The sequence below is a fragment of the Oryzias latipes genome, chromosome 17 (assembly GCF_002234675.1).
Source record: "Oryzias latipes chromosome 17, ASM223467v1".
In the NCBI taxonomy this organism is placed as follows: domain Eukaryota; kingdom Metazoa; phylum Chordata; class Actinopteri; order Beloniformes; family Adrianichthyidae; genus Oryzias; species Oryzias latipes.
The window spans coordinates 22,685,830-22,825,157 of record NC_019875.2 but is presented as its reverse complement, the minus strand read 5'-3'; the positions used below and the strand labels follow the sequence as shown (position 1 = coordinate 22,825,157).

Below are 139,328 nucleotides of genomic sequence, written 5' to 3'. Positions count from 1 at the left end.
GGGCAGCTAAATACCTCTGTGCAAATCCAAGGGAGCATTGCTCAGTAAAGCATTTCAACTCCTCTGCCATTTCAGGTAAAGAAACAGATTCTCTACCCTTTCGAAGGGAATCTAAAGCCTGCAAGTAAAAAAGGTAAATGAAAGGGTGAGCACAATTTTTGTAAGCAGCTTCTATTGCAGTGAAGCTTATTCTACCCTGACACGTAAATATTTACCTTTAAAATAGTATGTGTTGGCTCTCCTTGACCGTCAGAAAATTCAGATGGTCCAGCTTTTACAATACAACTTAGGTCCACACCTGCATCCAAAATGATCTAGATTAATCTTCTCAGACACAACACAGATTATTCATATTTTTGAGATTAAAAATAAACAATTCAATGCATCAAAAATACATAAAAAAAATCATCAAAACCAAGTGAGTAAACTTAATTTGTGCTTGAATTTAAAAATAAATTTTGCATTATTTTTTAAACCAATTTTTATTTTATATTTTTTTGTAATGATCTTTTTAACTTGTCGTGAAACTGTTCTAATTAAATGTCTGTCTGAGTTCCGTTTTGTTTATTCTGGACCTCCTTATTTTCATTTTGGCTCGATAACTTCACATTTACCTTGAGACTCAAACTGCTCCACAGCTTCCCTCACAGCTTCGTCTGGATCCATCTCCAAATCTTCCACGTTTTCCCTGACAGCAGCGTCAAATGTTTCCTGTGTGATCCTTCGTTTCGCCATTTCTGTATTGTTATGTTATCACTCTGAAATTAAAGATAACAGTGGCGATGATGATGATATGAAAATATAAAGGTCCAGGATGTGCTCAGTCACTCACTGAACAGATAGTTAAAGCGTCCTAAACACAGATATTCAAAGGAAAAAATGTTTGAAAAATTCTGGTAGCCTATTATAAACGCACAATTCTAGCGTTTATTAAAGTAAATAGATACATTTAAAGAATCAAGATAAAGAAAAAGCAGAATCGTTGCCTCCAACCCGCTTCAATGTACGCTGTGGAGTAACGCATTTTTCGTAGCTACGATAAACACAAACAAGAGACTGTCAGCGGGCTTCTTTTTATGAATAGCAAAGTCCGTACAGTGTCCCACATATTATTGTGTCCCGTAAAAACGTGAACTAAAAAAGTAGTTCCGCTGTTTTTTTGTTTTTTTGTTTTATTTAAATTTACTTTGTGTAAATTTGTTAGTTTAGTTTAGTTTTACAGTTTTTAGCAGTTTTACAAATGACGATCTCAGAATGACACATGTTTTGGGGATTTTTTTCACACCTATATATATATATATATATATATATATATAGAATCTTTTTATTCTATATATATATATATATATATATATATATATATATATATATATATATATATATATATATATATATATATATATATATATATATATATATAGAATAAAAAGATTGTGATACTGTATCTGAAATGTAAGTTATTTGTTTTATCTGCTTATAAAATAAATGACTAAAACCACAGGTATACTTTTGCATTCTGCTAAAAAATAAGTCATGCTAGCCTTTTGCAAATATTTTTGTGCGAACAGAATGGTAGGTCTCTGCGTTTTCTGTCCACAGGCAACGTTTAAGTTTTAGTTGCTTCAGCCGATTGAAGCCCTTTGACCTTCTCTTTGACTTTAATAAAATATTTTATTACCAATCAGTGGTCCTTTGTAGACTCTATTTTCATGTTTTTCCTGCACAGACTCATCAGAGAATGAAAATGCGTCTGTCTTGGTTTTCAGATGCAAATTAACCATGTTGGAAATATGACAAAATACAGAAGCAGTGATGTGTAGAAGTTCGACCACAAAGTTTATTTTTTTCAAAACGTATTTTAGAAGTATTCATTGTGTCTGGGGTCATATGTCATATGTGTTAACAGAAGGGAGTGGGAAGGGTGAAGGGTGGGTTGGGTTTTAATTGTAATATTGTGTTTGTTTGTTTTTATAAATGTAAAAGCGCGCAAGGCATGAGAAGAGCTTTTCAAAGTTTGATTTGATATTTATTCATAGCTTCTTATGCTTCTTATTTGTACAACCTACTTTCTTTATATGTTGTTTCTTTTATTTATTAAACTACATTTTCAAAACTTATTGGTGAAATCTGTGAAATCAGTTTCCACAAAGCCATTTAAGTTTAATATGCATTTTGCCTTTTATAAAGGTTTAGCAAGAAATGTAATTGTTCTTTTTGTTTGTTTTTTTGTTTTTGTTTTTTGTTTTAAACTCCAATTCAAGACCTACATTACACCTTTAAATAGTATTTAATAACGTGAGGAGCAATTTACTGAGACATTGCACATGTGACTGCATTGTAATCAAAGTTTTTTTCTTTTATCTGCAGATTTCTTTGAATTTCCATTCTCAAGTTCTTCTTTAAAACAATATGTTTGGTGCATTGTTTATGTTTAAATATATTTAGAACGTTTTTTTAAATAAGTGAACTGACATGTTAGCCTTCTTTATAAAGAGTCTGAACATTAATTCTCTGCCTTCCCCTGATTGAAAGCCTTCCAACTAACCCAGCGGCTCTCTTTTTGCAGTCATTGCTGGGAGCCCACATACCTGGCATGATTCTTTCTCGCCTTGCTCAGGCTTTGAAAAATGTGTTGTCTACGGTACAAAAACACATCTTTTGTTAGAATGTTTTTCAAAGCATAGGTGACAAATCATGCAGACGGAATTCTTGGAAAAGGCACACAGGAACACAAATGATTTAAGAGATTCCATTTAGGATGACTCTTTATTTCCCCTGATTAAAATGTTGATAAATCCACTTGTTCAAGCTTGTGATTGTTTCTATTTTACATTAAAAGATTGAGGTTGCTTGTGACGACTCTGTTTTCTCTTGCATAAATTGTTTAGTTTACCAGGAAAAAACGTGGGGATATTGTTAGATTATTTTTCTTCAATTTTGACTTTAATTGACATATTTGATTATGCTTTTCCCACAATGTTAAACACCTGTGAGATCATTAGAGGGTTTTGTGTGAGTTTTTCTACTGTGAAAGGAGCTGGATCAAAGCAAATACGTGTAAGAATGACGTCACTCCCACCCTGGAGCAACACCTGAAGTTGGGGTCACAGGTGACTAAGTGGTGGCTAGACGTCTGTGTAGGGAACCTTGCCATGTTCAGCCCAAATGGACATTGTGGGACTGCCTTTCCACCTTCCACAGAAAGGCCCAAAAGGGGTTTACAGGTGATTTAGTCTCCATCCAAGGCCGAGTGTCTCAACAACGCAGTCCACAAAAATGGACTCTAACCGGGTATGGAAAGGCTCCTCACATAGTGGGAAAAAACCTTAGCTTGTGTGGGAGGCTGTGCAGTACCGAATAGAAACAGCTGGGTTTGTCTCTATGCACAGGTTGGGCCATGAAACCAACTTCTCAAGGGACTCTTATCCAATGTGGAGTTGCCCATAGTGAGGAAGGGTGGACTGATGTGGACTTGTTCATAGCAACTGTGCTTAGTTGTTGTGTGTTTTAAGTCCCCAAGAGGAGACTCAATTGTTCTACTGGGGAACTTCAATGCCCACATGTGCAAAAACAGTGATCCCTGCTTTGGATGCCATAAAGAAAGACTGTCGATCTGTCTCAGAGAAATTCTGCAAAATAATTCTGAGCCTTAAGAAGAGAAAGCAGTTCTCAGTCGAACATGAAGCAGCTGCAATGAGAGTTAGCACCTCCAAGTCAGAGTCTATGATTCTCTACTGGAAAAAAAGGTGGTTTGCCCTCTTCAGATTGGTGGAAAGCTCCTGCCCCAAGATTAACAGATTGAAAGATGTCTTCTCCTGTGGATATAAGCTTTGGGTCATGAGAAAGGAAAAGATCCAGAGTAGAATAGACTAAAATGACTTTCTTCTGGGGTGCTCCCTCAAAATAAGCCTGAGGCGCTTGGTCCCTCTGGAGGAGCTCAGAGTAGGGAGCAGCTGCTCCTCTACATTGAAATGACCCAGTTGAGGTGACTTGGGTATCTCTTTGGGATGCCTCCAGGACGCCTCCCTGGCTACAAACAGGAAAGGCTGTAAGTTACTGCAACCTAATGGAGGCGCTCTCTGGTGTTTTCACATGTCCATGTACATGCAAAGGGTTGGGTTGGGATGGGCATCCACTACAAAACTGAAGTCAGATCATGTGTGTGAATCGTGGGGTGGTTCACTGGGGCGATCCCTGAATAGAGTAGCCGAAAGAAAAGATGCCATAGTTGGACTTTGGTGGTTTTAAGCATTTAGGACTCAAACTAATCTATCACTTGCATAAAACACTGTGGTTGATCAACATCTATTTCAGAAAGGAAGACATAGTCACCTAGACATAGTCACCTAGAAAATGACCTGACTGCTCCTCTTTGGAATACTCGTTTGTGTTAGTGAGGTTCTTCTTTAGTGTTTTTCCTGCTATAATGTTTTGCTGCATCCCATCCTTTCACACCATTATTTTCCATAAAACCACATCATAAGCTTCTACTTTTAACAATAAGCAGAAACAAAGAGGAAACTGTGATTAATTCTTTGACCAGCAGGTGGTGCATGAGTGCAGCTTGTTGGAACCTTTGAGGTGTTACAGTAATATGTGATTGTACCATTAAATACACCAAGATAAAAATACTACACTACACTATTTGGTCTGTACTGCAGTAATGCTTCTTGTCATTTTTTACACATTTAGTTCAGGTTTTTTAAGGGTTCATGTTGATTTACAGTTTTTCTTTTCACTTAAATTTATTCTGTCCTTAATTAGAAGCTTCCAGATATTTCTATTTTCAAGTCAGTTTTTTTTTTTATTCTTGTGTTGGTTTATTCAGTATTTGTTTCTGTTTTTTTTAAGAGTTCATAATGTTGCTGTTTTTCTATCTAGCTGTCCAAAATATTATTAACTTATCTGTTTAACAGAGTCAATTTTAATCAATTTTTCATCTTTTTGGACCATACATACAGCCGAGACACAGCTTCATTAAGATCAAACATTGTTTAGAGAACTAACGAGCTTCTGCAAAAACGTGACATCTTTAAGACAAGTCTAAATCTGATGTTGGGCTTGAAAGTGATTTTCAGTAAATCTTCATCAGTATTTACCATAATCTCTTCTCAGCAGATTTAAACAAGGCTTAAAGAAACACTATGGAAGCCCAAAAGACAGCACAGAACATTCCCCAGGAGCATCATTGGACACAACTTTATTAACGCGCTCAACACATGGACAGAGCTTTAGTACACCATGCTGTGGATTTTGAAGAAATGTGGGCATGTTGGTGTTACGTTTTGTAGAAATGTGGAGGCAGTTCTCTATATTAACTACAAAATTTGGATTAAATTTACAAGTGTTTATTTTCTGTACAAATTAAAAATGTTGACATAACCTATTGTTCAATGGTGGCAACAGCTTTTTGTGCTCAACGCATAGTCATCATCCATCATCGCATTCATTTAACTTTTAACCCAATTAAAGCTGTTTGAGGATCACTTAAATGTAGAATTTTAAATACATTTTGAGCTTTTAAATTTCTCTTTCAAGATAATGATGCAACAGTACTATCTACTCAAATATTAGACATTTTAATGTTTTTTAATGAATCATTGACAAAGATGAGGCTAGTAAAGTTTCTGCCTTGAGACCTCAAACCTGTAGTCGCTTCCCTGCATCAACAAACCACCGGCTCTCCTAATATTTCAGAGCTACAAGTTGACTCTCTCTGCTTCTTTGGTAAGAAAGCATGTCACCTCCTCTTTGGGGATCGTGTTACTTCAAATTCTGCTAAAGCTTACAAGATTCTGTTGAAGTTATTTCTGCAAAATGTCTTCTCAGTCGGTTCTGTCAAAAAGGTGATACCCTCTCCTAACTCTCAGGTTTCTTATGAGTCATTGACGATGGTGCCAAACTGTTAAGGTAATTAGAAAGGTCGGCTTGTGTAAACAAATTAAGAAGTGCTTTTAATGTAAATGGTAGCTGTCTAGACATATCAGCGATTTTCCTAAAATCCACCGAAGGTTTAGTTTGATAACCTAATGACACTCATTAGTTTTAGTTTACACAAACAAACCAACTCATGTCATGGCTGTCAGAATCAAAATGTGGCATCACCTCCCAGAAGGCACTGCACAATGCAAATGAAGTACAAGTTTTCTCTCTTGTGCATTGCCAGGAGATTTTATTCCAACCAATACAATTTCCTACATATAGTAACTGTTAAAAATCCACACGTTTGACCTACTAGTAGGTGTCTTGATGCAGACTTTTCTGGTTTCAAAAAACTTCATTTCACTGTAATCAGAGCTACAAAACAAAATTTGTGTCTCTCTTTCTTTCTCTCATTTTTGTTATCAAAGACAATCAATAGTGTTGATGCGTATGACACTAAGTTTTGTCTTTATGCTTTGCGAGGGGCATTTTACCAAAGACGTGAAATCTGCGGCTGTGTTGAAGGGTTTTTATATGACAGTGAACAGCCTGCGCCCTAGAGGTGGCTATTCTTCTTGCTATTTTAGTGAAACAAAATGTGATAATTAACTCTTGACAGAGGCAAACAGCCACAGAGACAGACTGAACTTTTTAAAACCCAAGCAAGATCTGTAATGTAGTTATTTTAGCCTATCAAATACACTCATCTAAGCATGAATAGGACATCTGTTTTAGGAAATTGTCAAAGTTCTGAAATTAACAACAGAAATGTCAACTTTAATATAATAATATGTTTTAGGGTTTGTAACCTAAACTTATTTTATTTTCGTGTTCTTGATGCAATTGCGTCAAGATTTTTTTCTTCTGTTTTGTTTTATTCTTTAATGTAAATTTTGTGAGTTTATTATTAAATTATGCTGAATTAAATGGACAGTATTTGGTGGTGAACTAACATTTGATTTAAGTTCAGATTAGGTTATGATTAAACATCCACTTCCCTAAACGTTATTAAATAAAAAGACTTTTATAATGTAATTTTTGTTTTATGGTTGATTATCTTTGTCTCCAAAAAAAAAAAAAAGAAAGAAAGAAAGAAAGGGGAAAAAATCCCGCCTGTCGGTCGGCTAAACTGGAACTCCTTAGAGAAGCAATAAAATAAATTCCTGTTTGAAAATCATTGTCGGCCAACTTTATTTTTTATTTTCTTTTTTTCATGCTTTGGCGTCCGGTCCTACTGGCTAATTTTTTTTTTCTTCCTTAACAAAAAGGGAGAGAGAGCCGTTACAAAGTGAAAACTTTTGGGACGCTCTAGGTGTCTTGGACGCAGCAGCTGAAACGAGCCATTTCCTGCCAAATAGTGAGCCCGTCTAATCGTGACTGCAGCAGCTACTTCCTGCATTGTTACAGTGCTTAATGAGGATTAAGTTGAAGCTGTCATGATGAAACGGGCGGCCATTAAGCCTGCGCCATACAGAGAGGAAGGAGGAGAAAGAAGCAGCAGGCTGATGACTGACCTCCTCTCAACCTGATGTAAGATAGATAGAAAAGACAGACAGATGGATAGGTAGATAGATAGAGTTGTTTTTTTAAATTAAGTGATTTTGAACTTTGAGTCTAAATAGCCATCTATTACATCTGAAATGTGACTTCTTCAGTTCCTGGCCTCCCCATCATCCTCACTTTACCCCAGATTGACAGCTGAGGCTGCCTGGACCACTCCAGCATCATCACACCATGCTGTTAGTTTCACCATCACAAGTCCCAAGCTGTGTGAGCAGATAAGTGTGCTCAACTCGGTTCACTTCAGGCCCGGGTTGTGTAAAGCAGGACTGCGCTCAGCTGTACTTCACATCCTCTTAAACTGCTCTGTGTTTGCATTGAATGATGCTTTAGCGAGAAGAGGGAGTCCCGACTGGGCTTGAAGTAATGACTTCCTGCTGATTTAGAGTACAAACAAAATCAAACGTAAAATGTTAAAGAAGCATTCCTGCATCTGGTTTAGCATATCAATAAAGTGCAGAAATTAGCAAGAATTCAAGTTAACATTTAACCCTAAATGAGAAATGAGTTAAAAGCTAATTTAAAGGGTGAATTCTATACTTAAAGAACATTGATTTGTCTAAACTTTATTTAAACGTCTCTGCTTGCATGAAAACACTCAGAATCCAAATATCAGTTAACTTGTGCTCTACATTCTTCTAACTTAATGAGGATATTTGATACAAGGTTCCTTCCTATGTGTTTAAATCAAATATTGATAAATCACAGCTCCTGACCCATTACTGCCTAATAAAGATAGCATTTTTTTTCTTATCTTAGGGTGGAGTGTTCACCTTTGTGGACTGAAAAATTATCAGTGCAATTATGTAATGTTCTAGATACCAATCCATTTTCTTTAAGTATAAACATGAACATTTTAATATTTTTGGGGGGAAGACAAGAAGTTTTTGTTTTTTATAAATTAATTTGATATGGAAAAAAAGAATGAGACAGATGAAAAGAAAACTTTTTGGATGTTTCACTGAACACACCTGTCTGCATCTTTGTTTCTGCTTAGCTGTGTATTTTACTTCCAATTAGTGGTGAATTAGTTTTAAGCAGTTTTTGCATGCTTTACCCCCCAAGATAACATTAGAGAGTGTTATTATTTATTGTTTGTGTCAATAACCTTTATTTAACCACCGGGAAAACTTGATTGATGGAAAAATGGTCTTTGTTCTCAGTCGTTACATTAACGTTGCTAAATAATGTCTTTTCTTCTGGTTTGACTGAGTCTCTGACTTTTACTGAAAACCACAGAGGTATCAGAATGAATGTCTCTGTTCATAGTGAAAGAATTGTCCCAAAAAACTTTTTCTTGCTATAATATGAAGTAAGTTTGGAGAACAACAACCTATTTTGTGAGAGACAACACTTGGAGCCATTACTGCTGTTATCGTTTATTTACAACTCCTTACTATCACGTAACCTTTATGTACATCTGCAACAAAATCCTAAAACAAATTCATCAGGAGTTGCCTCTAAATTGTTTTATGAATCCTTGTTAGACATTTAGTTTCAGTGATAATGAGGAAATGACCCCTTTGCTGCAGATTTGATTGGCTTTGTACGACAGTCTGCCGCCTCAGGAGATGGATTATAGGATGAGGGGACAGAAACAATCAGACCTGATGACACAGCAACATCAAGAGAGAGCTTTTCCCCCCCTTCTCAATTAAAGAACAGCAGGGTGAAGCTGACAAAGCACTTCAACCCCCAACTTTGTATTTCATACCTCACTTCGATCTGAGGGAGAGCCCCTCCTCAGGAGTTTGTTTTCATGGATGAAGGAGGAGTTCCTTGTGTGAAGCGTCCCAACAGATGCAGTTCTTGTCACAATGGAGGAACAGGGGCTGCTGGGATGATTTTGGACATGTTAGGGGTCATCATAGGCCTGGATGTCTGTTCGCTGATAAAAATCGTTTAAAAGTGTCTAACATGATGCAAAAATACTATACTATAAGGTTGGAAATTTAGTATTGCGACTGGATGGCTCAGTTAGCTGTGTGCAGGACTGGCGCATGGGAAACCAGAGTTTGTTTCCCAGGGGACGCAATGAGCTTAATCCAGTGTGGGTCCTTGGTCACGACCCTTCAAGCTATACTGCCTAACTTATAGCCACAGGGGGTCAAGTCTGGGTCCTCCTGTGCCGGTCCCCAGCCCGGATAAAATACAGGGCTGAGTCAGGAAGGGCATCCGGCGTAAAAGTCTCTGCCAAACCAAATGGGCAGATCAGTGAAAGCTGCTGGGAAAAGGTGACTGAACACTGTAAATATAGTATTAGTAAAATTGTTTTACCTTAAAGGGTATATACTGTGAAATCGTATTCTTTGGAACCAGAAACAAATGTTCCACAGGTACACAGGGATGCCGCACTTCTACAGTGGTATGTGCAATAAAGCAGGACCCCCTCATTAGTGGACATTATTTTGGAGTAGTGCAAATTCCTCAACATATCAGCAGCTAATCAAGTGACCAAAACACACTGAACATTGGACTTGTGGAGACCTGCCAAGTCTGGACCCCAGTTCAGTTCACTGAATTTCCTCCTTGCATGATTTTGCAACTCCTGCTGACACTTTGTTTACTTATTGCTCAGACGTGATCTGTCTGGGCTGTCTGGAGTCGTTTCACCGTTTGATTTGTGAGTTTTCACTTCAACTTTTTTCCCCAAAGAAATTTAATGCAGTTTGATCATTTAGGGGAAACATTGTTGTCATGTTGGGACATGGGGGGGGGGGGGGGGGGGGGGGGGGTATGTGTGGTTTCTGCTTGGGAGTGATCCGTGGGACCCCTGACTTAGTCGCCCCGTTTTGGCCCTTTGGTGGTCAGTGGCACACATGATGTGATCTGGTCGCCCTGATATGCTGAGGTGCGCATGCCCACTAAGAGGACGCAGCGGCTCCATGTGTGTTGAGGCGCATTATTTGGCAACAGACGCGGCAGTGGGGAGGGCCGAAAAAAAAGAGGATATCCCCTGGATTTCAAAAAAAGCAACGATTTATCGAGGTTAACAGCAGATTAAACATTCCTTGTTCGACCATCGGCGAAGAACGGGCGATAAAGCCACAAAGTAAGTTGACTTATGTGAGGCTTAAGTTTTTAGTAAGTGTATAAAAGGGAGCCTTTTATTCGGACTCGTCGAAAGGAGCCAGGTTTTCCTCCACCTATCTGTGACGATAAAGAAGCTGATGGGCTGTTGAAAAGTAACACTTCTCCGCAGAGCCAAAGGTTGAGCTCTTTGGTGGGAGCGGGGGGAGAAAGGGGGGTAGCCCGGCCACATTTTATTTTATTTATGGTTTCCCCAGTCGGGCAGCTTTGTAAACGTAAAAAGTGGAGTTGATTCTGTGCGCTAGAAGTCGTTACATGAGGTGAGGATTACTACGTTACATCGCCGGCGGCTCGTCGGCGGCAAGCGGAGTCCGTGGGCCGGTTGGTGAAATTTATGAGTTCCGAGTCGAAGGTTTTTCCTCAGGAGGGAACACACAGGTAAACAATCCTAGTAAACCTCGTAGAAGCGTACTTTTACGCCAGTGGGTGGAAGTTTTTTATTTATTTATTTTGCCTCCTTTTAGCTGTTCCCCTCGGACAGTTGCCAGGTCGGTCAGCGATTCGGGCTCGGTTCTGGCTGAGCGGGTCATGTTGTCGAGAAGCTGCCGGCACCGGGACTTTTCCTAGTTTGTTTGAAACTAAGTGTCCAGCTGCCGTTTGGGCTCGCGCTCGGGCTGTTTTCTGGTTCGGAGTCGAAGCGGGTTCGTGTTTTTGTTTGTGCGATGTAGCTAATGTTAGCTCGCTAACTAATAACATGCACACCTCAGAGGTTTGTGTCAATAATTGGGGGGAAACGCCGGTGAGTTGCACATGTAGTGTGGGCTGGGTTTAGTTTTTAAAGGGCTGAGTTTTTGTGTGGATGCTGTACTGGCTGGTGGAACGGTAATGGTGGACATGGCTGCCCGCTTTAAGCCCCGTGGCACCACTGTTGGTTCTGCTATCTGGTAGCTAATCTTCCTACTTCGCTCTGTGACAACCGTAGTCTTCCTCCTCTTAAAGCTGAACACACACACACACACTTCGTGACACACGCCGCACAAACTCCCTCTGCCTCTCTTCCTCTCGCCCAGACGAGCACACACACGCACACACAAACAAAAGCACACTCCTTTTTCCACGCGACTTTTCTCTGCTTTAAAAGGCGCTTTTCGGAGGATTTCTGTCCTCAAACAGATGGAACTAAAAACCGAACACTTTCTGTATACGTGGGAAGCTTATTGTTCGCGTTTAATATTTGACTGCTCGTTGGACGGAAGCCGGCGGTGTCTACATTCGGTTTCGTACTGACTAGAGCACATGGAAGAATGAACGCCGTGGTGCTCCGATGGTTCCTGCTTTTATCTTCATCTCTGATCCTTCAGCTCTCTGGTTTTTAACCATTTGTGTTAGACATTTTCAGCCTATAACAGGCGCGAGGCAGCTTCATGTATTTGGCACTTTATAAACACAGAGAATAATAATAATAACAACAATATAGAAAATTATCAATAATACATATTTGTTTGGTGGAAATGAGCGCTTCCATATTTAATGTATGTAATTTCTGACCTTTTTAAATCAGGTTTATGCCATCCATAACTAGGAATGTTTTATATGACATGGGTAGCTTGCATATAGCACAACCTACTTATAGAAAATATGCTTAATAAAGTAACTCTGTTATCAACTTCTTTTGGAGAAATATTAAGTTTAATGACCTTTCTGGGTATTTAAGAACCTAAACCTTAGACTCCAAAAAAAAATCATGTTTTTAACATGTTCTTGTAGCATTATTCTGATTATAGAGAACATGTATAAAGAAAATTAGGCTTAAAATAGTTTTCCTGAGTATTTCTTTATTTAAATCATTGTGAATCAGGAGCAGTTGCAATTTTCTAAAATCTGGTAGTTGTGACATAGATCTTACAGCAAGCCACAAGCTCCCTGCTCCACTCCATTCTGATACATCCGCTTTGCAAATAGATCCATGTGCGTCTTTGTTTTCCTCATCCGAGCTGGCATCTGGCTCAGAACTGTATAGCTGGATGGCTCCAGTATTGCTGGACATTTTTGTTGAACCGGTAATGTTAGGTTGGTGTTCTAAGGGAGTGTAAACAAATAGATAATGGGAAGTGAGAGAAGGCTCACTCAGCATCAACTTTCTCGCTCACAACTCAGAGGTGAACTCCTGCAGAAACTATGACAGAAAATGACTATAATAATAATTAAAAGACCAAGGGGAACACTTACATTTAATATATCTAAATATTATCTGGATTTTAAATAAATGTTAAATAAGAAAATTCTATTTTCTCGTCTATTTGTGCTGCAATAAAATCTTTATAGATTGCTCCTATTTAATTAACTCTCCTTCTTTCCCATAGGCATCAAAAATGTTTTGAAAGTTTACCAGCTCCCCCCCCCCCCCCCCCTACTGTTAGGAAAACTAAATATCAGGTTGTGGATTTGAACCTTGTCGTCTAGCGTTAGTGCAGGTGGAGTGTAAACGGAGGGTGGTGTTGGGACACTTTACTGCTTTTTTTGTTGAGATCCAGAATGGACTCTCAATTGTTTACATGAACAAAGGCTTTGTAAAATGTCATTTCCATGTAAACAATGTGCTGGTTGCCTCTAGTAAATATTCTGTCAGAAAAGAGAAGATGTTAACTGCAGTTCTATGGAACTACCAGTCCTCCACAGCAGGACTTGTGCTCTTATCGCGATGCTGTGGTAGTACACCTACCTAAGAGCATCTAGAATTACTGTTGCAGTTATGTATCAGAAGTTTTTTTCTCTTAAGCGTATTTCCAGTAGTTTCTCACCGAAGGGGACCCAGAGTTGTTTTGTAATCAGCTTCAGTTTAGTAGAAGGTCATCTGTTGAACATATTTTAAAGTGCTGTGCAAAACAGTGGGGGGTTACAAGGCAGCTCCCGGTCAGTCACTTAAGAGTATAATCCTCTATTGAAGCCCTATTTATTTATTTGGGGAGATCTTTAACTTTTACAGACGGGAAAATTGGTTGTTTTAGTGAACCGATTGGTCGGTACAAGGTTATCTAAGAGAGGTCCTGCACTAATATTAAGTCATAATAAAGCATTTATTTTTATTTGTATGGAAGCCATCCTTGAACTTGTTATTCTGTCGGGAACTTTACATAAACACGTTAAAAGTGACTGGTTTGGTTCAAAAAATGTAGCACGATTGCATAGTTGCGCAGTTTTCTACATTTTTGTGCAATGTGAAAACAAGTTTTTCATGGGTCGGTTGAGTAAACAAAATGCAAAGCTCCAATATTAGTTTGCCAAGAGTTTCACATTGAGAAAGTAGGATCAGCTCCGAGAAGAACACGGGCAGCGGTTCTGACACAGTGGATGCACCTGATACCAGTTTGGGTTGTGTGTTTTCTGCACTGGTGAACGTCAGAGCTGTCAAGATTCCTGCTACAGTACAGTGTGGCCATGTGGTAGTCAGTGATAATGCTGCTTTTATTACATGGTAAATTTTAATAGGAGATAACCTACAGAAAGAGTTGTACTCCTACAGGAAACTCAAACAATAATATATAAGTGAAAACTGCAGAGTAGATCTCACACATACAGACTTTCCATGTCAGTTACTTGGTTGCCAAATGTCAGTAAAGTACAAAAAATGCTTTCTTTCACCTTGGTGACACTGACAAAGGATTTCAATCTTATTTTCATCTAAAGAAACCTTTCTCTGAGCTGGACTGATGGCAGGGGTTTGTCTGTGCAGCTGCCAGTGACTTCAGGAACTGCCCACAAAATTGCAACACTGACAGATTTATTGTGGACACAAAATGTCGGCCTTTTAAGTTGGAGAACTGCGTTCAAATATTTGTTGGAGTGAATCTGTAATCCGCCTCAATTTAAGAAGGAAGAATCTGTAATCAGCCAACTAAGGCAGTGACATGCTAGGCTATCAGGAACCAGAATGAGTCCAAATAGACTGGTATCCGTCCTCCTGGGGTTTCATTTATAAAACCGTTTGTCGAATGCCATTTTCCAAAAATGTGAAGGTGCAACAATAGTTTTTAGTTATTTATTCATGTGCTCGGTATCTTTTTAGTATTATCAACCTGCTGTTAGCTGAATGGAAACGTGGCATTATCCTTCAAAACCCATTCCTCATTTATCCATAGAAGTCTTGTTCACTGTAGTCTTCAAAATTGGTCTTCTAGTGAGCCTCCACTAAGTCATCTATGCTCAGGTGTGTGTGTTGGTTTGTGTGTCACCAGTTTTGGGTAAACACTTTAGTCTGGAATTCCAGAAAGCAAAAGTGATGCAGTTACCATAGAAAGAGAAACTCTATGCCTTTGACATTATTCTTCACTTTACTAATAATAGATCTTCATTCTTTAATGCGGCGTCCTTCAGTATTGTGCCGACAATAAGGGGGGCAGGAAGGGCAAAGCGCCCCATCCTCAGCCTCAGGGAGCGGAGCGATCAGGACGCTTTCAGGGCAGTGATGCAGTTTCAGGCACAGATGCTGCTAAATATTTCACTGCAGAAATATGATATTAAAACCCTTTTTTCTGTACAGTTTTGTCATGTGACATTAAAGAAACATGAAAACATGTAACGACAGATTTTCATTCATTCATAGCTGCTTTTTGCTTCGTCCTACACCGCCACTGTTTCGGTTTTACAACGCTAAAGCTCTTATATCTGCAATATAATGTCTTAGATTTTAATACAACGTATCTTCAGTGATTTCTGTTCTACCATATTAACTTATAACTTGCGAAGAGGTGACAAAAAGGAACACATCAGTGCAAAAATGTGTTTTTCATTTCTGTTGTGAGTCATGTCCAGTGCATTTGTGTTATTCTACGTTTTTTACCATTAAATGTCTCAAACGTTGCAGAGGGAGAACCTTGTGTTTCATGCAGAATTGTGTGCTGCTAAATGAGCTAATCTTTTTCTGCATTCTGTATAAAAACAGATATTAGCCTTACGCACATTTGCTCTAATCTGGGTTTCAAGGATAACCCATCTTGTAGATAGATTTAATGTGCTCATGGCATATTCCTTTGAAAAATAAATGATGGTTAGCATTAATCTTTGCAGATTTTTGTGTTGAAACCTTCTTGCATTATCTTTAATGTTAATTTTTTCCTATCAAAGTTGAAATCTTGCGTCATATGAAATGGGGGTTTATGCAGTAGTCGCTCCCATCCTCGCTGTTGATCCTCATTCCTGCTCAGACACGTTTAATTATTCTACTTGACCATGCGATCAAATGACCACCATGTTATATCTGTTTGAAGCATCATGCGCTCAGTCGGCTCTGACAGATCCTAACCCACAAACGCAGGGGTTTGCCCCCATAAATGTGCTTCACATGAGTCATGTTGTGTGTAAATCGTATGTTTGGGTTGCTATCATTCAGTCTTTGTTAAAGGCAGCATGTGAAAGCTTAAAGTCATGAAAAAAATGAGATGGACGGGAAACCAGTTACACCTGTTTCATTAACATTCAGCCCACTTAAGGACAGGGACATTCAGCATCCTTTGGGTTTGACGGTGGTTCCATCTTAATTAAATATTTATTATTCCTTCCACCACAGCACTTGCATAATCCCCTTGAAAAAAAAAAAAGGTTAATATTTAAATGGACCTTGTTTCCTGTGATCTGATAACTTTGTTTAGAAGGCAGCTCACTTTGTGTAGGATCAGTTTATATTTGCAGGGGGGGGGGGGGGGGGGGGGCATTGGTTGCATGCAATGTAATGTCAAGTTCTCGGGTGTGTTGGGGGGTCTGATCCTTTCAGTGTGTGTTTGAGAGGTTGAGGGAATTGTGTGTAAACTGCGGTGGAGATGAAATGTGAAACCTGCCACCCGTTCATTCACACACACACACACACACCCCATTACAAAGATAGGGTCACTGTTCGTGTAAGGTCGGGGGTGTTGGTGGGCATGTCTTGTGCCCAACTTTTGCCCACAGCATCCTTTGGCTGTGATGCGCTCTAATGCTAATCAGAGGAATCGCCCCCCAATCTGCATTTCTATACATACATGCACACACTGTATAATGGCTGTGAGTGTGGAGGCGCTGCGCCTGCTCCAGCACCTGAAGGGTTAAAACCAGCTTCAGCCTCTCTCTGTCAAACACACACACACACTAACAGTCTCACACACACCCTCACACACACAGTAGTCAACCGGTTTAAACCGGTTCTCAGGAAAAGTGCTTTGTGTGTCCCACTGAATCCTGGGAAGGGTCATGTCATGTGTGTCTCAGTGATGTCAGAGTATTGAGGAAAAAAAAAACCTTGCCAGCTCCTGATTATGAGATATAAGCGTCGTATGTTGCAAAGTGTGCTTGATGCCCACCATAATAACCGCTTTGAGAGCAGGGAAGGGAGGGGGGAAATGTTGGTAGGGTGTGTTTCCGTCAGCAGAAGCCCAGGTTGTAAGGGTTAATTGTAGTTTTTTTCTGTCCCTCACAAAAACAAAACATAACTTCCTGGAGCAAAGTTCTGTGCAGAGCGGGTAGACTGCACGAACATGAAGTCAAAAATATGACTTCTTTGTGGTCAATAAACAATTAAAGATGTCTTAGTTCTTCCGTTCTGAGGCTTTCATAGATGTGTTTCTTATAGACCAGCTTGTATAATGACTTGTACATTTAATGATAACCAAAATCAACCCTAAAACTCAGACGTTTTCATATCAGCTGGCCTCAGGATTCACTTTTCCTCGCTTTGACTCTTTGGTGGTGGGCAGAAACCATAGGATAAGCAGGAACCTTTTATAAGTTTCACGCCAAATTGAGTTTTCCATTTCCTCTTGAGTTTTGCATCTCAGATCAAGAGTTCAGGGTTAATACTGTACTAAAAACACAGTGTTTCTTCAGGACAGGTGTACTCTCAAACTCCTGTTTGTAGCAGCATCCAAAGGGCATCAGCCCTGTAGAGTCTCTGCTGTGTCATTTTGACTGCGTCCAAAGGGGAAAGTGTTCAGACACCTGAAACTGAACTCAAACCCTGACTGTTAAGACTTGAGATTACTTGTGGTGGTTACTTCAGCTTTGGTGGGGAGGTGAATTGTATTTATTTGTTTCAACATTAACAAATGTGTCATAGATACAGACACACCCATTTAATCTGAGGAAAGACACACCTGCAGACCATAAATATTTACACGGAAACCCCCAAAACTGACATGACTTTTGAAACCTGCAGATTAAAAAAAAAAAAACAACACTCATTTTTATTTTAGTTTGATGTTAATTTTAGCGTGCTCCTAAACATCTGGCATCTCACTCAGGCTGGCTGTGCTGGACTGACTGATTCACATTCCAAGTGAAGATAATAATAACTCACTTACCTCAGAAAATCTGTCCCACCACACCCCTAAACTGTAGTTAAATAACCTACCAGTAGGTATTGATAAGGGGGTTTCTGAACTCAGGTTTTTTCTAAACTTATGTCAATCATTCGTGTTTAATTTAGACTACTTTTCAATTTTGTTTAAAGGTGTTGGTTTGTACACAATTATGACTCATTTTAAGCCCAAGACAAATATGGACTAACAAACATTACAGTTTTTTTGGCTTTGTTTTTAAACAGTTGTGTGTATTTTATTGTTCCTTTAAGGACCCACTCTGATCCTCTTTTGATTTATTCTAAGGACATAGTTTCTGCAGAGAAGCAGTGGTTCATTAAAATTCGCCTCTTGAGTGGTGGCTGAGAGTTTTGACATGGAGCAAAGCCACCTCCTTACCATAACTGAGCTATCTGTTTACACGTTCTCCCGCTGGCTTACAGCTCCTTACACCCCCAAACTAACATTACCCTTGAGCAATAGTGGACCTATCAGGCTGTACAGTTTCAAGACAGATGCCGATCTCGGATGAGGAAAGCAAAGACGTCCATGGATCTAGTCATCTACAGTGGATGCATCAGAATGGAGCAGAGCAGGGAGCTTGTGGCCTGCCCTGTGTATTTTCTACGTTCAACGCCATTTTTTTCCTTCTGCCCCTTATTCACAATGATTTGAATTAAGCTTAATACGTCCTCTATCATCAGAAAAATGCCGTAAGAGCATTTTAATGACACCAAAAACACAATTTTCACCATAGCTTCTTCGTTGTTGTTTTTTTTTAAGAATAAAAGGCTTCCACAAAGTTTCCACATTCATCTATAGTTGTTGTTGGTTTTCATATGAGATTTATGGTCCAATAGCTTATACCCAGTCTTACTTAAAAGACAAAATGTTGATGTAGAGACTTCATCCCAAAGAAAACAATGCATCTCCACACATTTCAGCCATGACTGAGGCCTTCAGAGCGTCCACTCATCGGGGTGAAGTGTGACACTGTGTGCCATGTACTGCTGCTCTCTGTAACGCTCGTCTGTCTGATAAAAAAGGCTGCAGTATTTGTTCTGTTCACTGCTTCTGGCATGGCTGAGTCTGATGGAACTCAAATGTGTACCACATGAGAAGGTAATGAAACTGGTGCTACTTAGTGTCTGACCCTTCAGAAGAAAGGATCAATTAAAGTCATTTTCCTTTTAAACATTGATCAAATATATGGATTTTTGTGTTAAAGTCAATGCATTTGTTTTTATTTTGATTAAACAGTTCTCCGAACAACATGCTGTTCTAATGAACACCTACTGCAACATTTTTCCTGTTATTGGATTTTTTTTTTTACATTAAAGTTGTTATATGTTTATAGAAAATAGAGTCAACGTTTCGGTCATGTGATCATGCTTATCCAACATGTTTTGTTCTGGGAGCCATTTTATCCGGCTTCAGAGTTCAGCTCTGTATCCTTTAGCTGTTTCAAGGTCAGTTTAGTCTAGAGCTGTACTTAATGATGGGTGAGCTGCAATAGCAGCACCTGGTGTAGAAAAAAGATCATTTGTCACAGAACAGAGCTGCTGTGATTCGGTTTTTATGCTGAAACTATGAAAATACAATGACAGAGATTCAAGAAATGCGATAGTCTTTTTAAATTGAACAGCTGCTGAAGTGTTTCGGTACCAGATGACCAATTTACTTTAATTAAAAAAGCATTTTAACTACTCTACAGTATCAATTCCTACTGTTTTCTACTCTAATTCTTAATGTATTTGTTGTTCTTACGGGATTTAAATGTTGCTATACGTAGATATTCCGGGAAAGAATGCATCAACTTTTTTTGTTTTGTTGTTGACAGGGAATGTCGGAAGAGGCTGTACGTCAGACACGCAGCCAGAAGAGGGCGCTGGAGAGAGAGGCTGCCCCGCAGAGTACCGGGCCCACTGGTGCCGACAATGACAGCAAAAAGCCTAAATTGGACCCGACTCACCCTGAGACAGAGACTCAGAACGAACCCGCGACTGACGTTTTACTGTCACAGGACATTCAGAGCCAGACCAGACCTGGATCGGACCACGGGAAGGAACAGGAGGCCGAGCAGGGCCCGCTGTTGTCGTCGTCTTTAGCGTTGCCTTTGACCTCTCAGCCAGATACGGAGGATCGGACACAGAGACAGCAGATGGTTGAAGCCAACTCAGACAATCGGACTGACTGCAATGACAGAACCAAGAAGGTGAAGGCGGAGGCGCCTGCGGATATGAGGAGCCGGGTCCCGCAGTCGGAGCAGAAGGTGCCCGGTGGCATGTTGGCTGCAGGCGAGGTGAAGGCCACCATTAAGGTTGAGGTTCAGGCGGAGCAGCCTGTGGACATGAGCACCTCCAAAAGGTGAGAAAGTTTTTTAAGGTGTTTCCACCACATGAAAGGTAGAAAGTTTGAAGACAGTCAAAGGAACCTTACGGTTTTTTTAGTTGATTCTTTTGTAGACTTTTAATTTCAAATTGAGGGCATAGAAAGTTTGTTTTCTGTAAGTTTCGTGTTTGATGGTTTTGAAAAGCGGTTCCAACGCCGCTTTTGATATGAGCGTAACCAGCAGGGATGAATCTTTGAGCCTACCTCCATTTTCCCTCCTTTCTCTACCTGAACCCTAAAAACTCCCTGCACACAAAATGAAGCTGTGTGTCACAAACTGGTTCCAGCCGGTTGTTGCCATGGTTTCCACAGTGGAAGGAACGGTAGGGGGCGGGGGGGGGGGGGGGGTGTCACGTGATCATGACTTTTAGGTCATGTGACTTCTTTGGAAGAATAGTGATTAATCCACAGGATGTGATGATGGCGCTAAGCCCTGAGGATAGATTTATACACACACGCTCACACACCCAAACACACACACATAAAGGAGGGCGGCCTGAAACGTCGGGCCTCGTTTCGTCATGTGATGACTTCAAAAGATTCTCCTGCTTCATTTAAGTGCACGCATCTGCAAAGCCACATGGATAGTCTTTCATTTAATGGGACGTCACTCCTGCATCTCAGCTCCTGACATGACGAAGAATTTAGGTCATATCCTCCCAACACACTGCCTGCAGCTGAACTTGGCACTGTGCTGTGGATGCTAAATGTGTTGGGAGGCAGTGCCAGTTAAATATGCATAACTTTGCCAATCAATAGACCAAAGTGACGTTCTGAGCTCAAGCGGCCTCAAGAGCTGTTCTCCTCTGCTGTCGTTTTCATGGTGAAATCGCGCCGTCCCGAGTGACACTTGCGGGGCTTCGTTATTCTGTTTAAACAAGACACGGATTCTCCTAAATAGCAATTTCATTCAACCTTAAAGACCCAAACTGAAGCTTTACAGCCAAACCTGCCCCTCCTTGGCTTTTAGCCTTATTCCCAGTTCTTTGAATACTTTCAACATGATGAGTGAAGCTGCATGGAGAGCTGTCTGGACTTGTTACCTTATAGTGAAGCAGATAAACCTGCAGTCATAAATTAGAGCATAGATGAAGGGGCAGGCCTCTTTGAAAGCAGACATTAAAAATAGCATGTGTAATGCTTGCATATAACTGAGCAGCAGTTTATTTAGCATTTTTCATAAAGAATATAAATTACAAAAAAAAATCGCTAGCACAGCTTAGAATTACATTGCAATTTTGTAGATGTATATATGTGTCTAAAAGGTTTCATTTATGTAATGTTGTGTTACTTTTCATTTAGCATAAAAGGATGGCTCCAACTCCTGTCATTAGGCTGTTTAAAGTTCCACTCCAAATGTTTTTTTTCTATTGTATAATTGTTCCCAGTTGTCTTTTAATAATGATTATGCAGTTTTTTCAAATCAAAAACCCTATGTCACTTTTTAAGACATAGAAATTCACCTCTGGGTTGTGGGCGGGACCGCCAGCGCAGACGTTTGCCGTACACTCTACACTCTATTTTGCCAGCTTATAGGACCTCACAAGCCCAAGCTAACATTAGCGCAGCAAAATAAAAAACGTTGAGCAATATTGGAGCTATCCTGCCGCACAGCCTGGAGCCAGATGCCAGCTCGGACGAGGAAAATCAAGACGTACACGGATCTATTTGTCTGCAAGTGGCATACAAAGTAGAGCTTTTTTCTGGTCTTGATCCAACACGATTTGAATTAAGAAAAACTCAGGAACGCAGTTTAAATCTCCAATTGTTTTATACATGTCCTCCATTATGAGAAAAATGCTACAAGAACATTTACAACACTAACGACACAATTTAGGTCTGAAGGAGTCTGCAATCGTGGCTCTGGGGCCACATGGGGCTCTTTTACCCCTCCTTTGTGGCTCTCTGGTTAAAGAAACGAAAATGATTGTAGCTTTGCTTTAAATTGAGTTTATGTTTATGAGTTTATGGCAAAGATGCTCCTACATCAGTAAGATGGACTTTTATGTGTTTTATATTGCTGTTGAAATTATATTACACTAAAAGGCCATTTGAATGCTCTAATATAAAAAAATTAGAAAAATTAGAAATATTGGTAAGTTTAATCTTCTTTAAGCTCTTTTTAGTATTAGTATTTTGTAAAACATTGTTAAGTTTCTGTCCAGAGGGAAAAAGAGGAAAATATGTATCTGGAAGTACTTTATATACTTTTTGTATTGGATCTTAAACCAGGGAAATCATATTTATATCAGGTTAACTTGAGTAAGGTGACAGCACACCAACACAGACTTGAATATAACAAAAGAAAAGGCCTTCGTTGATTTGTGTTGATTAACATTTTTCATTGAACTTCATCGCTTTCTTATTTTTGAAGGGACCTATATGAGCCTTTTTCAAGAGTGAAAAACAATTTTATATTCAGAATAAAATGCTATTCTTTTTCCACATTTCAATTTTTTTCCATGTGAAAAAAAGCTGAAGTTCAGTTACATAAAAGAAAGTAACGTCAATAAAAAAAAAAGTGTCGACTTTTTCTTAAGGCTGGAATAAAACTTTCAGTCCCTCTTAAGTTTTGGTGAATGACAAACCGGCCTGAAGGCTGTTTTAGTGCTGGAGGTCTAGGACCCCTGTCCTCCTGTGCTATGTGAGCAATATTAGTTTACTTGTAAACTCCTGAAGAGGATTTTATGGTTCCCTTTTGTCTGTCAGTATAAAAAGGGAGAAGCGAGCGCCGTCCCCTGAAGATGACGACGTTATCATCCTGTCAGATAATGACTCTCCCAGTCCACCGGTGAACGGCCTCAGTCACTTTAAAGAGCTGGACACAGACCTGCTCATGGTAAGACAGAAGTCATGCCGTTCCCATCCTTATTCAAAAAAAATAAAGCAAAATCAATAAATTAAGTCATAGTTGGAGTGTTTAATGTTTGTTGTTAGATAGCTCTGTAAATATTTTTTGTCTTTTGGAGCAGAAGAGCAGCCCTGCAGAGAGGGAGCGCATCATTAAGCAACTGAAGGAGGAGCTGAGACTGGAAGAGGCCAAGCTGGTGCTGCTAAAGAAACTCCGACAGAGCCAAATACAGAGGGACACTCTGCAGAAGGTAAGAGTCAATTATTGGAAATGAGGTTTTCTATGTTAATTAATTGCCTCAAAGAGCACTTTGATTAAAAACCTGATGAGCTTTAATTGAGTTTTGCCTACCTGCTGATGGTCAGTTCATCAGCAGCCCCCCCCCCCCTGTAAAGGGCACAATTGACGCACATGATTTTTCCGGGATAAAATCACCCCCCCCCCCCCCCCCCCCCACCTTAATGCAGTTTTGTACTTGGTTTCTATCCTGCATGTTTTTAGCAAATTTGGTCACTTTGAGACCATTCACATGTTTTTCAGCCTCTTTAGTTACTTGTTTTTCTTGTTAAGGCCAACTAGTAAAACAAAAAGGCCTTTTCTAGTGTAACGGAGGAATAAAATAGGCGTAAAGCTGATGGTTGGCCCCTCCCTCATCCCAAAATTCTCCCAGCAGTGGGGGCTGACTGGCTAAGAGATTCCTGCACTTGTACTCCCAGCTGCTGGCAGAGCAGGCGGTGTTCACCCCTTCACTTATGGGCCCTCTTTTCCTGAAAACTTCCACTTTTATACATTACTTCAGTTCTGACATGAAACATATTTGACTTATTAAGATCATCACACTGACTCGTTTCATGAAGAGCATCAAATGAAACCTCACAACACATTACCTTAAATTTGTCTCTTTCATCCTGTAGAATTTATTTTTAATTTAACATTTATTTATCCAGGCAAGAAAGATGAAACCCAATATTTCAACTGTGTGCTGGCAAAAGCCAAGACCTTTTGAGAAAGGGAAAGAAAAAGAGTCACAGGAAACTGACAAAAAACAACAACAACAGGTCTAAAGGTCTAAAAATAGAAGCATTAAGAAGATTTTTGTTCCTTACTCTTTTTTGTTTCACTTTAAAGTATTGACTTTGCTTTTTGATGGGGTCATATCGTCTTTATCTAACAGGAAGTTCCATTAGTGCAACTAAAAAACAGAGTTTGGTTAAGTCTGGATTAACAGAGTTCAGTGTTTGATAGCTCTCTCTTGTTTTACAGCCGTCTGGATTATCCAGTTCCACTGCTCCTCCTCCCCTAATTCGAGGAACGATCACAAGCAATAAAGGCTCTCAGCAGGTTTGTACTCCATCTTAAACTACGGTCATTCCAGACGTGATTTGCACGGCGGGGGCGTCCAGTTTCAATGCGAGGTCATTGTACAGGTGCTATCGGATGTCCTGCAGTGCATTCTGAGCGTCAGGTGTGGCACAGCGGTGCGTTTAAGCGTGTTAAATTATTGGCACTTTGGTGCGGAATTTACCTTTGACCCCATGACATGTTGATGATGGGATCAGCGGGCGGAGTCCAGAAACCATCACTGTGGAAAATCCGATAATTCTCCTCCTGAACTTGATGATTTTTTATTCTTATTAGCATCAAGACAACAATAAAAAGTTCCTTGTATTTTATTTATTTTGCTCCTCTGACTGATCCGGGACAGCAAGTCGTCAAACTGGGTCACAGAGAGACGGAAGTATACCGCCGAAAGCGGCCGTCATTCGGGTGCAGCTCCAGTAGTAAATGGTGAAGTTTGCCGATCTGGGAGAGTCTCATGATCCCAAACGTGGAGACGGGATTACTGATGCTTTTGTAGAGCTCTTCAAAATAAATAAACTCGATCTTCCAACATCATCCGAGCCTTCCATGCATTATAAGTGAGATAAACAATCAATGTGCAATGTTCCATGTAGCGATGAGGTTAAAAACTTTTGACAGTAGCTCCTCCCACACGCATCAGGAACATCAGGTTTATGAACACATAATTGGACAAGCATCCATGAACAGATGCTTGAATGCGTTCATTCTGAATGTAGCATTAGATTTGAGCATATTTTTGGGGTGAAGATCCAAGTATTCTCCAAATAAATACGTGTTTCTGTTTTCTCACTCAGATCTTGACTGCAAGAAGTTCGAGCACAGTCATCCCGCCTCCTCTGGTACGAGGAGGGCAGCAGGTGTCGTCCAAACACGGCTCCCAGATCATCATGCCACCTCTGGTAAGAGGAGCACAGGTAAGTTACAGGGAACGTGGAAATATTATCAGAAGGTGCAGCTGCAGTTCATAATCCATTCCAAATGATTTAGTCAGCAAAATGAGATCTTAAGAAGTTCACTACTTCTGTTTTCCTTTAACTGGCGAGAAACTATGGGGTGGTGATTGAATGCAGAACTCACGCTCTGTCTCTGCACTTCTCTCTGTGTGTTTGTGCTCTTTGCTCTCGGGGTTTGGATGTCTGTCCCCTCGTCCACCACTTCCTCTGTCTGTGTCCTCCCTCTCATTGTCATGGTTAGCCCATCTCTGTGTCTCCACAGCAGATCCAGGCTCTCCGCCAGCAGCAGCAACAGCAGCAGTTGGCCGCAACCGGTGGGTCGGGATCAGGACCTCCTCCCTTGCTCTTGGGCCCCAGGACCTCAGCCTCTTCGTCCCAGGGTCAGAGGGGCCTGGTCCAATCCGGCCTCATGAGAGTCGGCGGCAGCACACTGGTTAGTAGCACGAGTACACTCTAGAAAGTGAAAATTGTCATTTAATCACTTCTTTCACATTATATTTACTTTTTTTATACTAAAGTGAATCAAAAATCTCTGTTTCTATTTTTTTAATGACAAAATAACAACAAGAAGTTCATTTATTAGCCAGTAAATGGAAAACCAGAAAATTGATTTCAAGTGTCTGCGGTGAAGTCTGCATGTTTACCCGGGTTTATAGATTTGTCAGATAAAACCACAAAAAAGTCGTTTTCTTCCTACTGCTTTTCAGTCTCACGCTAATCAGGGTTCCTCAACAACTGTCAAACATTCCCATGCTGTATTTGTGAGCTTTTTAAAAATTCCCCAATTTTTACAAAACGAGTGCAACATGTCCGAGCAGTTCGACCGCTTACGTCCATGACTATGTCTGCATTTACTGCATTTAGCTGCAAAGTTAAACTAGTTAGGTTGGTATTAAACCGCAGAGATGACAGCAGCTGCAAGCTCCCCAGGGTTCGGATTAGATTAAAAAACTCCCAGCATGCAGTTCAACGGCAAAGACATTAAACAACCAACGTCCTGTGACTCAAAACTCTTTCTGATGAGACTTCTCCTGTCAATAAACATTTGCCCAGTTAACATCAACAGATTTTATTAGCATTATCTAGAACTGAAGAACAGAAAGTCAGCTGTAGGGGGGAGCAGGTTAACTAGTTGAAGGTTGTTTCTGGAGTCGGCACACAAAATTATTTACGTGATGGAATTACAAGCCTCAGAGGGAATTCTTAAATGTACAAGTTTTTTAATTTTTCAATCTGTTTAAAATTGTTTATTTCTGGTCAGTTGGGTTGTGAGTCGTTACTTATTTTGATTCATGAATCAAAATCAACAACTCACAGATCAAACCACAATTCTTACTATTTAATATATTATGACCAAATGGTTGCTATATGTAGGTCTTTCAACTAGATGTATTAAAATGAAAACAATATGTATTTAATCACCATCATTTATACATTTATTTAGATCGGGAGATCAGAATTAAAAAACATAACAGATGAAACAAAGATTTTAAAAGAAAGAAATTATATTTGCCTCTTTTAATACAGTTACACTCAAAGGTTTTTCTGTCAACTTCCTGGTTAACTTCAGCAGTAAATAAAATGTAAACATCACTGCTGCTTTGTATTGTTTTGGAACAAATCGTGAAAATGTTCGCCAGTTTTTCCATCCTCAAAGTTATCCTGACTACAGTTTCAGTAAATAGAAAGAAAATAAGAATGAATGAAGACACGGCAACATCTCAATTAAAAATTAAATCAAGGACTGTAACAACTAGAAAAGACTCACAGGGCCACACAATCATTCACACTCACAGCTAGGGACATTTCAGAGTCTCCAATTAAACTTTGAAGGATGTTTTTGGACTGTGGGAGAAGGCCAGAGGACCACATGCAAACTCCACACAGAAAGCTCCCAGTCGGGATTCAAACCAGAACCTTCTTGCTGTGAGGCGAGAGCGCTGACCACTGCCCCATTGTTCAGCATAAGTATACATACTCATGTTTTTTGGGGAAGAAAATCCAGCGGTTCTCATACTCGTTACTACTGATAAATAAACTTCTTAAAAGCCACAATATTCCGTTTGTGAGTTGATTTTATTTGTGAGCCGTCATAGATTTCTAAATAGGTTTATGGTAACCACTTAATTACCTGAATGAATAAAACATTTTCTTTCTTTCTCAAAGGCGTCACCTTCCGGTATGAAGGGCTCGTCCTCAGGAGGCAGCGGCGTGTCCGTGGTTGGCGTCAATGACTCTCCTGCCAGCAGGCAAGCTGCAGCTAAACTGGCCCTGCGGAAACAACTGGAGAAGACCCTTCTGGAGATCCCCCCACCCAAGCCCCCCGCCCCCGAGTTTAACTTTCTGCCCTCGGCAGCCAATAATGAGTTCATCTATCTGGTCGGGCTGGAGGAGGTGGTGCAGAATCTGCTTGATACCATCCACAGAGGTGTGTCCTTACATTTTATTTTTTCTTGTTGTGCTTTCTGTTTTTTTTCTTGGGGGGGGGGGGTTTAACATCAGATTAAGTAAACTTTATAAAACTTTGTTTTAAAAAGAAGTTATTCTGTTCTTGTCTTTATTTTAAAGTGAGCTAGATTAGGCCTAAAAACTAATTTTCTCTCGGTCTTTTATGCCTTGATTGTTTCTAATAGTTTTTATTTATTTATTTTTTCCCCCTAATTCTGGTGCATTTTCTCGTCTTTCTTTCAATCCTAGGAAAGACTGGTTCTCTTCCGACCAAGCTAGGAAACAGAGAGCCCTTTATCTGCTCCCAGTGCAATACTGACTTCACCTGCCGCTGGAGGCAGGATAAGGCTAAAGGAGGGGTGGTGCTCTGTGAAGACTGCATGTCTTCCAACCAGAAGAAGGCTTTGAAAGCCGAGCATACGAATAGGCTGAAAGCTGCGTTTGTGAAGGCACTGCAGCAAGAGCAGGAAATAGAGCAGCGCATAATTCAGCAGGCGTCCTCACCGGTCTCCCACAGTACCTCTTCATCGTCTTCATCCGGCTCCTCGCTGAAGGCGGAGCAGCTGGTGGCTCAGCAGCTGAAGCAGGTTCAGGCTCGAGTGTCCTCCCTGCAGCACCATCACCAGGTCAGCCAGGCAGCCAGCCTGGTTCATCATCACTCCATCAAGCAGGTTAGAGGCTTTTCTCTTTGAAGGAAAACACCTGTGGGCTGGGTGCCTTGTGTTTTTCAAATGCACCTCTTCTGTGCAGAGCTCCAAGGGCCATCTGTCCCATGGTGTGGGAGTCAGAGGCATCCCCCACTCCTTCTCCTCCTCCTCCCAGCTGCAGAGTGCAGTGGCCGCCGCAGCCCTGGTCAGCCGGCCAGGTAAGCATGCCCATGTTTCCCACCGCTCTGTCCAGAGTTCAAAGGTGAGCAGCAGTGGAATCGGCGGGAGCAGGAATGTCAGCGGAGGTAGTGCCTCATCTACTGCATGGAAGAAGCAGAGCAACAGCAATACAGGTAGACTGACGTCATTATCAGCCCAACTCTGGCGCCTGACATCTGCTCTCTTTTAATTCCTGTCTGGTCCAAAAGCAATCCTTGCACAAGCTCCGCTCGAGCGTTCTTGGAATTGCGTAATATTCTAAAACGGATTCTCAGCAAAAATGTCAGTCAGATTCTAAAGGAAAACATCAGTAAAATGGAGGAGGAAATGTTTTCGGACAAGGCAGTCCCAGTCTTCCCGTTTCTTCCCTGGAATTAATCTCATTTCCCAACTTCAGTCTCTCAGATTTGTGGTCTCCTGTTTCTCCTGGGTGTCTTAGAGTAGAAATGTATTGATCTCCCCCCCCCCCCCCCCCCCCCCCCCCCCCCTCTGTGCGTCTCTTTGTGTTATGGTGACATGGGTGACTTTAGCACAAACCCTAGCTCTCTTTCTGAGATAACATCAGAGCTGCTGGCGTGGGATTTGCTTCACGCCCTGAGCTGCCGTTTTGCTGCATGTTCACAGGAGTGACCATGGCCTACGTGAACCCCAGCCTGACGGGTCACAAGACTTCCGCCACAGTAGACGCTCGTCAGAGGGAGTACCTGCTGGACATGATCCCCTCTCGCTCGTCCATCTCGCAGACTGCAAACACGTGGAAATAACTCGATTCAAAGTACTCTCCTGCCCAGAATTAGTTTATGTCAAAGTTCCTCTGCTACAATATAATGATCCACAGCACCCCCGCAGGACCGATAAGCAACTGCAGTCTTTCAACGTTCCTGAATCACCTTTGTATGCTTTTTATTTCACCATTTCTGTTGTATATTTTGAAGTTTGCTGTTCTTTGATAACTATGCAGAAACCATTTTTCACCTGAGTGGGGCAAAAGATAGAACATTACTTGAAGGGCTTCCCCTGGGCTCTATTCTCCATGTTCTGTAATCTGTTAGGAGACGTGTGTGAGTCCTCCGTTTAAGAACCAGGACTCTCCTTTAGACTCATTAGCTCCCTTCTGCCATAATGTGGGTCAAACGGACCCGGTCTCTGACACTTGAATGGCTTTTGTCACACTCTAGAGTTTCCATTCAACACACATGTTTATTTTAAGCAAAACAAATAAATAAAAATAAGTAACCAAGTTGTAAAATTTCCATTAAACCACCTCTGTAGTTAAAGGTTTGACTTTATTTTGTATTTGCAGTAAGTTATTTGTTTTATGACTGAGGTGAAAATTCCCTCAGTTTGGTTTCCACTGATGAAGAGTTTATTCTAGCTTCGTCTTTTTTTTTCTCCTCCTGTTTAACAGCATGATTATCTTTCTGCCCGTTTTGCACCTTAGGTGAAGAAGCGCGGTGTCATTGGTCATCTGTAATTATTACCATATGTAATTTGCTTATTTTATATTGATGTCAACTTTGTACGATTATTTTTGAGTGTTACATCACTGAGAAATGCAAAACTCTGAAGGAGCTGATTTTTGCCACACTCAAATCAGAGACCTTGCCTTTGACATTGATCTACAGTCCCTGACGTGGGACATATGCAGTCCTCCTGAGTTACTTCCTGAAGGAATTCCCACCTGCCGAGATTTTGGATTACACACAAAACCATTTTGAATTCTTAACCATGTTGCTTTTTTTTCCTGCTTTCCAATATTCTTACTTGCATCATTCAGACTTATGTTGACATTTATTTGGTTTATTTTTTCTTAGCTCCTAAAGAAATAAAAAAATTATAAATTTTAAAAGCTTGTGTTTATTTGATGTTTTTAGTTTATTTACCACCAAAACATTTGAAATATGAAATATCTCTATTGTCATTGTACATGTACAACAAAATTACAGTGCAATTCTTGCGGTGGAATAAAAAAAAGTCAAAATAAAAAACTAAAACTGCGAAATAGGACAATATAAAAAAAGAAATATAAAAACACCAGTAGGTTACACCTTCTCCAGCTATTGCACGCTTCCCTTAATAAATTAACCTTATTTAGCAGCGTTTAAGGCCATGGTGGCTCTTGGATAGAAGCTGTTTTTTAATCTGTTTGTTCTTGTTTTAATTGTCCTGTATCTTCTGCCTGAAAGCAGCAGTTCAAACAGAGAATGTCCAGGGTGTGATGGATCCTGCAGAATGTTCCGAGCCTTTTCTAGGCAGTGGGAACTGTACAGTTCTTCCAGGAATGGGAGAGGGCAGCCGATGATCCTCTTTATTTAAAGGATTTATTGGCCGGCCTCAGTTTTCTTGCTCTATACGTTACTCTATTCTTACTAAGAGTTCTGCTTTTGTGGGTGAGGGGGTTTGCAGTGGAGAGTCAGCAAAGTTCAGAAAATGTGAATATTCAAAAGTGGGGAACATATTTGTGAGAGTACATGCTGCATGAAATGATGGTGCTCTGATTCATCTCTCATGTACTTTGTTAAAGTGGTCAGAGGTCTTGTGTATCCTCTGTTAAGTTCTTCCCCATCCTTGACTTTTTTGAACCTTCTTTGTGTGCTGAAATTTGTATTAAAGTAGGAAGAAGCCTCCCCGCCTGTCTTTGAAACTGAAGCATTTACTGCAAGGGTAATCCAAACTCCACATTTGGGATTTTACAGTCAGATAAATATAGTTCTCCTTAAAACTGTCAAACTCATCCATCAAATTCTAGATGGAGAAGGATGATCCTGCTTAATTTGCTTTACAATACTACACCTCTGCCTCTGGGTGCTGTTACTCTGCAATAAAAACAAATGTTTTTGCTGCTCTTGAGCTAAGAGGAAGATTTCACAAAGTTTGCAGTCCTGCAGGTGTTGACTGCAGAAAGTGTCAGTTTACGTAATTACCATTCCACTGCTGAATTATGGTCACGCTAAATGTGTCCTTTAATGCAATATCACTCAGTTGAATGTAATATTTAAAAAGGAGGGAACGGGGTAGTTGCAATCGTTTTACTGCCGGAATCCTTTCACAGTAGCACACTAGATGGAATTCACTGATCTCGTGAAAACGGCCTATTCTTTCACAAATGTTTTCAAAAGCACAAATCTGTGTGCAAGATTTCCCATATTTTTAGCTGATTAAGTAATTAAAACATATAAATTCAATTATTTGCATGGACAAATGAATACTTCTGACAATATAGTTCAAGTCTAAACAGTAGGAATGCAGCAGAGCTTACTCAGTCAACCTAAACCCTAGTGAAGGTTGGATATTTTTCTAGACTACTCTAAAATAAATCCAAATGAAAATGGATGATATGAGACATAATGATTTTTTATGAAGATGTATAAAATTGTGTAATTAAAAGAGAAAAATAAAATGCAAAGTGTGCTTGAAAATATTGAATATCAATATTATTGCTTCTGCATCACGATTGTGTTCTTTAGACATTTATTTCTGCCTCTGACATCAATCAAATTACTTTTTTTGTGTCTGACAAACACAAATAATTGATGTTTCTCTTCTTCAAAAAATAGATTTAAAAATATACTATTCAAAAAGAATATGTACAAAATATGGTCCGACGAAGTGCCAAACGCATGACATTGTTCAATTCTGACATGTGGGGGCGGTAGAGAGTCATTCTTGGATTTTCATTTTGCGAGAAGAAGAATCTTCACTCACGTCACTGACCGTGTAGTGGAGGAGGCCGGAGGAAGATGGCGGGGTCCAAGGTGAAGCAGGACATGCCTCCTCCTGGAGGCTATGCCGCCTTTGATTACAAGAGAAACCTACCGAAACGAGGACTTTCGGGTACATGCATAATATACACACTACTCGACAGCTTTTTAGACTTTTGTTGGTGTTAAAATGACACTACTTTACGAATTAGCCGCGCAAGCTAACTACCTAGCATACTGGAGTAATAATCGTAACAACACAAAGCAAGTGTAGTAGCTGGTTTTACTCATTGACTCATCTACTAAGTTCTAATTTTGTCACTGTCTTGTTAGAATGCCCATAGCGTTTTAAGATGTTAGGTTTTTTTTTTTTATAAACAGCAATGCTAACCGCATGCTAACTACTAGCCAGCACATCTTTGCTGTTAGGTCAAGACTAAAGTCAGCTAAATATTTATTATATTACGGCAAATGCGCAATAAATATTCACAAAACTGTTTACTGTCAGGCTAAAAGAAGACAGATTTTGTGTAATAATTTTTTTTTGGTTTAAATCCAGTTTTTAAACATACATACATAGCACAACAAATGTCTTTTGCATTTAATTTATTTATTATAATAATCGTTTTTGGTGATAAATAAAATGATTATTATTTTTAGGCAATGTAATAGGGAATTATCAGTACTGGGTTCATTGCCAAGAAGAAATCATAAAACAAATCTTTTTAACCCACATTTTCTTAGGTTTTGTGCTAAACTTACTAATGCCTTTGTTTGAATATTATTATGATTTGTAATTTGCCTTTTTAACAGTTACGGAGCTGAAAGCTATACAATCATACCTAATAATATTGCAATTCTAATAGTAAACAACAAAAGCATCAGTTTACCAATATTTATCAGACTATATGTAACAATTATCTGGTCTGTTTTATATCAAAATATTTAACTATAAAACAGACATAATCCATTACTGAGGTAGTTAAAATTTATATTTTGAATGACACAAAAAAGTTAGACTTTTCAATCAGTTTATTGGCCAACAGATTCACTCAAATATTTCCAGATTTTCTTAAAGCCAGACTCTGAAGGTCAACCATCTACTGGGACCAGCTGGGGGTCAAAGAATGAGGGGGAAAAAAACACGATGTATAAATCAAAAGAGAGAAATTAGTAACTGAATCAATGAAAGATTGATTAAAGAGGTACTAAAGGAAAACATGTTAGCACTAAAAAGACCCCCAGTCATCTCTGTGTATAGCTGTATTACTAAAGGCGGGTGTCAGGGTCCCCCGGACCAGCACAAAGTTCTAAGTCCACCCTTCAAGATGGAAATTGATATTTAACCATCACTTGCCTTATGATACTTCATGTTTTTCTGTAAAAACACAAAAGCTTTGAAAAAATGTAGAGAATTAATTCATTGTTCTTTACATTTTAGGATACAGTATGTTTGGCATTGGCATCGGCATCATGGTGTTTGGATATTGGAGACTATTCAGCTGGAACAGAGAAAGGAGGTAGGAGACGTCATGCATTTCCTTGGACGGGGTGTTGTGAAGGTTACAGCAGCCATTGTGTTTTATAGGCGACTGCAGATTGAGGAGCTGGAAGCACGGATAGCTCTGTTGCCTCTGTTACAAGCAGAACAAGACCGAAGGTGATGCTGGAATCTCTTCCAAACGCTCGAAAAAGGAGAACGGTCTTTGTGTGTAACAACTGTATTTGCATTTCTCCAGGACCTTGAGGATGCTGAGAGAAAACCTGGAAGAGGAAGCAATCGTCATGAAAGATGTGCCAGGATGGAAGGTAAAGGGGTCCCTGATGCTTTTTTAAGTACTCCCTATAAGAAAATGAATAGAAATTATCTCAAATTTACCGGGATAGTCATTTTTAATCTACAAATGACAAACATATCAAGCAAAAATGAAGGTCTGCACTTCAATTATACATAAATATTATAAGAACTAAAAAAAAAAAATTGTTTATACCTTAACAATGACAGCATGTTTTATACAGATATTACAAACATCCAATCTCAGAAATTTAAATCAATTTTTTGTGATTTTGTTTATTTCAAAGTTTACAATGATACCAAAGAGATAGTTAGAACCTAATGGCAGAAGTAATGGTCCAAGTATATTCAAAATGTTTCTTTGACAGTTTTAATCCGGTTAAAAACCTCCAGAGGCCAATAAACATGTTTTTCTTTTTATTTTTTGCTCTGTAACTATTGCAGGTGGGTGAGAGCGTCTTCCACACAGATCGCTGGACCACCCCTCTGACAGAGGAGCTCTTCCACCTCCGGCCACGCGAAGAGCTTCTACACAAGCGTTTTGGCTTCTTGTGGTACGTTTAGTCACCAGAAGGAGCGTGTCCTCGTTTCCACCACTCTCCACAGCCAAGAGCACGTGGACCTGTATTTTCCTTCAGCTTGTAAATGTTCAATAATAAAGTATCTTTTTTCCGTACCCCATCTCAGCTTCTCTCTTTTTTTTTTTTCTTCTTCTTCTGTAACCCTTGTGCTATCCTAGGCACTTTAACATTGGGAGTTGGGTCATCTAGACCCAATAGACAGTGCTCTGAACCTTTTTTCTTCAATGATTTGTGATGTTCACTGGTGTCCATGAATTACATGAAATCTTTCCACCTTTGTCATGGTAGGGAGAACACGTCATTGTAAGGGTGGGGTCATCTAAGATAGCACAAGGGTTAAAAAGACTGAGTAACTCAGGATCAGTTAAGGCTTCTACTGTATTATTTTATGTGGAGCTTTACAGATACATTTTTTGAATATTAAATAAATGGACAGGCTGGTGCTCACACATCTTCGTCCCATGGTCAGCCAGTCAGTGGACCCGCTGCAGTTCGCTTACCGGCCCGGTATCAGAGTTGAGGATGCTGTCATCTTCCTCCTGGACAGAGCTCTGTCACACCTGGACCAGACTGGGAGCACTGTGAGAGTCGTGTTTCGACTTCTTCAGCGCTGCTGAGGGACAAGTTGGTGCACATGGGGCGTGGACCAGCATCTGTCTGCATGGATGCTGGACTACCCCTCAAACCGACGGCAGTATGTGAGGTCAGGCCACTGTCAGTCTGACATGATCGTATGTAACACAGGAGCACCGCAGGGAACAGTTCTGGCTCGGTTCCTGTTCACTATCTACACCGCAGACTTAATGTTCAGCTCAGCATCTTGTCACCTGCAGAAGTTCTCGGATGACTCTGCTGCTGTCGGACTAATCATGGATGACAATGACAAAGAGTATAGAGAACTGATTCAGAACTTTGTGGACTGGTTTCAGCGAAACTACCTCCAGATCAATGCAGGGAAAACCAAGGGGGTGGTGGTAGATTTTCGCAGGGATCCACACTCTACATTAGCGCCGAAGAACATCCAAGGAAGGGACATTGAGAGAGTAGATTCGTACAAGTACTTGGGTGTTCACCTCAAGAATAAACTGGACTGGTCACACAATACAGAAGCACTGTACAAAAAAGGACAGAGCAGACTTTATCTATTGAGGAGATTGAGGTCTTTAGGAGTGCAGGGATTTCTCATTAAGACTTTTTATGACTCTGTGGTGGCATCAGCCATTTTTATGGAGCGGTCTGCTTGTGTAGCAGCATCTTGGCGGCTGGAGAGGCTGGTGAAGAAGCCCAGCTCCGTTCTGGGGCTGCCTTTGGACTCAATACGAGAGATTGGAGAGAGGAGGATGGTAGCTAAGCTATCATCTATGATGGAGAACAACGCCCAACCCATGTATGATTCTGTGTCCTCACTGTGCAGCTCCTTCAGCGTCAGACTGATACATCTTAAGTGTCTGAAGGAGCAACACAGCAGGTCGTTTCTACCTGTTAGACTGTACAACATTAGCTGCTCCCAGTGAACCACGTTAACCAACATCATCATCTCTGTCATATTTCTTTTACCCTGTGCAATAACTGATTATATGGTCATCCTGTGCAATTTTTGGAAATATACATGTGTGCATATTGTACCTGTACTGCTGCAGCAAAAAGGAAATTTCTTCATCGTGGGACTAATACAGGAATATCTTATTTTATATAATTTTAACTGACAGGGGGGGGGGGGGGGGGGGGGGATTTATAAGTTAGCTGTGCCTACCAAAAAATCTTATTCCTGCTTTCACAATTTCGAAAAACAACATTAAGTGACCTTTCAAAAATACAGTTTGACATTTACATTCGATGTAGAATGGAAACTTTCCTGGTACCAAGAGCTGTTTACTTTACGGACTGAAACTTGTCCCCTCAGCATTTCCGATCAACTGCAAACGCTAAGCGGTGTACTTTCGATTCTACAACATGAAGCCGTCTGATTCCTAAACCAAGCGCCTGTTCTCAACCAATGAGGGCATTCTGTTCTTACTACCGCTCAAGCCACTGACAGCTGCTTGACCACAGATGAGCAAAAGACTGCTACAAAAAATTTGGAACCTTGTAAAAACTGGTTTCTCTGACTACAAACGGCGCAACGAAATCTTGTCCACCCATTTAATAGTCAGTGGTGTAGCCCAACTCTGTCTCGTAGCTTATTGGTTGCTTTGTTGTCAGGCAAACAACCCCCACGTCACTCCTTACACCCAATCACTGGCCAGCTGATGCAATCTTAAAACGTGTATCCTCATGAGACCAAGATGGCGCATCTTCATGGAAAGTTACCAGCCAATCTTTTTCTACCTATTCTGTCGTCTGTATTAAGGCCCTTTTTCCATCCTCAACTCCTTTCTAAATGGGAGCAGGTCTCACCAATTTTTTTATAGCCTTTCTGCAGACTTTCCTGGCTATTAAAGACATTTTCCATTTTCTCCTCAACCCAATTCACAAGCTTCAAATATGATTATGAAAAAGAAAAACTGTTTTCAGATTTACTAAAATCTTTATTTTAACATAAAAAGCATTTCTTTTGCAGTTTGTCACTGCGGCCATCTTCAACCATCCATTGCAGGCCACTACAGGCCTTCAAACTGCGTGAAGCCATCACATCGCATCCCAGACCTGAAAGATAAAGATCAAATTAGTCAGATGTAATCACAGATAATTCACATCTCTGGTCCAGGAGACTTACCAGGTACGGCTCAGGCCCGGTTTCCCCGTAACAGACTACTTGTGCCACATCACACGGTAGATCAAGTCTGTCCCCTATCACGTCAAGTCACTAGAGAAAGAAAACTGCATTAGACCAAGCACATCAGAACAGAAGATTCAGTTGACAGCATGCAATACTATTAAAACATACATCCAACAAGACACTTGAGTGCAGTATATGTAACATCAGGACAGCTGAGGGGCATTATCGGAGCAAATTTGAGGAGTAATGCAGTGATCAGAAGTTGACTGAGAACAATGCTACCCATGGTTAAGGAGGCAAAAATGCTCTTTTGTAGACTGTAGGTGGGGCGATACAATCCAGAGGAGCTTTAGAGACCTTCCCTCCACTTATGGTAATCTGAATCAGAGCAGAGGCTTGGAATGTTTGTAAGACATCTGAAGCAGAGGATGTTACACAGCGGCTAACTTGGAAGGCATTCATGGAAACAATGAGAACTGAGTTTGAAGGATGTGAGCAAAGCAAAAGGAGATTTTTACCTCACGTGCATTGGCCTACTTTCTTCACATTTGAGCTAGGCAAGAGCAGCTTTCATCGGATGAGCACTTGGTAGGCGCAACGCTTCACTCTTCAAGGACTTGTTGGTTATTGAGGAGGCTGAGTTCTTGGAACGTAATGGAGCATTGACATGACAGGCATTGTACCATTCCTTGTGCCGTTTGGCACTTCCCTTAACTGGAAGGTTGACCAAGACACTGTTCAAACATGGCTGACTTGACTTCAGAGTGCATTGGGTAAAAAGCTATCTAGCACAAAAATTTGATTTAAAAATGCAAAAGTCACATATCACTCGACTGCAACTGTAATGCATTTTAACTCAATTTTGATTTCAGCTGATCTTTTACTTCCATCTCAATTTCTTCCCATCTGACTCCCACGTGATCACTTTCAACAGGCAGAATCAGGATCATTTTCCATGTTTCGTTTAATAGGCTCCATGAAGCCAAACTGACAAAAAAAAATATTCTTGTATCATACAAAGAACAAAAAGTACAAAACTGTTCCCGCTTTAGACTAAACTTTTGGGTAAACGAAATTACATTTTGAATCACTTTAAACAGTCCATTTTACAGCACATTTATAATGCAGACGTTGAGCAGAGAGCACAGAAGATACCTTGGACAGACTGTAGCATGCTGCATTGTGCAACTTCATGAACAGCCGGCCACTTCGGATGTGTAGTTCACCAGTCAAAGGCATTCACTCTTTTGGGAAATGGAACAGAAAGGAGCCTTGGCTGAATGAAGGTTCTCTCAATAGGAAAAGGACTTCATCCATAAACCCCAAAACTATTTAAGCTTTTTCCTTACTCAATTTAAAACTCTTAAGGAGGTAGATGATTGACCAAGGAAAACTATGCCCCATTATACTTTATAATAAAAATTGAAAATTATATTAGAACACATGTAAAGTGTCAGACAAAAAAGGTCTACAGCAAAGCTGTCGCTGAGCTATCAGAAGCTCCCAAATTGAGAATGGCTCTGTGCTCTACCAAGGACAGATCGAATCAAAGCTGTAGGAAGTTGTCAAATTGAGCCAGGCAAGACTCGTTAACTGTTGTAACAGGTTTTGAGGAGCAAATTAACAACTACACTTAAGGTGGCGAACTACAAAACAGGTCAGCAAAATACATGGACAATTTTCTTGAGGAGAGCATCTTTCAAAAACAGCCAGCCAAGTGATGGTCTTGATTCAAGGAGGTGTTTACTCGTGTGAAGCTGGGGGAGCAGAAGTGGGCAAAAAGGTGAAGACACTGAAAGTTCCGACACTGGAGTTTCATTACATTCTTCATCCCACCAGGTAGTATACTAACCCTCCCTTTATTCTGTCAAAGAGGCACCGTCATAGGACAAGGCAACTTTAGAGGTGGCAGCATTATTTCGTTTTCTCCTCCATCCTCTTGTGCAAAGTTCGGAAATTCGTAATATGAGAGGGATTGAGGTCTTTTTTTGCAACAAGGGGCAGATTCGAGATCAAGTTGTACCAACTAAAGGTTGAGGACACCCCATCACGAGCTGCATTTATGACTAGGCATTAAACTTGTTCCTAAAAACGCTACAATCCTAATGATTATAGTCTTTTAGCCCCAAAGTGTGATTAAAGCTCAATGCTTACCATAGCTGTCATAGCCGTCCCTGTAAGACCCAGATCGGTCACCATATCCTCCCTGCCCCCTATATGAATGATAAAAATTATTAATTCACCTCATTATGCGATCATTCAACAATAAAAAATGATTAAACTTACCTATTGTCTCTGTAGCCGCTGGATGAGTATCCACCACTTCTGAATCCGCCACCGCTTCCACCAAAGCTCCTGTCTCCGCCTCCAAAGCTCCTGTCGCCATAACTTCTGTCTCCGTAGCCTCTGTCGCTGTTGTAGCCACCTATAAACATGAAAGAAACAACGGATTAAAATAGGGTTTACCGCACCAAATTTAAAGTGGAGCGAGGTTTTTATTCTTCAGCAGTTCTCACCCCTGGAGAAACCACGGCCGCCCCTACCCCTTGATCCGCTGAAGCGTCCACCGCGCGGGCCTGATGAAAATCCTCCTCTGGCGCGACCTCCCTTCCCTGCTTCGTCCACTCGGATCGCCCGGCCATCAAGCGTCTGGGGAACAAAATGCATGAAATTTTAATTTTATTTTTAAAACAAAACTTCTTAAGCAAGAAATAAATAATCGACAACATACCTTTCCGTTCATTGCGTCCAGCGCATCTTTAGCATCTTCAACATTGTCGTACTTCACAAAGCCGAAACCACGTGATCTTCCGGTCTCTTTGTCTCTGATCACATCGACTGAAAAGACCAAAAAAAAAAATTGTAAAAAAAAAATAACGACACTAGTGTTTATACAAATTTTAAAGCACCGTCAAATGTTTACCTTTTTCGATGGTTCCATATTTGCCAAAAGCGGCGGCAAGAGAGTCTTCGTTGGTCTCGAAGCTCAGACCTCCAATAAAAAGTTTGCCTTCGTCCGACATTTTAAGGGATAGCTGCATATAAAGAGAAACCAAATCGATTATTAAAAAAAGAATACATGAATAAATGAAAGGAAACATCGAGCATTAAGGGTTACTAGGGTGGGGCATTGTGAAAGTAGGTCAGCGAGACGACTCAAAATGGCGACCGCACGTTGCGCACTTTAGCGCCAAAGCTGGACCGCCTTAAATTTAACTTAAAATTTAAGTTGTTTTTATGAAAACATACCATAATACATTACTCACAATTAATATTGGCTATATGCACCTTAAACACAACGAAACGGTACAAATAGATGGTGCTGCGAAGGATTTAATTTTTTCACCCAGCGCCATTTTGTGGCGTCGAGCTCGTCTTCTTTGTTCAATGACCTACTTCGCCACGAGTCCGCAAAGCCTCTTTTCAAGGTTACATAAGTGCCCCACTTTGAGAAAATTAGGTCAACGACAGTTTAACCTACTATTACTCATACAATTACTGCAAAATATAGTTAGTTTTTTACGCATTTTAAGATTGAAAATCCTAAATTTAAAAATTATGATTTTCCTAAGACAAGTTAGATTGCGAAGAAAAACATTTAGGTCACTTGCTCTTTAAAGCAAACATAAGCACCATATTTCACCATTTCAACACAGTTTAAAAAAAGACTGCGATTACCTTTGTCCTTACAAGGGATGGAGAGAAAGACGCACGGTGCTGCAATGCAGATAAATGGCGGGGGAGGGAACGGTCCTTCGTATTTATACAAGCTGCATCTTCTTCTTCTATGGTGGTTTAGAGCTCTGAAATCCCGCATTGTAACTTTAAAGGCTAATACCGCCACCTACTGTTCAGGAAATTCTGGCGGTTGGACCCGGAAAACGACACCAAACAAAGAGATTTTAGAGACCGAAACTAAGCCCACGTGTTGTTCTGTAAGGAAAAAGGCATTTAACCCTCAAAAGAAAATACTGTTCGAAAAGCAATTTTAAACCCTTCTCTTGCCTACTAGTCAAAGTTAAAAGTCGTTTATTTTGTTGGGTTGTTGTTTTTGAATTTTACAATAAAGTTTGCTTCTTTTATAGTTTGCTAGTATGCTTCTTTTTGCTTTCATACATCTCTTAAGTGTTACGATCGTTTTTGTATTTTGAACAAAACATGTTTCTGCTGTAAGTTCGGCATGTGTTAAATACGTCTTTTTTTGCCTTTTCTGTTTAATTAAACCACATTTTTTGGAGAAAACGTGGGTCTCTTAAAGTTGTAAAATTTAAACCGTTTTTGTAGAATTTATTAGCAGAGCAATATATAACTTACTTCAAACTAATCTATTTTATAATCAAAAGGGAATTCGTGCCATTTTCTGATTGTTCCATTTTGGACATTGAGGATCACACTTGAAAGCAAAATTTTATATATCTATGAAAATAAAATTTTATTATGTGCCATTTTCAAAACTACAAGAATTTTAAAAGAAACAGTTTAAGAAAGCTAAATATTGAAAGCACATTTTTTCATATTCACACATGCATGTTTTATTCATATCCTCTGACTCCACCTAACAGATGAAGTTAGGTACTGAATAATTACATTAACTTTCCTGCATTCCTGAAGCTGAGAACATTTACAGAGATTCAAAATAATCTACTGCTGCATCCTAACCTGTGCCAGAGTGCACTTTTTGAGTTGGAAATAAGACAACAAAGGTTTATTTTTTCCAAACAGCAACCCAAATTTTAAAGGCTAAGAATTTTTTTCACTGAAAATGTTAAGGATAAAGATTTTCTAATTCAGAAAACAAACTTGAATCCTGAGGAACCATATGACAGTCATTTTTTTTTACTAGTATGATGCATTGGGGTTCTGTCCTCTTTATGCTTCTACCCTTCTTCTCCTCTCTATTCTTGATCATTATTCATAATTTAGTTCTCCATGCCTCTGTTTGGTGCAGTGCGATTCATGTACTGTCCTTCTTTCCCTCTCCCCTCCAGGTGAGTGGGAGTGCTTCCAGATTCCAGTTGGCTAATCCGTGCTCCTGTACCTGACCGTGTACCTTGTCTCTGGCTCGCCTCTACTACTGCTTCTACACCTGGCTGTGGATCCTGTCTCCGGCTCGACTCGCGCCCCTGACTGTCCCCCCAACTCCGTCTGGATGAATTTCGTCTGCTGGACTTTAAATATGTAGTTGTAGAGTTAGATAAGGTAGTTCTTCTCTATGAGTTCTGGTAAATCGCCTGTCCGTCCTGGGGGAGGATCCCTCCTTCATGTGGGCACCCCTGAGGTTTCTTCGTTTTTTCCGGAATCCGTTTTTTTCAGGAGTTTTTCCTTACCGCGAAGGGGGGTCTACGGGCAGGGATGCCAGTCTAGCTTAGTCAGTTTGTTAGTTCATTTTAGTCTATGGAACTCTATGTATTCATGATCCTTTTGATTTTATGTTTAACTTTACCGATACAAAGCCCATTGAGACAACTGTTGTTGTGAATTTGTGCTATACAAATAAAATTGAATTGAATTAAACAGACAGGCCTTCATTTTGTTTCTTCCTCCAGTGGAAAAAAAAGACATAAAAAGTTCCAGTTTTCTTTTATTTTTATTCATTATTTGCCTACCTTTTGAATGTTTATATCATTTTAAAGGGATACCCAGAGAAAACCCATAGTGTACATGAAAACAGAAACATTTAAGGCAATAGCATAAAAAAATGCATAAACACAAAAGTTTTCTTTTTTCAGACACAGTTGTAAACGTTAAGATTTGTGTAGACTCAAGGACAACTAATACTATGACCTTTGAGAAAACATTATTTCAGAGGAACCAGACTACAACAACTCTAAGGCTTTACTACAAACCCACAAAGACACAACAGTTGTAGTTTTACTGAGATGACAGTGTATAAAAAACATTTTCTAGATTATTTCCAATGCATCAAACATATTTAAGGCCTAAATTTAAGTCTCAGTTCAGTGTTTTTTAAATATATTTCCAGCCTGGGTTACAAACAAAGACACACATTGGGAACTATTGGACCAGAGACAGAAATGTGCGACACTAAATGACCTCTTTATTTGAGCTCAGCACAGTGAGAGGACCTTCCCCTTCCAGAAGGTTAGGAGCGCTGATGCTGATACCAACAAGTAGTTTGGTTGAGATGAGAGTTCTGGCGAGTTCTTCTGCGAAGACGCCTCTGTCGCATCAAAAGCTGGAGGCGTTCTAGCTTACAATGCATGGTTTGGTTTTCTTCTGCTACAGAGTTAAGCGGTCGGCTTTCATCGCCTGCATAGAAGACAGAAAATAACCTGTTAGACAAGCAAAAAATTTAAAATCAGACATTTTTAATTATTTTATAATCAATTTATCTGATAAAGTGCTTGGGAATAAAACATTTAAACTTTGCTTCACTTGAGGATGAATTGAGAGAAAGAGTGTATTAAAGAACAAAGCCAGGAGAACACATGTAGTTTATGCACAACAAATATAGGTAAAATTACCTTTTTTGCATGTGCCTGTGCATGTCTTAATGCTTGATTTGATATTTTTGGCTCCACATGTTCATTAACATTGCAGCCTAAAGTTAAGAACACTTTGCTTACTTCATGTGAAATTTCATTTAACAGCAGTGTTTCCCTGTTCTGAACCTCTCATGTTCTGCAGGTTTTACTTGTTTTGCGGCCCACGGATGCCTTTTTCACGTAAACAGATCCAGTTTGTCACTGTAAACAAGAACTGGTTCTCAACGACTGGTACATTGTTTAACAAAGGTTAAAACAAATCAAATGTAAAGTTTTAAGACCAGGCTTCTGCAGGGCTCATAGAAGTTGAGTCAAAAATACGACTATAAGCCTTTAAAAAATCTAGTAAAGGTTTATAGTTGTAAAAAAAAGCTAATGATTTCATGTTAAAATGCATTGAATTAGTTGGAAAATGGGAAAAATATGCCACAGAACAGCTAATTGTATGTCTCAATAAATATTTTCAACTAATTCAGCATCACAAGAAAGGAAATTCATGATGATTAGATCACACAAGTCTAACAAAAACACTGAATGACATCAGTTAGGCCTCTCATTGCAGTCCCCATCTCTTTTTAATGAAGTAATCAGAGCAGGTTTTGTTTTCTTGTGAACAGAAAAACCGGAGCGATCACATTTTTCTGCTCACGTGAGATCAGCTTCACTTCCCTGTCTGAATCTCGGAGCACCGACTGAAGGTGAACAGTTACACATTAAAGTTACACAGTAAACCAGCAGGACTGCCTCGGTTTCTGTTTTTACCATGGTGACACACTCTCTTCTTTGTCGGCAGCCTCCTTCTTTTCTTGCGGGCCTCCTCTGTGGTGAGTTGGCCGACCGCAGAGCTGGGAGGAAAAGGAGGAGTTAGAGCCCTCTGGTGTCGGTGGGCTGCTATGAGGAGATCGTTGAGGATTTGAAGAATGATGGCGACGCCACGTCGAGGATGACTCTGACTGCAAGACGACAGAGTCCCTGATGGAAGACAAAAATTGCTGATGAGATTTCTACTAAATGCGTTTCATTCTAATAAAAAGTGGCATGATAATTGCAAACTTGTGTTGTACTCTTGTCTTTACAGTCTTTATTTAGTTGATTTTATGGGTTACATATACCAGAAGGGGCGCGGTCTCCTCCACTGACCTGAAAAAGTCCCAGAGACGACACCTGGACAATCATTCACCAAGCTTTCTATGACTGCCCCTGACGGCTGAGACTCCATCCCATTAACACCCACCTGCAACAAAAACAACAAATGCTTATTTTCGAATCACACTGCAACTCAAACATAACATTTGATCATGCTTTTGTATGGCGTGTTGATGGCTCTATCTATGGCTGACCTCTGACACCGTGGAGGCTGGTCTCGGGCTCTGAGGCCTCGGGTCCGAGCCGCCGTGTCCAGCAGAGCAGACTGGAGCATTTCCAGCCGGACAGCTGGCAAATGGAAACGCTGAAGGTAGCGAGGGCGCAGAGTGGGACTGAACCTCAGATGAGGGACCACAAAGGTTCCCAGGTGGAACTCGATTTGTTGGGTTCACGGTACGCTTGAGTCTCTGAGTACTCTGGACAGAGGATGTGAGGTCAGTCTGGAGCAGAGCTGGAGAGGAAGTCTGTGAGGTACTGGATCCTCTAAAGGAGGAATGGGCGCTGTCAGATGTCGGAGCGTCAGTTTTGAGTTCAGAGCCACACAGCGGCTTTGAATCCCTGTCCTGCTGCAGCTTCTTCACATCCTGCGCAGACAGCTGCAGCTGCACATGCATGGTGTGGGCACCAAGTCCAAGCGTGAGGGTCAGGGAGGAGCGTCCAGAAAGGAAGTCCTCCATCTGTTAAACAATCAGCCAAAGAAGAGAAGTGCATTTTTACTAATCTTTATGTTCACATTGATATCAAAGAGGGGCTGTCAATAATGGATATTAATCACAGAAACATTTGAAGACCCACTCCGATCATCTTTTCATCTATTGTAAAAGCGTTCCCAGTGGTATTTTGATTGTGCCGTTGTTAAATCGAAAAATCAGCGTTGTTTTCTAGGACACAGTTTCTGCAGAGCGTCAGTAGGTCATCTGAAATTTGCCTCTGGCTTGTGGGCGGGGAGTAAGCCTGCTCCCCTTTCCCATCATCCCTTTGTTTATGCACTCTCCCGCTAGCTTACAGCCCCTCACACCCCCAACCTAACATTACCGGTGCAACAAAAGTGGTGATGAATATTGGAGCTATCCAGTTTTGAGCCCTAATGTCAGCTCAGAGGAGGAAAACAAAGACCTACATGGATCTATTTGTCTGCAAGTGGATGTGCTTGAGTCCCTTTGATTGTAACTTCTGTAGATGGCAAGTGTTACTTTTTCCTCTGCTCCTGATGATTTGAGTAATGAAATACTCAGAAATTCTATTTAAGGCCTCACTTTCTTTAAATATGTCATCAATTTTTGGAAAAATGCCACAAGAACATGTTAAAAAAAACCAAAAAGAATTTTCCCGGAGTGGATCTTTAATAGAAATCTTACTGTGGAACATAAAAATATAAACAGCTATTACTACTACTACTAGTAGTAGTAATAGCTATTACTAGTAAATTAGTAAGGTATGTTGTGTAGAGGTGAATCCATGCGTTACTGGCAGTGCTCACTTCCTTGTTTCCACAGATGACATAATTTGTTGTGCGCAGGTTTGCTTGAGATCATCAATGTGACTCGTTTAATGAGTCACCGAAGAGAACATCTAGAAAAATAAACATGAAGTAGAGTAAAGCACTTACCTGTGTGTCTGATAAACTCTCCAGTGCATCCATGTTGGTGTCCTCTCAGTCTGATGAGCTCTGCAACACAATCAAAACAGTTCAAGTCTGAGTAGAGTTTGTAGATGTGCACGCGCCTTTCCACGGCTAAATCAGCTGTGATGATGAATGCTAGGATTTCTGAGATTCCGTTTGAACAGTGTCCCTCCGCTCAGGTGTCTTGAACCCTCACTGATACACCTGAGGACTCCATCCATTCACAAAAATAGGAGCCTCGCGCGGCGCTCCGTGCAAACATGCAGCAGCAGGAAAGCACTTGCCTGTCTGTCTCTATGCATGAGTGGGATTCGTGTTCGTGGATGCGTGTCCTCCACAGTCTCTCTTTGGGTGGGGTGGGGGGGATAATCAGAGCTGCTGGCTGTCGGGGTAATGAACAACCGTATCGGATTCTCACAGGAGGAGGAGGAGGAGGGGGAAGGAGGTGAAGAAGCGAGGGGGTCCGATGCTGCTTCTGTCCTGGACTTGTGGCTCTTATCGGTTAAAAAAAAACTTATTCTAGCTGCTGGGATTGTTTTTCTGTTTTATTCTTCGACTCTGCTCCGCCTCATCCGCCGTGTTAACCTCCAAGAAACCAAACAAAGGATGCAGAAAACATTTACGGTCCGTCTTTAGCAGAAGCTCCACCAGCGTAGTAAAGTCAAGGAGGAAGCCCCGCCCACGCAGGCGTGATCAGCCAATCAGCAAAAGCCACACCAAAAACTGGGTCTCGCTCGTCCAATCATAAACTCCAACCCTCCCATCTCACACTAACTTGACTCCACCCCGGTTTGTGCTATGCTCACCTCAACGCAGATTGCTGTTTTTTGGATGTCCTTTTATGATGTTTAAAATTAAACTTTTACTAAAAAAAAAAATACAGAAAGATATATGATGAAGTTAGATTTCTTGCTAAAGTATAAAATCTTTCTAACTTCCTAAAATAGGATCTAAATAATGAAAACTGAAGAACAAATCACTGTTTTTTAAAGTATAAAATTACATGGTTATGTTGTTAGTCCTATACAGAAAACATTTATTTAGTAGGTAATGAAAAACATTTTTATAAATACATTTCCCTTTAAATGTTCAAAACGCACAGTATAATGTCTGAACTAGTTCAGCTTGAGCCACAAATTCATTGATTTTATGGGATCTTACTTAGAGTAAATTTATTTCTCACTGTCTTTTTAAATAAAAGGTTATTGTTTCGTCATAAAAACAGTTTTCACATTGCTTTATGATCCAAACTGAAAATTTATGGAACTTTTACTGCTGGAAAGTAAGATTTCCAGCAATAAAAATTATTAGCAGAAAAACAATGAATTGCTTTGACGGAAAAATCCTTTGTCAATCTAAGGAATTGAAATTAAAATATTGATTTAAATGTATTTTTAAAACCACCCCCACATAAAATCTTTGCTTTTGCAATGCAAGGATTGAAAAACGTTATTATTATTATATTATATGCATATTACTATTATCATTTTGTCGTGTTTTGCAAATTCAGCAAAAACAAAACAGCAAAATTAAATTGAAAAAATGTGTAAATTACCTAGCTACATTTTGGACATACAAGGTTAGGAAACATCCTCACATTTTCACAGTCTTTATGAAAAACACACATACAATTTGTAAAGTGGGGAGTCTCCATAAACTTCTAAACATGATTTTAAGGCGCTTCATTTAAAAAAACAAGAAAACATATTTTTAGCTTTTGTTCTAAATAAATGTCAGTTTCAGAGTTCTGCTCCAGCATGTATTTTAGTCACAACAGGGGAACACATTGCATGCGCTCACATGAATCACTGACTTTGTTCAGGAGTCTGTGGGAGGAGATGCTCATAGAAAACACCCACTCCTCTGCAGTCCCTCACAGCTTTGGCTGTTTGGTATTCATCTCAACCCTCCGTTGCACAGCAGTATCCGGGGCTGCGCCTGTCATGAAGAGAAACGACCTGGAGTAAAAATGTGACGTAGGAAGTAGTCGAAGGGCCTCCTCACAATAGCTAAAAATAGCTGCACCACCATCTCCCCCCTGCTTTGTTCCCCGTGTCACCACCGTCCCTTATGCATCATTCCACGCCTTCATTCAGGTCACTTCTAAATGCAGACAGCGTCGTCAGCTCGAGTCTCCTCCATTTTAAAAACACCTGCAGTGTGTAAAAACTACCTCCATCTCTCCTTTTCAAAGCTGTTTCAAAACCCACATAAGAGACAACTTAAATCTGTCCTTGATCACATAAACACAAGTAAATCCCAACTGAACCCCTTAAAATGTACATTTTTTGGCTAATCTTCCCTGGAATCACCAAGGAATTCCTCAGTCTTCCCTCTTCAAACGTGAAGTTGGTGTGATTTCCTCCCCCTCAGCTTCTGTCTCCTCTCTTTCTGTCACTCTGGCTTTTTGCTGAGATGAGCGAGACAGTTCAGGCTTCTTCGAGCCTCCGTGTGAACAATTCGACAGGATGTACTTTTCAGACTGTGCACCGACGCAGCTCTGACGTCAACAGCCCAGCAACACACAAACACTGCACTACCCCATCTTCCCCGTAGTCCTCCTGCCCCTGCTCAGCATCGTCTTGCATCATTTTCCAGATCCTGTGGTATGTCTCACCTCAGCATCCTGAGAAATTTCAGGACAAATGAGCATGGACCTGAGATCTCATGACACAAAAGATGCGTTGTCTAATGTTTACAAAGAATGTAAAAAAAAAAACTAAAAAAAAACAGCTTTGTTATTTTCATCTGAACTGAAATTTAAAATTTTACTCGCACAAGTCTGATCCTGTGGTTTCACAAAAAAAATGTTCTAATGTGCACCTCTGCAACGATGATTTCCATCTATTATCAGTTTCTGTCATCAAGATCCCACATAGATGACATCAGAGCCAGAGTCTGCGTGAAAATGATGACTCATTCTCCTCAAGACCCTCCTGTGAGTCTGAGGATTTCTGGGATTGTTGGAAAAAGACTTAAGACCAGTTTTAAAGATTGCCCTCCCCTCCTGTAGCCCGGCCGCATACAGAGCGTTAAAGGTCAAGAGAGACGTGCTATTGCACTTATTTTTTACTCCTTTGCACACATAATCTTACTGTTACTAGGGAGGTTAAACATTTATATTCTGTTATGTCTAAAAACATCAATACCTGGCTCAAAATTGTGAAGGAACATCTTTAGACTCAGGGTGACATTATGATTAAAAAACGCCTACCACCCCACTTTTTTTCCTCATCATCAAACTTCTACCATTTGGGTGTCCTGTGACTGTTTCTGGAATGAATATTTTCACTCCTCCAAAGGTTTTTGATCATGCGTGTGCCAAGCATCCTTAACGTTCACGTGAAAATCTGTTGCTCCTGGACACAAACCTACTAAAAATCAAACGATGGCCTGTAGTAGCAGATTCTATCCAAATGTGAGGTGCAGACATTTACAATAAGGCTGTTGGAAGATCAAAAACGCTTTAAAATAACCCCATAGAAGATCTACATAATGCCGAAAAAATACATTTCATTTACAGGAAAGAGAAATAAAATATATTGTTTACAAGCATCTTTTTGTCTGGATTTGTCGCAGGTGTTGTCTAGATTTTCTGCCTCTCACAAAATAGAGTCAGAGCTTGAAAGTTTAGTTCATTTGGTTTATTGATTTCTGTGAAAATAATGAGCAAAAAATGGTGACAGTAAAGTACAAAAGATGTTAACTAGACCCCAGAGTGTTGGATATCACATTAGTGTGTTAATGTTTATTGAAGGGGTGTTGAAGGGTAGTTTATTAGTCGTAATTGAGGGCAAACAGTGAGACACGCACGTGATATATTTGACTTGATTTGAAATGGTTTATTTCAAGCAATCAAATAAGAATAATACACAACAACAATACCATCATCAGTTACTCATTCATACAATGATGAATCAAACTTAGAATAATAAGACATATTAATAATATTGCTTGAAAGGGAGTGGAAGGAAGCAAACTTATATAATCCCTCCCTGTTATGCCGTAACCATTTTATGACATGATTTATCATTATCCGGTTCCTAGCTTTTATCAGACAGAATTAAGAATCCTGAAGTATCAATAAAGCACATGACAAAGAAGAATTACTTAAATTATTATGGTAAAATAACTTTTAGAAATCAACATGGCAAATGCAGATCATTTATCCAAAATATACGCAGAGTATGTTACTTATAAAAGTCATGTATATGATTAATAAAAATAATACTATGTCAGTAAAATAAACATAACAGTATTTCAAAAATTTTCTTTGCCAAATTTGATCAAGTATCAAAAGTTAAAATATGTGCAAAATTATGTTATGTGTCATGAGTTATTTTTTTCAATTTTTGGAGCAAGTGAAGTAATATAAATAGAAATCAATCACTTTAACAATTTTCAATAATTGATTAATCATCTATTTACAGTTATGCTTTAAATTCATTTGACTGAAATCGAATAAAATGGACCTAAATGGACGCAGAAAGCAGAACCTGCATGCAAAACCACATGAACAGCAGCAGTGCATTGTTGCCCCCTAGTGGTAAGGATCAATACTACAATAACTATCCCCCGCGCGCGTGTCTGTGCATAATTTGTTTTGGAATAAATATTCGGACTCGAACACTTCCTGATTGCAGCATAAATGAATATGTTTTGGTGTGAGGACGCATTTTTAACTACAGCGGGGCTTTTTCCTCCAGCTCGCATCCTCACACGCGCACGAAAAAAAAAAGACAGTGGTCACATGGCGCAGCAGGAACGGGCGGTGGGTGTGTCCAATCGTGTGCGCTTTCATTCATAACTACACTCTATTTGAAGCCCAAATTGAAGTATGCAGACGGGGAAGGCTGCCTGCGGACCGCCTCAAACCGACTCCACCACCGGGTGAGTCTCTTTTCTGACTTCCCCTGACCTCCGCGCGTGGATTTACAGAGCCACTATTTTATTATGTAAGCTGCCCAGCCGACTGTGGTCTGGGATGTGTTTGAGGGATGACTTCAGCTTCCATATGTCCGGTACATGTGATTATCTCCGGCAGGCGCGCGCGGAGCCCTGGGGCAGCCCTGCTTGGAATGTCTTCAGTGACCAGAGGAGGATGCTGCTGGTGCTGATGCTGATGCTGAGCGCCGCCGGCTGCAGCGCATCGCTGTAGTCACTCCGCTCAAAGCGGGGGGAAGCACATCCAGCACACACCGAGAACTACCGCGCGCATCTGGTGCACTTCATCATCGTCATCCTCTCACACGTCAGGGTGACATGCTGTAATCCCCCTGCCCCGCTCCTTTTAACAAGGTATTTGCAAAGATGGAGGCAGCATCAGCGGGTCAAAAAAAACATCTGGATCTCACATGATTAAAGACTTTTTAACCCTCAAAAGTCTGCCATCAGAGCTGAAAGGCATAAGTATTAGTATATTTTTATGGCAAGTTTTTCAGAAAATAAAACAGGAATAATAAAAACAAACTCAATTAAAAAAAACCTCCAACTTGAGTGATGCTTAGAGAACTGCAACAAATATTTTAGAATTCTGGTTGCTCTGTCTGCGTGACCAAAAGAGACAGAAACGTTGGCACACTCATGACAGTAAAACAAGCTGTCACAGCAAACAGTCTCTGCACTGTCTTGCCATTTGAAGCTTCATTTCTCTCATGGCTGGAGGTTTTCCTGAACCCTTATATAAAGATGACTCTTGGAGTGAGAGTGTGTGGAATCCGCATGTGAGAGCAGAGCGGCCTGACGTCGCACAAGCTGCACATCACGGTGGTCACCCCACAGAAGGAGAAGACTCACATTTGTATCACGGCAGGTGCAATGGAAACTGTTTTCGTCACAGACATTTGAAGGCAGTGGAATTCAACCAGCAACCTGTCAAAAGAGATTTCACGTTGCACGCTAAAAGTTTGCTAGTGTTCCATTCATATTTTAGAATAAAACAAGTTAAATGGAAGAAAAAGATAAACATTTTCAATGTATTATCAGTCATTTTTTACTCATTTTAATCGATCAAACCAAAGGAAAATAAAAATTCAAAACAATTTTTGGTCAAAATTATTATTTTAAAGTTATACTGTTAAAATTCTAGTCTAAATAAGTGAGCAACAGATCAATTAATTGGATGGATGGAGAAAGATTAGTTATGGAACAAAAGGTTGAATTTTTTTTACACAAATGTTCTTTATTTCATTGAAATGTAAACATTAGCCGATAGTGTAACATGGCATGCTTCATGTGTAAAAAAATAAAATAAAATAATATTTATATCAAACTAAAAAAAAAGAAAAGTATTAAAACAATTACACTAAAACACTTTTAGAGTTATTTGTTTAAAAGGATGAATATGTTTACAATTTTGTGACAGAAAAGAAGTTCAGCCCAGATTTTCTGGTCTTTTTATTGGATTTGTTAACAGATCAAATTTCGTCTCATTCCCATCATTTTGATGTTTTTTCTAGTCATAAAAAGGCCAGGATCACTGATGACACACCTCTCTGACTGTGCCTCCCTGTTCTCTGCAGGGCTCACTCACACTGACCTGGACCATGAGCAATGATCTTCCAGTCCTGACAAGTCTGACGGAGAGCTCCACTGTGAGTGTTGCTGTGTCTCTGAGCGCTGCATCAACACGTACTCTCCACGCCTCCATTCACAGGGCTGCGGTCAGCTGTCTGGTGACTAAAACCATTCACAGAATCAGTCAGAACCGGAACAACAAGAAAACACGTGTTGACACAACAGCATGTTTTAGGAAAGTGTGCAGATCTGCAGGTGGAGGTTTGGTGGTGATGGTGCAGCTGGCTCTGTGTGCAGAGGGGGGTCGGTTGAAGCTGTCTTTGCAGGAGCTTCAATGACTGTTGCCTCCATTTGGCTGATCTATAGACCACAGCAGATGCCGTTAGGTCACTTTTACACTGTGATTCAGAGAGAGTGACGGCTTCCATGAGGGTTCTGCAGTGTTTCTGAGGTTTTACATGTTTGGGCCTGCAGCAAGTTGGAGGCAAAAAAGAAAGCATCTGACAAGCCTGGTGTTTTTTTCTTTTCTTTCAAGGAGGTAGTGACAGCAGTTTCTGTGCAGCAGCCTCTTTCCTTGTAGTGACTTGCTGCTTGTGAATGGAGCCGGAGGAGGGTGATGGATGCACGGCGGCAGCATCACAGACAAACTCCAATCACTGACTCTGGAGTTAGAGTCACCATGAAATCTGCTGCTTTGTTGTGGTTGGTCCACAGACATCCTTACTTTGTACCTTTTTAAAAAAAAAATTAAATTGGGGGATAATAAAAATGAAGTTCTGCTCCGACAGTTCTGGTTCTGTTGGAGCTCCTGTTTTTCATTGTTACACTTTGCTCCTTGAGGGGGCTCCTCACCCCTCTGCCTAACACTTCCATCGTGAAACCCTCTCCCATCTTCAGATGTTATACAACATTAAACACTGCAGCAGATAAATATTCCCATATGTGGTTCTGAGAACCCAATTATTTTTCTACTCTCTTTTGAAACTAACATCAGGACACGAGACAGGAAAGACTTATGTGGGGATTGCTCAAGTGTGTCGGCATCCTCCTCCTCCTCCTCCTACTCCTCCTCCACCTCCTCTGACTTCCATTTTTAGCCTGCAAAGGCCTCATTTCCCTCTCATTGAGAAGAGCTGGGAAATTGAATTAAGGGTCTAGTTGACGTTTTGATTAGCATCCAGTCTCGCGCAGCCAATACTGAGAGTTTTAATCAGAGGAGAGCAACCGTGAGAGTGTGTGAACGCGCGGACAGCAAAATATGAGCGCGCATCAAGAAGCACTGCAAGAAAACAGCGACTTAAGAGAGCTAATTCCACTCATTAAAGATTAGCTCCAGTTTAATACGACCAAAAGCCCTGGCATTGCTGCAAAGGTCAGAGAGTGCAGGAATCAATTACTCCACTCTGCTGAGGCTCACAGCAGCAAAACACGACAGCAGAAACTTGTATTTGTCTGCCTGTTTGATGGAAGAAGTCATGAACTCCAGCTTGTCAACATTAGGCTTTGACTGATGAGGCTGATGCTTGCAGTGATGCAGCTGATCATTATCAACGAAAGGATGTCTTTTAATGAGGCATCCATCAGTTTTGGACACATTTTCTTTGGTTGGGATTCATTTTTCACATGAAATTTAATGGGTTTGTGTGTGTTTTTTCTGAAAATGACTCCAGAAAAAAAAAAACAAATCAGAGCAAAGAGTTGAGTTCATCCATGTTTGTAAAAGAGGTTAACTCACAAGTGAATAAAAACACATTTAAATAGCAGTGGCACAAAACAGCTAAAAAGTGGTAAAAAGGGTATAAATATCAGGGAGTTACACATCATTTCAAATCAGAAAATAGGATTGTACATGCTTGCAGGACGTGCCTGTGTCGGCTGGTCAGGTGGAGAACTACGTTCTGCTGCTGGTGCTCCTGAGTGTGTTTGCAGGCGGGACGCTGGTGCTGCTCTCCCTGCTGCTCCTCTTCTGCCACCGCTGCTGTTTGGGCGGGCGCCGGTACTCCAGGTGCGTGCTGGCTTCAGGATTACAGGCACCAATGTGATGGAGCCTTCAAAATACAGTGAAAAGGGAAAATAAAGCCCCTTATTGTTTGCGAAAAGGTGACATTTAAGTTACTTTTCAGGGCGAGCGATGACCTGGAGAAGACAAACACCACCTATGCTGAGGATTCTCAGCCCACTCAAGGTCAGCTGCGATTCTTCATTTATGGCTTTATTGACACGTGTATTCCTGCAAGGATCACCACAGCCTCAATTACTCCACGTTGGGGTGTCCTTGTTGCCTTTTTGTCGATCAGAAATCACTATTCGCCTGGACGAATCGGACGTTCTCTCAGCATCAAGTTGCCATGATGGAGAGTCAGAGCGATTTGTCTTCACTGGGTCCACCGGCCGCAGAGTGTCCTTCAATGAATCTGCACTCTACGAACAGGAGAAAACCACTCAGGACAAAGGACGCAGGTACACTGCAACCAAACCATCTCTGATGCAGCTTTAGATCAGAAGCCTGATGGTTGATCTCCATCTGAAGGTACACTCTGACTGAAGGAGACTTCCACCACCTTAAAAAGGCCAGGCTGACCCACCTTCACCTGCCTCCAGCGCAATGCGACCTGAAAATACTCACCATCATGGAGTGTGAATCCACAGAGAGCAGCTCCACCAACATCAATGAAAGTGGAGCGTCCAAATTACCCCTCACCATCTACCAGGTAGCAGAGCACCCCGAGAAAGAGCACGGTTGGTGTTTGCAGGAATTCAAACCAGAGCTAATTTTTTCCTTGAATCAGCCTGGTGAGAGGAGAGTTTGTGACTGGATGGGGCAGAGTGTGAGTGGGGGTCTGCCTGGAGATCCACATCACTCCATCATCCTGGACCAGGGAGGCAGGAAGTCCTCATCAGCCATGAAGCCACAGCACACACACTCCCAGACAGTAAGTTTTACGCTTATTTCAACATAATATGAAAAAAAGAAAAACTGAATATGTCACTGGTATAAGCAGACAAAAAAAGCTGAAAGTGGAAAATAAGACGACTTTAAGGTATTACTGTATATTGTAACATGTTCAGGAGAAGGAACCAAAGATTTACTTTTGAAATTTTATCTGAAAACCCCAAAGTACATCACGGTGGAGCTTCAAGAACGACCATGAACCTGAGAAAGGTTATTTCAGCGTGGCGATTTTCACAGTTTGTCTTGCTGGCTGCGTTTCTGCGCCAGAAACTTGTTTTGGCTCAAACGTTTTTCATTAAACTTTCATTCTTGCTGCAGCCTTGAGGTGAAAAATGTAGACAAACCGAATGGAAAAATACAAAAAAAAACAAAACAAAAAATGCAATCCAACAAAGACGTGAGGGGGAAAATAAAAGTACGAGAAAAGCAATAAAGCACAAAGAAACTATTTCACAAAAAAAGCATTTTAAAGAAGGGATTTTGAGAAACATCCTTTCAAAAACAACAAATATCCTGAAGATTTCTGGATTTTTCTGTTTCTAATCATGTATGGTAAATGTAAAAAGCTTTGGTTAGCATTTTTTGTCATTTGACCAGAAACCTGCAGCTTCTCCAGTGCAGCTTTATTTTTTTTATCTGAACAAATAAATGGTAAAAATCAGCTGCCATCGTCTCAAAGTACTGATGCTCGCTGACATCCGTCACCACTGCGGCTGAATGACAACATGACAAAGTGCGGTCTCCTGGGGGCTTGTGCTTCTGCCCGTCACAATTCATCTCAGCACGTCTTCTCCCTTAATGTGTCATCAGCTTCCTCCATCCATCCTCGTCTCTCCTCATCTCTTCTGTCAGATGGAGCCTCTCGGGGACAAAAGGGAGGCTGAGGGCCGCAGTGGACAGACTTCCGTTCTGCATTTTTTCTCCAAACTCCGGCGTCACGCCAGCCTAGAGGGAGCTGGGCCTTACTTTAGAAGGTGGAAGTTTGACACCAGTCATAGGGCAGCCAGTCTGGACGCCAAAGGTTAGTGTGGATTATACACAGAAATTACAAATCTCACCAAAAATACATGTCTAAATTCAGATCTAAATAACCCTATACAAGCATTTGTGTCATATTTGATACACGTACTTCTTTGACTCCTGGCTCATTAGAGTGATCCAAACTTTCCTGAAAAACTGCCTGCCCTGTAGTTCATCTTCATTCCACTAGGGGCAGTAGAAAGGCTGTTCCAAAATGTCTGCTTTCGTTAAATTTTGAAAAAACTCTTTTGGTCGGAAAAATGTAGCTAATTTCTAAGACTTTAAGATGGGAAAAAGACTTGTCTATTGTAATTCATTTTTAAATGACTACTTGCTGAATTGAAATATTTATTTATAATAAAGTTACGCCGTGCTAAAATGTGTGAGGATCAAATTTGAGACAGTAGGTAAATATGGTGTTTTCATGTCAATATTGTTGCATCTTAAACTAACATTGTTGTGAACCAAAACTTACCAAATCACCTAATGGATCATAAAATATGCTTTCAATATGCCATAAAAAAAAAAAACTGCAAAAGTGTTTTTGTGTCACAAGAGGTTAAAATACTAATTAATTCCAATAAAAATAAAATAAAACAATTCTGTAAATACTTTGATGTAGAGGCCCTGATTTATAAATGACGACTTTAAAATATAATTTGGTTGTATTTTTGGAAATGTAAGTGTTTATTGTATTTCTTATACTGAAAACATGTTGTGCGTCACCATTGAGTGCCCAGAAAGGTGCCTTATAAATAAAATTTATTATTATTAATATTATTAAAATAAAACTCAAATGTTGTTTTTTTCTATTAGATAAGCAACTTGAATCTGATAACAGAAAAGGATATTGCTACAGACAGTTTTGTTTTGTTTTTTCAGAAATTTCAATAATTTGATGTATTTTCCAAAAAGAGATACTTCAGTCTCTGTCTGTTGTTCAATTAGACTAATTTGACTCACAATTAGACAGAACAACTTAGAATTTTTGCCAAATATTCAAATTATTTTAATTTGAAACACAATTTTGAATTTTGGGGTGGTCAATTTTTTTTCTTTAGGGTCCCCAAAGAGGAAGCCCTTCCAAAGACAAAGGGCAGCGAGTGAAAACACAGACCACACCGAAGATGACTCTTCTCTCTGTGACGACGCCTTCGAGTCTTTTCCGCACACCCCCATCCAGACGGTGGGATTCCAGTCCCTCTCTGCAGAGTCCTTGTCTCACCCTGCAATAGCTCCCACACCCTCAGTCTTCCTCAAGAGGTAAACCACTCATAACACCCCGACTCTCTTAATGTCAGATAACTCCAGACTAACCCCCCTCTTCATCTGCAGGCTCCAGCTGGAGGCCATGGTGGAGGTTGGAGATGGTACCAGCCCCTCCAGGAGGGAGGAACTCCCGATGCCGTCGCTTCTGAGTCAAATGGATAAAGAGGTCACAGCCAATGGAACAGAACCAGAAAAGGAGACTGTGTTTGGAGCAGATGTTGAAACAGGAGCAGCAGAAGACGGGCCCAGACCTGCAGAAGGTGAAGACTTCTTTGGAGCAGAACCGGATGTGGTCTTGCAGGAAGGCTTTGAAGACCAGCTAGGAGGAAATAAAGACACCGAAGTAGGCAGCAATGAGGCAGATGTGAGGAAATTGAACGGGGGAAATGCGGAAGACGGAGATGAGGTGCTGTTAGGAGCAGAGGGCAGGCGGAGAACAGAGTCCTTCACGAGCCTGGAAGCCCCCCCTTCTCTGTATAGAGACATTTGGAGTTTGCGTGCCTCCCTGGAGCAATACGCCTCCTCAGATCAGAGCAGCACAGACCGAGAGTCCATCCGAAGCGACGCCGACAGCGTTTCATCGTTCGGTGGCGCTGGAGCTCGCTCAGGCCTGGACAGCTGCTTGTCCCAAGAACTGGATGATGAGCCCGAAGGAGACGGGGAGGCAGAGGGGCTAGATGGAGCATCGGGTGTGGACAGTGAGGTGGGAAATGGAGCTGGAGGAGACAGTGAAGGAGGAAACAGGAAACTCCTTCAAATGGACAGCGGCTACGCCTCCATTGAAGCTCCATCCAGGGCGCCTGAGGACATGCGCCTGTTTGGGACCCCGGGAGCCCCCCGGGGGAAGACGGCATCCGAGAGGAGGCTGTTTTTCACCAACTCTGGCAGAAAAGGTTCTGTGTGTGAAAGCGTAGATGCTCGACTCTTTCAGGAGGAGCTGGAGGACCAGATAGCCAACACCGCAGATGGAGAGGAGATGCTCAAGCAGAGCTCCCTCGTTCCCCAAGAGCCATATAAAGTCCTGAATCCCCTCCATCCTCGGAAACCTTCAGAATCCCAGCTGATGTCTCCACTGATGAAGTCGATCCCACAGCCTTCCAGCCCTCACCAAGCTCGTCTCAGGCACCGTGACTACAGCATCGACGAGAAGACAGACGCTCTTTTTAACGAGTTCCTGCGTCACGACCCTCGCTTCGACCAGCAGGACTCTCCTATACGCTCCAGACACAGATCCAGAGTCCACCTCCGCAAACAGTGGCAAAGACACAAGCAATACAGTGACCCCGGCTCAGCCTCAGGGGGCAGGTACTCTCCATCTTTGGAGAGGCAAAGGTTCACCCCACTGAGGAGGGGTGACAGTGCGGGATACCCCCTGGACACCAGATACCACAGCACTCTATCCCGCATAGCGAGTGCAGCAGACGAGGAAGCCAGCGAGGTTGCAGCTTCAGAAGAAGCAGCCATAGAAAGAGCAGAGAGCAAAGAGCGACCCAGCGATGGAGCAGAGAGTACGACCAAAAAACCAACGGAAGGATCAGACCAAAAAAAAACTGAAGACTGTAGAGTCTCCCCGAGCGCAGAGAGACCTCCCAGCACTGCTTCTGCGCCAATGGGCATCATGGACCCAAGAGTGGACAACAGGAACAACAACAGCAGCCAAGCCATCCTATCAGAGAGCAGCCTGACAGACAAGTTGGTGGCTTCGGTGGAGGAGAGGCTTTATGGCGGCCTGCAGGGAGCAGAGAGGCAGGGAGGATCGGAGCGTGTGCTCACAGCGTCCCACACGGCCTCGCCTGGATTCAGTCCCACATAATCCACCTTCATTTATTTAGACTCACCATCCATATTAGTGTATCTGTCAGGTAGACTCTCCTCTAATCAGACATGATCTACCACTGTGACTCCATGTGACATATGAGCGCCCCTTTTTATCATTCCGAACAGCTTTGAAGATGTAAACACAAATATTTTCTGACCTAACTGTGAGTTCTCAGCATGCTACTGTTGGTCCTGATAATATGTGTGAATACTGTACAGATTTACCCTCTAAAAGCACTTTGCCAATGGTCCAGCTCGTAAACCCCCCCGTCATACATCGTAACCCCGCCCCCCAACATCCTCTGTCATCAGAAAAGGCCAACCGCGAGTATGTTTTCGGCAATATGAAGAACACATTAGATATTCTGACGATTCTCCTCCATATCAGTCACACTTTTGTGTTCGAGTGAAACTTAAGAGCATGAAATGGAAACTGCACTGAAGATAAATGTTCTAAATATTTTTGGAGATTTTCTCACTTCTTATGTTATTTTTTTGTCAGTAGTGGTCAGTGAAGAGCTGCTGAGTCATGGTTGGCGAGTGATGCTTGGATGAGTCATGAACCTTTAAAGCTGTCAGATCAACAATTCAGTGACGTTTTAGAGAAAAAAAAGCACTGTTATTTGTAGTGGCGAGATTTTTGAAGGTCAAGAAGCTTTGAAGACATGAAACCCATATTAAAAAAATGTTACACTTCCCAGGTTTAAGAATCCCTCAGAGATAAGCATAAAAAAAAGAAAAAAGCATTTTATCTGGTTAACTTTAATTCATTAAAAGCGATTTGCACAACTTCTTGTAATTATTTCCTAACCTTCAATTTAAAGCATTTTCAATATTAATACCTGGAAGTATCTCACAAATCTTCTTAATCATTTTATCCATTACCATATTTTTTTGTGCTTCAGATCTTAAAAGAGAAGATCTGCTGTCCAGATGCTGCTTCTACAAACTGCTGCTTGAATAAAGAGATGGTGTCAAGTTTCTTAAGGTTGTGTCACGCAGCTGCTATGTATATTTTGCGTGGATGACAAATGGTAATCCGTGGAAAACATGGGATAAGTCACGGCCTTTTCGTGAAATTTGCACAAGGGAATCACGTCAAAACCATGGAAGAACGAATGAACGACGCAAAGAGCACGTAAATCCACATAGAACACAAACTGTGCGGGTTAATACGCACTTCTTTAGTGATTCATGCACCAATTACGTACTTTTCATGTGATATGTGCAGCGTTAACACAATGCAAGTCATACATTGGTGGTGCATGTGTGAATAGTCTGCTAGACATACATGGAAGGGTTGTGGAAAGCCACAAATTTGGTTATGCATCTTGCAAAAATCATGCACAATTGCGTAAGTTATGTGATAACTGCGAATACACTACGAAAAATAGGCATAAATGGCATAACTCTCAATGAAGCATTAATGCTGAACAGTTCAAAACCGAATTCACATAAAGACGCGTCGGTAAAAACCCTTGATGGACATCTGTGCACAACGCCGAATGACGAACAAGAATATATATCATATTTATCACGCATGTATCACAAAAGACTGAAAATTCATACGTGGAAAATGTACATAGTGGCTGTGTGACACGTAATTTAATGGGGTTAGGTGGGAAAAGGCACTAGAACTAAACTTGCACCATCTCAAAACAGCTAGAGTCCTCATTTTTTCTTTGCCTCAATGCACCATGAGAGAGAAATTACTGCAGAAGATTATTCAGACAAAAACATTTTACCAACAAAAAAGGAAAAGCCAAAAAAAAAAGATCTGCAGACCAGCTCCCTCTTTGATTTTTTTCTTGTGGAGTGATGTTTCGTGTGAAACTGTCGGAGAGATGCGACGTGTCCTCACACACTAATGCTGCAGCCACCCGTCACCCCTCCAATCCAGGAGCTTCTCGTTTGAGGGAGAGCCTCCGTGCCGACCTCGCTGACGTAGGAGGCGATGCTCTCCCTCCCTCCCTCCCTCGCAGCGGTGACTCACCTGCTCTCTGATCTACTCCCAGGGAGGAGCTGGTGATGGGTCTGGCAGAGCTCCCATTGACGGGATCGGAGCAACAAAGCGTCACTACCATCCAAAAAAAAAAAAAGGGTTGACTGGACGACTGTCAGGGAATGGAGGGAGGCCGGCTCCGATTACAGAACTGCTGCAGGCAGAACAGTTATGCGGCATTTCTCTAACCTATAGAAGTGGAAAAACTAACCCCAGAAGCTCTGAAAACCAAAACCAAAAGAAAAAATGACTGCAGGTTGGAAGATATCAACTAAAATGCAAACAGAAAAGAAAATTCAACAAAAGACCCTGTTTGGGAGACATTTTATATAAATAATAGTCGTTTTCTTTTTAAAAAGTCATTTTGAAAATAAAAATAAAACCTAAGTTGAAATCAGACAACAGGTTGGTGATGGATCTAGTCTGTCCACACCTTCCCTTTCATCCAGCGCTGTACAGCATGCAGTTTTATGTCTGTGGTGTTTTAGCCTCATTACAAATGTAAATATAGAATTCTACATACATTTTTATCCCACTTTAATTCGTTACACATCACAATGTGTATTTAAAACGGCCATTGGGAGTCTGTAAAAACAAAAGTAGTCAAAGAAAACAGAAGGTGGAGAGATGAGGGGGGAGATTTTGTGTCCGGCTGAAACACTTGGCCTCTTGCAAAGATGATGGGAGGAGAGGGAGCAGAGATGACACTTTTGAAGGGCAACACTGAAAAAAAACAACAACAACGTCGCAGCCTCAGTCTGAGAGCTCAAAGATCTTTTCATGCCGTCGTCCTCTGGTCTCATATCTTCAGAAGACAGTGGTCCAAGGAGGTGTGGGGACATCAACGTCAGCAGGAGAACCAGGAAAGATCAACCTGGAGGAGGAAAAAAAGAACGGACTCAATGACCACTAAAGGAAACTGGGGCGCACGTTGGTACGACGGAGCAAAAGGGCCACCATCAAAATAAATACATACATTTACAAGAACAAAGTCGTAAATTCAGGAGAAAAAAAGTCATTTTAAGAGGATACATTTGTAGAAATACGACAAGTTATAATTTCATAAGATATAAATAATGAGATTAAAGTCGTATATTTATGAGGCAAACAACTATTGTGTTTCAGTTGTTTATGATAGAAGAAGAGCGCTTTGTAAGCGGTTACTTCCGCATTGGTTTCACAATAAAAGGAAAGTCTTTTAGGGGTGAACATTGACATTGAAAAGGATGAGCAGGACACTGGGACTCTTAAGAAAAAAAAATCTTGACCCTTAATGTGTGGATTTCCAGCAGGTGACCCCGCTTACACCGTCGGTACAAGAAGTCCAAATAAATTATGGAAAACAGATTCCTATGAGCCAAAGCCTTATGGCATCATCATAAATGGCTGCATTGATGGATTTTAATTACACCACCAACTGTATTTTCCAAAAAGCATGACTTTTTCCTTGTAAAATTACGACTTTTTTAAGTAATAATTTAAATTTTCATTTTTATGTTGGCCCTAATACTCTGTCGTACTTTTGTTTTACTTTCACAGAAAAAAAGAAAGAACATTTTTCCTTGGGCCAACACTGAGGAGGAAGACAAACGGACCAAGGACGAATGTTCAAAAGGAAACCATCAACCCACAGGGTTAGAGAGACACGATGATCCTGCAACCCACTTTCTATCAGTTAGGGTGAGTCATACCCTGAATTATGAAAAAATGAGAGCACACTCTTTACTCTGCACTGTAGCCATGACACACAGAGACAGGAAGAGCAGCTGTGGGTGGTGGCTGGAAAAAGAAGAAGACCTGTTTCGTTTTCATTGATGCTCTAAGTAAATATTTGTCTCGCTCCGCCTGAAAGAAGAGCCCCTCGCCGAAACAATGGATTGTGGAGAAATCTGTCTTGATTTTTTGTCGTTTTTGAGATTGTGTAAGAAAACGCCCGCGTTTGCCTGTGGAGAGCTGATGAGTCACGGCGTTGCATGCTGAATATCAACGGATTCTCTCTCCATTTTCATGTCCTCGCTATGCTCTCTCTGCCACTCTCCCTCTCCTCATCTCTCAGCCTGGATCTGCAGCACATGTGTAAACAGGCTTCGACTGGAAAGGCGCATGGCTGCACGCTTACTGGGTGTGTTGCTGTCAGAGGAAGAGGAGAGAGCCGTCATTGCTGTTTACAGGCGGAGAGCTTGCGGATTTTGCTGGCTGTTGAGACCCCTTTGCGTGATGGGTTGGATGAGGAGGAGGATCTGCGTTCGGTTTTGGCCTTGCTATTCAGAGAGCCTCCTTCTGTCCCGTTCACACAAACTGGTTTGGCTACAGCTGGACAGTAATCCACGCTCTCCTCTTCCTGCTCCTCTTCTTCCACTTGTCCTGAAATCACACACAGTTCAGGTTAAGAACAAGTTCAAAACAGCTTTTTCAAATCACAGAGTGACCAAAATGCTGAAATAAAACATCAAACTGTTTATTTAAAGACCCACTCCAATCATAATCATGTCTTTGGGGTTTTAACATGTGGCATTTTTCTGATGATAGAGGACATATTTAAAGAAAATGAAGCTTAAAATAGTATTTCTGAGTACCTCTTTACTTAAATCGTTGTAAATTAGGAGCAGATGCAAAAAAGCTGTTGGATTAGGTATGATGTGGAAGCTACGACCGATGCTCCGCTCCATTCTGATGCGTCCACTTGGAGAAGAGTTTTCCTCGTCTGAGCTGGAATCTGGCTCAAAATATTGCTCCCAATATTTTTTGCACCCTTAAAGTTACGTCAGATGTAAGCTGGCAGCAGACTGTGTAAACGGATGAATAACGGGAAGGGGGGGGGAGTTACTCCACGCCAACGATCTCCACCCACAAAGACGAATTGCTAATGTTTTTTTTAATCTTTTGGGCTGAAAACGGCATTATCCTAATTAAAAGACCGCTAAAGGAGACAGCAGACAGACCATAACGCTCTGTAGGAATCAACAGTCAGTAACAGTAACAATGCCAGTCAAAAGCTTCTACAATAGATCAAAAGATGATTGGAGTGGGAAAACATATTTGTTTCATGGGAAGCATCTTGTATCCTCTTTGTCGGTGGGAGTGGAAATTCAGAAAACCCAGCGACTCCCTCAGCTCGACTATATTTAGATCACTTCATTCACATTTTGCAGCTCCGTTTCATTTTTATGTGGGACACCGCTTGTGTACACCGAATGCAGCATTTACTTTTACTGCCTGTTACCTAGCAACGTATGAAAGGCCAGAACTATATGGGGTAAATACGCCACAAGAGATAGGAGGGGGTGTAGCTCAGTCAAAAGTAAGATTCTCTTGTCAAATCATGCAAACATCTGTCAACAGCCCATGAAAGTTTGCAAACATGAAGACTGCTCTCAGCATTTCCGCCTGAAGGAAAAAAGGATGGGGACAAATGCAGCCGCTTTCAGACCTAATCCTCTCATGTAACATCCAGACCGATGGCCTCTTTCACAGCCAGTGTTCTGACTCCATTCATGGTTACAACTTTACATCTCAACAAAACACACAGCAGCAGGCAGAGATGCTGGTGAACATCTGTCAAAGCAACAAAGAATTAAATTGGCTTAATGCCATTATAAATAAATATGATGATTAATAATAGATCAATATATCTGCATGTGCCATTTTAAAAGCCGTTTACAGTCCACAAAAAAAGGAAATGTGAACTTGTGCCAAGTAGAGCCATGCGGCACGTTAACCTGCTGTTCACATCCGGATTGTTCCGGAAAATTCACACCATTTGATTGAGAACATTCAGTGAGATCTCCTGCTGCTATCTTTAATGCTGGATAATTGTGGATAAATCCAGACTATATTCTCAGTCCAGCTACAATATTAATATATTTACAGGACGTCATCCAAATATGGAAGAAGGTCACTGAGGCCATGTACATGTGCATCAGTGGTGACGATTGTTTTTGTGTCACGAGATTATCAAGCGATCATGTTAACAGTATCATCTGAAAATGTTCATTAAAAAATGGCCGTTGACCGCTTAAAAAGGGATTAATCCACACATTTGCCCATAATATTGAAGAATATGAAGGTCTTTCTTTATGTGCATCTCTTAAGCAAACTCATTTTGTTCTTTAATATCTGAGAAAACAATAAATCCAAAGTGATCATGAAGACATGATGCGACTGGAAAACAGAAGACCAGGAGTGCAGGATTACGTAATCGACTGTAAATCTCTCTGAATGGACTTTAAAGACGGAATAGCAGAGGCATGAAGCCTCTTTAGCAGACCTGTTGGCTTTTATTCTGGAAGAAAAATTACTTTATTTAACTATAGTTATGCATATTTGCCAGATTTTTGGTGATTCTATTCAATCAAAAACATACACATCCAAACAATGCCCGACGGGGGTCATCTGAGATGGACAATGCCACAGTTATTAAAAAAGATATCAGCAGAGTTATTTAAAGACCATTTTTAAAAAGACATCAGTGGAGCTGTGAGTCTGCAATTTAGAAGTTGACAGACTCAGGATGAAATTATTAAATAATATCCCTTTCTTACACTTTTTGCACTAAAAACAAACAAAAGAATTAGAAAAGTGTGTGGGGCCAAAAAAGACAAACAAGCTCATTTGAAGATGATAAGAAGGCATTTAAAAAAAAAAATTCTATTCTGCAGACAAGAAAGAAGAAAAAAGACAAGAAAAGACACCAAACTGAGGTAACGTCCTGTCATTTCAGGAGCAGGTGTGGGCTGCGTGTTACCTGGCACTGTGAAGTCCTGAGTGTATATGATCTCATCCTCGCCATCATAAAACTCGTCGTCGTCCTCCTCTCTGTATCCGTGCAAATCCTCCAGGTAGGGAACCACCGTCATGCTCCTCCAGGGGTCTCTGCTCTCCGCGTTGGCAGGGATGGGTACGGGGGGCTCAGCGGGTGGGTGTTTCTTTCGCACCCAGCTGAGAGGAAGTCGACAGGTTCACATCAAAATTAGCAAAGCCGCATTTAGCCCAATAAATGGCAGATTTAAGTAAAAAATGAAAATGTTGGTAAAGGTTGACATCACTTACTTGTGTTGCCTAATGTTCTGTATAGAAAACCTCTGTGCAGGGTCATACTCAAGCATTCCTGAAGAAAATGCACAAATGAAAAAAATAAAAATGAACCCCTTCATGTCCAACTTAATGTCCAAATGTATAAAAAAAATATGCTACAATGTTTTTTTCATTCAGGGTGAAGATAAATGAAATGGAGTCCTAGATTTAATGGTACGTTGTGAATCAGTGGAACACAGCATAAAGGGGTTAATAAAAAAAAAATTGAAGCTAAAGGAGACAGCAGACAGACCATAACAGTAACAATGCCAGTCAAAAAACATACTAAGTCAATTTGCAAAGCTTAACTGCCGCTTCAAAGAGGTTTCCTAATGACTTTAATGAAGGATGGATCTGGGGTCAGCGTCTAAGGCAGGGGTCGGGAACCTATGGCTCGCGAGCCATATATGGCTCTTTTGATGGTCACATGTGGCTCGCAGACAAATGTTTAATTATCCTTTTTTTTTTCATTAGACCAGTCCTTCTCGGGCGCGATGCGATCCCAGAGGCGCGCAGTAGTAGCGGTGCTTGGAGAGAAAAATCTGCGCCAGCATTATCACTTTACTATTATCTATTATTTCACAGAGTTTGTACCATCTGGAAACCTGTGAACTGCCGTGCCTAAAACTGCGCGCTCCCGTCTCTAAGAAAGAGCGCGCAGATGCGGGGACGGGATGTGTGAGGAAGAAGGCAGAGGGTGGGGGGGTTGGGGGGGACCGGCAGCAGGTGAATCGCGCAGGGATTGTAAAAACGTAAACCTGCTGCCCGTCACTCACTGCAGCGTGTGAGTGTGTGTTTGCTTCCATGTCTTTCTCACATCTAAAGAACATTCAGACCTAAGATCCCGTTTAAAGTCTCAACACCTGCATGAAGCAGAAACTCACCACGTATCAACCAGACTAGACTATCAGCAAAACTACTACGAGAAATACTCATCATTTATTAGCAACAGCATAACAATGTCATTAAAAAGAATCCACAGACTTATTGTACTTTAAAAGTGTTGAATTACATCAAAGCACACATTCACTTGTATATTTAGTTTTAAACATATTGTCGCGGACTGAGTTTAACTTGGCTGTTGGGCCGCGTTAAAAGTTCTGGAGTTCATGGAACGCATCGATCAAGCAGAGATCTGATTGGCCCTCAGATCTGTCGCTCAGCCTGTTGTTAGGGAGTTTGGACCAATGGGGTTCAGCTATGGGCCGAATAAGGAAAATGGGAGGGCTGGAGCGGGAGCAGGGGAATAAAGTTGGGAGAAGCGCTCTCGTCTCGGCGGGAGAGACTTAGGAGTTGCTGAGTTAATTGTACGGCGTTTGTTAGGGGTCTGCAGTAACCAGAATAAAGAACCTTAAAAGAGGTTAAGTCTCAGTGTGGTAAAGGGACACTACATTAATGTATGGCTCTTTCGAAATTACATTTAAAAATATGTGGCGTTTATGGCTCTCTTGGCCAAAAAGGTTCCCGACCCCTGGTCTAAGGGCTGTAGAAGCCATTCGAGGCCGTTCCCAATAACGCCTTTTTTCTCCCCGTCGGCAGAAAAAGGGCAGAAGGCAGAGCTGAGAGCGCTGCGCCAGCTGAAGGACACCTTTTGTAGTACTAAGCTTATTTTAGAGCATGTAATTATGGACCGTCTCTGAAGCACTGCGTCATCCCAGACAGACGTCACACATCCGCAACACTGGGAGACCAGACCGAGTGGGTTTTTATAAAAAAGCAGGAACATTTCACTCTGCTTCTAAAGCGCGGCAGACACTTTTTTTTTCCCAGTTTGGCATCTTAAATGAAGATTAAAAGCAGCTTCCTTACTATTAAAAAAAAGGTAACAAAGACAACAAAAACATTTTTTCCATTTATTAAGAAGCAGTTAGTTTAATTTTATATTAATTTTTTACAGCAGCAACTTTTTTTCAATAAATATTTCAATAAAAAAAAGGAATACAGTTCCATTTCCTCTTCCTTTTTGCAAGGTAATTAACTACAACGCTCATGAATTTAACAGAAAATCTAACTTTACTGTGATTCTATTCTAGGGTTCTGATTGTTTCTACTGATCAGCTCAATGGAAAAGTGCTTCATTTTACATGGGAAAGGCCTCACTTGCAGTGATTTTAAAGGACATAGCACCCCCTACTGGATCTATGCAGATAAGATCCAGATTCCCAAGCCCTTCCTTAAATCGTATAAAGAATTTCATGTTATGAGGATTACAGCTAAAAGATTCATTTCTATACTTTTGAGAACAAAAAATTAATGACTGACAAGTGCTGTTGTCTTGCTGCGAGTTGTGCAGTCGTATGTTTTAATAATACTCCTTTAGTGTGTGTGACATTTTGTCGTTATCAGCTTTTTAAACCGATTTGATGATTTTTTAATATTGTGTGTTGATGGTTATACGGCAGACCAGTTTCCCCCTTTTGAGACTTAAGAAAGCCTTCATTCATCAAACTAAAGTCACTTTCAGACTCCTCCTTTGGGAAGCAAATCAAGAAAAAAAAACAGTCCAAGAAGACTATGGATCACAATATTTATTATTTTCTAAAAAAAAAAACCCTGCAATAGGTGAAACCTTTTAAATATTTTTTTTACAATAACTCTAGATGTTTTAAAGCTCTACATTTCCTAAAGACACACTGGACATTTTTCTCTCTTGTTTAAACTCAAAGTTCAAACCTTTGAAAAAACAAGTCCAGTATTATAGAATGAAAACAAAGATCTGCTCGCAATTGAAGATTCATATAGATTTGGCTAAATGAATGCATTCTGTACAGGAGACACAACACGGAGGAGATTGATTAACAAAGTTAACAGCCAATCACGGCGCAGAACATAAGGTGGTGTAAAAAAAAAAAAAAGCAATAAAACAACTGGACAAAATGACACCAAAGAGATCAGCAAAACAGTGAAACTACAAAAGCTAAAACGGCTATATAGTGAAGAACCAATGTCATTCAGAAAACTACAGAAATGATTTTAGGAAAGTCTCACAACTGGTAAGCATAAATCAGAGTTGATTTTTATAATTTTGTGGATAAATGCAGCTAAAGACCTACAGGAGTGTGGTCTGAACAACACTAACCTCGCAGCAGATCTGACAGAAGAGGTCCACAGTCCTCCGGAATAGTGTAGTCTCCTTTTCCAATGTTCTCAAATAGCTTATAGATATTGTCTCCCTCAAACGGATAAAGACTTGTTGTAATGTTATATCTGAATGAAAAGAAGTAGTAAGATGGGTTAGGAATCATAAACAATTAGTCAAAGGAAACAAACAGTTTCACTCACAGTGTTACTCCAGCAGACCAAATGTCCACTTTAAACCCTGAAAAAGTATCCAGTCCATTGGCGATTTCCGGAGGCTGGAAGGCGGGAGAGCCCTGACTCGTGCGACACGTGTCATCTTCAGCAAATGGGTGAAGGGCCTGTAAATTATGTACATATCTTTAAAATGATTGACCTATTTTGTCGTCATTCTTTTAAGCCAAACAAAAATAAATCCATTTATTTTATGTGGATTAAGTGAATATGAACAAAAATCATTTTTCAAAATAAATGATCTTTCTTTGAATATAATCTACATAGATTTAAACAGACAGAAAACTTCCAAATGCCTTTTCTTACACAAGCACATGCCAACGTTCAGGTGGCAAGAACAAACAGAGCTGTCGAAAGGTGAAACCTGACAGAAACAACACAACCCAAAATCACCTCTGCTACTCCAAGGTCGGAGATTTTAAGTGCCCCATCCGTGGTTAGCAGCAGATTTCCAGGTTTAATGTCTTTGTGAACGATTCCCTGGCTGTGCAAATATTCAAGGCCATCTATAAGTTGGCAAAAGTACCTGCAAAAAGCAACAACAGAGAAAAAAAGGTAGCATTTACAAAAATCAATCAATCAATCAATACTGTGGTCAGAAAAAGCTTAATTAATTGAAAAGTCAGATTAAGTGGCTTTGCAAGAGCAATGAGACATTTACTGAACCTCTGGCTGCTTGATTTACAGAAAAGCTTGGCAAACTCTGATCTAAACTTAGACTTGCAGGAGCGACTCCAGAGGCTAAATATAACAAAAAAAAAAGAGAGGCTCAGACTGGAGAGCGAAGGGAGAGAAAAGGGAACTCACCCGTGAGCTTGGAACACTGGAAATCTTTTCTCTGGAACACTATCCAGCATTTCTTGCATCCCACAAACACAATACTCCATCACCATATACGTAAATCGAGAGTCAAGGAAATGCAACATACCAGATGCTTTAAAAAAAACAAAACAATCTAAAGCAAAACTTGACAGCCACAAATTTTTATTTTATTTTTCTTTGCTCTTTTATCTGTGGTTTTAATCCGATTAAGTCTACATTTAAAAAAGAAGGTTGAGGATATATTTTCTGCTTCTCCTCGTTGTAAAGTACGTCCACCAACTGAATCACATTCTTGTGTTGGAGTCTTCTTAGCAGCTGAATCTCCCTAAAAATGAAAATGAGATATGACAAGGAAAAACATTGTTAGGTTAAAAACAATGAAAACAAAGAATTCTGGGTCACAAAATGCTGGAAAATGTTTCCAGTAATTGCAGGTCAAAGTGGCAAACATTGCAGCAAGCAAGAGTCTGCTGACATCTTTCACAAGCCAAGTAACAGAAAGATTAGCGTAAGTTGTTTGTTCTGAGGACGGGATTAACTTGGTGAAGTACTGTTCCAGTGGAGGGTGTGTTATTTCTTTTTTTTCTTCAAAAAGCAAACAAACACACAAATTGGAATCTGCTAAATGAGCCCAGGGAACAGGATGAGCTTCACTTCAAAGACAATAAAGCAACATCAAACTCTGAAACCAACTGAAAAGACAATCAAATACTTACAAAATATATGAAACAATGTGGCCTCATTGATAAGAGACGCAAAAGAAATAAAGGAAAGGGTAGGATAATTGCAAATCCAAGTCCAGACACGTGAGAATATTTGTAGTTTGGTGCTCAAAACGTTGTCGTTCTCTCCTTCCTGCATAACACATGTGTGACCTTTAGGGACATAGGGAAGCGATATTGTTTGTGCCTCTGTTGAAAACATATACCTTCAAAAGACAAATAGTTCTAAAGACTATGGAGTAATGAAGACAAAATAAACAAAAGTAAAAGACAAAGAGAAGCTTTTCTTTGCCTCAACTTCATTTTCACTACAAATTCACGGTTAAAAAAGGCAAAACGAAGGGTCTTAATTTGACACATGGCTGCACCAGTGCTCAGAAAAGTATAAAAACTCATGCACTAGTGGGGGGAAAAACTCTAATTTTAACTGAACAATAAACAAAAAGGAAATGTGTAAAATGGTGCATCCAAACACCTAATGAAATCCACAACATGGAATCAGAGGCCATGTCAGCACAGAAGGCGCACGGACTGCAAAGACGGCGTCACTTCAAACGTGTACTGAAGGACCTTGCTCGCTTACAGGCCGCAGCGCTGACAGGACTGCAACACTCAGCGATATCTAACCAAACCAACAGCAGCAGCAACACATAAACAAGTCGCCAACATCTGAAGCTGTGCTCTGTTCAAGTCAATCAGGGTGTGTCTGCGTATCTGTGCACTTCTATCGTTCCTGAAAGGCCTTTCTTGGGGTGTTACCATAGAAACTAGGAAGGCAGTGCTTAATCACTGCAAGTAAGAGCTTGCCCATCCTGATAGATAAACTGTTTGGAAGACAGGAATGCCAAGCAGCCAAAGAGGAAAAATATCAGCTTAAGGTTATCAAAGTATCCACTCACAGAGACAGAGACATCCAGACACAGAGTGTAAAAATTCTCAAGGTCTATCATAAGCACAGCAACAGGAAAACTTGCGTTATAGACTGTGAAAAACTATGGGGGTGTAATCCAGCATCATCATCTACTTCCTCACACATTTTTATTGGCTCTTTTCAAAGCAACAAAGAGATTCAGTTTTGAAATGTATTCAGTTTCTCCCTTTACGGTCTTTCTGTGCAGCTGTAGAATTGTTTCTCTTCACTCCAACATTTGCTCTTTACACACAAACTCTAGAGTCACGGATGAAAACATAATAAAGAGGGCCAGAAATAGTGCTCATGGCTGCATCAAACAGGTTTTTCATTTTCAGCATGTTTGTTGTAAAGCTTGAAGGGTTAGCAGGGCTATTACCCAACTTCACACATTTTTTTTTTTTAATTTGCTGTTGGTTTCCAGTAACTGTTCTGGAGATCCATCTCCTTGAAGTGTTGCTGCCAACATGGAAAGCGTCGTTGTTGCGGACAAATAATGTCCCTTATCCACCATGCTCAGGGTGCTGTAAACCCTGTAAACACTACATTTCCTGTCCTTTTTGCATCAGTGATATACCTGCAGAGCACCACAACACAATGTAGCATTTCCAGTTTAGAAAATTCTTTCTCTTGTAAAAACTTTAACCCTTGTTCGACATGTGGAACAGATAAAATTCCATTTTCTTGTTTTTTTGTGTTTGCTAAAAGTAAGAGATTAAAGCACATCCTTCAGGAGGCAACAACTAAACAGTTCTATGCAGTTCGTTCCTGTTCCTGGAATTACTAGTCCTGCTGTTTTGACAGGCACAAGACCTTTTTTACCCCTCATGAAGGAACCCATTTATTCCATTTTCCAGAGCCATCTCAACAATTAGCAAAAGCCTGGATTCCTAGTTTAGTATGGTAATGTAATTAAAAGCTGAAATGCTCCACAGGGAAGAGACGATGCAGAAAAGATGAACATCCAATTTGGCAAAATAGTGATTAAGCTGCGATTAGTCAGTTCTGACAGCCATGTGAGAATCAAGTTATTTTGATCCTCATAGTGGAATCTCAGTAACAGAAACTCCCAACAACAATCAGGTTTAAAAAATAAAAAAATAAAACTGGTATCTAATTGATCTCAAATATGCTTTCTATTTTTAATTAATTGACAACCTATTGAACAAAGTGCATTTAAATACCATTTATATATTTGTTTTCTGCCAGACTTTAAGTCATGGATCTAAAGTGGAGGTTAGGAAATTGCTGAGCTGTTCTTTCACATTAAGAGCACGATTAAAATGAATAAAAACATAAATAAAAAAATTCATGGACATAAACACTAGTAAATAAACACAATTGTCATCTGGAGCTGCCAATTTATTCTATACTGCTCACTTTGCTCACCGAAAAGATGAACTCTTCGTTATATTTTAAGGAAGTGATGTCACAAAACTGTGGAGTGCAGTTACAGAATAAAAAAAATAGATTTGATCCCAAAACTAAAACTGTTTGTAGAAATGAACGAATCCGTCGTCTGATTTGTAGTTTTTGGAGATGCTAAATTATTCTAATCTATTTTCTGCATTGCTTTGTCAAAATAATTTAGTAGAAAACCTGCTGTCCTCATAAAAACTAAAACTAAAAATATTCCAGCAGCTTTTCTTCCAACTTAAAAGTTACTTTAGCGAGATTAGAAAAACAAAGACAAATACTGAAATGTGGTCGCCTCCAATGGGTTTTCCTGTGAATCAAATCCAATTTCATTTTAATTTTATTTAATTTCACTTTTCCAACTCAAAGAGCTTTAAATAAAAACACAATCTACTCTTAAAAACAAAGACATTACACTTCGCACAAGTTAAAAGCCAATAAACTGTTTTGGTGCTCAATTAACTAAATTTTAAAGTATGAGAATTATCAGCACAAGATTACACTAAAAAATAAAATGAAATAAAATAAAACTTACTTCTTCACATTGGCTTCACCGTTGGGAATCCTCCTAAGTTTCTTCTTCTTCAGGATCTTAACAGCCCTCCGACAAAGTGTTTCTGAGTCCAGCATTTCTTTAACTTTGCCATAAGATCCTTCTCCTAAAAGATCCCCCATTAAGTATTTTCCTATTAGCTTTGCCCTCTTCCTCCGTGGCTGGTAGATCACCTCTGTAGAATCAATGCGGTGGATGAAAGTGTCCATCTCCATCAGTTCATTTTCATTTAAATAGTCCAGATGATGCAGCTCTCCGGCACTCATGACTGCAAAGTTCAAACACTGCACCTTTAGCCTTGTGTGAAACACAATGTTTGCAAACGGCTTTAATGCTACTGGGGTAAAATCCACTGTTAATCTGTCAGCAGGAAATCAGGTGTTTCTATTCAAGGGGGAGAATTTGAAAAATACTGAAAATGGAGGAGGGAATTATGAGGCCTTGGAGTTGAGGGATTATCAGTTGGACATCTGTAAACATTAGGACTCTTCTTCCTCAAGAGCAATGAGAAGGGGTGTCTGCTGTGACAATTTAGCGCCTAGAACTCTGCATTAGGAACTAAAGCTATAGGTGCATTTGCAGAAAAAATTAAAAATATATAATTCTACAACATTAATCCTTTATTAGTCTCAATCACCTATTAATTTATTAATTACAGTACAGTTTTAGGTCAAGGCAATGTCTTTTCCCTCAAAACCTGGCAGCACGGCATTGCTGTCAAAGATCCGTACTGTGTGGCACAACTTCCATGGGACACACTAGGGTGGATATCTGGATGAGCTCAGATTGGAGGCAAAAAGCAGCAGGCTCTGTCCAATTCCTGGTGTCAGTCGGGAGGTCGACCGAACCGTCCAGTGTCAGGTGTCCTCCATCTCAACACTGTTTAGTGCCTGGGAAAAAGGTCAAGTATCAAATGAAAAACTAGTCAAAAATGTATTTCTCCCAAGACCAATTTATACAGTTTACTTTTCAATCCAGCTGTTTACACAACAACACCAGATTGGTTAACCTTCATTAAGACCCAAAGGGAGTCATTTGTACCACTGTTACTAAATCGAATAAGAATACATCTGCGATGGACAGGGATTCTTGGGATGCCATCAAAAATAATCCTTTACAAATATGTTCTCATTATGGGTCTGTTCAATATTTGCAGACTTATTTTTTTGTAGTACTTTGTTTTTTCTTGCATTTATAAAAAAAAGGATCAAGTTATAACGTAATATATATATATATATATATATATATATATATATATATATATATATATATATATATATATATATATATCTTTTAAACAAACTTTACTGACAAACATTGCACATACAGAATATCTTATAATACTACCTACAAAAATATTGAACTTGTGACAGGAGGTTGAATAAAAACAGCAAAAAGCAATAATACTTAAAATATTTAAAAAAGAAAAATAAAGGCTAAAAATATTTGGGAAAAAAAAGACTCCTAAAGTTTTAAATGAGACCAAGCTTCAACTGGTTAAACAGTTCTTTCTAGTGCAGGATTCAATCCTTTACAAGTCTCTCTCTTTTATTTTATTTAAAAAAAAAAACTATCATACAGGTTTTTCTGTTAGCATATTTGCACTTGTGTATGTGATATTTTGCCATAATTATAAACAAACTAACTATAAATTTTCTCCGTGTTTAATTTCCCATGAATAAAATATAACAGTCATGTAACGTTAGTTCTTTCCAGTAAATTAGCACTTAATCAGGTATTAGACTTATTAGAACAAAAACAAAACGAAGGCAGAGTTTAATGGGAAAAAAATACATTGATGGTGGAAATGACTTTATATTAAATATTATTATTCCAAATGTACGGGCGCCTTTTTCCCCACAAGAACTTCAGAAACTTAGCTTTTTAATTGAAATCCCCCTTGGGCTATGGTTAACTTAGTTGACAGCGCTGTAAAGAGTGGAGTCAAAGTCTGCTTTATTACACATAATTCTAACTTTGAAAAGTTTATCGCCAAAAAAAAAGTTAGAACAAAGGAACATCTGAATGTAAACATTTAAAGAGTTTGGACGGTTGGTTAGCGGCTAAGCTAGGTCAGCAACTCTCGCTGAGTGAATGAGCAATCTTTCCCATTCGAGCTGTCACTTGCTGATTCTTCAGGATCTACACAGATGTCGGGCCAGTTAGGTCGATATAAACACAGAAGCAAGCAGCGGTAAAAACGATTACCTTTTTCGGTAAAAGTTGAGAACTGATATGCAGGCAAGGGAGATAACCGAAACGTCGTCACAAAACTGCAGCTAACGGTGGATGTGCAGCACAGCAGCTAGCAAAGTTCGTCAGAGGCGAACACAATTTCCTGTCAACACTGCAGGATACTTTTCCACCAAGAAAAATCAGACCGGGATTGATTTAACTCCCGGAAACAGACCGAACAGATAACAAAAATGGAACTACTAACGCACGGCTAACCGCTGGCTAGCAAGACGCTTATGAGTCCCATGTAAAATGCCAGCTAGTCGCTTTGCAAGCTAGCACTAGTAGCAGCCTCCCGGTACCGGCTCTTACCTTAATCCATATGAACCGGTCTCCACCGCAGTGTCCGTCTGTCCTTATACAGTGAAATATCGCTCGGAATTCTGAGCCCCCCTCCGAGAAAACACTTAATAATCTCTGACAATTCGTAATACTCTTTCCTCTCAGGTTGTCGCCATCTTGTTTACCTTCCTCCCGAACTTGCGCAGATTGTGCCGAACGTTACTGCGTCAAATCAAAGTTTCGTCCGCTTCCCGGAGGCGCAGGAGCGGCGACAACTAGGAATGTCTCACGGCGGGTCTTATTATTTTTATCATTTGTTAGATTTATCCTTTTTATTTAATGCATGACTTGGATAATAGTTTATACCTGTTATACAGGTAGATCGTTTATTCAATTACAGAAAAAAAAATTCTTGCAGATTTAGGGCACAGATATAAAAATAAAACATGAAAAAAGAGAATAAATAAATAAAACAAAACATTTGTTCCATAAAAAAAAAAAAAAAGTAAAAAAATAAAAATATTTGTAATGGGACCCTAAAATAAGTAAAACAGCTTTATTTATTTATTTGCAAACGAGCATTAACTCTTAAAGATAAATAAAATAAAACCAATATTAACCAAGAAAAGATGTATAAGGAACCAGGTACTTTTGAACGCATATGCAAAAGAATAATTAATACAAATAAAAATATTAGATATTTAGTGACCTTTGGTCAATATCAGATTAAAAGGGTCAAAATGTTAGCTTGAGAAATTAAAACAAGATGCCTAAATTTGAGTAAGATTTAGGCCATCTTATTAAATATTTTCACCCAAAAATACATATTATTCTGTTTGTTCTATTTGTTTTGGAAGTTGACAAGTTTTAAACAGCAACATTTATTACAAACCTCTTCTTGATATGTCACACTATTTTCCTTCTTCTAACAGTAAAGATGAAATCATGTTCCGATGTCAGTGGGCTCTGATTGATGACATAGGTGATGGAAGGCTATATGTACGGTAGTTATTTTTGTCCCATGTAAACCTGGAGGATGTTACATTGATAGTCTCAGTCAAAGATACTTTAACTCAGAGGTTCATGGATTTGAAGTGAGGAAACGATAGATAAGGTTGCAGAAATACCTGCACTTAACACACAGGTGAATCCGATTGTTTCTTTAGTTTAGGTTTCTTTAGTCCAAACTCGTTTCACAGTAAACAGTTGTTATTTATCACTTTTATTAAGATGTGAGACATTTACATTTCAGTGAGTTGCTGTTTTCATTATTAACAAAGCTCAAGATAATGGGAAAAAAAACAGCACAGTGAGGACCTCACTCCATGTAAGAACTACACAAAAAAGTGTACTTAGTGATGCCAACGATGCAGATCTTCCGTTTTTTTTTACATCTGAAATGTAGCAAAACAGTGGAAAATCTTTCCATCCAATGCAATCAGAGTAAGGAGTTTTTTAAATGAACATAAAAATGCATTTTCCATTATTTCCCACTTTATCTTTCTTCACACATCACATTTAAAATTGCTTAAGTTCTAAATTAAGAGTTTACATTTCAAAAACAAGCTAAACAGTGACATCAACTCGCTTTTATATTACAGATACAAACAGAAAGAACTCCCTTTTTTAATAATACGGTCGTCGTGGATTATTCTGTAAAAGAAACACAAAAGGTAGATTAAATTCTGTGCAAATATTTGGACAGATCTAAGAGATGGTAAACTATTGAACAATGCTTTATGCAAATTTAAACTAGCAAACGACAATTTTGAGAGTTCTGTAGTTGTAAACAAGTTTTAGCAGAAGATTGTTACCAGGGGGTTTGGCCTGAAACGGTAAGCAAGCATCATCCTCTTTCGGAAAGCGTCGTATTCATCGTCACTTTTTGTGAGCTCAGCTGGACGGTCAACCCCGAAACCACCGCCATTTGTGGCTGTAATTCCCCTGGAAAAGATTAAAGACAGAAAGAAAAAACGCATTTATCTCTGTCTGATTTACTGACAACTGAAAGGAAGGTGATGCTGTTTCAGACATATTTTGTGTGTAAAGTCACTATACAAAGCTTCATTCTAAGAAGCTGATGTGTGGATGTATGACAGACTAATTTGGTAAAAGTTTACAAGAAACAGAATTTAGATTATTAGATTATCGTCCTTAAAAATTTAAGATATAAAAAAAATACAGCATGAAAAAACTGAATATTATGTCTGGATTAAATTGAAGGTGAAATTGAAGGTAAAACTGACTAAGAACTGGTATGAAATATTAGTTAATCATTGAGCTGTCCTTGGAGTTTTAAGTATGTATGGTCAGTCAGTCGCACATAAAACTTGAGAAGCATAAAGACGTACTTGTTTACTGGAGCTTTGATTCCTTGTCCTTCACTTCCAAGGCCTTCTCCTTCCTTCCAGCCCATCTTCATGAGCATTCGGAAACCGAGGTTCTCCACTGTCAGCTTAAACTCTTTATACTCAGAATAGTCCGGATCGCGACCCTCCTGCAATTTGAGAAGACAAAAGTGTGCAGACATGTCACAGAGCATGGAAGGCGAGGACAACTTTAGGGATTTGTCTATGCAGCATAGATACAGATACAGATAAAAAAACATCTGCATATCCACAAATCCCCTGGTGTTTATGGTTCCACTGAGAGCTTAAATACCTCTTTCAGTCAATAAGAGATAACCGTCCTAATAGTATACTTGATGGAATTTTTGATAGATATATATTACATTTGTGGTGCTTTTTTTGTTTTGACATTACTAGTTTAGAGCCCTAATGCTATAAGATGCCTGTGGCCTGCCAGAAAAAACAACTCTGCAGCTGTCAGAGATTGTTTAAATGCGACTAATGAGGTCCAACTGGATGCTAAATGCATTTTAGATAGTTTGGGAATTTGTTTAGCTTTTGAGATTGTATATTGTGTGCTCTCATTAAAGGAATAAATGAATAACACAAATCAGAGAAGATCCAATAAGAATCACACATTCATATCTGGATCTTTGATTTTGTTCAAACATTGATCTATTATTCTTTACCCAACCCACCAAAATCATTGGAGTGAGTCTTTACAAAAAATAAGATTGAATCCCAGTTAATGTGAGCATATTAGGTCACACCTTTGTAGCATCACAACATTTTCCCAGAGAACATCTAGAGAAACTTCTTCTCTGTAAAGTTTAGCTTAAATACTCAAGACTGAAATAAATAACTAAATGATTAAGATTTTAAACTAACTACAGCCAAACCCAGTAGTTTTATATAAAAAAACTAAATATAATTTAATTGTAAGAAATTTACTTTGAAATGAGCTTCATAAATAAATCTTTCCTTCTTTAAAGCCTCGTCTTAAAATGTTTTACACAATAATGCAATATGTTACTGTTTACTGTTTTTTTTTTCTACACACAATTACCTCCCAAAGGCTCACAAACACATTTACTAAAAGGAGGACTTACCTTTAGGGCCTTAAAGGTTTCCATGAACTTCTCCAGCTCTTCGGGCGGCAAGAAGTCACCAATAAAATGTTTTCCTTTGCCCATCTCTGTCAGGGATTCTGCCCACTCTAGAAACGCACAAAACAATTTCATCACCACAGAAAAAAAGGGTTATGTGCGTTTATTAAAGCATGAGTTCATGGGGCATGTTCATTTTTACTCTTCCAAAATGTGACTGCAGATATATTAGAAATCCAACGATTATTGTAAGATTTCTGTGCCAAAAAAAGATGTAAAAAAAACGTGACAAACTGTCATTTTTAGCAACCCCCCCTCCAATTAAAAATACATAAAACAAATCAAATTAACCAAAAATGTGTAATAGTAAAAAAAAAAACCACTACATTCAAAGCAATAACACAATAAATGAGTTGGTTTTTCTTTTTAAACTAATTTTCCTCCTCTCCCAGCTCTCCATTTCTAAAATCCTCCCCCAAAACTGTAGCTGAGAGACAGAAAATAGCTTGTCTCTGAAAAAAAAATCTAAATGAAATTGTAAAATTCAATTGCAAAGCTCCTTGAATCAAGAGACAGGGCCCTAAATTGGAAAACCAACTAATCTGACCTTAGAAGCTGCAAATGAGGAGTTAAAAAAATGATCCTGATTAAGACTAAACATTTGAGGAGAAGCACAACAGGTTCAAATGATTTACTTCTGAATCAGCAGCGTTTCTGTATTTTTCTTGGTCTTACCCCTTGTTTTCTCCATTTCCATCTTTCGAAGCTGGTGTTCCCACGTTCCTGCGTCCTGATCGACCTCTTCATCACTGTCGTATTCATGTTGGTGCTCTTTTATGGCTTTCTCCCACATGTTCTGCATTTCTGCCATGGCACGCTTGTGCTTCATTATCATGTCGTACATTTCCTGCATCTGTGGAGAAAACAAAACCCCTGGAGGATCAGAGAGCTGTCCCCGCTGAAAACAAACACTTATTTGATGGACTTTCCTTTTTGCCATGAGAAAAAAAAAAAAAAAGAGAAGCTAAAAACAACACAACACAACACAGGACATCATGGAGCCTGTCTTTGTACCTCTTGTTGTTCTTTAAGTTGTCTTTTCTGGTCCTCAGATAATTCTGTCACCCCCACCAGACCAAGTGGCTTCCCCTTCTTATAACCAAGGCCACTGAGCTCCTGGGCTAAAACAGACGCATCAATCATTCATTTTCAACTGGTAAAAGTCAAATATCCAAAAAATCTATAATTGAAGTGTAGATCATGCTTTCAAAGTAAGTGTAAGTACCAGAAAGAGAGGGAGTGTTCGGGTCTTCGGGGGTAATTTCATTAGGAACAACGATCGGAGGAACCGGTAGCTTGACTTTGTCGTCTTCCGATCCCCATCTGCTCTTTCTCTTCCGTTTAACAGGAGGCGTTTCTGAGCCCTCGTGTGGAGGCCCAGACATGCCGCTCCGTAAAGCAGAGGAACCTTGTAATGGAGGAGCTGCTGGCTGCTGAACGTCTGCTCTGACATTTTCTGCTGGAGGTGAGGAGCTCTGAGGGGCTGTGCCACGATACTCCCGGAGTTTCTCCTTATACAGTTTGTAGGCTGGACTTTGCTTATCATACAAAAAACTGGGGGGGAAAAAGAGGTTTACGGTATATTTGGCGTCAGATATAATATAAGGCTATCAGCAAATAGCATATTAGAAACTGAGCTTAAACCTTTAAGACCAGAGAAGTCGCTGACGACACTAAAATAACCCACACACACACAGTCATAAAGATGTCTGACCTGAAGGCGGGGTTGTCTCGGTTGCGCTCAGCAGCGATGGCTTCCACCTCGGGGCCACTCTCTGCCACAAACCTGGCCAGGTTGTCGACCATTTCCTGGGTTTCTGGGTCCACTGGGGGGGAGACTTTAAGCACCCTATTAGTACTGGAACTCAATTCACACTCTACTACTGTACCGTACTCAACTGGCCCTCTCACACCACCAGTCTAGAGCCAATGGGGATAAGAAGAGGAAAAGGGAGGAGGAGTGAGGGGAACAGGGATGGTGAATGGGGAACTTTATTGATGCAAGGTTTTCAATGGAACAAAATGTAAATAATAATCAAAAGAAAGTGGCAAAAGGCTCTGTCACATATGCCAAAATCTAAATCTCACTTGTAAATGGATGACCTTCTGCACATAAGAATTAATGAAACTTAACCCGATCAGTGTTGCCAAAAAATAGTTTATATTTAAATATAAAGGCCAAAATTGTAAGATTTTTTGATCTTAAGCTATTTAAAAGAAGCAACAACTTTCAATTCTTTGTCAGACAAATTGGTTTAAATAAAGCACCACAGTCAAATGTACTGACTAAAAGACCCACTCTGATCATCTCTTGATCTATTTCAAAGTGTCCCCAGTGGTCTTTTAATAAGGCAATTTTTAGCCAAAATCAAGAAATCTGAGCTGTTTTCTAGGACATAATTTCTGTAGTAGTTCATTAGAAATTTGCCTATGAATTGTGGGCGGGACCGTTGGTCCTGGGCGACCCCACTTACCTTTCCCACCTTGTTGCAGAGAGCTCTCTGTTAACGCGCTCTCAGCCCCTCTCACCCTCAACCTAACATTACCGGAGCAACAAAAATGGCGAGAAATATTGGAGCTATGCAGGCGAACCGTTTTGAGCCAGATGCTATCTCGGACGAGGAAAACAAAGACGGACATGGATCTAGTGGAGCAGAATAGGGAGCTTGTGACCCGCCCAGTATTTTTTCTCTGTCTCTAATACTCTCTTTTCAACGTTTTTTTAAAGAACGCTAAAAACACAATTTGTATCAGAGTGGGTCTTTATGTATTTGCAAATAAATAAACACAAAGCGTAAATCTAAATGCTACGTTCACACTGCAGGGCTTAATGCTCAATTCCGATCTTTTGAAAAAAATCAGATTTTTTTTGCAAGGCCGTTCACGTTTCCAATTAAATCCGAACTTTTGTGATCTCCTGTGTAACCGTGAAATGACCCAGAAGTGACCCGCATGCGCAGAGGAGTACTCAACAGTGAACGACTTTTCGTCGTTTGTGGAAGTAGCTAACATTAACAATGGATGTCAACAACAGTGTTGCCAACAGTGGAGCTCTTTTGGCATTGTTATAGTTATTTTCACAAAGGAGCCAGCACAATTACAATCTTCTCATTTTAAGAAGGCAATGGAGCCAGGATCATCTGTACCCACTGTGTGTGTAATAAGAGAGAGGAGAGAGCGCGTAGAGCGCTGGAGGGAGTGTGTGTGTGTGTGTGTGTGTGTGTGTGTGGGGGGGGGGGCAGCAGAAGTGTGTTGGGTGCGCGCATTCGTGTTCTGTGAAGGAAGGACAACGGTAATAAAAGAAGGCTTCCCCCAGAATAAATGCTACTGACTCTTTATTAACCCCCTCTGGAGAATCTGAGGGTCCGAACAGGGAAGTGAACCCCGAAGGTGGATCCGCTTTCGGTCCTGGAGAAGGTCTCCCCCGCGCTTCTGACCACGGTCGGACAGGAAAAAGGTAATTGCTTCCCTTCCACTTAGTGGTCTCAGCACCATCGTTCGCCATGATTATTGTTTGTTTTCGTTCCCGCTTACTTCAAGCACAATTATGACTTTTGTAGCGTATCAATGACGTACGGGTCGGATACATGTGGCCTGGCCGTACAGACGGAGGTCACATTTGAAAAGATCGGATACGTATCGGATTCAGGACCACATACCCAAGTGGCCTGGGTCGCATTTGAAAAGATCGGATCTGTGTCGTTCAGACTGTCGTGAAAAGATCAGATACAGGTCGCATAGGGGCAAAAAAATCGGAATTGGGTCGTTTCAGCCTGTGGTGTGGACGTAGCCGAAGTCTGTCTCAAATCACATGGTCAGTCAGGTATGCATTGATTCGAAATGTTTAACAACCATACTGCACAGAAATACTACAATAATAAACTATTCAGGGAGGAAACCTAATCAAATTGACAGAATTTTGAGAAGATAAATAGAACTTACTATCATCCAACAGACTCTCAGATCGCTGCAAATTCCTCTTCAATACAGCAACTCTTTTTCTGTAGTAAAGATACTCCAAGCTGCTTTTGTCAAATAAAAAACTGAAAAGACGAATGATAAAACAGTGGTTTAGACAGTAGTTTAGAGCATTCTAAATAGCAAATAAAAGCGTAATAAACTGGACTGAGACACTTTTCCCCCAAACTTACAAGAAAACAGGGTTGTCCTTGTAGTCTTCCATCGCCTTCTTCTCTAGCTCAGACCCTCCTTCCGCCACAAAAGAGGCCATCTTTTCAATAATGAGTCTGGTGTCTGAGTCTTCTGGGGGAGAGACTTTAAGGAGGCTATGAGTACATTTGCTTCATGGGAACAAATGGTAAAAACTTCCACTCACAGGGCAATGGTGCCACTAAATGCAGAAGACTAGATGAAATGTCCGATTTAAAGAACTGTTCCAAGACAGACCAAAAGGTATAGTCCTTGAATTACCTTTCATTTCAAGGAATTTGGAGTAATCACTCTCCTCTTCCTCGTCTTCATCGTCAGGTGAACAAAACGCACTTGGCCTTTGGCTGAGCACTGGACTCTTTTTGAACTGGGAGTAGCTCTTGAACTGACTAAGCATCTTGCTAACTCCAATGCCAGTACGCTGACCAATTAAAATGCTCTTTTTCTGCAAAACGTTATTTCCTGAAGAGCTAGAGGTGGAGGGAGTCTTGGAATCACTGGAGGAATCTGGGCCAAAAGAGCAAAAAATATTTAATTTTGAAGTAAATACAGTACAATAATCCATAATTAAAATACTCCTATTACAGTTTTCTGGATACTTTCCTAATTTTCTTTTCACATCTCAAAGTCTTTATTCTTTGCCATCATTAAAGTCCTACTCTGATCATCTTTTGATCTATTTTTAAAGTGTCCCCAGTGGTCTTTATAATTATGATTATGCCATTTTTGGACAAAATAAAAAGATCTGTTTTTTTTTTTACAGAACATAGTTTCAGCAGAGCTGCAATGGTTCATTAGAAATTCAGCTAAGTGGTGGGTGGGAATATTAATGTGGAGCAACCCCGCCGCCTTTCACTTATTACAGCCCTTCAAATCCCCAACCTAACATTACCAGCGCAACAAAAAGGGTGAGCAATATTGGAGCTATCCAGTCGTACAGTTTAGAGCCAGATACCAGCTCAGATGCGGAAAACAAAGACGTATATGGATCTAGTCGTCTACAAATGGATCAGAACGGAGCGGAGCAGGGAGTCCTGCCGATTGTACGTTTTACATAACAACTACAAACTTTTCCAAACGGGCTCTGCGTGTTTCCATCTGCTCTTGATTCACAACGATTTGAATAAATAAATACTCAGAAATACAAGTTTGATCTAAATTTCTTTATATGTGTTCTTCATTATGAGAAAAATGTTATAAGAACATGTTAAAACAGAAATGGTTGGAATGAGTGTACTAACCAGACACATTGCTAGCCTTTTCTTTCTGCATTTTCATGAACTGTTGTAAGAAGCTTCCATCATTTGCAAACTTATTGGAGTTTGGTCCTTGAGGACCTGGAGAGCTGTTGGATACAAAAATTAAAAAGCTTTTATTATAAATTGAAATATTTCTCCTCAAGGACTAGATTCTAGACTATTAATAATAAACTGACCAAGCACCAGCTTTGCCTCGCACTTGTGTGTGTGACTAAATATCAATAGAAAAGCACAAATACCTTCGAGATGGAGGCGGAGGCTTGCTGTTAGATTCTGCATTCAGTTTTGCTTTCTCTGCCATTTTCGCTTCAATCTCTTTTTTCTTCTGGGCGATCAGTTGTTCTTGACGAAGAATATTTAAGTTCATCTTGTTTTTCTGAGGCTGGCCAGGCTTGGACTTCCATCCTCCACGGCCTAAAGCAAAAAATGACAAAAGAAACTGTGTGGACCTTCTTAATATCATAACATACATACATGTGAATCATTTTATTATCATGTGATTGTTAGCATTTTATTACTTTGTGGATAATTTTCATTTTGTTAAAAATAATATGTATATATTGATTTTTAGAAGCATGGGTCAAATTATTTTTTCTTAGTTTAGTAAGGAATATAATAGTTTTAAATGCTGTTGACTTTACTATTAGTTCATTTTGCAATGAAAACACCAAAGATTGTTGTTAGCTTACCATTGACTGACTGAGCATAGTTGTTATTAGTTTGATTTTATCATTTCTGTCAAAAGCTCTACTAGCGCAGTGACTTCCCGTACAACATTATTGTTTATGTAAAAAGTTGTTGATGTCCAGACAGCGACACTATCCTAGTTCATTTAATTTGAAATATGATTATGCTAGCAGGCGATCTGTTCTGTGTTGCTACTAACTAAGCTAAAGCATTGGCTGAGGGCAGCCACATATGGTTGGCTAAAACGCACCACATTTTAACATACATAAAGCTTCGGGTTAATAATTAAACTAAGGTTTACCTGTCTCACCAGACTCCATAGTAACTCTAAGAAATTTGTATTTAGAAAATAACCAAGCTGGGCAACAAAAAGGCCCGTGAGAGCAAACTGACTCGAGGAATCAAGCAAGACAGAATAAAAAGCATCGAACATCCGGTTTCAACAATTCAAAATAAAAGCATCTCTCAGGATTCTTTTATTGCAATTCTGTTACCGGTATATCTAGCACAAACAATTGTGAAATGTCACAAACATAAAGTTACTAGGAATTAAAACGTATCCTGCCACTCAACACACTACTCTTTAAAAATATTTTGCCTTACACAAACCAGTACATAATTAAGCCAAAATTTAAAAAAAATAAATAAAACCATTAGCATTAACTTTTGTTCAGGTGACACATTTCGAAAATAATATGCCTTTTTTAATAGAAATTTTTTTTAATTAATGGTACTCTGATTGATTAAAGCTTCTGTGAAAAGATACACTTTTTGTTTTTCGCTTTTACTTTAGCAGGACTTCAGTAGTGAGAAAAGTAAAACTAAATCTAAAGTAATTTAGAATTTGTTCCTATATTATTTTAGGGGTTAATGAACGTGACTAACTGCAAATCAGTGCAGTTTTTTTTTTTACAGCAATGGTCGCTGAGATAGCTGGATTGATATTTTTCATTTTTTACGGTGGACATAGTGGTGTTGCAGATTAGGCTCAAACTTTGCACTTGCACTTGCACTTTATGAATTTAATTTAATTTAATTTAATTTAATTTAATTTAATTTAATTTAATTTAATTTAATTTAATTTAATTTAATTTAATTTAATTAAGTTAAGTTAATTTAAGTTGATTTACGTTATTTTATTTTGAAAGTCAATGTTAAAGCGGAAGCTTTCCTCTCTCAGTCACATGATGTTTGATGTCTTCACTTTTCCTCTCAGCGAACTCAAACTGGGGTTTTCTTGTCCTTTACCGCTCTCCGTCCACACCGTTACTCTTCAACTCCTGAAAATGGCTGAAGCCCCTCCACGGCCCTGCCGGTTTTTCTGTCACCGGTGCTCAGCAGAGGTTACACCCCGTTTACCAGTAAGAACCTCACAGGCACAACAGTCAGTAGGAAAGCGGAGAAAATGCGTGTTATCTAAATATGAGTGTGTTAGATCAACAGACGTCCACGCGCTGCTGCTGTTAGGCTATACCTGTTTAGCTAACCTGTCAGTCAATGTCAGTAACGAAGTTGGCAGGCAGAGACTCCAGTTATCCCTCTGTATTTACATACATACACTTTCAAAATGGGAACATTTGGGACAAAACCAAGGCCAGCTTTCACAGATCAACACTGTTAACTGTCTCGTGGCGTTTTCTGACCACAAGCTAACAAACAGAAAATTCCATTTGTTTTTAATGTCATAAATGTATTCAGGTTTCTCCAGAAATATTTGAACTGGTTTGTTTTCTGTGACCTTGAGTCTGTGTTTGAAACTGGTTTGGGTCAGATGGCGCTTTGACTCTTTGACAGCATGCTGTCATGCTTTTCATGGGAAACTTCTTGATTGTTACAGTAACCTTTGCTTTATTCAGTCGACTGTTTAGCTGTGTGATTGTGTTTTACTAAGGAAGTACTGGCAAAGTGTTTTTATGTATTCTAGGCAAATATCTAAAAAACAAAGGAGTTTATTTTTCTAAAGGTCTAGTTCTGTTTTTTTTTTTAAATAGTGTAGGTATTTTAACAGACTAACTAAATTCAGATTTCTAAGGATTTTAACTGTCAGATTAGCATAATACATTAAAAAAAATGTAATTATCTTGGACCTATAGACATCCTACAGATAAATATTTGTGGTATTATGACATAATATGATATTGTATTTTTTTTATAGGACTACACATGTCCAAGATGTAATTCTGGTTTTATCGAGGAGCTACCAGAAGAAATAAGGTGTGAATTGTTGCTATTATTCAAATATGTGTGGTGCACATTTATTTGTTTTGTATTTTGTGTTACATTTTAAACTTTCTTCAGCTCTGAAAATAGGTCAGCATCCACTTCCTCTGCCAGTGACCAGAATCGTCAGTCCTTTGAGGTAAGAGGGACTTAAAGACCCACTCCAATAAAAGTTTCTTGGTGTTTTTAAGCATCTTCTTGTAGCATTTTTCTCATGATTGAGGACACATATAACGGAAATTAAGATTACAACTGAATTTCTGACTATTTCTTTGTTCAAATCAGGAGCAGACGAAAAATATTACATTTAAAAAAGCTTGTAGTTGTTGTGTACAAATGATAATCGGCTGGCCACAAGTTTCTTGCTCTGGTCCAGACCGATGCATCCATTTTTAGACACCTAGATCCATGTATGTATTTGTTTTCCGCATCTGGATCCAAACCGTAAGGCTGGATCGCCATTTTTGTTGCACCGGTAGTGTTAGGTTGGGGTTTAAAGGGGCTGTAAGCTTGTAAAAAAGGGATGATGGGGAATGAGGGCGTGCTAACTCCATGCCGACAGTCCTGCCCACAACTCAGAGTCAACTTTCTAATGAACTACTGCCGCTCTGTAGAAACTATGTCCTAGAAAACAACACAGGCTTTTTGATTTTGCCTTAAAACGGCACAATCATAATTTAAAAACCACTAGGAATGCCTTTAAAAAAGATGAAAAGATAATCGTTGTGGGGGCTTTAGTAAGTGTTTTTTTTCTATGGAAAAAGTCTAAGTCGTTTTTGGACCTTGACTCTGTGGTTCTTTGCAGGACATGGATCACCAGCACTTCTTCACATTTCCCTCTGGATACGGTCCGTTCGCCCTCGGCATCTTCGATGATAACTTTGACGTCCGAGCGCGGTTACCCTCAGAGGATAACAGAGAGGCAGAAAACAGGAGAGAAAGGGAAATGGCATCGCGGCAACGATACAGTGCACGGCAACCACGTGGTCGCTACTTTCCTCGGCGACAGGGTACGCGCCATGAGGGAGTGCCCACATTAGAGGGGTGAGACATTTGTCGTGGCGGTGCGTGTGTGGTACAAGTACAATCCAAAAATAAGAATACTGTAAAAAGTTACATTTTTGTCAGTCATTTAAAAAAGGGAAACATTTATTTAGTACACATTTGTTTCACGAAAATTTAACATTTCAAGTCTTTAATTCTTATACTTTTAAGGTTAAGGTTTACAGGTAGTAAAAACCCTTAATTTCTATGTCAGAAAATTAGATTATTCTGAAAAAAGGCAATTTTCTATACACACTGTGCCACACCTTAATTCTACTCACCTACAAAGGTTTCCTAAACCTCTAAATGATGAAACCTGAAAAAGAGTCGGGAGCTTGTGAGTTAAAAGTGGATTAATTGAGTATTTGGCAGAAATAATCATTCATGGTATTAAAGGCAGCAGAGGAAGAAAAATATTGTTACTCCTATTTAAGCAAGAAACAAATTAGAGACTTTAAAAACAAAAATGACGCTGCAGAAAATCATTTAGTTTCTATCATAAGTGTGTATTACACAGGTGTAATGCTTCATTTTCAATTCACTTCATTTGTAAAGGACCAGTTCATAATTCAGGCAGTTTCAAACTGTTATACAAAAAACAAAAAATATTTTAATTGAGCCTGATAATTCCAAAAAGAAAGCCCAGACTGTTTTAATTGTATATCGATGGCCTATTTTAGTGACCGACAGATTTGGTGTCATCTCTGTACCGAGCACACACAAAGTGACTGTGAGGAAGAAAACCTCTTCTTAATGGGAGATTAGAAAGAAACAGAACCAGATTGAGTCAGGAGGACCACCTGCTGTGGCCGGCTGGGGTCTAGATTACAAGGAAAAGACGCACTAAAGCAAAAAATACTGAAAACAACGCGACGAACAACCAGCAATGAGGACACATCTGTTATTAGACACAAAAACATGTTAGTAGCATGTCAGTTATGCAGCAAAAAGGCAGTGAAAGAACAGAATGGGAAAAATAAATAATTAAAAAAGCATCGGAACATCTGTTGTAACACAAAATCTGTTATCATAAGTTCAAAGTTTGTACAAAACCACATTTTCTTCATTTTTTTAGTTGTGTAAACACATCCTTCCATCACTTCCATGACATATTTTGTACTTAGCTGCCTTTAGATCTAGATCCTACATCTGCTGTCACAGCTTCATTAAACTGAGCTGCTCTGTATTTACTGACACAATAAAGCACATTTTAAATCAAACAAACTAACTGGTGTTGTTACTGGTGGTAGTCTAGTCGAGTCTAACTTGCTACACTTTCTTTTTTTCTTACAGAATTATCCAACAGCTGGTCAATGGAATCATAGCACCTACAGCCATGCCGAATATAGGGATGGGATCATGGCAAGTTCAAGCACAATTGAGCCATTTTTGTATGTTTGTTTTACTTATCAGTAATCATTTGTACTTTTCTTTTCTTCATTTGCAGGGGTATGCTGCATTCCAACCCCATGGACTATGCCTGGGGAGCTAATGGTCTAGACGCAATCATAACACAAGTACGATTAAAAGCTCTAAATTATCATGGACTTGCTGTACCTTTTCAGACAATTACACCAGGAAAGATGCATTTAAAAAAATATTCAAATAATAAATTATGAAAACGGCGGTAATCCTTCCCAACTGAAATTCTGTTGTGTGCCCCTTTCTGAAGTTGTTGAACCAGTTTGAAAACACCGGCCCCCCTCCTGCAGACCGAGAAAGAATCAAGAGTTTACCGACAATATCCATCACACAGGAACACATCAGTAAGTTCTCCAAACGTTCAGTTTTTCTCCCCTATCAGACCTCCTTGTGCTCACTTGATTGCATGTTGCTCTCTATGCGGTCAAATCAGAAAATAAAAAAAAATTGGAAAACAGATTTAACCCCTTGATCAAGCATCAAACCGCTCTGACTTCAAAATTGCATTAATTAAGCATCTATTTGAAGCAAAAACATAAGGGATTTTTTTTCATAGCTGGAAATAAATTGAGCTTCAGGGGGTTAAACTCGAAACTACACATTTGAAACTTGAAGAAAATATCAAAAAATTTGGAAAATAAAATTTTACTTTTGAAAAAGTAAAATTAAAAATAAAACTCTTGATTTGATCTAAAGTAAAGAGAGTGTGATTGCATTAACTCAAATGTTATATTGTTGTGTTTGCATATGCAGGTGCTGGCTTAGAGTGCCCCGTGTGCAAAGAAGACTACAGTATTGATGAGCGGGTTAGACAACTACCATGCAACCATTTGTTTCATAACGACTGCATAGTGCCATGGCTGGAGCAGGTATGCATGTCTAACATAGATGCCTCACATAGAAGTGCAACCGGACTTGTTTCTTGTGTTTCTACTGCGCCTGTGACCATTTTCTGCTGGAGCATGTCGGGTGTCTGGTTGGTCCCGTTGAAGGCGATCTGGTGAATAACTTGTCGATCCTCTTTTCCTGACAGCACGATACCTGTCCTGTGTGCAGGAAGAGTCTAAGTGGACAGAACACAGCCACAGACCCCCAAGAGTTATCAGGAATGAACTTTTCTCCTTCCTCGTCCTCCTCTTCCTCCCCAAGCTCTCCCAGTAATCACAATGCTGCCAGCAACTCATAGGTTTCTTCCACTCCTAAAAAAAAGACCCCAAAACAAATCAGGTGAGACCCAGCAGCTCCTCTCTCCTGCTGAGGAGGTTCATTCTGGGATTCAAACTTGACTTTTAGCATCATTCCTCCCCCTCTGCTGCACAGATTATTGTTCCTGCTCCTGCTGCTATTTGTGCTGAGTGCTTGAGGATTTTAACTGAGGATATAAAATATGAATTGAACTATAAGATTTTGAACTTGAGTTAAAGTTGAGCCCCACAGTGGACTGCTTTTGGGCTGAAAGAAGTCCTCGCCTCAAGGCCGGGACACATGTTTGTCTGTTTTTTAAGGCAGGATGCTCTATTATTTAAGATTTTGCCTTTGGTGTGGTGGAGAGTCCATAGATGTGTAGAAATGAAAATGCATTTCCAAATATCAACTAGACTCAAACCTCATAGAAAAAAAAATTGTTTTGGTTTGTAACTTATTCTTGCACTTTTATTTTGCACACTATTCTGTCTGATGATGGGAATTTGACTTCATATATACAATTGTACATACAAATGTTTTTTTTTTTACTTGTTACATTTAATAAATATTTGAACACACATTTATTTCTTATTAGACCTCAGTTGTTATAAAAGGTGAAAGTACATTTTCATCTTGATTGATTAAAGACACAATTTTAATAAAATAAATTCTTGTGAAGTGTTTCACTAAACCCAAGTGTTCAAATAAAACACTTTTTTTTTAAAGATTAGAAGATAAAACAGGAAAAAGTCATGGGATTGTCTTATTTGTGTGAAACTAGTCAAGTAATGTTCAACGAAATGTTACTTGCTGTATTTTTGTATAGTCACAATAAAGTGTTAAGATCAAGATTTCACATTTTTAATAAAGTTTTATAGTTTGAATTATGTGGTGCAGTGATGTTCATCCTCTTGGACTAAATTTTTGGTTGCTCTTTTATTATAAGAAAAACCAACAATAGTCTCTCAAAGAACACAAAACGGACTCTTCTTCTTCGTCTTTTGGCTGCTTCCTTTTAGGGGTCACTCCAGCCAATCATCTGTCTCCATCTAACCCTATTCTGTCCATCCTCTGAGGTGGGAGAGTGATTATGAGTGTAAACGAATATGCTGAGGTGTGAGTCAACAGGAAAGAGGCCAAGAGGAAGACCAAAGAAGAAAGTTCATGGATGTAATTAAGATTGGAGAATGGATAGGATCTGGCATGAATCCTTCAGAAGAACAGCTTGATTCATTCCTGATCCTATCCATCCTCATCGCTCTCAAAAAGAACCTCAAGATCTTTATCTCTGGCTGCTGTCTCTTCATCAGAGTCTTTAAACCAACAAAGTGGCTGCTCTCACCGCAGTCTTCAAAACCTTTCCTTTCATTCTTGATGACAGGTTTAAGTCACCTGAAGCCTTCCTGCACCCATTCCAACCTGCTTAAACACGCTTCTTCGCCTCTTTCCCACACCTGATTGGTCCTAAGTCCTAAAGTCTTCCATCTTCTTCACCCTTTGCTCCTTGTAACTTCACTTGACTTCCTCTAAGTCGTCTCATGCCCCCCAGTTCCATCTGGATGAAGCCGATCTGTTACACTGTTCAAACATGTAGTTGTAGAGTTAGATAAGCTAGATCTTCTTAAACAATCCTGGTACATCACCTGTCCGTCCTGGAAGAGGATCCCTCCTTCATGTGGACATCCCTGAGGTTTCTTTTTTTCTTTCTTTCCTGGAATCTGTTTTTTATAATGAGTTTTTACTTACAGAGGAGGGTTCAAAGGGCAGGGAGGCCCAGTTTTGTTTAGTTTGTTTAGTTTCTCAATCAGCTATTGTATTTTATAACTGATTTTATGTTTTGTACAATTATTGAAGCCCGTTGAGACAGTGTTGTAATATTGGGCTATATAAATAAAATTGAAATGAATTAATTCCATATATACTCTGTCTTTCTGCAGTTGGGCTTCTTTCCTCTCCTTTCCAGAGCACACCTCCACCTGATCAGATGTTCCTCCACCTGCTTCCTGTTCTCATCACCAATCACAGTAACATCTGCAAACATCGTGATCCACAAAGATTCCTTTTTAATCTCATCTCTCAGTCTGCCCATCACCACAATAAAGGAGAAGGAGCTCAAAGCTGTCCCACCTCCACCTTGAACTCCTCTGCTACACCCACATCACATCTCACCACTGTGTTACGGCTCACATACAGGCCGTGCACAATAACAACCTACTTCTCTGCCACTTCCACAAACTACAGCTCCTCTCTCTGTTCTCTGTCGTGGACTTTTTCCAGATCTACAAAGACAGTGCAGCTCCTAACAACCTTCTCTGTTCTTCTCCAGCGGCATCCTCAAAGCAATATTTGCATCTTTGGAACTCATTTTCTGCATGAAACTATTCGGTTGCTCACAAATGCTCATCTCTGACTGCAGCCTAGCTTCTGCTTCTCTTTCCCATAACTCATCAAGTGACGGATCAGCTTTATTCCTCTGTAGTTTCCACAACTGAATATCTTACAACTTATAAGTAATAAAAAAAAACTTAATGAAAGTCCAACAATGACAGTCAGGATTTATTTTTGAAAAAAATCTAAAAATTAATCATTTAAAAAACAACTGACTGATGAAAAAGGCCAGAAACGGTTTTACTATTTAACAAACCCATTAGATTGAGATGCCTTTGAATTAGCATCACAGGTGTTTTTCATCTGTAATCAGTTTAGACTGCCTGTTAAAAGAGAGACTGGTGCACCATGAACACGGATCACAGAAAGAAGAAGAAAGTTGTCTAAGGAGAATAAAATGAAAATCAAAGATAAGAAGCTAGAGGTAAAGGCTGTAAGGTCAATGCAAAGCAGCTGCATGTTCCTGGGAAGTTTATACGCCTCAGGACTGGAAAACCTCCCTGGACATGGCAAGAGAAAAATGTCAGACAGATCGAAGAGACAAAGGATATTAATAGTCATCAAAAAGCCTAAAACGCCCTCCAAAGTAAGTAAAGGTGACCTCCAAAATCAACATCAGTGTTTATGGAAGATAACCAAAGAGGACAACACTATTGACTGTAAATAATGAAAGGGACTCTTCCAATTTGTTGAGCTCCATACCTAAGGGAGAAGACGTATGAGACAAATCTGCAGTTCTTTGGTAACATGAACATCATGTTTACAAATGAAGCCTGCCAAGAAAATAAGACTGCTGCTACTGCTTTGCTATGATTTGGGGTCAACATTTAGCAGACAGTCTGGAAACAGTGTAGGCTGCCTAAGAAATCATTAAACTTTTAGAAATAATCATCACCTGACCCTAAATCAGAGCTTCAAAGAAATAGAGTACAGAGTAAACTCAGTAAACTATGCTTTATTTCTTAGATTTAAAAAAAATCCTGTTCCAGATGTCAGCATTTTATTTTGAATAAATTAGGTATTTTCAGCTGTGGATATAAAAAGCGCTTAGGTTGGTCAGACAAGGCCATTTATACGACCCAGACAGAACGGGCACTCTGTTAGAAAAACACACAAGTATCACATCCTCTCAGGAAGTGTAATTTATAGCAAACTGGGGGAAGACTTGAATACGTGAGGTTTTATTTATCTCCCCCAGCTTTTGGGACATCCATGTGTCTTTGTGCCACACCCATAAGGTCATCAGTTAATCTTCCTTAAGTAGGTTAAGATGCTTCACTTTGATCAATGGAAGAACCCAATCCGAACGGGTTTCCTCCACCTGTGAGAAGCTGAAACCTGTTTTTAGGTCTTTTCTTTCTGTTGTAAATGGATTACGGTTACTTGTTGATCTGAATTTTGTTAACAAATGCAAAGACCATCACTGTACTTACAGAAATGCATTGAGCAGCTGATTAGTTTTAGCATAAAGAAAAAAAAGAAGAGTGCAAAGAAGCCGAGAATTTATGAAGTTTTTGCAAGAATGAAAGAACTTGGGGAATTCTTGAAATCAGGTGTTGCTGTTACAGAGACAGTCTGATATCTGGGTTTTGGATGCTTTTTGCATGACCAGTGGGAACTGTTTTTTTCTTGCTGAACTGTGCATCCGTTCAAAATTAAACTCAACCAAAACTAGATCATTTGCTAGAAAGCAGGTTAACTACTTTATCTCCACTGCTGCAATGGAGCACTCAATTATGATGGCCTCAATGTGTATGAATGCTGCCCTGTGCTTCTGCAGCTGAGGTTAGTGGAATGGACATTCAAACTATAGCACATTTGGGTAGCATGGTGGTGTAGTCTCACCTTACAGCGAGAAGGCCCTTGTTTGAATCCAAGATGGGTCCTTTCTGAGTGGGGTTTGCATGTTCTCCTCGTGCATGGGGAACTCTGGTTTCCTCCTGCAGTCCAAAAACATACTTAATGGGTTAATTGACGATTTCAAATTGTCCTATGGGCGTGAATGTAGGTGTGCATGAGTGTGAGGCCCTGCAGCAGACTGGCAAGCTATTTGGGATGTATACCCGGCCTTCGCCCAACAGTAGCTGGGATAGGCTCTGGCAACCCTGTGACCCAAAAAGGGATTTAGCGGGTTCTGAAGATGGATGGACTTCAAGTTACACTCATATGTTTATCTGTTGTAAAGGCATACAGACTGGCCTTTTAATTATGATTATTCAGTAAATCACAAAGCCTGTCATGTAATTCATCAGAAATTCGCCACTGAATTGTGGGTGAGACTGTTGGCAAAGAAGTCAGCCTCGTCTGATATCCCATCATCCCCTTGTTTAAACTCTCTCCCTCTAGCTTACAGCACCATCACAATCCCCAATCTAACATTAGCGGTGCAGTAAATATGGTGAGCAATATTGGAGCCATCCAGCTGCACAGTTTTGAACCAGATGCCAGCTCGGACGAGGAAAATGCAGACGTACATGGATGTAGTCGTCCACAAGTGGACACATCAGAATGGTGTGGAGCAGAGAGCTTATGGAATGCTGACTCTAGGTCATTGCTACAGGTTTTCCCAACTGCATTTTATTCATCTCTTCCTAATTCACCACGACTTGAATAAAAAAACAGAAATGCAATTCTAATGTTATTTTTCTGTATAAGTCCTCCACTGTGAAAAAAAAAATGCTACAGGAACATGTTAAAAACATCAAAAACTCAATTTTTAACGGAGTGGGTCTTTAAATTCACACAGTTAGCTCTGGATTTGTTCTTGTTTGATAATTTGCCCCCAAACAGCTGACGTGCCATGAATTCCTCCAAAAGTGATCCGTCGCTGAGACCACTAGAGGGTGGTAAACACATGCTTATGCCGGCTGTGGTCAAATCAGCTTGTCATTGTCAAGAGACCAAAGAATATTTAATTACCACGTGCCATTATTGATGTTCCATTGTCTGCTAAATGAAAGTTTGTATTTTTCTAATTATTTTATAGTATAAGTAAAACACTTCGAGTGGTAGATGTAACGACAGGACTTTATAGGGGGCCACATATAATACTTGAATGAACTTTATGTCTTTAGATTGGGGTCAAATGTGGTTAAATCTGGTGCTTTTTGACACAACTTGGGTTAAAGTATAATAGTTGGCAAATATGTCACGTCCACCCCTCCCTCTCCACATCCCTCCCGTCTCTCTTGCTGTCCCTTCTCTCCCCCCACCCCCGGCTCTGATTGGCTTTCTTCAAAGATAATTGGAGGCAAAATTTGATATGCTCAATGTCATGGACAGGAATGAGGTCTCACCGGCGTCTGCTGCCACCATGAAAAAGAAGGGGGTGGGCGGCAGTGGACGGAGCCGCATCAACGCACCAGAGGCTGTCGCATCCAAATGCGCGAAGAACGACAGCGGCCAGAACTGTCTGGACTCTGCGTCTCCGGGCGCTCCCAGCGGTAAGCAGCCCGTCGTGATGGATGACACGGAGGATGGGGAAGAGGAGTCCAAATTCCAGTATCCGCGGCTGCGCCGATCCGGGGGGAGCGGCAGCAGCGGAGGTGGAGGCGGCAGTATCAGGATGAAGAACTTTGCACCAGGAGGGGGAGCCGCGTCCTCGGCTTCCAGGAGAAGCTCCAACAAGGAGCCCTGCCTTACGCACACAGAGGACGTTCCTGCTGCCTCACGGCCCACTGCTGCCTCCAGAGCTAACGAGACACCCTGTCCAGGGGATGCTGCCCACCGGGGCGAGACCACAAGATCATCTGGGGCGGAGGCGTCGGAATCTGCGGTCGCAGACGCTCTGAGCACGACAACGGGTGATGGTTGCAACGGTGTCGCTCCCATATCTAGCATGAAATGCAACAAAAACGGAGAATGCAGGAGGGACTCAGGAACCGGGAGCCTGCGCTCAATAATCTCCAAGCAGGAGAAGCAGACGGCGGGGTCGGGGAGAACGGAGGACGGAGGGGGTGCCAAAAGAGGAGCTTGTAACTCAGCCACTGCAAGTATGGACGGCTCCATCACACCAGGTGGGTCTCTGACCGGGGGGCAAGGAGGAGAGAGCGCAAACCCCACATCCAGTGGTGTCCCCGAGAAAAAGGATTCAAAGGTGTCCTTCTCCAACGCGCCGAGCCGGAAAGCCTCGTCCTCGCTGCATGGCCCGACCCAGACTCAACTCCAGCAGCCAAGGAACTCTGTCACTTTTCAGAAGCAAGAGGATGGACCACCAATCGTGCCAGCGGAGGATGCTGAGACCCGGGGCAGCCAAGCCAGCTTCATGCAGCGGCAGTTCAGTAGTATGCTGCAGCCTGGAGTTAATAAATTCTCCTTACGCATGTATGGTAGCCAAAAAGCGGTGGAAAGGGAGCAGGAGAGGGTCAAATCAGCTGGAAACTGGATTATCCACCCTTACAGCGATTTCAGGTAAGAAATGGAGGTGCCATGGAGGTGCCATGGAAGTCACGAAAGGCCCGTGAGGGTCGTTCTTGTCATCTCCAACTTACATTGACAGTGAGTAACCGAACCAGCGCGACTCTGGAGACACATGCAAATGTTTAGATCTACCCGCAGCTGATTGTTCCTTGGTTGCCACATGATCAGTTCAGAACACAACCTGATGCCTGACAACAAGCTGCCGCAAATGCATCCCCCACAAAAGAACAACCTGTTGTCAGGCAAATGGATTTTAGTGTACTTTCAAGGTTGTAAACAAACCCTGCTCCAGTTGCAACGGGTAGCATTTCTGGGGTACAAGCCAGGCCTGCTATCTCGACTTCTAGTTGCGTGACGCTCACATTTATCATAGAAGACAGCCCTCCCACGCGATTCGGGATCCATGTTTTAATGCATTATTTTGAAAAGGACTGATACCTGTTGTATTGTCTGTTATGCGACATGAGGCGTGCTCACAGGATGGGGGCTAGGAGCGTGCATATGTGCAGGCGATGCACCCAGTAATGGAATGTCACCTTGAGCCAAGTGTGCGTAAAGCTCAAGCGTGCTCACTGGAGACACATCCGTCTGTTCGGGTCCAGAACCTGCGTTTTTTTAATCGAGGGATGCGCCCCGGTTGGCCCGAAAGCCCAGAACCTAGCAGGACTTCCAGTCGCTATTTCGTCATTCAATAAGACATATGCAAATCAGAGAGACGCCTGCTGACTAACGCTTGTCAATGAAGCTTATACATCCGACAGGTATCAGTCGCAGTGATGTATCTGAGCAAAAAATAAATACCAAATAAATAAATAAAATCATGTTTTATACAATTATTTTTGCTTGGATGTAGCGGTTAGTTTCAGCACCACAGGGAGTGGACAGCTCCCCCTCATTTGGAGTCGTCTCGCGCGTTTGCGCGCTACCTTTGAACCAGGTTGGCCCAAATTAGATGGCAGAAACTCGACTCCGTGGGCCACTAAAAGCTTTACCTGAAACCCATCTTGAAAAACCTGGGTGCAATCTTATGATAGCCCAATCAAGAGACCCCCTCTTTTCCGTCAGACTCCCCCGAAGAACCTGTCACTACACCCTCGATTCTTATTCAGATTAATGCAGAGTTCAATCATCGTGGAGGCTTCATACTTCATTATCGCGCTGCTTTTTGTTGCATAAGTCGCAGTGTAATGACTCAACGCTGCACCTGCCCTGCAGAGCTTTCTCTGATGGGCTCAAACTTAAACACTTTCACCCTCCATCCCGCCTGCCAGCGTGTCAAATCAGTGCCAGTAAATAGTGTGACAGCTGTCTTTTTAGTTTCTTATGCTTTCTGACATGTGTTGACAGTGTCTTTGTTTGATTGGCAAACAGGAGTCTTAAATTTTTATTTGTAATCTTTATACTTAATGGTATTTCTGAAATATGATGTCACAAAAACCTTACAAATATATACATAAAATACTCGTGCTTAAAGTGAAACAAACCTGACCCCTGTGCCAAACACAGTAGACAGACATAGTCTCTCACAGATGCAATAAAATAAACATATTTGCATATTTATTATTGGCACACATGCCAAACAAGATACTTCACTACCTAATTTAATAAAACACAAGTTTAAATGAACCCCAAACTGCAGAATAAATTCACATTTTTGCAGTAAAATTAAAACAAAAATGATTTCTAAATAAATGTGCTTCTAAATCTGGTGCTTGGCAGTCAAATAAAGAGCTTTGCCATCCTGTCACTGCTCTTTGCTGCATGTTCATGGAGGAAATTTTGATTCCCGCAGCACTATATACAATGTTCTGCTAAAGTTAGAAAGTCTCTAGAGCATATAGGCTTTTCATGGTTTCTCCTCTTTCCTAACAGATTCTATTTTTGTCTCTGCTCCTTTCCCCCTCTTGTCTCCTCATTCGTACCCATTCATCTAAATGTGTTTACACACACAAATCACCACACAAACTCCTCCTAGGTTCTACTGGGATTTTACAATGCTGCTGTTCATGGTGGGAAACCTGATCATCATCCCTGTGGGCATCACTTTCTTCAAGGATGAGACTACAACACCCTGGATCATCTTCAACGTGGTCTCTGACACCTTCTTCCTCATGGACCTGGTGCTAAACTTTCGCACTGGAATCATCATAGAGGACAACTCAGACATAATTTTGGACCCCAAAACCATTAAAACGAAGTACTTAAAAACTTGGTTCATTGTAGACTTTATATCCTCCATTCCAGTGGATTACATATTCCTCATCGTGGAGAAAGGGATAGACTCAGAGGTGTACAAGACTGCTCGTGCCCTGAGGATCGTTCGCTTCACCAAGATCCTTAGTCTTCTAAGGCTGTTGAGGCTGTCTAGATTAATACGCTACATTCATCAATGGGAAGAGGTAAGAACACATGTTTTGTGTCTGACTGGAATCATTACATTTGCTGATCAATGTTCCAGTACAAGACATAAACTGGTTAGCTGTAAAGCATCAGCTGTCTTCCTCCAGTATACTGCTTTTGGCTCGTGATCAAAGCTACAATCTGCCTCTCTGTCTGCTCCAGGCAGCCTGCTCTCCTTGACCTGGAGGCTCAGTATTGACGCTTTCACCTGCCACTTAGTGAAAAACAAACAATGTCATGTCAGCAGGATATTTGAGGATCTACAAACTTTGCATCCTAATCACTCCTGTTGACACAGGATCCCAGCATCCCTTGCCCATTGCTGTCTGAGCTGGCAGTCCCACAGGTGATGTCAGGAAGTCTAGTAAGTGGCCTATAATCAGGGAATATATGATTTACCAATTAAAGTACCAAATGAAAGGACGATGAGGTTGAGGATACTGATAATAAGCATCACTAGAGAGTAATTTACAGTGATTAAAAAGTAACCAACTGATTACAGTCTGCAGGGTTGAGGGGTGACCATAAAAGACGTTGACATTTTTTATAGAATCTTTTAAATTTAGCTTTAAACCTTTTTTGTGTTGAGTTGAAGAACATTTACAGTTTCTGGGAGAATGCCTCTGTTTTTCTTGATGTCAATCTCCTATTTTGTCAGAGACATGTGTTTGTGCTAATCCACTCTTCCAAAAAACATTTTCACTTCAAGGACAAGAGCCTGGGACACTGCAAGTCCAGTTATGTCATAGGATCCCTTTACTCTTCTCTTATGCCAGTATCGGCAGCCTGGTGTTGGCATTTTGCAGTAGGGAGCAGCACAGTGGGGCTTGGCTGCTCACTTGACCTTTTAGATAATTGGATTTCTGAAGATATGATGTGATATGCACACATGCACACACGGATGCATGATGGGAAGTGATACTTGGCATGCATGAAGAATGAGGGAAGATGAGCAGGGGAGTGTGACACTATGTGCAAGGAGTGACCACTTCAAAATTGTGCTTCTGTCATAGCTCACGCTGAAACCAAGTCGTTTGAGCCTGGAGCTGCGTTTAGCGTCTGCAGCTTTCATGAAGCTGTCTATGGTGCTGAAAGCATCCAGAGGCCACAACAACACAAATGTTTGTTTACAGCACTTTCCTTCGTCCAACCTCAGTGAGAAATTATGATCACATGCTGTATTTTTTCAGTTTCTGACTGATGGAAGCTGACAGTGAAAACCTCATAAAGGTTAAAGCTGCATTTAGAAAGATCAGTGCATGTGATTCATGTCCAGTCTGATTTCTCATCCTCCCATCACCGAGTATCACTTCTCCCTCAGCTGCATTGAGTAAGGAGTGACCCACTTCACAGCAGACTTCGTCAGACCATCATACTGGTTTTATTTTGGAAGACGTTGTCAGTTCAATATTTCTACACCTTCCAGAGATAAATGTTACATCCAGGCAGCCACTAAATTGTTTAGCAGCATCACAAAAAGGTTTCTTCAGGTCAGTCAGGTGATTAATGATTGACCTAAGTGACTGTCGAGTGACTAAGTGGGATTGATGTAAAAGATGAAGCTGACTATCAGTTGTTCAGGATCATGACGGGCCTTGTCTATCACTTGGTATGTGTGAATGTGTGTCCGTGTATGTGATGACATATCTGTCCATGTTGTTTGTGCATCCTTGTGCCTCCAGGCTTTCGTGAGAGTAACTTGAGTGCGACTGAACCCTGTGCGTGTGACTGATGTTGTGTATCTCCGTGTGAAAAATATCTTTGCCTCTCCTGCTGTGTTTGGGCTAGATGGGTCATTGCTTCATTGAGTCATTAATCAAACACGCATCAAACCAAAGGAACTGTGTGTGCACACCTGCTAAGTCTGATGTCCCCGATCCAGATTTTTCATATGACCTATGACCTGGCCAGTGCGGTGATGCGGATCTTTAACCTGATTGGTATGATGCTGCTGCTGTGTCACTGGGACGGCTGCCTACAGTTCCTCGTTCCCATGCTGCAGGAATTCCCCTCAGACTGCTGGGTGTCTCTCAACAAGATGGAGGTATGCTAAACAAAGATGACACGCACATCAACCGGCACAAACACACAGGGAACAGATACAAAGAAATTACCAGCATAAAGTGAGCTACAGCTACCCAAAGAAAGGCGCTGAGTCAGGTACAGTTTTCAGAACATCTTGTTTTAAAATGGGTTCTGTCAGATAAATATTGTTCCAAAAGGAATTTGATGATGCTATTTTCACATCTTAGCTTCTTCCAGAGATGAAGTTCCCAAAGGATAAACACTTGGTCAAATACAGCCAGAGATTACACATATGGATTCATCAAACATAATGAATGATTTCAATGTGGACACACTTATACTTCCTTATGGTGTACTCCAAGTGATTGAATGGTTCTCAATTATTGCTGTGGGACAACTAAATTTGAGTCACTTGAAGACAAAAGGGCATGAAGAATCATTTCCATCTAATAAAAAGCACCCCCGGCGTTTACCATGCACCGACTCGTGCTCTGCCAGAGACGAAGCATCACTTTTTTTCCACAGATCACAGATCTGTTTATGGTTGTTGCACAACTGAACTCTCTCATGCATACAAATTCTCCATATAGATGCATCTCTGTGCATTCTGAAGGACAGTCTTTGCTGATCTGAAAAAGGATGACTCATTTTCCCCTTGAAACATCCCACTATAGCAGTTCGTATCAGCATTAAAAAATAAAATAAATAAATTAAACAAAAACGTTGCCACAGATCTGGATTTTAAAAAGATCCAAGGGGGAATCTTAACTGGTATTACAGATCCTTCTGTGTATGGAAAACAATGTAGTAAATAATCTTTGAAACGTGAAAAAGCAGCTTGATAAACCTTTAAGATTCTAATTTTTAGGCCCTTAAATCTCCATGACTTAACCCACTCCTGCCTAAATTTATTTTCCATTGTATATTAAAAAAAATTCTTCAATGTTTTTCCCATTTAAGGTGATGCAAAATTAAGCAGAGTTCTGGATTATAAGGTATAATGCAAATTTCTAAAATATTCTGAACTCATGAAATATTCCTGACCAATTTGATATAATATTTTTTCTCAGTTCTATCAACACATATATGGCAGTAAAAATAATAATTTGAAAGTAAAAGTGAACTACGTTTAAGAATCAACTTTCATGAAAATTTGTAAATCATCTACTGAAAGTTCAAGCTACACAGAATCATCAAACACTTCTATTTTCAAAGAGACTGCCATCAAATTGAGGTTCGTTTTTTCAATGACGCTATTCTATTTGGAAAAAAAGCATTGGTATGTAATGATAAAATGAAGAAAGCATCTCTGCGTTCTGCAGCAGACTGTGAGCCAGACACAGAAAACAGTTGCAAAGAAACAAAAGATTTTAGCCCACCTCTGGATCCTCCTGCTCCCCCTCTGCAGTGTGGTGGGGTGATGACAGGAAAGATAAAAGGGGGAAACAGAGGGATGGGAGGAATATGGCCAGGCAGCTGGGCTCTTTGTTGCCTTGTCTCTCTCATGGAGATAAAAGCTGGTTGTTTATAGGTCTGTCTGTCAACCCAGCCTTTTACTGAGTGATGGAGGATCACACAAACCCAGACACAAGACAGAAGTCCACAAACAGGCCTGAGCAAATTAGGGTCAGATTTATCTCTCTTTTAATTGCATTCCTGTATTTGACCAACAAATAAAATTTTTTGGGACATAAATATAATATTTTGCATTTTGATGGAAGACAAAGATATTTTTTGGCTCAACACTTGAAAATATAGTTTATCCAGATAGTTTACACATTTTCTGTTTTGTGTTAGAAGGAACATTCATAATGATGACTTTTTTGATTGGAAGTCCATTTATTTACTTAAGAAATAATGCAAGAAATTAGAATGAATGATAAATATATAACAAAAAAAAAAGTTAAATGGCATGTAGAGTGACCACCCTGCAATTAGGGTTTGAAAGATTGTGGGTTGAAGTTCAAAGTCGGGTAATTCCAAACTCTTTAAACATGGGACCCAATCCATTTGACATATAGCGTTAGATTGGGGGAACAAAACACCAAAAAATTCCTGAGTCTGGCTACGACTGCCATGATGGATACGGATATTTTGACAACTAACAAGACTAAATAAAAAATTGAGCTATGTTTTATTTGCTCTGCATCTTTATAATTTAGGTAAAGGCAAACTTACAATAACCCTTGAAACTTTCCTTTTTCTGGAGCAATTCACTCAGAGGCTCATTGAAATTTGAATAATTAAACCAGCATAAATGATGCATTAAACTCAACCATGTGCTGTCTGTGAGTTAGAAGTTCAGTACGATGAAGTTTGGGTTTGAAGGGTCACCGACCCCCAAGGCTCCCTCCTCACTGTACGATCAAAGACAGTCACTCTCCAGAGAGCTGCCACTCAAGCGAAAAGGCCGCTCAGGAGTGGTAATGGACTGTATACACCTGCATGAAAACTCCCCCTTAGACTGAACGGCTGACAGCTTTTAACATTAGCCATTGTGTTGCAGCCAGGCCATCCATCAACTCTGCTCCCCACAGCAGGTCTGGGGGTGTGGGGCCCTCGGGCAGAACGTGGAGGGCATTGAGTTCACATCTACTCTGAATGACATCCACCAACCAGTAATTGGATTCTGTCAAACTTCTGTTACCTCGGGGAGTTGTTTTAGCACTGCTCTCCAACTTCCATCCCTGTGATATATTTAGCTAACATTTAGCTTTTTTACACATCTTCCAGCCTCAGAGTTTGTTTCTCCGTCGTAGGTGACAGACATAAGGTGTAAAGTTTAAACTCTGTAATTACAACACCGGTCCTTTCTAGTGTCTACACTGCTGTGATGTCTGTTTCCCATTATTCCTCTCTAAATTCAGCAGGAGGAGTGGTACACAACGACGGCCTGCATGCACGGACACAGAGATAAGCCAGTAATCACTGTGTATGGTGTTCAATCACTTTATTTACTCACAGTGTTAAATAACGACATTGTGCGTCGCCTGCAGATTGGATTCAACATGCTCGTCTGACCAACAAACAGCTCAGACACTCAGGTGATTTTGTTCCAAGAAATGTCAAACAGCTGAGAAAAAGAAGAATTTATCCTGAGAAACCAAAAGTTAAATGAGCTTTTTCAAACATGGAAAGGACTTGTGAATGACAGATGCACATGAAAACAGCAAACTTTATACATTTGAGACTTCACATAATTGCATTCTCCCCTCCTTCCCCTGAATGACTCTTTTGTGTACAGTCAGAGAGGCTGCAACACTTAAGAAAAGAGCATAACTCTTTTAAGCTCTATTTAATGCGTCACTGAGTGCAGTCTTTGGTCTTCAGCAGCCTTGTGAGGCTCTTGCCAAGCTCATAAAAGCTAATCCCGGCTCCACTCCTCTGATTTGTGTCTTCAATGCTGAAGCAAACTGACTTACACAGTGATGCTGCGAGGGAGGTCTCTGGTACTCCGTGTCACACCAAAAGGAAGCTTTCTTGCAACAGCATACCTTTGGTTGTTTAGTTGTTCATGCCCAACTAAACAATCTGTAAAAGGCCTCATAAGAAAACAAATCCAGATCAGATTATGCAAAAACTCAAACAAGACTTTATATTTTACAAATTTCTCCAAAAAAGCACATTTGTCTCGCAGTAAATTTATGGATTCTGCAAAATTATACAAAAACTTTTACAGATGATCTTTCTGAAAATGTTTGAATGCACATATTCAACTGTTCAACGTTAATGTTCTCTGAGATGATGATCAACAGCAGAAATGACTGAACAAAGTCTTGTGCAGTTGTTGGATTTATGGGTGTAACGATTTGTTTTAACAATGATTTGATTCATATCATTATTTGTAGTTGGCGATATGATTCATAGTTGATTTTGGTTCAACTTGAATGATTTGATCCGATTCACTGACCTAAAATCGATCCAGGACATCTAATTCATCTGTGACTCGGAGATAAATACCTGGGTACTGAACAGTGCAGGTGAAGTTCTCCAGATTCCTTGTATTTTTTGCAAGATGATCAAGTATAAATTAAATATGTTTACAAGTAGACAGGAATTAATGTCAAATCTTTTCAATTTTTAGTTTCATAAAGTTCAGCCCATTGTTGTTTTTCCATATCCAAATAATCCAAAGCTGACAGTAATGGACATTCCCCTATCTTGTATGCTAAATTCAAAGAGTTTCCACACGGATTGCAATGATGCCATCACATCTGTGTTGTTCGCTGTGATGCACATGGTTGTTTTTACGTTAAAGTAAAATAAACCTTTCATACCTCAATCCAAATGGTATTTTCCAAAATCAAAATACTCGATTTTATTTTAGTTTGAAATGATTAAATCATAGTATAGATCGATTTGATTGACAATTTACCGCAGACAGGTTGATCTGGTTGGATCAAAGAAATTTAAATCGATTCATTGATTAAGTTGATTTATCGTTAAACCCCAAGTTGGACTGGAACGAAACAGTGGTCAACAGGTCAACTAATGTAAAGCTTCAGAACTTCTTGTCAAACTGTAATCATTGATTATAGGACTCAAACAAATTAATCAGAATGACAGATTTTTGTTGTAGCTTGAGTATAATTGAATAAGAAAATATGAGTGCATGTTTCTAATTTATAACATAATTCTTATGACATAAAATATCTGTATTAACGACTTTTAATAGCTTTGAATAAATATATCAAAAGTGGCTTATCCTTCATTTTGTAATTGGTGTAGATCTTAAACTTTAACAAACCTCTAAGGAATTTACTTCAGACTGCAGAGTCGATGTGTTAAAAATGAACCTAAAGAGCACTTTTGTGGCTTAAAAACACAAAAAGTTGCTCCCATTTAGCCATTTATTCAGTCATTCATTTTCTTCGGTTTATTCCCTTTCTGGGTCACGGGGCTGCCGGAGCCTATCCCGGCCACTTGTTGGCCAAGGCAGGGGGCACCTTGGACAGAGTTTAGATTAACCAATTAACCTATGAAGCATGTTTTTGGACGGTGGGAGGAAGCCGGAGTACCCATTTACTCATCCTGAAAGTCATACTGCAGATTTGATCAAGCATCTGCAGTATTTTTGCCTCTTTAAAGTTTAAAATGTCAAGTTTTATTAGCACATTTCTGTTCTCATATGTGGACCTCGATGATACCTCAGATTTAGGTTCAGGCATGTTCAGAACTCACATTGCTGCACAGAAGATTTACAGGGTTAGAGCAAAATGAAAGCCGAGCAGTTGGTGAAGATAGCAGCTGTGTGAATCTGCATTTTCACATTCAAGAACCATGAATAAATTAAAGGTGTAAAGTTACTGTATATCAAAGCCAATATAAAACACGGGGAAAAAAAAGTTCCCCAGTTTCAAATTTGTTATTTTGAAAGAGCAAGGAGACTTTTGGAGTTAAATGAACAAACTGAGAGACGCTTTAGAAATTCAGGGCACAGATTTTCATGCCTCCCGGGAGGATGAGTCCTGATTACTTTGTCATGATTGAAGTTTTCCAATAATTCAAACAGCGGCTCAAAATTAGTAATTTTAAAGAAGACATTGAAAGCTGCTAAATGTGTTTTCAAGCTGGTTATCCGCTGCCTGTGCTAACAACTAGGAAGGCACTCATTATTTAAACAAAAACCACACAAGAAATGCTGGCCAATTTCAATCCTTTCATCCAAACTTTAAATAAAGAAAACACAGTCCTCTCAGTTGAAAGGGTCAGCTGTCAGATGTTATTACCAGCCTGCTGTGGAACTTAATTTGCAGAATATGATTTTGATGTGGCCACAAAAGCTTCCTGAACCAGATTCTCATAAATACTGACATTAGGAAATTCAGATCGTTTTTAGGAGCAAACTCTGAAAGCAGCACGTCAGAGGGGTTAGAATTTGTGCTTTTATTAAAAAAAAAAAAGTAGTTAAATCTAGTTAAATCGATTGTCGCCTTGTTGTTAAAGTCCTGTAAAGACTAAATGAAACTGATTTAAAGGTTGCCATTAAAAAACAAAGGTTATTTAAACTAAAATCTAAAGTTAAGCTATATTTACTATTTGTTTTGACAGAGGGAAATTCAAAGTCCAGGAAAAGTCAAAAATTTATTTAAATAGATTTAGGAAGAAAACCACAGCTTTTTGGAGAATTTTCATATCAAAACTTTGTTTTTGTGTTTTTACTTCTTTGGTTTTACACTTTTTTATATTTCTGTCAGGAACTAGTCGTGGAGGACCGAACATGCAGGAGATGGCATGGTGGCAGAATCAAAAACATTGAACAAACAAACTCACAAAAAACATGGAGAAACAAAAAGGTGAAAAAGCAGGTCAGATGACCTGACAGTGAAGAACTGAAGACCAAACACTTAAAGACACTAAGGGTAATTAACTAAATGAAGACAGCTGGACAACCTGAACCTGTTGAAACTGACAGCAGGGAAAACAGAGAAAGTATTAATGCAACAAAAAAAGTAAATCAAGTTAATAACTTGATAACAGAGTTAAAACTCAGGAATAGATTAAACTACTCAGCACTGTAAGTAGTTTTACCGAAGCTACTTTTTCCCTCTTACTTGTCATTATTTGGATGAGAACATTTCCGATCACTGCTGTTTTTTTTATCTTTCTCCCATTTTAATGTGCTTTTCTACTGTCAACGAGCTCACCTATCATAATTCTTTTATTATTTGTTTTAATTTTTTTAATTCTTTTAATTTTCTGATCAACTAAGAACGTTTGAAATGAACAGAATCTGGCATTTTCCTGACAGTTTCCTGCGCTGATATAGTTTAACGTTTATCCACTTTCAAACTGTTAAGAATCTGAAATTATGTGATAATATCTATAAAACGTTTTTTACAATGGGATTAATGTTACTAATTTACCCACATAGAGCCACATTTTATAATGTGATATAATAATTAATAGTTAATGCCCTTATGGAATGTAGTGATTTAGAAAAAATAAAAGCCTGCTAATTTACTTTAGCGTGTAGCTGCAGGCTTTGACCTCTCTACAGCTTTGTACTCATTTTATGAGGACCGTGTATTAATGGATGGAAGGGAGAGAGCATCAGAATCAGGAGTCTTTGTGCTTTTAGGATTCTTACTTCCTGCAAAACTTTCACTTTACAAACAGCTTTCCTTTCTAAGCAAACAAATGTCGTATCACAGTTTACTTGTGGGATTTCCTAAAATGAGTTTGGGAAACTAAAGCTTCATAGCCGCTCTGTGCGGTGGGAAGACAAGCACCTGTGCTCTGCAGCTTGTTGCCCAGTCATCACGTTTGTGTGGAGAGGGTTTTCTCAGCCTAGACTTTAGTGAAAAAGCACTTTGATAAAAACGGCATCAAAGGTACCTCCTTATAGCTTAGTCAGGTTTTTTTTTTCCATTTACCAACCTCCTCACTGGCAACTTTTTGACCACTGTGTAGCTGTGTCTGCCTCTAGTAAATTCCTAGGCATGGTGTCTTGAAAGGGCATATTTAATGACCTCTCATTATCCTTCCTCTCTGAGGAAATAATTTTCAAACCGTCTCTACTTCACTGATTAGGCCTCAAAGGATTCCCCGATGCTTTTTCCAATTTCCTGCCTCTGTTCTCGTCCCTCATGTTCCAGGACGTTCCATGATCTTGCTGTCCCCAAAGCTTTATCGTAGTTGCTTGCCGTGCTGTTAAAACATGCCTTTTATGTCATGTTGCTGTCTTTAACTGCTTTCTGTTTGTTTTCTTCTCTGTCGACAGAACGACACCTGGTCTGAACTGTACTCCTTTGCCGTATTCAAGGCAATGAGCCACATGCTGTGCATTGGTTACGGCCGACAGGCACCCGAGAGTCTGTCAGATATCTGGCTGACTATGCTGAGTATGATTGTAGGAGCTACCTGCTATGCTGTTTTTATAGGCCACGCAACAGCTCTGATTCAGTCCCTGGACTCCTCCAGGCGTCAATATCAAGAAAAGGTAAGGAAACTTCCCCCCTTTTTTGTAATAAAGCTTTCTGTTTTCCCTTTCTCACAATGTAAGGTCCTACGATACTCTGATATTTACACCCACCAACATTTGGTAATCACAGTCTTCTACAAGGCGGCATAACACAAAAAGATACCCAAGATCTAACGTGAACGTGTTTTCAGAAAATGGAAACAAGCTGACAAAACTTTTTCTAAGATTGACAGCCGTTAAAGAGACACAATAAACAAGTACAAACCTTGATATCGATCCTGATCCTAAGGTTTTTTTAAGAACTATCCATTTTTTTAACCTGCTTTTTCCTAACCACTTTGTATGACATTAAGTATGAAAAGTGCAAATAAGTAAAGATTGATTTGACTGATAACCTCAGCCTTTAGACTGTCTTCGAAACAAGTTTCCTGTCTATTACAGGATCTTCAAGTCATGCAAACCTAAAATTTGACCGAGTAAATGTGCAACAAAGTAAAAAAGACTTTCCAAAGTTTAGTTTACTCCTTGTTCCCTGGTTATTGACAATAAAAGGAGAACAGATGAAAACAGTTTAGGTTTGTTATTTGTGGATTTTTTTTACAGTTACTATTGTTTTTAAATAAAACTTTGCTTAAAATTGGCAATGAAAGAACAAAAAAGTAGTCTGTTGACATGTAAGAGATCCTGAGCTTTATTACTTCTTATTTTTGTGTTTAAGTTTGACCAAAGAATCTGCTTCCAACACAGGAATAAGATGCACTTCATTGTATTTTCATTGTACTTTCTTTATACTTGCAGTGTAGCCACAGAAAATAAGAAAAACACAGATTTTTAATTTTTTTTAATTTAACCTTTATTTAACCAGGAAAGTCCCGTTGAGATTAAAAACCTCTTTTACAAGGGAGTCCTTTACATTTACTTGGGTTTTCTGCGTGAATTTTGGTCCATTTTTCATTTTTCTTTCATTTTAGTTTTTCAGTTCTTGTAATTATTAGTTGTAAACTGCAAAAGAAACATAGATTACAAGCTACGTATGCAGTGCTGTTAAAAGTGTGTTACTAAGATCTGCTGCTTTGGATTTAAGGTTTACGTCTTTTAAATATGGAGTTTGACCCCTACAAACTCAGACTGTGAGTAAGACCTCCTGGAAATTGGTCTGAGATGATTACGTTCATCTCCACAATTTATTTAAAAATGAAACAACAAAAAGTTAAACATTCGACTTTTCCTTTAAAATAGAGAAAAAAAGAAGAGTAAATTAAGAAGGATGAGCACCAACTGGTATCAAACACAGATTTGCAGTTTGCTGACCGTTCGGCTGGACACCTCCAAATGTTCAAACCCAAAACCTTTATCACATCCAGCTTTTGATTCATGCTACATTTATAGGATTGCTTTGAATTTTCTATAAACGTCTGATCCTGTGAGTGATTTTGTTGATGTTCTGTCCAACAATAATGCAGAAACGTTTTATGTTGAACATAGAAGGAGTGAGATGTGCCACATCTCCTGACACTAAAGCTATTGTAATCCCCTCAGTATCCCACTGAACGTCTTCCCCGATGCTGCCATGAGGAAGCATTTCTATGATGGAGAGGAAGGTCAGGGTGCTAGGGATGGTGGCTGCAGAAGTGGTCTGTGGTGTTAGAAGCTCAGATTCTCTGTTTCCAAGCAGAGTCTTGCTGGCTGGGGAGCGGGGGGAGTGGTGGTGGCAGTCAGCAGCCAATTGAAGGCTGCGGGTGTGTTCGCCCAGGTAGAGTCAAGGCTGGGTGTGTAATGTGTGTTCTTTTGTGCACAAGTGTGCGCTGGCGATACGTTGTCCCCTCGAGCAGCAGCAGAATTGATGAGGCAGCAGACCGGCGTGTCCTGCCAATGTCATTCTGAAGGTGACGTAAGCAGCCATAGCTGCCTTTCTATTTGTCTCCTCCCGATAACTCACTCTCTCCACCTGCATCCTCCAGCTTCACCCATCCCACTTCACATGATGTCATTCCTCTTTTTTTCCTCTTCCTTTCTTTGCGTTGCTGCTTCCTCTTCATCTGCATCATGCTGTCTTTATTACCTCTTGATCAACATTTCTTTTCTTCCAGCCTCTCTCATCCTTTCTGAATGTGGTGTCCTTGAAAGGTGCAGTGCTATTGCTACCCGGCTGCTACAGGGAACAAACGAGGGGGAGGGGAAACCTGTAGTCCTGGATTTTTTTAATGCAGTCTATTTCACATTTTAATTGAAGTGTTTTTCTTAATTTCCGGGAAGGACCTTCTGCAGAATGAATCATCGAGAGCAGAAAACTGGAGTCTTCAATTGTGTTGCATCCTGAGGTCAGGGTCACTTAAAAGAGCAAGCCTGCAAAGATCGACTCTGTCATTTCGCCCCAATTTTATTTCCTTCAGCTACTGTTTGAAAGTTCAAGCTCTACCTTCAGGTTTCTAGTGTGAGAAGGGAAAATTTGAGGACACAGACATTAGGGGTGTAACGATTCATTTTAACAATACGATTCAGTTCATAGTTTTGGGTTGGTGATCCGATTCATAGTCAATATTGATTCCTATTAGTGTAAAAATTCAGCCAGTGTGACTCAGAGTTAAATACCTGGTACTGAATAGTGCAGGTGAAGGTTTTCAGATTCCTTCCTCGAATGTCAAATAAATATGTGTACAAAACAAACAGGTAAACAAAAATTAATGGCAAATCCATTCACATTTTATTTTCACTGTTGTTTTTCCACATTAAAATAACACAAACGGAATATTATTGGAACATTCAACCACACTGTGTGGTCACATGACTTTGCTAAATTCAAAGTGTTTCCACACATTGGACAGGAATGATGAATGATCATTTTTTGCTGCCATCGTGTGTGTGTCGTCCGCTGTGATGAACTTGGTCGTTTTTTTTACGTTTTAGTAAAATAAACCTATTGTGCTTCAATCCAAATTGTATTTTCCAAAATTGATTTTAAATGATTTTCCTGATGGTTTAGGTTGATTCGATTAACTCATTGCCTCAGTCAGATCGATCTGTTTGGATCGTAGGAATAAAAATAATTTCATCGATTTACTCGATTAATTGCCACGCCCCTAACGGACAAAATTATAAGGTGTGGTGGGTTGCAGGAAACCTTCCATCAATGAGCAATATTCTTTATGAACTTACATCCAGAGTCAGTTTCTGTACCTTATTCAAATTTATTTAAACATTTTCTATTATCTCATAATTCCACTTCAGACATTTTCCTGCTGAGGACAGAACAGTGCTGCCTCCCAGAGCTGTGATTAGGACCAACTGTCAGACATCTTCACCCCCCAGGATTAGCATTTCTGTTAAAGATGTGTGTGTTACATACAAAAATGTAATGAAGGAGAAGTGAGCATAAAAGTGCCACTGAGGCTGATGCTGTTGCTGCTGGGTGGATTTGTTATGCCTCCAGACAGGACTGTAAGTGACATTTCAACATTTGGAGGGTCTTAGCCAAACAGAGTTGCTGGCTGTCTCTTGCAGTCTCACTGTGGATGCAGTCAGCTCTGTTTCTAATTCAAGTCAAAGGCAGAGTCAGAAAAAATGTGACTACGGGGCTTTTAGATGGAAGCTTAGCAGCTATTTATACAAAGACGCTGTTGAAAATGAAGGATCATGACTCACACTTAAGCCCCACAAACCGACCTGACTAAGACATAAGGTTTAGATCTTGTATACAACATTGATTTGTTTTACTTTCATTAATTATAGAGTAGAAGTACTTATGTAGAAGCACAGATGCGCTGAATGTTTACTGCTGCCCTCTGCTGGCTCCTTTGACAATTTTGGCAGAGTCCAACTCTCGAGTCTAACCGTAAAAGACTTGGACTTGCAAAAAAATGTTTGATAGTAACATTATAAAAGATTAAAAACTCATATTAGTCCTTTTTAATCACTCGAGATAAAATTAAAGTTTCTGAATGGAAAAAAAAACAAGAAAAAGAAAAGTCAATGCTTTTGAAGGAGCTTTAGAGTCTGTTAAAAAAGTTTTTCTGTCCTTTGAGGAATAGAAACTTGTAGCGGTCCAAATGTTGAAGCTAAAACAAAAAGATTCCTGTTTTTTAAACACTCTTCCTTGAAATTGTGATTAAATATTTGCTCTGCCCGCATAAAATGATTTAAAAAAAATTGTGGATCTGACATCAAAATTTAGATTGATTACTGAAAGTTTTTTTCTTTTTACTTTTAAAAATCTGAAAAAAGCCAATAAAAGAAGAAAAGACAAAAAGTTTGGGGCATTTAAAATTGGGGTATAATTTTTGCACATGCAGCCTTACAAAGTTTAATAGTCTCCATGCACTAGCATCTAAAAAGCTCCAAAATACAGATTAAACCAACAGGACCCCTAGCCCGTGATTTGCCACAGCAAGTTCTCACTTTGATTAGAATTACAAAGAGTTTTTTTTGGCAGAGCTTCCCCAGATTACAGGGGAACAGTCCGAGCAGTGCAGATTTAAAGAGGAGGTTGTACTTGTGTCAGGAATGTCACTTGGAGAGATTTCTAATCAAATTTAGCGATTATTGGTTAAACTAGCGTAAATGTGATGAGAAAAATACACACAGTACCAAGAAATGATAAAATACTCTGAAAACCAGGAACTGCCTTCATTGTCAGGGTTATGAGAATTTTCAAAAGATACCAGTGTCACCATCTGGTATATCAGTTTAAGCCAGGAGTACAGACCTGATGGACTACAGATGGATGACGGGAAGTGGGGTCAGGCTTACCCCCATGCCAACTGTCCTCAGAGGTGAATATCTGATGAACTACTTATGCTCTGCAGAAACTACGTCCTAGAAAGCAACACAGGTTTTCGGTTTGGTCTTCAAACAGCATAATCATAATTAAAAGATCGCAGGGAATGTTTTTAAAGTAGATAAAAAAAAATGATCGAAGCGGGACTTTATATTCTACACAAAAAAGATCAAATCCCCTTTTCTACTAATCTTTGACATGTCCAGCTCAAATTTATCACCTTGAAAAAAATTGTTACATTTATTTGTTTCAAGATTTCTGACGGAAAGCCTGGATTTTTTGGGGTGTTTTGCTCCTCAAAAATATTATAATTATTAGTAATTTTGAGAAGGGGGATTTTTTTAAAGAGTTCCTTATGGTTTTTGGAGTGAAGATAAGTTAGAAAGACCAGTGTAGTAATGATGTGGGATCCCTGTGGGGATGGGAGGTGAAAAGTAGTTAAAAGCGGTTAGTAATGTGAGGCTCGGGGTCATAAAACATGCATAAAGAAAGATTTTCTTCTAAGTGGCAGCTGATGGATGGTAAGGTGTCAGTGTCTTGCTGCTGCATTCACTGCGTCACTGTGGCTCCGAAAATGAACGTCACTTCTTCCGTCATTTGGGTGTTTGTCAGTCCCCGCTGCGTGCTGTGACTCACTCTCCAAGTGTATGCCCCCCTCCCTCTGAGGAAAGTTCAGGGTCAGTTGGTAATGATCGATACTTCTCACTGAGACCAATCATCGGCTCTCTCCATCTTGGTCCAGTCGTGCCTGTTCAGCTGAGTCACAGGTTCATGCCTGACAACAGGTGCAGGGTTGCTGCTGCAGGCGCCCTCTTTTCTCCGCTTGGCACATCAGAAGCAGCGTTCGTGTTGACATGTGGGGTATGGAGTTGTGACACAGGGTCTACACTTCAATATGCTTTCTATCTGCCGATGTCAGGAGGCAAAGTCACTCCTGCAGGTGAGCGTTTTGATGGACATCTCTGTCAAAGAAGCAATGCTACTTTCCACTGTTGTTTGTTTATAAGTTTATGAAATGAACTATGCTCACATTTCTGACACTGATACTCTGTGACGGTAAAAGTCAGACAAATTTTATTATCCAAAAAGATTGACAACACAATTTTCTGCCTTGCAGGGGAATAGTTATAGCAGGGCCAACATTTTAGCACAATCTCAGAGAAAAGGCACGTCCAGCACTGAAATACACGGGTTTGCCTCCACTGACATGATAGTTTTGTAGGCGAAGTGCTGAAAAACATGATCATTTTTATTGTTAGCAGCAGAACAAAGTTGAAACAGATATTACAAAGTGTGCTGGTGGCATTTTCTAAAAAGGACTTGTTCTTGTAAGTATTAAAAATTTAGCACCTAGTGTAAGGGATGATGCTTGACAAGGTGTGCACTAACAGAAAACAATGGCCGATGCTGAAGCCTGAATCGAAGTCTGTTACTTTCTAAAAAAGGCGCACGTCATTGGGCCATTGTCCTGCTTACCATGGTCACCATCCAAAGTAATACATTAAATCAAGTCTTAGTACTTAAAACTGGTGATGATGTGCATGACTAGTTAAGGCGTGCTTTTAGAGGGAAAGTTCATCACTTAGAACTTTTGTTTGTCTAGATGATGAAACACAAGTTTATTTCAAAGAAACAAACTCTTAATAGTTTAATCCCTCCCTGTGTCTCATCTCTTCCTTCTTAGATTCTTTTCTCTCTTTGTCTTTTCCACTGGATCACAGTCTTCAAAATGATCAAATTCACCAAACTGGTTAAAGGATCACTGTGGATTATCACTTTCTAAATCTACAACCTGCAGCCAATTAGAATTGAGTATTTATCTGGCCCATGGTTCAAATGTGAATATCTTTTAAATCATTATACGTATTTTAGGGCAGAAATCTGCTAAATACGTTTATTTTTTAAAGTAAAACTTTGTTTAGTCTAGAAATATAAATGCAAGTGATCTTAAGAATTTCATAAATAATCTTCTTTTTGCTACTTTTGCTGCTCTAATGAGGATGAAAGTGTGATTAATAAAAGAGAAAAAACAAAGAATATAGCCCTGAGGACAGATGATTGGTTGAAGGGGAACATAAGGATTCCTTGTTGTGTGTATGATAAAATGTGAAGCAGTTGAGGTTTTAACAAAATCAGTAAAAAATGAATTAACTCATGAAGTTGGTAATGACTTAAAAGCAATAATATCAATAGTGGGAAAATGAATGATACCAATAAGACATGCATGCGTGTTTTAGGCTGCATAGGTTTCAAAACCTGCCTTGCATTTGAAATGTGTGCGTTTTCTGAGCAGACTTGCATGCTGGACCTTAAAGGCTGATGACTCAGATGTTGGGACTGTTTGAGCAGCTGTTTGCTGAGAGCCCGTGGCGGGACACATGAGCGCTGGCGTAGGGATGTTTGAGGCAGCAGTGAGCCAGCGCTTCTGTTGGAGATATTTTCTTTGATACCTGCAGATTTGTATTTATCGCTGTGGGGATAGAGGTTAGGGATTACAGATTTTCTCTGCGTTTGAATGCTGACTGCTCATAATTGTGCTGTTGTGAAGCTTTTTTATTCAAACTGCTTGAGAAGCACAAACTTTGCAACAAATCTGTTAATCTTCATAATGTCTTTTTTACAATGTGCACTTTTACGTTTTATGTTTTAAGGTGAAGGGTTGCTTAAATAACACACATACCTTCACAAACATCTAAAATGTAAGCTTTGCAGCGAATTTGGTCTGTTTATGCAGTGGTAGGTAACAAACTGTGGGAAGTGGGTTGTTTTTCATGCCTGAACACAAACATCTGACTCATGAAATGTCAGCGGAGGGATTGTCTGTCTCACCAAAATGGCCAAGTAATGCTCAAAGTCTCCAGGCAAAGTCTGTCATGAAACATGGTTAACTCTTTTCTGACTGGAAAACATGGCGACACGTGTTGTGTCTCTGGGTCTTTGGGTTGTGTGCATATTTACCCTCTGGGAGGGACAGTTTCCGACATGGGCCGACTGCATTCTTAGTGAAGTTACTCTGCTGTAGGAAACGTCATTAGATCTTTAGCTCAGAAGACATTTGGTTGCATTATTATACTGTTTTCCTTTTCAGCTGTTAGTATTTTTACAAAAGGATGCCCTAAAGATAAATACCATAAAACTTTGAAATTGCTGATGGACTTTGGAATGGACTACATACAAAAAAAAGGTCTAAAGTCTTTGCTGATCTGTGGAAATAATGCAGATTATGGCGTCTGCACCAAAATGTTTAGTGTATGTCAAAACACAGGAGTAAAGCCTTTAAATCTTGTGTAATTACAAAAAATGTAATCATCTGTGCTAAGTAGTTCTAAAAAAGCCAGGTTGGTTACCTTTTAAGGAGTAAATGCAGTGTTAAGTGTTTCTTTTTTACACAACTTTAAATCTATTTGGTGTGTAAAATGGATTGTAATGGAAATTTATGATTTTAAAATACAATTGATTCAGTATTTTGCCAGTAACAACCGACCATAACTCATTCCATATGATGTTTTGTCTTTAAATACCAGATACATAGAATATATGATTATTAGTTAATATTGGATTGATATTAGCTCCTTTTTACATATTTTTTGCAGAAGATTTAATAAAAGAATGCCTTAAAGCCAATACAATGAAATAAACTAAATAAAAATAATCCAAATCATGCAGTAGCTAAATATGTTACACACAGGTGCAGCGTCCAGATCTGGTTTAAGGTTTTAAAGCTTTAGTTGAGATTGTAAGTCAGTAAAAGCTATTTCACTGTATGCACTGTTTTAATTGAACACTATCTCTGTCCATTTACTGTCCATGCACTTTCTCTTAGTACAAACAAGTGGAGCAGTACATGTCCTTCCACAAGCTACCGGCTGACTTCCGACAGAAAATCCATGACTATTATGAGCACAGATACCAAGGCAAAATGTTTGATGAGGAGAGCATCCTGGGAGAACTCAGCGAGCCTCTGCGAGAGGTGGGGGAAAACATAATGTGTTTTGTAATGATGCGATATAGTTCTCTACTCATTTTATATTTGTCACAGCTTATATTTCCAATGTTTCATTTATAGGAAATTGTTAACTTCAATTGTCGGAAGCTGGTGGCATCCATGCCACTGTTCGCCAACGCAGAGCCCAACTTTGTGACCGCCATGCTGACCAAGCTGCGGTTTGAAGTGTTCCAGCCGCATGACTACATCATCAGAGAAGGCACCATTGGCAAAAAAATGTACTTCATCCAACACGGCGTGTGCAGTGTCATCACCAAAGGAACCCTTGCCATGAAACTGTCCGATGGCTCTTATTTTGGAGGTGGAGGGCATTTTAAAAAAACAACCTTCTTGAGTGTTGCTGCTTTTCTTTAAGCTTCTTCTTTCTGTGTCTCAGAGATCTGTTTGTTGACGAGGGGAAGGAGAACAGCCAGTGTGCGAGCGGAGACTTACTGTCGACTCTACTCCCTGTCTGTCGACCACTTCAACGAGGTTCTGGAAGAGTATCCCATGATGAGACGAGCCTTCGAGACTGTTGCCATCGACCGCCTGGATCGCATAGGTAAAACCTTTCGTAACAGATTAAGAGATAGATTTGAGAAGTCAGTAAAAGATTTCGTGCATTATTCCTTCAGCTGAAGCATTTCTGTAAAAAACATGCATTCACTGAAATGTCCTTTAAACATGCTCAATGGCTAACAGGGATTTACAATAAAAATCCTGACTATAAAATTTGTATAGACCATGAATGGTCTGTAAGATGAGATTTTCTGAGTTTCGAAATAGACACCATTCTTTAAAAAGACACAGAACACTGTAACAAAAGAAGAAAGTACATCGTGACACCTCCTTTTTCCTCTGGGCTCGTTCTGCTGTATGGATGTACCTGGTGTGAAGGGCATCGCATGGTGCATCCAGCTCCTAATGTTATCTCTGTAAACTCACTAAATATGCTTGTTTTAATGCTTTGTCCAGCTTTTTTTGTCCTTTTTTTTCCTGCCCTCTCCTGTTTTCTGCCTCCTTCTCTTTACTTTGACTTTAGCGCATGTTTGTATCTGCTCTGCAGGTAAAAAGAACTCCATTCTGATGCATAAAGTGCAGCATGACCTCAACTCTGGCGTGTTTAACAACCAAGAGAACGAGATGATCCAGGAGATTGTCAAGTACGACCGCGAGATGGTGAAACGGGTGGATTTACAACGGCCGCGGGCCATGTCTATGACCCCCTCCATCGGCGGCATCTTTGCGCCTCCGGGTCAACCACAGAGCGGTTCAGCTATTGCCACCCTCCAGCAAGCGGTTGCCATGAGTTTCTGTCCTCAGATGGCAAGTCCTTTGGTTGGACCGGGGACGCTGCAGTCTCCCCGAATGGTGAGAAGATTCCAAGTGATGCAGAACTTGTCCAGTCCTGTTTCCATGAGTCCTATTCAATCGCAACACCCCCAGACGTTTGGAGGGGCATTTGGATCTGCAATTTCCAGCCCTCCCATCCAAAGTCCGCTCGCAGCAACAGGACGGACTTTCCAGTACATGGCAAGCGTAGGGCCCTCAGGGTCCCAGTTGTCCCTGGTGCAGCACCATGCACCCAGCCCCACCCAGAACCAGCAGAGGCCTGCCTCACACAAGAGCACTCACTCCCTTCACACTGGCAGCCTGAGCCAAGATACCAGAGCCCTGTCTGCGTCGCAGCCTTCACTCCCCCAAGAAGGTACACCACAAGCTGCGTCTGCAGCGCCCAGCCCTCCACCCTCCACCCGTACCTCCAACTCCTCCATTGGCCCTACACAGCCTCCTCACCATAGCTTACCAGGACCTTCAGGTGTGGGGAGATCAGCAGGAGCTCAGCAGAGGGTGGCCTTTGCCTCCACACCTCCTCCTGGTGGACCTGCTGGAGTGGGGGCTGTAGCAGCTGCTGCTGGTTCAGGACCTCCAGATTCTGGAGTTCCTAAGAAAGACTCGATTGTCAGCCTTCCAGAGCTAGACTCTGCCAGATCCCGGCTGTCTTCCAACTTGTGACCCTGGTAGAGTTTAGGAATGAGGCCTTTTTTTGTAGGAGAATCTGTTCGGTTAAGGTCAGTACAGCTGATCGCTTAAACTTGCAAAATGACCAATCAGCCACTGCCAGCGCCAGCAGTCGTTTGACCTGGATGCACTGTGTGCTGGTGTCAGCCGAAAGATAAGAGCTACTCAATGTCTTGAGACAGTTTGGACAGGAGGAGTCTATACAATTAAACTATATAACGTAAGGTTGAACTGGTCTAGTTTACTGTGCCAGTACCTTTAGTCTTAGTATCACCACTTTCACTCTGCTTCCAAACACCTACTGTATATTGCTGTTTTACTGTAAAGATATGAGGAAAAGTATGATTAATGTACCTTTTGCATACTGTGTAGAATTCATGCAATGCAATCTAGCAGGAGCTGGACTTAAATATGAAAATCAGGGACTTGAGGTCAAACGACAATGACATTTTAAGTGTTCAAATGTGTTTTGAGTGTAATTTTTCTGTAAAAGCCGTCGTAGCAAAAGAATCCACATTTTCATATTGTTTCCAACAGTAGTGGAGTTAGTGTTTTAGACCGCTGGTCGATCTTACATCTGTGTGTAAATAGTTGCTGAAAAAAAAAAGTATGGATGCATATTATATTCATTGTATCTACCCAAACCAAAGTTGAGCTTGAACACCAAGTCTGGTTGTGTCTGTATCAACTAAAAAGAAAAATAGAAGAAAATGCCATTTATTTAACTGCCTTGATTCAACGTTAGAAGCCATATGTTTGGTTTGTGCGTATGTATATCTGTGGGTGTGGGATTGTGTGCGCGAGTTTGTTGGTGCGTTTTGGTTTCCATTTTGAAAGAAGGGCCTTGCGCCCCCTGAACCACGCCGCCAGGCATTAAGTGGTTCGACTTGCTGACAGCGGCACTGCCCGTTTTCATGAATCATTTGCAAAAGTGGTCAGCTGTTTTCTCAGCATACTGATTGTAACTCTGGAGGCAAAGATGGATAAATAATCTGAGCTTTACTGAAAGGAAACATTTGTGAACAATTCATACTGTATACTTGCTTGTTTCTGTCTAGGTTCATTGATTAACACATGCAATATAATTCTGCAATACTCTACCCCGCCTATATATATAAATATATACGAGTATAAATATCTATACATATGCTGTACAGGAAAGTGAACTTTTTTTTTTAAGTTTTCTTTTTAATGTGAAATCTTAAAGAATCCAGCAGCTATTTGTGGCTTCACTTGAGGTATTGTAATATTGTGACCATGTTGTTACCTTAACCAAAAACGTTTGAGGGACTGAAAGGATGTGCTGCAATGTAATTTTTGTTTAAAAAAGAAAAAGTTATGGAACCGAGCGCTTAGACTCCCAAGTGGAATCCATATTGGAGCCCAGCAAGCCAGATCCTCGAAAATGTCACTTTAAAGCCCATTTTAAGGGATTTGATTTTAAATTAAATGGTTGGGGTAAGCAATATGGCGCACAAACGCCTCACTTGTGGAAAAAAAGGGGGGAAAAAATATATGTGCCCATATCTGCTGGAACTCCAGTGAATGTCTCGATTTTTAGATCCACAGCAATCCTATGGTTAAAATTTTGGGACTTTTTTGGAAACTGGGATAGTTTTACTGGAAACATTCTAACGCCGTTGAACCTAAAATCCTACTATTGCTGAATGTATGCCATACAAGTGGGAAGACAGCTAATCAAATATAAACTGCCATGTACATAAAGGGACCGCGATTTAAAGAGGCTTTTATGATGCAAGAGGATTGTGGTGTTCCTTTCCGAGTTGCTGAGTGTCTGTGTGATTTTAGTTTTTTTTAGATTTGTTGATGCTTATCTGGGTTGAACATTGCTGTATTTAATCTTTATTATTTTTTTGACATTTATGCTACAACCCAGATCTAACATGAGAAGATACATTTTGTAAAAAAAAATAAAAATAAAACCAAACATATTATTTATTAAAAAATGGCCATGAATGAGAGCGAGTTGAGACCATTTTGAACTCTTCTGTCCAAAGCAAGCACTGAGGACATCCAGTCAAGTACCTTGCGTTGCACTAAGACCTGGTTATCTAAGATGAGAGTCGATGCTCTGTTGCTTCTCCTTGGACCAATGTGTGGTTAACTGCAAGGACGAGAAGGGAATCCAATTGGGATTGATAACAGGCAGCTGAGTCATTGTGTTCAACTGTGTCAGCTTTGAACATTGATCCGGAGCCGGACTGTAAAATCAATGCGATGCACGTTTACTCAGGTTTGTTACCTTTCCAGAGAGATGTATTGACTGCTGCAACATGGTTTTCCATTTATTTAGTTAAACCCATCTGTGCTCCCATTTGGAACTTGTTAGCTTGACCACGCTTGAAGATTCCCCTTGAGTCGGATTGGAGCAGAGGACCTTGTTGGATTGTTATTAGTGTGTGCGATCGCTTGTCCTGAAAGTTGTTTAAATCTTTAAACAAGGTGGAGGTGATTGTTTTTATCCAAGGGCTTCATTAAACAGCTTAATCTCATTGTAACTGCAGAGCAGCCCCATATCCCCCTCCTGTGTGATCATGTTCTAAACAAACTTTGTCCTGTGTCATGCCTGGGTCACTGTATAGTAACCCTGTTTTGCCAGCAACATAGAAACCTGACTTTTTTTTTCCTGTGGGAAAGGTTCATGCCAAAATTCCAATATGATTGTGAACAAACTCCATTCGAGCCAATGGCTGTAGTGTGTTTATGTACAGTTTCAGTGGAATCACTTGATTCTCTTTCCTATTCTTTTGTGCTAAAACCAGAGTTTGCCCTATTAAGCTGCTAACAAGACTGTGCTGAAATCATGTGAATGGGTTCACAGTCAGAGTGAGCAAGATCGGAGAGTTGTGATGTTCCACTCCTGTTCAGAAGTTTAAAAAAAAGCACCTGAGACACATTGGCGACTCTGTTTGAACTCTCATCCAGGAGGCATGTCTGAGGGAAAAAGAAACCACACATCCGTCAGTTTGTCCGCTGTTGGCTTCAAGCCCCCGCTGACAGGTCGGTGGGATGTGGTGCTGCACTGGTCATTAGATCAGGGACTCAGGGTGTGATTGTCTGTCGTTTCCCCCTTCTGGACCTCTCTTTGAGGCGGGATTGAAATCCCTCATTTGTGTTTGACAGACTGACAATTATTGAGAATATCAAAGATTCAGACGTCTCATTTATGCTGTACCAGACATTAAGGGTACTGGATGCCTTGGTGTTGATGTGTTAGCATATCAGGGTATTCTTTTTGTTTGGTTCTCTGTCCCTTTTCCTTAGTTGTTTTACAGTTTGTTCTTTGTGCACATGGACACTATATACCTTGTGCCTAGTACATTTAGTTTCCTCATAGTCTATTTTTGTGGTATGCATGTGCCTGTAAAAATGCAGATACGTGTAATTATTTTCAACTTGCAATATATGTAAAAAAGAAATTGTTACATGAAGACTAGTCTTGCTGAATTATAATGACAATGTCAGTATATATAATTTTTCCTGATTTGGGAAACACAAAATTGCACATTTTTGTTGGTTTGAGCCTTCCAACACCATGCGCGCTGTACTCTGTACTGTCATGTTCAGTACATGTGATATACACATTGATCTGGAGCACATTACTGTGTTTTTACCACAACTTGCTTTACAAGGAAACATTTTTTTACAGTAATAGGGTGAGCTCTGACTGATTTTGGGTGGATACCAGCAGTCTAGGAGTTAGCTTATATGACCTGCTTGATGCAAGGAGCCAAAAATATCACAAACGGTGGAGATGCTTGCACATTATTCCCAAAAACGAAATAAATACAAGCAAGTCTGTGCTTATGCTGAAAATTTGTTGTCAAACTTGAAGAGTTCCTCATGCTGATGCTGGTTGCACACTGATCTGGTGTTCTTCATTAGGAAAGAAAAGCTCTCTCCAAGGGTGAATCTGACTAATGAGCCACAGCAGTCATGGGAGCGTGACTCCCAATTGCGTCACCTGACAGGAAAGCAGAGTGCATGCTTGTAATTTTTTTATCTAAGCAGAGTTCTGTGTGTAATTCTTTGTGGGACCTTCAAATCTAGACATTGTTGTGTACCGATTACTGTACGATGATTTAATTTAGTCTAACAGTTAAACTTTTGTGTCGTAGCTACTGTAGCCTGCTTAACTTACCTAAGCCTTCTCTCTGCTTCAGGACTCTGTGTGCTTGAGTTTGTGTGTGTGTGTGTGTGTGTGTGTTCCTGTGCCTTTCCTTCTAAAATGTTGGTCCCACTTGAGAACATGATGCCACTTAGGGAACTGAGACCCACATGAAACCGGGAGGTGCCAGCACAAGCAGAAGAGCGTTCAATGACCATGGCTATGTTTGTTCCGTAAACAAACAGACAAAAAAAACAACAAAAATGCTTTCTAGAAATGACATTAGCACATCCTTAGACTTAGTAGCATTCCACAACCTGCACGATCTGCTCTGCGCGAGCTCCAAACACACTTTACCAGCACCGTGTGGACCACAGCACAGATATCTGACACTGCATGTGTTCTCTTTCTCTGGAGGCCAGATTGCAACCATCTCAGGCTGTGCTTCAGGCTTCTGAAAATAGCTTCAAGTATTACAGAACTACAGCTCTGTTTAAGTTAATGTGTCCAAGGGACAACTCCAGGGACAAGTTGGCTCCCGGCCCAAGCCACAGTACGACCAAATCTGTCTCAAAAGGACACTTGGTGGCATTTGTTTGTGTCCAGTCCTTGCAGGTTGTGATGCACAGCACGTGGCCAGGGTTGAGGGGCTGATTTAAACCTGTGTTCTAGAGGCTGTCTTGTCCACCACCTCTGCTGGACAAGAACCCAAAGCCACACCCTGGTCTATCTCAATAAGCTGGTCTGTCAGTCAGTGGCAATGTTGTTTAAGCATTCGTGAACAGATGATACATTGTTGTGCAATAAAAAGACGAGCGCATTGGCATACTGATCTCTGTGTGTTGACTTTTATTTGTCACTCTTAATGAGTTTCCTGCTGTGAGTGAATAGGTTTGTGTAACACCCATTGACTGTATAAAACACCTGGACTGAGTGATCCCTCCCCCCTCATTTTCCAAACAGGAAATACCCGCCTGCTCCAAGAAGCCAAAATCCCATAGACTTCTACTGAGAAATGAACAGCTTTTCTCACTCACTATATTTGTCAGAATAACTATTGTTGCTCTGCTAACTTTTATTTAACAGGTTCTTGATAATCCTAATTTTTTTAATGATGTTTTTTCTTTATTGCAAGTTATTCAAGTTATAACTTGGCCTATCAGATGCCTCAATAAAAGCATGTGGTGCCCGCTGGGCCCACCATGAACTTTTAAAAAGTTTGACAGATTCCACTTTCATTGGAAGGAGTGTAAACTTCAAACAAGCTTACTCCTGAGAGGTGACAAAAGTTGCCATACAAACGTTAACTCAGATGTTGTCTGGCTCCAAATGGCGGCGTCTGTATTGCAGAAGAATGGCAACTCAAATGACTTCAATTTGCAAGAGCTGGAAATAAACATTTTTCTGTGGGTGACATAACACTTGCTCAGTCCAATTCTCATATACATTCAGTTGTAACAATTGTAAACACAACTCTACCCTTATGCTACATACATCTAAACATACATGCATCTAAAGAATGTTCTTAACTGTGCTAAACGTGCATTCTTGACTGTTCCAATAGGACTGTTGTTACCCTATAATGGCGCCTGTACCTACAGTTGAAATGGGATTGGTGCAAAATGTCAAGGCGTGCAAATCTCACTCCAGGCTTTTTCTTCCACAGCTCTATTCTAATATATGAAAGACTTGGTGTCGTATGATTCCTGAAGGGCAAAAACTGATTTTATTAATTCTACTCTATGATCAATTTTCAAATGATTGGACCCTCTGTGAATTAAAAGGGATGCCATCCATACGTCACTAACAAATTAGGGTCAAAGTTTACCTGCTTTAACATTAAAATCACATTCAATGGATGCACGTTTTGTATTTAAAGCCCGAAAACGGTTTTTCGAACTTTCATAGATGCTCGTGAGCCCTTGAGTTTTAGAGATTTGGAAACCTGAAGCCTGAGTTTTGGAAGCCTGAAAAGCGCATATACGGTATGTGCATTTACATACTTTTCATTGAAAGTGGTCGCTTAAACGCATGCTGTTGAGGCCAGTGTGAACGTATAGCTTGAAGCTGCATTAGTAAATGCAAATACAATATTTGGACAGAGACACATTCTTTCTAATTTAGTTTCTGTACATTACCACAGTGAATTTTAAATGAAACAACTCAGATGCCATTGAAGTGCAGACTTTCAGCTTTTATTCCATGGGTTGAACAAAAAGATTGTATAAAAATGTGAAAAACTAAAGCATTTTTTAAACACAATCCCTTCATTTCATGGGCTTGTAAGTAATTGGACAAATGAAATAACTGAAAACAAAATGGTCATTACTAATATTTGGTTGAAAACCCTTTGTTGGCAATGATAGCCTGAAGTCTTGAACTCATGGACATCACCAGATGCTGGGTTTTCTCCTTCTGGATGCTCTGCCAGGCCTTTACCTCTAGCGGCTTTCAGTTGCTGTTTGTTTGTGGGCCTTTCTGTCTGAAGTTTAGTCTTCAACAAGTGAAATGCATGCTCAATGGGGTTTTGATCAAGTGACTGACTTGGCCATTCAAGAATATTCCACTTCTTTGCTTTAATAAACTCCTGAATTGCTTTGGCTGTAAGTTTTGGGTCGTTGTCCATCTGTATTATGAAACGCCGCCCAATCAGTTTGGCTGCATTCACCTGGATCTGCACAGACAGTATGTCTCTGAACACCTCAGAATCCATTGGGCTGCTTCTGTCCTGTGTCACGTCATCAACAAACACTAGTGTCCCAGTGCCACTAGCAGCCATGCATGCCCAGGCCATCACACTGCCTCCACAGTGTTTTACTGATGATGTAGTGTGCTTTGGATCATGAACTTCTCCACGCCTTCTCCATACTTTTCTCTTGCCACCATTCTGGTAGAGGTTGATTTTGGTTTCATCTTTCCAAAGAATGTTTTTCCAGAACTGTGCTGGCTCTTTTAGATGCTTTTTAGCAAAGTCCAATCTAGCCTTCCTATTCTTGAGGCTTATGAGTGGCTTGCATCTTGCAGTGTACCCTCTGTATGTACTTTCATGCAGTCTCTTTTTATGGTAGACTTGGACATTGATACGCCTACTTCCTGGAGAGTGTTGTTCACTTGGTTGGTTGTTGTTAACGGGTTTCTCTTCACCATGGAAATAATTCTGCGATCATCCACCACTGTTGTCTTCCATGGACGTCCAGGTCTTTTTGCGTTGCTGAGTTCACCAGTGCTTTCTTTGTTTCTCAGGATGTACCACACTGTTGATATTTCCACTCCTAATACTGTAGCAATTTCATGCATGTTTTTTTCTTCTTCTGTTTTCTCAGCTTAAAAATGGCTCCTTTCACCTGCATGGAGAGCTCCTTTGACCGCATGTTGACTGTTCACAGCAAAATCTTCAAAATGCAAGCACGAGTCCTCTAATCAACTCCAGGCCTTTTATCTGCTTCACTCATAATGACATAACAAGGGTATTGCCTACACCTGCCTATGCAATAGCATGGAAGTTAATTGTCCAATTACTTACAAGCCTATGAAATGAAGGGATTGTGTTTAAAAAATGCTTTAGTTTTTCACATTTTATGCAATCTTTGTGTTCAACCCATGAAATAAAAGCTGAAAGTCTGCACTTCAATGGCATCTGAGTTGTTTTATTTAAAATTCAATGTGGTAATGTACAGAAACAAAATTAGAAAGAATGTGTCTCTAATTATTTATGGTCCTGACTGTATGTGTGTGTGCACAAACTTTAGCCCTCCCACTCTCATTCTACATCAGATGAGATATTTCTCTGTTGCTCTGCAGACAAGGACTCTCCTGCATCCCTGATTAGGTGTCTGAGCACAGACCAATAGCTTGCCATTCGTGTGTCTGTGTGCATGTGAGCAAACACAACATGGCACAGCAGTAGGAAGAATTTGTTCGATACCAGAGAGAGTGTGCAAGCACATGCAAGTCCTAGTTTTGCATTTGTCCGAGAGAGAGAGTAAATGAAGCAGTGGTGGAAGTGTGTGTCTAAGAAAGGATGTGTGTGTGCGTCACAGATGAGGGCAGTCCAAGGACACTTTCCTCTTGCAGCCTGGGAGCAACATCCAACCATTCCTTTCCTCTACCCGCTTTACTTCCTGCACACAGACACTCACACACACACACACAATTGTCTAGAACATCAATGATCAGAAAAAAAAAGATTCAAATCACAAAAAAGCGGAGAGTTTGAAACAGATCTTTCCAGCACTCCTGCTGCCTCTCCAGGTCCACACACAGATTGAGCAAATGTGGGTGAGGCTATCCGCAGTGCGTGCCCTCACTTCTACCTTGACGTGACATAATGTCCTCCTTTTTCTGCTCCACTGACACGCTCTCCCTCTCTCTTTCAAATTCATTGTAATGCAATGAGGAAGCAATGCTCTGATCGTGGCTGCAGGCAAATATTACACCAAGTTGTGAAGCTTTATAAATGCAAGGTTTCGTCTTGTACACGGCACAGGACTGTCCTCCACCTTGTTCCTCTGCAGTTTTAGTTCTTTGCTTTGTCCCTGGGTGTCCTACTTCAATTAATCACAGCATCACCCTCACTACTCTCATGCCTGTTTACCTCTAGAGGGCAATTTGCTTATTTAGATCCTTCCTGGTGTCTTTGTTCCTTTCCTTACTTCACCTTAACACCTCTGATCTTCCCTGACTTCCCTTTTTCAATCTTTCTCAGAGCCTTGAAACCATCTGAGTCACGGCTGGTCTTCCCAGGAAGAAAATATGTGTCTCATTTTCTGCTCTAATGGGTGACAAAAAAGTGCAGGTCATGGTGTCTTTCCTTGTGCAACTCGAGAACATGCAATTATTTTGTGCTATGGTAACCCTCTCCCCTAAGTAAGTGAACTTATATTTATCCTTAAGAGCCCCCAATTTAGCCTTAAGCAGCCAAAATTACTACAGAAAAGACCATGGAGCCTTTAAAAAAAACCATATTTTTCTTTAAAAGTGTTTTGCTGTCTGACCAAGAAAGGACACCCTAGTTTTCCCTCAAATACTTGTTATTTATATTTATAAACACACAGCCTACTGGCAAACTATCTAGCGTTTTTAAAACAAACATTTCTTCCATCACCTGGATAGGTAGATTATTACCAAGTGTAAAAACATTTACACCTTTCATAACTCCCTCATGCACTGCAAAAACAGGCCCTGTAGAAATAAGTAAAAAATTCATACGTCACTTTTTTTAAATAAACAAAAAGAACGCTGACATTTAGGGAAAGAGGTCTCAACAAGAGTCACTAAGACATGTTTTCTCAAACTAAGATTATTTATTTACTGTTTTGCTTTTAAAAAAGCCTTTGCCCACAAATGGCCGGGATAGACTCCGGCAGCCCTGTGACCCCGAAAGGGAATAAACGGAAGAAGATGAATGAATGGATGAATGAATGTATGAATGAATCCTTTTGAAAAAGGTAATTTCTCTTGCAAGACTGAAACAAAGACACATCTTTTTTAAAAACAAGTGTTTTATTATTTTCGAAAGAGTCAAATTTTGCAGTCATCTGGGGTCTTTGGCTTTTAAATGAAGACAGTTTTGAATAAACTGTCAAAATATTCCTTCAATACACTGTTCTCCATGGATTGACATCTTGACAGAAGAACCAAAAAAAGCAACCAATATACTTGTCTTGCTGCAATATTTTCAAGTTGCCCTGTAAAAAGTTTCACCCATCCATCTCCGCGTTTCTGTATCCTCAGACTGCCTCAGTCTTGTGTCTTAGCTCTTGGGAGCACAGAGAAAATTCAGCTCTGAATGCCAGGATTAGCATTTGGCCATAGCTCTGGGTCCATGAATGAGTCATTGAGCAAGACAGCAAGAAGATACAGAAAATCATCTTATAGCTGCAGGCAGTCTTGGTAACCTCGCAGTTTACTGGACAGTAGGCTGGGGAGGAAGTGAGAAGTACGTCAAGCTGAAATGATCAAGAGAAAAACAGCAAGAGCCAGAAATCAAGGGTCAATTGATCTTTTAAGAGCTGCGTCATTTAATTTGAAAGTCGGGGTTCCTCACCTTAAGTATTTTTTTCTTAACTACTTACTTCATACTGTAAACTCTAAAGTGGGATTCAAGACTTTTTGTGCCAAAAGAATCAATATTTTTTATAAACTTTTAATTTAGCAAAGTGTATATTTTACAAGTTTCACAATTAAACTGACCAAAAATATTAACGCAACACTTTTGTTATTGCTCCCATTTTTTATGGTATGAACTCAAAGATGTGAAACTTTTTCCACATACACAAAATAACCAGTTCTCTGAAATATTGTTCATAAATCTGTCTAAATCTGTGATAGTGAGCACTTCTCCTTTGCCAAGACAATCCATCCCACCTCACAGGTGTGCCATTTCAAGATGCTGATTAGACAGCATGATTATTGCACAGGTGTGCCTTAGACTGGCCACAAGAAAAGGCCACTCTGAAATCTTCAGTTTTGTTTTGTTGAGGGGGTAAGGGGACTCAGACAACCAGTCAGTATCTGGTGTGACCACCGTTTGCCTCATGAAGTGCGACACATCTCCTTCGCATAGAGTTGATTAGGTTGTCTATTGTGGCCTGTGGAATGTTGGTCCACTCTTCTTCAATGGCTGTGCGAAGTTGCTGGATAATGGCAGGAACTGGAACACGCTGTCGTATACGCCGATCCAGAGCATCCCAAACATGCTCAATGGGTGACATGTCCGGTGAGCATGCTGGCCATGCAAGAATTGGGATGTTTTCAGCTTCCAAGAATTGTGTACAGATCCTTGCAACATGGGGCCGTGCATTATCATGCTGCAACATGAGGTTATGTTGTTGAATGTACGGCACAACAATGGGCCAGAGGATCTCGTCACGGCATCTCTGTGCATTCAAAATGCCATCAATGAAATGCACCTGTGTTCGTCGCCCATGTATGCCTGCCCATACCATAACCCCACCACCACCATGGGCTACTCGATCCACAACACTGACATCAGAAAACCGCTCAGACACACGACGCCACACACGCTGTCTGCCATCTGCCCTGAACAGTGTAAACCGGGATTCATCCGTGAAGAGAACACCTCTCCAACGTGCCAGACGCCATCGCATGCGAGCATTTGCCCACTCAAGTCGGTTACGACGACGAACTGGAGTCAGGTAGAGACCTCGATGAGGACGACGAGCATGCAGATGAGCTTCCCTGAGACGGTTTCTGACAGTTTATGAAGAAATTCTGTGGTTATCCAAACCGATTGTTTCAGCAGCTGTCCGAGTGGCTGGTCTCAGACGATCTTGGAGGTGGACATGTTGGATGTGGAGGTCTTGGGCTGGTGTGGTTACATGTGGTCTGCGGTTGTGAGGCCGGTTGGATGTGCTGCCAAATTCTCAGAAACGCCTTTGGAGACGGCTTATGGTGGAGAAATGGACATTCAATTCCCTAGCAACAGCTCTGGTGGACATTCCTGCTATCAGCATGCCAATTGCACGCTCCTTCAAAACTTGCGACATCTGTGGCATTGTGCTGGGTGATACAACTGAAGATTTCAGAGTGGCCTTTTCTTGTGGCCAGTTTAAGGCACACCTGTGCAATAATCATGCTGTCTAATCAGCATCTTGATATGGCACACCTGCGAGGTGGGATGGATTGTCTAGGCAAAGGAGTAGTGCTCACTATCTCAGATTTAGACAGATTTGTGAACAATATTTCAGAGAACTGGTTATTTGGTGTATGTGGAAAATGTTTCACATCTTTGAGTTCATGCCATTAAAAATGGGAGCAATAACAAAAGTGTTGCATTTATATTTTTGGTCAGTGTACTATTGCAGTGATATGGAATTCATCACAGTCGTTTCTAGTTAATTAATTTTCATTTTTTTAACATAAATAATAAAACAAAATAAATGTAATAAAACTCGTTAGAGGTTTTTTATGAAATCACAATAGACAATGATGGCCAAAAAGTGAAAATTACACCAACAAATTACTCAATGCAAAAAACAGGGAAAAGATCACAACCAAAATTGAAAAAACGAAAAAAACAAACAAACAAAAAAACAGCATTACATTTAAGAAATCACAATGAAATTCCAGAAACCAAAACACAACTACAAAAAGCTGAAACTAAATCAAAATGAAACATTACGAAAAACAAAAGTTATTTCCAGGGATCAAAATGATATCAAATTGAATTAATATTTAATTATAAAAAGCGTTTCTCATGCATTGCACAAGCGCTTTACGTTTATATAAGAAACCGGAAAAGGTAGGTCTGAGACATCACTGATTGGATGATGATATCCAGTATCGCTTCATGCCAGATACTTTCAGTTAAAATGATGGACCGACGTCATCATCCAATCAGCGATGTCCCATAGTGCCTCTCCTTTCCGGTTTCCATAAAAAGACAAAAAAAATTGTCTGAAAACAAAAGTAATTTCCAGAAATCAAAAACAAAAAGTTAAAAAACTGATACAAAAGAGTAAACCAGAAAAAGGAAAATTGAGAGTTTTTCTTGTCTAAACAAAAACGCCATCTTGTCGTGAATTATGAACCAAACTATGTTGTTTTGTGGCAGAAACTTAGTTATTTGAGAAAAAACAGCAAGGGATAAAGCAAAGCTTGGACTGAAACCTGACCAAAGCAAAAGGCTAAAGCACAATGGATCATCTTAAATAATGAGGGGCAATTAAGAAAATCAACTGTGTCTGACTGGAACGGAATCCTGGTGTGAGGTAAACAGTTCATAGCCTAACACAAAACACAACCCAAAGAACAGAAAACCTGAACTATAGATTAAAAAGGCATCATATACCTCACTGTTCTTCCTTGTCCCCTCAGGCCCAGAGGTACTTAAAGCAATGGTGCTATAACAAGAGCCGGAGGAAAAAGGAAGATCTGAAAGGGTGTCGACTGGGCTTTCTGTGAGCAGCTGGCGTAAGCAGCACTTTATTTTTCCGTCCTGCTAAACGCTTCCCATTACCGGCGACCCAGAAATGTCCATGAGCCTCCGAGCCAAGCCAGAAAAGAAGGATAAATAGGATAAGAGCGGAAAATGCTGAGAAAATATCAGTGATATTCCAGAAGTACAAAGAACAGGAAATGTGATTCACAGACAAATATTAGTCAAAAGAAAAAAATATACTGAGTCAGATGTTATGACCCTTTTCTTAAACAAGCACTTTATTTCGTTTAACAAAACATTTAATCTCCTTAAGTCTTTTCGGCTCTTTCAGCAGTGATTGTTTGGCAGCTGGAAACAAAAGCCCTCGCTTGGCAATTTTGCTCCATCGTCCACTTCCACCGATATTATTTGCTCTGGGCTGCCAACAGAAGTGACGAGAGGCAGGACAATGCCTTGCTTGTGAATCATCTCATCTGTTCTTCTCTGACAAGGTCTGCACTCGTTGACACTCTGGCTATTCATACAGGCAGACACACTCACACATTCGAACTGTCAAACCCCCACCGTGAAAGACGAAAATATCCACCTTCAGACCGCAAAGCTTTCATTAACTAATCAGACTAAAGTTTGCACCCAGCATTTTATGCGTGAAATGTATCACTCATAAGTGATGGCACCCTGTGCAGGGTAATTTTGGTCTATTTTTTTTCTTTTGCAAGAGAGCCTTTCTTTTGTATATTTCACTAAAACCCCAAAATAAAAATCTTTGTTAAACGATAAGTTTTTGTTGGGATGATGGATTAATTGTGTTTCCTTTAAAAGATATCACCACAGTGAGATCTATTTTGTTTTTAGTTGAACATTTACAAAAGTTATTTTGGTTATTATAGCTACCTGGAGAACTTTTACTAAAAATCTTCCCTAAATAGGAAAACATATTTTCAAAACTTTATTAAATTGGTTAGCAAGTGAAAAACAAAAGGAGAAAGGGGGGAAAAATCTTTAAAATCAGAGAACAACTTACTTTCGTTCCCCACATAGGGATCAGGACACCAAAAAGGAAGTCTCAGGAGATGCAGCCATATTGTCTGAAGTTTACTTCAACCAACTCTGTTGTTTAAAAAGAAGGGTCATTTATTTAGTCTCCCTCTGAATCTGCCATTCTGCTGAAAAAGCTAAAAAACATAGTCTTGTTTAACCTTTTAACACCAGGGCTGTTGCCGACAGCAAAATACAGTGTTATCTCGTTTATCGCAGCGGTTACGTTCTAAAGATGACCTGCGATAAGTGAAATCTGCAATGTAGTTACAGGAGGTAAAACTACACAGTTTATACACATTTAGACAGAAATTAACATTTTTACACTTTCATGTTTAAATTCTTAAAGTTCAAACCTTCATAGAAAAATAAGTCCAGTATTATAAAATGAAAACAAAGATTTGAGTTCTACAGCCAATCAGGATGCAGAACACAGAGCACTGTTAAATTTTTTTTAAAAACATGCAAAACTGTTTTTAAAAAATCCACGAAACAGCGAGATAGGGAGAGGTGAACTGCGATATAGCAAGGGGACACTGTAACAAGCGCTCTTTGAACAACTGTAACTCTTTGAGTGTTTATGCTCTTAAGGTACTGTACTTCCAATAAATTCTGATGCAGATCAGCTGGTTTACACACCATGACTGTATAGTGTTGCATATCAGTGCAAAGCTGCTTTTCTCCGCTTCAGAAGCAGCTGGAATTATGTTAATTAGGAAGGGTTAGTCCTGAGAACACTGGGGCTAAAGCTCCAGTGTTATAGGGTTACGCACAATTGGAAAAACAAAACAGGAGTTAAAAAACAGAATACATGGATTTGGTCAAAGCCCAGTACCAACCTTTCGTTTCTGAAATTGAAAGTACAAAGTGTTGCAGTTCCACCAAAGACCACTAGGGGAAGTTCACAAGTTGATTTTTGTGTGTCATCTAACAACACATCAGCTTAGCTGTGCTAAAGCCCATCTGGCCCCAAAGAACAACCCTTTCGTTCACTGTGACCGCTCAGGCGTCCTCTCTGGACACTTGCCTCTGACCCGGCCAGCAAAGGTGTGCCACACCTTCGCTTTCTGGACTGAAGAATGGAACCGTGACGGATCTCACAACCAACAGCAGGAGTAAACACCACCCTACCAACTGTATCTGGATGTGTTAGTCATGCCTGGGCACTGGCGGTAAAACGATGTTGTGAGTGGAGCCAGGAAAGAATCAACTCCCTGAGGCGCTATCACTGCGGCACAGCCCAACTGATGTGCTGAGAGTCAATTTAGAGAAACATCCCCTTTAGTTCCAATAGAACTGTAATTACAATGTCAAGGCATAAAGGCAACAGCAAAATATAATCGCAGAATCTTTATCACTGCAGATCTTATTCATAGATTTGTTTCTTTTTATAATTTTTCAATAAGGATTTATGTATGTAAGTGGCAGATTTTATGATCAAAGTCTGTGAAGTGGAACTTCATTGAAAAGTTTTGCTTGTCCCTATTTTTGCTAATAAAATACAGTGACTTGCCTGGTCACTGATCCTGCAACTTCAAAACATTTACCTTTAATAATAAACATGTTTCCGACCTCCAAAAGAAGAGCAAAGGAAACTTTATCAGCATTTAAGTGGAAACGAACAATGCAAAAAAACTTTATCATGGTGATAAATCCAGCTCCTGTATCTGCAGCATTTCCACTGTCCAAAAAACAATAATGGAGAACAAGTGCAGAAAAAAAAAACCTGAAAGCTAGAATCATTTTTACTGAATGAACAGTTTTAACTGACTTTAGCTCAAACTAAGCTCTTTCAATTTGGTTTTGATTGTTTTGTGCAGATTGCTTACCCAGGATCTGCTTAGTTCTTCTTCATCACTGTCTTTATCTTTAAGCTTCTGTTCACACTGATATTTTTCTGCTGAATCCAGAACTCGTGGCAGGAACATGAACTCTGGCATCAACTTTAAATGGCTTTAGAAAAGACTGATAACTGTGTGCGGATATATCTCAAGCAGGATATTGTTCCTGGCTGAGGGGGGGAGCGGCAGTGACAGTCCTATTGTCTGGAGAACAGAGAAACCCTTCGGCATTCATCGTCTTCACTTGAAGCACCCCTGGGTGCAAGCAGCACCCACATCCCTCTGTTTCCACTG

The 139,328-nt window shown here is 40.2% G+C and overlaps 10 protein-coding genes and 1 long non-coding RNA gene across 31 annotated transcripts in view; 5 read left to right on the top strand and 6 right to left on the bottom strand.

Annotated features, from left to right (window-relative positions):
• armc6 (armadillo repeat containing 6) overlaps positions 1-1,049 on the bottom strand; it is a 3,768-nt gene extending 2,719 nt beyond the window's left edge. Inside the window, exons 1-4 of one of the 2 annotated variants that reach the window (XM_011486733.3) lie at positions 833-1,049; positions 615-758; positions 216-298; positions 1-118 (exon numbers count right to left, since the gene is read on the bottom strand). The exon at positions 1-118 is cut by the window's left edge and continues 456 nt beyond it. In XM_011486733.3, the coding sequence (XP_011485035.1) occupies positions 1-118; positions 216-298; positions 615-735 (322 nt within the window). In that variant the 5' untranslated portion in view covers positions 736-758; positions 833-1,049. Of the gene's footprint in view, positions 119-215; positions 299-614 lie in introns of both variants that reach the window. The other variant, XM_004079195.4, reaches the window with a different exon arrangement.
• Positions 1,050-10,372: 9,323 nt separating this feature from the next.
• LOC101173502 (transcriptional repressor p66-alpha) lies at positions 10,373-30,560 on the top strand. 8 transcript variants are annotated; one of them, XM_023965011.1, is made up of 11 exons: positions 10,373-10,534; positions 19,681-20,207; positions 22,941-23,070; positions 23,204-23,332; positions 24,346-24,423; positions 25,239-25,358; positions 25,639-25,830; positions 27,564-27,825; positions 28,095-28,516; positions 28,596-28,710; positions 29,336-30,560. In XM_023965011.1, the coding sequence occupies exons 2-11, from the start codon at positions 19,684-19,686 to the stop codon at positions 29,473-29,475; spliced, it is 2,112 nt and encodes a 703-aa protein (XP_023820779.1). In that variant the 5' UTR covers positions 10,373-10,534; positions 19,681-19,683; the 3' UTR covers positions 29,476-30,560. The 8 variants fall into 8 exon arrangements, with proteins under 8 accessions (XP_023820779.1, XP_023820778.1, XP_023820776.1 ...); XM_023965010.1 differs by having other exon boundaries at positions 10,374-10,534; positions 25,239-25,343; positions 25,660-25,830; positions 28,596-28,845; XM_023965008.1 differs by having other exon boundaries at positions 10,374-10,534; positions 25,239-25,343; positions 28,596-28,845.
• Positions 30,561-32,399: 1,839 nt separating this feature from the next.
• ndufa13 (NADH:ubiquinone oxidoreductase subunit A13) lies at positions 32,400-34,887 on the top strand. Its single transcript, XM_004079194.4, has 5 exons — positions 32,400-32,545; positions 33,854-33,932; positions 34,001-34,072; positions 34,152-34,221; positions 34,652-34,887. Exons 1-5 carry the CDS (start codon positions 32,452-32,454, stop codon positions 34,769-34,771), a joined length of 435 nt encoding a protein of 144 aa, XP_004079242.1. The 5' UTR covers positions 32,400-32,451; the 3' UTR covers positions 34,772-34,887.
• A 2,406-nt stretch (positions 34,888-37,293) lies between these two features.
• cirbp (cold inducible RNA binding protein) lies at positions 37,294-41,311 on the bottom strand. Of its 6 annotated transcripts, none has more exons than XM_011486719.3 (8): positions 41,186-41,311; positions 40,431-40,542; positions 40,239-40,345; positions 40,024-40,156; positions 39,794-39,932; positions 39,662-39,720; positions 37,505-37,594; positions 37,294-37,434 (listed from the first exon to the last, which is right to left on the bottom strand). In XM_011486719.3, the coding sequence occupies exons 2-7, from the start codon at positions 40,528-40,530 to the stop codon at positions 37,587-37,589; spliced, it is 546 nt and encodes a 181-aa protein (XP_011485021.1). In that variant the 5' UTR covers positions 40,531-40,542; positions 41,186-41,311; the 3' UTR covers positions 37,294-37,434; positions 37,505-37,586. The 6 variants fall into 6 exon arrangements, with proteins under 6 accessions (XP_011485021.1, XP_011485023.1, XP_011485020.1 ...); XM_011486721.3 differs by having other exon boundaries at positions 40,051-40,156; XM_011486718.2 differs by having other exon boundaries at positions 37,296-37,434; positions 37,505-39,264.
• A 1,764-nt stretch (positions 41,312-43,075) lies between these two features.
• On the bottom strand, positions 43,076-49,232 carry LOC101173256 (midnolin). Of its 4 annotated transcripts, XM_020711025.2 has the most exons (7): positions 49,067-49,232; positions 48,597-48,721; positions 46,769-46,828; positions 45,354-45,836; positions 45,154-45,247; positions 44,776-44,985; positions 43,076-43,777 (listed from the first exon to the last, which is right to left on the bottom strand). In XM_020711025.2, exons 3-7 carry the CDS (start codon positions 46,799-46,801, stop codon positions 43,611-43,613), a joined length of 987 nt encoding a protein of 328 aa, XP_020566684.1. In that variant the 5' UTR covers positions 46,802-46,828; positions 48,597-48,721; positions 49,067-49,232; the 3' UTR covers positions 43,076-43,610. The 4 variants fall into 4 exon arrangements, with proteins under 4 accessions (XP_020566684.1, XP_020566683.1, XP_011485019.1 ...); XM_020711024.2 differs by having other exon boundaries at positions 48,584-49,232; XM_011486717.3 differs by having other exon boundaries at positions 48,597-49,232.
• A 2,193-nt stretch (positions 49,233-51,425) lies between these two features.
• LOC101173012 (voltage-dependent calcium channel beta subunit-associated regulatory protein) lies at positions 51,426-62,445 on the top strand. Its single transcript, XM_011486714.3, has 11 exons — positions 51,426-51,673; positions 51,828-52,081; positions 53,305-53,376; positions 55,159-55,304; positions 55,423-55,484; positions 55,597-55,759; positions 55,830-56,010; positions 56,089-56,232; positions 57,105-57,273; positions 58,334-58,535; positions 58,608-62,445. The coding sequence occupies exons 3-11, from the start codon at positions 53,329-53,331 to the stop codon at positions 60,352-60,354; spliced, it is 2,862 nt and encodes a 953-aa protein (XP_011485016.1). The 5' UTR covers positions 51,426-51,673; positions 51,828-52,081; positions 53,305-53,328; the 3' UTR covers positions 60,355-62,445.
• Positions 62,446-62,813: 368 nt separating this feature from the next.
• Positions 62,814-77,954, bottom strand: stk11 (serine/threonine kinase 11). 2 transcript variants are annotated; one of them, XM_011486713.3, is made up of 11 exons: positions 77,717-77,954; positions 75,152-76,059; positions 71,810-71,893; positions 71,554-71,643; positions 71,140-71,272; positions 70,717-70,853; positions 70,514-70,641; positions 67,411-67,468; positions 67,106-67,299; positions 64,481-64,725; positions 62,814-63,235 (listed from the first exon to the last, which is right to left on the bottom strand). In XM_011486713.3, exons 2-10 carry the CDS (start codon positions 75,433-75,435, stop codon positions 64,517-64,519), a joined length of 1,317 nt encoding a protein of 438 aa, XP_011485015.2. In that variant the 5' UTR covers positions 75,436-76,059; positions 77,717-77,954; the 3' UTR covers positions 62,814-63,235; positions 64,481-64,516. The 2 variants fall into 2 exon arrangements, with proteins under 2 accessions (XP_011485015.2, XP_023820714.1); XM_023964946.1 differs by lacking the exon at positions 77,717-77,954 and adding an exon at positions 77,378-77,611.
• Positions 77,955-78,891: 937 nt separating this feature from the next.
• Positions 78,892-90,398, bottom strand: sugp1 (SURP and G-patch domain containing 1). Of its 3 annotated transcripts, none has more exons than XM_023965736.1 (14): positions 90,319-90,398; positions 86,869-87,043; positions 86,612-86,715; positions 85,632-85,877; positions 85,352-85,475; positions 85,143-85,243; positions 82,915-83,038; positions 82,426-82,754; positions 82,215-82,321; positions 81,876-82,053; positions 81,144-81,250; positions 80,038-80,183; positions 79,501-79,630; positions 78,892-79,339 (listed from the first exon to the last, which is right to left on the bottom strand). In XM_023965736.1, exons 1-14 carry the CDS (start codon positions 90,344-90,346, stop codon positions 79,313-79,315), a joined length of 1,926 nt encoding a protein of 641 aa, XP_023821504.1. In that variant the 5' UTR covers positions 90,347-90,398; the 3' UTR covers positions 78,892-79,312. The 3 variants fall into 3 exon arrangements, with proteins under 3 accessions (XP_023821504.1, XP_023821505.1, XP_023821506.1); XM_023965737.1 differs by lacking the exon at positions 90,319-90,398 and adding an exon at positions 87,618-87,746 and having other exon boundaries at positions 79,187-79,339; XM_023965738.1 differs by lacking the exon at positions 90,319-90,398 and adding an exon at positions 87,319-87,727 and having other exon boundaries at positions 79,187-79,339.
• LOC101164752 (E3 ubiquitin-protein ligase RNF126) lies at positions 88,510-94,071 on the top strand. 2 transcript variants are annotated; one of them, XM_011486712.3, is made up of 9 exons: positions 88,510-88,677; positions 89,472-89,530; positions 89,627-89,675; positions 90,342-90,580; positions 91,874-91,942; positions 92,028-92,097; positions 92,253-92,346; positions 92,756-92,871; positions 93,036-94,071. In XM_011486712.3, the coding sequence occupies exons 1-9, from the start codon at positions 88,603-88,605 to the stop codon at positions 93,186-93,188; spliced, it is 924 nt and encodes a 307-aa protein (XP_011485014.1). In that variant the 5' UTR covers positions 88,510-88,602; the 3' UTR covers positions 93,189-94,071. The 2 variants fall into 2 exon arrangements, with proteins under 2 accessions (XP_011485014.1, XP_004079240.1); XM_004079192.4 differs by having other exon boundaries at positions 88,513-88,677; positions 89,615-89,675.
• LOC110016891 lies at positions 90,668-97,912 on the bottom strand. Its single transcript, XR_002292194.1, has 2 exons — positions 97,421-97,912; positions 90,668-90,896 (listed from the first exon to the last, which is right to left on the bottom strand). It is a non-coding gene; the product is annotated as an uncharacterized LOC110016891 (long non-coding RNA).
• Positions 97,913-98,742: 830 nt separating this feature from the next.
• LOC101172279 (potassium/sodium hyperpolarization-activated cyclic nucleotide-gated channel 2) lies at positions 98,743-128,085 on the top strand. Its single transcript, XM_004079309.4, has 8 exons — positions 98,743-99,985; positions 101,970-102,393; positions 104,277-104,438; positions 112,143-112,361; positions 120,941-121,087; positions 121,184-121,424; positions 121,500-121,664; positions 122,169-128,085. Exons 1-8 carry the CDS (start codon positions 98,838-98,840, stop codon positions 123,116-123,118), a joined length of 3,456 nt encoding a protein of 1,151 aa, XP_004079357.3. The 5' UTR covers positions 98,743-98,837; the 3' UTR covers positions 123,119-128,085.
• The last annotated feature ends 11,243 nt before the right edge of the window (positions 128,086-139,328 follow it).

Bases quoted from the DNA above. Each gene is read 5' to 3' on its own strand.
- ndufa13 (XM_004079194.4), top strand. From the start codon at position 32,452: ATGGCGGGGTCCAAGGTGAAGCAGGACATGCCTCCTCCTGGAGGCTAT. The intron at 32,546-33,853 runs GTACATGCATAA...TTTACATTTTAG, and splicing joins ACCGAAACGAGGACTTTCGG to GATACAGTATGTTTGGCATT. The intron at 34,222-34,651 runs GTAAAGGGGTCC...TAACTATTGCAG, and splicing joins AAGATGTGCCAGGATGGAAG to GTGGGTGAGAGCGTCTTCCA.
- LOC101173256 (XM_020711024.2), bottom strand. From the start codon at position 46,801: ATGGATGCACTGGAGAGTTTATCAGACACACAG. The intron at 45,837-46,768 runs GTAAGTGCTTTA...ATTGTTTAACAG, and splicing joins AGAGTTTATCAGACACACAG to ATGGAGGACTTCCTTTCTGG. The intron at 43,778-44,775 runs GTAAAAACAGAA...TCTTCTATGCAG, and splicing joins GAAGAGAGTGTGTCACCATG to GCGATGAAAGCCGACCGCTT.
- cirbp (XM_011486718.2), bottom strand. From the start codon at position 40,530: ATGTCGGACGAAGGCAAACTTTTTATTGGAGGTCTGAGCTTCGAGACC. The intron at 40,346-40,430 runs GTAAACATTTGA...TGGTCTTTTCAG, and splicing joins ATATGGAACCATCGAAAAAG to TCGATGTGATCAGAGACAAA. The intron at 39,933-40,023 runs GTGAGAACTGCT...TCATGTTTATAG, and splicing joins CGGCCGTGGTTTCTCCAGGG to GTGGCTACAACAGCGACAGA.
- LOC101173012 (XM_011486714.3), top strand. From the start codon at position 53,329: ATGAGCAATGATCTTCCAGTCCTGACAAGTCTGACGGAGAGCTCCACT. The intron at 55,760-55,829 runs GTACACTGCAAC...CTCCATCTGAAG, and splicing joins ACTCAGGACAAAGGACGCAG to GTACACTCTGACTGAAGGAG. The intron at 58,536-58,607 runs GTAAACCACTCA...CTTCATCTGCAG, and splicing joins CCCTCAGTCTTCCTCAAGAG to GCTCCAGCTGGAGGCCATGG.
- stk11 (XM_011486713.3), bottom strand. From the start codon at position 75,435: ATGAGTGCCGGAGAGCTGCATCATCTGGACTATTTAAATGAAAATGAA. The intron at 71,644-71,809 runs ATATCCTCAACC...CTCTCGATTTAC, and splicing joins AACGAGGAGAAGCAGAAAAT to GTATATGGTGATGGAGTATT. The intron at 70,854-71,139 runs GTGATTTTGGGT...CATAATTTACAG, and splicing joins CCGACCTTGGAGTAGCAGAG to GCCCTTCACCCATTTGCTGA.
- LOC101172279 (XM_004079309.4), top strand. From the start codon at position 98,838: ATGCTCAATGTCATGGACAGGAATGAGGTCTCACCGGCGTCTGCTGCC. The intron at 102,394-104,276 runs GTAAGAACACAT...TCCCCGATCCAG, and splicing joins ACATTCATCAATGGGAAGAG to ATTTTTCATATGACCTATGA. The intron at 112,362-120,940 runs GTAAGGAAACTT...ACTTTCTCTTAG, and splicing joins GGCGTCAATATCAAGAAAAG to TACAAACAAGTGGAGCAGTA.
- LOC101164752 (XM_004079192.4), top strand. From the start codon at position 88,603: ATGGCTGAAGCCCCTCCACGGCCCTGCCGGTTTTTCTGTCACCGGTGC. The intron at 88,678-89,471 runs GTAAGAACCTCA...TTTTTTTTATAG, and splicing joins AGGTTACACCCCGTTTACCA to GACTACACATGTCCAAGATG. The intron at 89,676-90,341 runs GTAAGAGGGACT...GGTTCTTTGCAG, and splicing joins AGAATCGTCAGTCCTTTGAG to GACATGGATCACCAGCACTT.
- sugp1 (XM_023965736.1), bottom strand. From the start codon at position 90,346: ATGTCCTGCAAAGAACCACAGAGTCAAG. The intron at 82,322-82,425 runs GTACTTACACTT...CGTCTGTTTTAG, and splicing joins GAACACTCCCTCTCTTTCTG to CCCAGGAGCTCAGTGGCCTT. The intron at 79,340-79,500 runs GTAACAATCTTC...TTTCTTTTACAG, and splicing joins GTTTCAGGCCAAACCCCCTG to AATAATCCACGACGACCGTA.
- LOC101173502 (XM_020711026.2), top strand. From the start codon at position 19,684: ATGTCGGAAGAGGCTGTACGTCAGACACGCAGCCAGAAGAGGGCGCTG. The intron at 20,208-22,940 runs GTGAGAAAGTTT...TTTGTCTGTCAG, and splicing joins GACATGAGCACCTCCAAAAG to TATAAAAAGGGAGAAGCGAG. The intron at 27,826-28,094 runs GTGTGTCCTTAC...TTTCAATCCTAG, and splicing joins GCTTGATACCATCCACAGAG to GAAAGACTGGTTCTCTTCCG.